This window comes from Manis javanica, chromosome 16 (genome assembly GCF_040802235.1).
Source record: "Manis javanica isolate MJ-LG chromosome 16, MJ_LKY, whole genome shotgun sequence".
Taxonomy (NCBI): domain Eukaryota; kingdom Metazoa; phylum Chordata; class Mammalia; order Pholidota; family Manidae; genus Manis; species Manis javanica.
In genome coordinates, this window is record NC_133171.1 from 2,660,806 (window position 1) to 2,799,234 (window position 138,429).

General features: G+C 42.8%; 1 protein-coding gene and 1 pseudogene across 1 annotated transcript; both read left to right on the forward strand.

The window, feature by feature from the left end:
* Positions 1–6,563: 6,563 nt before the first annotated feature.
* Positions 6,564–92,403, forward strand: ADTRP (androgen dependent TFPI regulating protein). The gene is given in 7 exon segments (XM_073224301.1): positions 6,564–6,963; positions 6,966–6,994; positions 16,173–16,307; positions 17,837–17,938; positions 71,129–71,244; positions 82,551–82,702; positions 90,604–92,403. Coding segments are annotated over 7 exon segments (690 nt in total). The 5' UTR covers positions 6,564–6,842; the 3' UTR covers positions 90,639–92,403.
* A 12,770-nt stretch (positions 92,404–105,173) lies between these two features.
* LOC140846867 (transmembrane protein 87B pseudogene) lies at positions 105,174–107,960 on the forward strand (annotated as a pseudogene).
* Positions 107,961–138,429: the final 30,469 nt, after the last annotated feature.

Here is a 138,429-nt window from a genome sequence, read left to right on the forward strand (position 1 = left end):
TTGTTGTTGTTTGTCTTTTGGATGGCAGCCATCCTTACTGGTGTGAGGTGACACCTCATTGTAGTTTTAATTTGCATTTCTCTGATAATTAGCGATGTGGAGCATCTTTCCATGTGTCTGTTGGCCATCTGTATTTCTTTTTTGGAGAACTGTCTGTTCAGTTCTTCTGCCCATTTTTTAATTGGGTTATTTGATTTTTGTTTGTTGAGGCATGTGAGCTCTTTATATATTTTGGACATCAAGCCTTTATCAGATCTGTCATTTACAAATATATTCTCCCATACTGTAGGGTTCCTTTTTGTTCTATTGATGGTGTCTTTTGCTTTACAGAAGCTTTTCAGCTTAATATAGTCCCACTTGTTCATTTTTGCTGTTGTTTTCCTTGCCTGGGGAGATTTGTTCAAGAAGAGGTCACTCATGTTTATGTCTAAGAGGTTTTTGTCTGTGTTTTTTTCAATGAGTTAAATGGTTTCATGACTTTCATTCAGGTCTTTGATCCATTTTGAATTTACTTTTGTATATGGAGTTAGACAATGGTCCAGTTTCATTCTCCTACATGTAGCTGTCCAGTTTTGCCAGCACCATCTGTTGAAGAGATTGTCATTTCCCCATTGTATGTCCATGGCTCCTTTATCAAATATTAATTGACCATATATGTTTGGGTTAATGTCTGGACTCTCTATTCTGTTCCGCTGGTCTGTAGCTCTGTTCTTGTGCCAGTACCAAATTGTCTTCATTACTATGGCTTTATAGTAGAGCTTGAAATTGGGGAGTGAGATCCCCCCTACTTTATTCTTTTTTCTCAGGATTGCTTTACGTATTCGGGGTCTTTGGTGTTTCCATATGAATTTTTGAATTATTTGTTCCACTTCATTGAAGAATGTTGCTGGTAATTTGAGAGGGATTGCATCAAATCGGTATATTGCTTTTGTCAGGATGGTTATTTTGACAATATTAATTCTTCCTAGCCATGAGCATGGGATGAGTTTCCATTTAATAGTGTCCCCTTTAATTTCTCTTAAGAGTGACTTGTAGTTTTCAGAGTATAGGACATTCACTTCTTTGGTTAGATTTATTCCTAGGTATTTTATTCTTTTTGATGCAATTGTGAATGGAATTGTTTTCCTGATTTCTCTTTCTATTGGTTCATTGTTAGTATATAGTAAAGCTACAGATTTCTGTGTGTTAATTGTGTATCCTGCAACTTTGCTGTATTCCAATATCAATTCTAGTAGTTTTGGGGTAGAGTCTTTAGGGTTTTTTATGTACAATATCATGTCATCTGCAGAAAGTGACAGTTTAACTTCTTCTTTACCAATCTGGATTCCTTGTATTTCTTTGTTTTGTCTAATTGCCATGGCTAGGACCTCCAGTCCTATGTTAAATAGCAGCAGGGAGACAGGGCATCCCTGTCTTGTTCCTGATCTCAGAGGAAAAGCTTTCAGCTTCTTGCTGTTCAGTATATTGTTAGCTGTGGGTTTATCATATATTGCCTTTATTATGTTGAGGTACTTGCCCTCTATTCCCATTTTGCTGAGAGTTTTTATCATGAATGGATGTTGAATGTTGTCAAATGCTTTTTCAGCATCTATGGAGATGATCATGTGGTTTTTGTCTTTCTTTTTGTTGATGTGGTGGATGATGTTGATGGATTTTCAAATGTTGTACCATCCTTGCATCCCTGGGATGAATCCCACTTGGTCATGGTGTATGATCCTTTTGATATACTTTTGAATTCGGTTTGCTAATATTTTACTGAGTATTTTTGCATCTACATTCATCAGGGATATTGGTCTGTAATTTTCTTTTCTGGTGGGGTCTTTGCCTGGTTTTGGTATTAGGGTCATGTTGGCTTCATAGAATGAGTTTGGGAGTATTCCCTCCTCTTCTATTTTTTGGAAAACTTTAAGGAGAATGGGCATTATGTCTTCTCTGTTTGTCCGATAAAATTCTGAGGTAAATCCTTCCAGCCCGGGTGTTTTGTTCTTGGGTAGTTTTTTGATTACCATTTCAATTTCTTTGCTCATAATTGGTTTGTTTAACTTTTGTGTTTCTTCCTTGATCAGTCTTGGAAGGTTGTATTTTTCTAGGAAGTTGTCCATTTCTTCTAGGTTTTCCAGCTTGTTGGCATATAGGTTTTCATAGTAGTCTTTAATAATTCTTTGTATTTCTGTGGAGTCTGTCGTGATGTTTCCGTTCTCATTTCTGATTCTGTTGATTTGTGTTGATTCTCTTTTTCTCTTAATAAGTTTGGCTAGAGGCTTATCTATTTTGTTTATTTTCTCAAAGAACCAGCTCTTGGTTTCATTGATTTTTTCTATTGTTTTATTCTTCTCAATTTTGTTTATTTCTTCTCTGATCTTTATTATGTCCCTCGTTCTGCTGACTTTAGGCCTCATTTGTTCTTCTTTTTCCAATTTTGATAATTGTGATGTTAGACTATTCATTTGGGATTGTTCTTGCTTCTTCAAGTGTGCCCGGATCGCTATATACTTTTCTCTTAAGACTGCTTTTGCTGCATCCCACAGAAGTTGGGGCTTTGTGTTGTTGTTGTCATTTGTTTCTATATATTCCTTGATCTCTATTTTGATTTGTTCATTGATCCATTGATTATTTAGAAGCATTTTGTTAAGCCTCCATGTGTTTGTGAGTCTTTTTGTTTTCTTTGTAGAATTTATTTCTAGTTTTATACCTTTGTGGTCTGAAAAATTGGTTGGTAGAATTTCAATATTTTGGAGTTTGCTGACGCTCTTTTTGTGGGCAAGTATGTGGTCTATTCTGGAGAATGTTCCATGTGCACTTGAGAAGAATGTATATCCTGTTGCTTTTGGATGTAGAGTTCTATAGATGTCTATTAGGTCCATCTGCTCTACAGTGTTGTTCAGTGCTTCCGTGTCCTTACTTATTTTCTGTCGGGTGGATCTATCCTTTGGGGTGACTGGTGTGTTGAAGTCTCCTAAAATGAACGCATTGCAGTCTATTTCCCCCTTTAGTTCTGTTAATATTTGTTTCACATATGCTGGTGCTCCTGTGTTGGGTACATATATATTTAGAATTGTTATATCCTCTTGTTGGACTGAGCCCTTTATCATTATGTAGTGTCCTTCTTTATCTCTTGTTACTTTCTTTGTTTTGAAGCCTATTTAGTCTGATATTAGTACTGCAACCCCTGCTTTCTTCTTGCTGTTGTTTGCCTGAAATATGTTTTTCCATCCCTTGAGTTTTAGTCTGTCCATGTCTTTGGGTTTGAGGTGAGTTTCTTGTAAGCAGCATATAGATGGGTCTTGCTTTTTTTTTTATCCATTCTATTACTCTGTGTCTTTTGATTGGTGCATTCAGTCCATTTACATTTAGGGTGACTATTGAAAGATACGTACTTACTGCTATTGCAGGCTTTAAATTTGTGGTTACCAAAGGTTCAAGGTTAGCCTCTTTAGTATCTTACTGCCTAACTTAGCTCGCTTTTTGAGCTGTTATATACACTGTCTGGAGATTATTTTCTTCTCTCCCTTCTTATTCCTCCTCCTCCATTCTTCATATGTTGGGTGTTTTGTTTTGTGCTCTTTCTAGAAGTGCTCCCATCTAGTGCATTCCCTGTAAGCTGCCCTGTAGAGGTGGTTTATGGGAAGCAAATTCCCTCAGCTTTTGCTTGTCTGGGAATTGTTTAATCCCACCATCATATTTAAATGATAGTCGTGCTGGATACAGTATCCTTGGATCAAGGCCCTTCTGTTTCATTGCATTAAATATATCATGCCATTCTCTTCTGGCCTGTAGGGTTTCTGTCGAGAAGTCTGATGTTAGCCTGATGGGTTTTCCTTTATAGGTGACCTTTTTCTCTCTAGCTGCCTTTAAAACTCTTACCTTGTCCTTGATCTTTGCCATTTTAATTATTATGTGTCTTGGTGTTGTCCTCCTTGGATCCTTTCTGTTGTGGGTTCTGTGTATTTCCGTGGTCTGTTCGATTATTTCCTCCCCCAGTTTGGGGAAGTTTTCAGCAATTATTTCTTCTAAGATATTTTCCATCCCTTTCCTCACTCTTCTTCTTCTGGTACCCCTATAATACGGATGTTGTTCTTTTTGGATTGGTCACACAGTTCTCTTAAGATTGTTTCATTCCTGGAGATCCTTTTATCTCTCTCTATGTCAGCTTCTATGCTTTCCTGTTCTCTGGTTTTTATTCCATCAATGGCCTCTTGCATCTTATCCATTCTGCTTATAAATCCTTCCAGAGTTTGTTTCATTTCTGTAATCTCCTTTCTGGCATCTGTGATCGCCCTCCGGACTTCATCCCATTTCTCTTGCATATTTTTCTGCATCTCTGTCAGCATGTTTATGATTTTTATTTTGAATTCTTTGTCAGGAAGACTGGTTAGGTCTGTCTCCTTCCCTGATGTCTCTGTGATCTTTGTTTGCCTATAATTTTGTCTTTTCATGGTGGTAGGAATAGTTTGCAGAGCTGGGACGAGTGACGGCTGGAAGAACTTCCCTTCTTGTTGGTTTGTGGCCTTCCTCTCCTGGGAGAACAGCGACCTCTAGTGGCTTGTGCTGGGTAGCTGTGTGCAGACAGGGCTTCTGCTTCCTGCCCAGCTGCTATGGAGATTATCTCTGCTGTAGCTGTGGTCTTGGCCTTGCTCAGGCTGCTGCTCCAAAGTGGTGGAGTCGCATTGGAGGGGGGGTGGCTGGGAGGTTATTTATCTTTGTAAGGGGCCTTCCTGCTCCCTGCATCCCAGGGGATTAGTGTGCCCAGAGATTCCCCGATTCCCTACCTCTGGACTAAGTGTCCCACCCTGCCCCTTTAAGACTTCCAAAAAGCACCCACGAAAACAAAACAATGACCACAAAAAACAAAAAAACAAAAAACAAAACAAAAAAAATAGCCGCTCATTTTTCTTTATTCTCCAGCGCTAGCCTCAGGCACCTGCTCACTGGTCTTGCTGCCTTGTTTCCCTAGTATTGGGGTCCCTATCCCTTTAAGACTTCCAAAAAGTGCTCTCCAAAACAAAACAACAACAACAAAAAAAAATGGCTGCTCACTGTACTGGGGTCCCTGTCCCTTTAATACTTCCAAAAAGCACTCAATACAACAAAACAAAACAAAACAAAACAAAAAAATGTCCGCTCGCTTTTCTTTTGTCCTCCGGCACCCGCTCACCGTTCTTGCTGTCCTGTTTCCCTAGTATCCAGGGCCCCGCGCATGCACTGTGTCTGCACTCTGGTCCTGATGACTGGGGCTGGGTGTTCAGCAGTCCTGGGCTCCCTCTCCCTCTGGCTCTGACTCCTCTCCTCCCTCCGGCTCTGACTCCTCTCCTCCCTCCCTGACTCATCTCCTCCCTCCGGGAGCTGGGGGGAGGGGCAATCGGGTCCCACCGGACTGGGCTTGTATCTTACCCCCTTTGCAAGGCGCTGGGTTCTCGCAGGTGTGGATGTGGTCTGGATGTTGTCCTGTGTCCTCTGGTCTTTACTCTAGGAAGATTTGTCTTTGTTATATTTTCATAGATGTATGTGGTTTTGGGAGGAGATTCCTGCTGCTCTTTTCATGCCGCCACCTTGACTCCGACCCCCATAGTGGTGTTGTTAGAGTGTAGAATGAGCTAATACGTGTAAAGCATTTGGAACACCACCTGTCACATATTGAAGACTCTAATAGCCTTAGCTGCTATTGTTATTTGAAATTTTAACCTAGGCCATGGAGTTGGTACAGTGTTGGGCCACCATTTCCCAGGTCATTCACTCCCCTGGGAATGGTTACAGTGCAGACCCTCTACTGCTAGCTCAGGTTTGCACTCTCTCACTTTCAATCCTGAAGCTTGGGTGGATGACTCTCAGGAGGTGGGTTGGTTTAGTTTTGTTCTCCATGTGCAGCCTGCAGTTACTTCTTCCAGTACTTGTCTGCCCAGGCTAAATCTTCCAGTAGCACCACTTACAGACTTATGTAGCTGTAAGTCGGGAGCACTTCCCTTGGGACTTGCTCAGAACCCTCTGGGGGTGCCTAGGGAAACAAGCTGGTGAAGTCACAGGGTATCACACTTCCAGCTTTCTCTCAGGTCCCTTCTGTTAAGTGTGAGGTGGGCCCGAGTTGGGTAAACTGCGCAGCTTAAGCACATTCTTGTCCTCTCCAAGGCAATGCAGAGACCCTCACTCTGTCCCAGCAATGTCTACACGTAGGTATGTTGGGGTCATGGCCGCATCTGTCTTCCTGTGCTTCCCTGACCGCAGACCTTTTGCTGTGCTTCTTCCCTCCAGGGCACAGAAACTTATGAAAACGGAGTGTCTGAGACAGCTCTGGATAGAGAAAGATTACAACACCCTTTCTCTTTCTACTTACCTCCCTTTGTGCCCTAAACATGCTCACAATCCCTTCTTCCTGATTTTTCAACCTGCTCTTCATTCTTTCAAGAGATATTATTGCAACTTCCTTGCTCTGCCCCAGTGAGAAGGAAAGAAAGGAGAACACGGCCATGAAGGTATTTCACTGGAGTTATTGATATTCCATTAGAGTTTATTGGTATAATAAGTCACTTAACCATGCCACCACCCCAGCCACACAGTGCAAAGTGCAGCATTCACATGGCTCTCTGCCCTCTTCACAGCCTAAATGTTAACACTTATGCAAATCTGTGGGTTACCTGCTCTTATCTGAAGGCATCTGAAAACTTGTAATAATCCTGTTTCCCAAGTTTATCAGGAAGAGAGCCTATGAGAGAGGCAACATTCAGCCCTATTGGAACTCTCAGTCCCAGAGGGGTGTTTGGCAGCTTTCCTGTCTGCCATAGGACTTCAGCTGTGACACCAGAGGAAAGTTCCTTGCGACGTTCACAGTTCCCTGGCCAGCGTGAGCCATGATAGGGAGTTCTACATGCATATACCACTTCCTTGTTTTGAGCTGGTATATTTTCCTCAATTATAACATCTCCCTACAAGGAGTGGATCAGCGGAAATCCGATGTCTTTCTTAATGGTGGCCCATGAAGTACTTGACATTGATTAATCTGGTAAGTTCACCTGGCCATACCAGGAATTGATCTATTTGTCTATAATATTGGTGCTTTTATACATATCACCTTTGAATTTCATTAAATATAAAGTTTCCATTATTTGCCTCCCTTCTTCCTTCTTTGTGAGTTTTCGCTTTCTGTTTGGTTGGACAGTTTGCTCCGAGAAGCCCAAATTGGAAGTTATCTGTAGCTATATTTTGTGTCGGCTAATTGTTAAAAGCTCTTTTGAAAATAGCCTTCTCTTGGAACTCTTCTCAGATGAGCTCAACTGGGGACTGAATCATTGGTTTCATATGGGACTGAGTGTAAATGCAGGAGGGATTTTGAACTATTGCTGGGGAAGTCTGGAAGGAGAGGTAGAATAGTGTGTGTTGCGTGGGAAGTACGATTCCCAGTGAGGAGTAACGTGATTTTATAGCACACACGGGCTGACAGATCCATACAAGAGAGGCGAGCACATTTGCCGTGTTCAGATCCCACCTCAATTCTTAATAGGCTCAGGCTCCATCTTAAAGGACAAATCACCCAACCAAATGGCAAATACACATTTTCAACTATTTACAAACCAATCACATGACTTGATCCCTTCTTTGTAGCAGGACTAAACACATTCTAATAAATGAATGAGAGAAAAATAGACTTTTTAAAATGTTTTGGAAGTAGGTAAAAATATTTTTAGAGTTAAAAGTTAAAAATGATGCACTTTGGGAGGATGCTGGTAATGTTTGAGATTTTTAACTAAAATGTATGATGCCATATAAACATCTGATTTCAGAAATCAGACAAAATATTCCAACCTTTTAGAATCATAATCTTAAGCAGAGGTTATGAACGTTCAGAGACAGTGACACCTCTGGAATGTGGAGGAGAAGTCTGGAGAGTTCAAGTCAGAGAGGCCTGGGGGTTCTGTTTCCCCCTCCCTGGTCACTTGCTGGCCTTTGGTTTTGGTCTAAAAAGACATGAGCCCTGAGCCCAGCTGTAGTGTGCTTGAAGATATCAAGGTGACTACTTGTTTCAATCATAAAATTTTTTGAACAAACAGAAATCAATAACAACAAATGCTTTTGTGTAACCTGAATAATACATCAGAACCTCAGCTTTGTCTACCTATTGGCTTTATGTTAAAAAGGGTCAATTGACAGGGAGGGGTGTCCAAGTCAGAACTGATGGTCAAATTGAATCCGAACTCCAGTATGGATGTCCCACCTCACACAAGGCTTGGCTAAGAACAGATCTACCACCTATTCCCACAAACCGGCTCCCTAGCTTAATTCTAGCTCAGTTACAAACCACAGGTCCCTGATACTTGCAGGTATAGAAAAAACCCCACTTACCTTGTCAAAGATATTATTATCTCCTGATGTGAATCCCCTGTTGCTTCCCTGTCTAATCAGCCCCCAAATCCTATGTTTTCCTTTTAGTGGGTTCATCCCTCCTTCCCTTCTCAGGTTTTGCTTTGGTTTGGTTTTAAACATCATTCGCCTGCTTGAGAAGTATGATCTGCTACTCAAGACGCTACGGTGGCTCCCGCCTAGCCTGTGGGCCCAATTCCAAGCTCCTGACTTAGTGCACACCTGCTTACCAGGCTTCAGGTCTCCTGCCCCACCACCAGCACTACCCAAAAGGCTGGTCTCTCTCAAGGAAGGCCTGTGCTTTTTCTAGGATTGGTCCCCAGGCTTCTTGCTGTCACTGCTCTTGCCGTATTCACACTATTCTTGAATAAAAGTCCTCCTGCCTCTCCACCACTTTGCTCCCTTACAAGACCACCCCCAATCTCTCATTGTTCTTAAAACCTCTGCTGAGCAATTCCAGCCAAGATATGTTTCTCCTTTCCCTGAGTGTTTACAGCTTATCTTGGTCTCTGCTTAGTTATGTACAGTATTGTTTTCTAATTTCCAGCCACATGTAAGTCTTAACATTCTAGTCAATTGGAAATGGCTCCAAAACAGGAGTTTTGTGTCCTAGGACCTTGCCAGCCCTAATGTTCTCAGATCCTATATTGTACTTGCTACCGTGTCTGGCACAGAGCACCTCCATAATGAAAACAGGGTGACTTGGTGTGTTGACTGGACTTGTCCCCAGCTTTTTCTGTATTCCTGAGCAGCATAGTCTTTTCTGTTCCTTGAAATAAGCAGAGAGGGACTTACCTGTGGCTGTTGCCTTTCTGCAGACTATTAGGTATCATCTTGAAAGTGTAACTTAATGCTGTTTTCCCGTTGATGAAGATGGATTGAATGTGTTTCAGAGGCTCAATTAAAGGACAGATTTCCAGTATGTTAGTTCAGGTGAAATATTGGGCCTTACAATTTCTATCTCTTGAGGTCTTGTGGCCTGACTAATGGTTGTTTCCAAAAGATTAATTAGCGTTAACAATTAGTGGTTGTGTTTATAAAGTCATAGAGGCCCCATAACTTGCTATAACATTCCTAAATTTATTTTATGTTAGCTTGTTGAAGTCAGTACCCCATTCTGCTTTCGAAGAAATTGACACCCCTGCCCTTTAAACAGTTTTAATGTCTAGGTGGCTGAATATCAGTTATGGCCCCTTTTGAAAGCCAAAGTCCACCTGCTTGCAAGTCAGCATTCTCAGTGTGTCCTATTTCCTCCTGAAGCTGTCCCAGGGGATTCCAAGGGGAGACAGAGGGTTGGTGGCAGGGGGGTGAGTTGGGGTGGGGTGTACCACTGAGAATTGGTCACAGAGACCAATGCCAGCCTAGTGCCCAAGGAGAGTAAAGGAAGGAGAGGGAGAAGTGACTCTGCACAATGAGGGCCTGAACTCACTCCAGAGGAGAGGCAGCCAATTCCCTGCTGGCAGGGGGAGGCCGTGTTGCCTAGTGGTTACATGCAGATGCTCTAGAGTCATGTGCCCTCTGGATGGTACCTTAGCTCACCACCTACTGGCTCTGTGACCCTGGGCTAGGTATTTCTTTGTGTCTTCCATTTCCAAATCTGTGATATAGAAATAAAAACAGTACATCACCCCAGAATGCCCAGGCGGGATAAATGGCCTGATATGTGGGAAGCCTCAGAAAATGTGTCAGCAGTGGAGAATGGAAAGAGAAGATGGGAGGGCAGGGCGAGCTCCTAGTCACCTCATCTGTATTTAAAGGTAGTGCAGAGAGGAGGATGGTTAGTGGGACATTAGCCCCCTCACTGAGCACCATGGGTGGTGGATCATGAGCCAGACAAGGGTCACCCACCCGTCTCATGGCGCAAGCGTCTCCCTCTACAGGCTGCAGGCACCAGCCTCCAGCTGGAGGAGGACCCCAGCTTGCCTGCTGCAGCTGCCCAGGGGCTGCCCTCTGCCTGGGCGCAGTCCGGAGGGAGAGTTGCAAGCTCAAGCGGAGGGTGGCGAGTGCTGGGCCTGAGACAGGGCAGCGCTGTGGGCGTCCTTGGGGTGCTCACGACAGCTCAGGCTTCCAGAGCCTGGGTCTTCCACTAATGTTGTGTCCCCGCTTCTCCATCCACCCCACTCTCATCCAGGGACTGTCCCCAACGCCAAGGAATGCAAGATGGGGGCTGGGGGATGGAGGGGACTCTCAGCTCAGTTTGGCTGCAGAGTTCATAAAGTTTGCTGGGCTTTCCTCTTAAACATAGACTTGCTTCTGAAACACTGTTAGAGGTGCCACATAAGTGGGATCTCTTTTGGGGGGGTGGTCTGGGGACCTCCTCCCCATTCCCCCACCTCCCCTAACCAGCAGAGGCACAGCCTTTCCATCCTCTCTGCATAAATCTGTCCCAGCCTCAGGCAGCCCTGGTCTCATTAGCCTCACGCTGCCACAATGACAACAGCAGCCTCCGCCTGCAGGTCCTCGGGGTCGGCAGAGCAGGGCCCGGGAGCAGAGACCCTTGAGGACCCACTATTGGTACAACTCCAGCCCGTGAATAATGAGGAGCTGGGCCTCATTCGTTATAGCACCCACCTCAACACCTGGGGCCAGCCTTGGAGTCCTGCCATCGGGTTAATATGTAAATCTGTGGGGCTCTAGCGTTCAACAGGGTCAGACGTACACTCACCTGCCTACTCCACACAAATGCTTGAGGCCATGCTGTTAGCTCTCAGATAAAAGGCTGAGGGCTGATAGAGAGGAACAGTCATCAGCAGTGCCCCAAACGAAGTAGCTGTCATTTATCTGAGCAACCATGACAGCACTTTGCTAGACTCTTTTCACATAGCATAGATATTAGTGATTGAAGGGCAGCTTCTGGAGCCAGACTGCCTGGACATGAGTGCTGACTCTGCCATTTGCCTGCTATGTGATCTCCGGTGAGGTGCCTGACTTCTCTGTGCCTATTTCGTCCCATGTTGCGGGTACTGTGGTGTGGCCGGCAGAGGCCCCATCTCTCCTCCAGCATCGAGGAAGAGTGCTCACAGTGGATGACTCACAGCTGAACTGCCCCAGACTCACCCTCAGCAGAAGGGAGCTGCCGAGACATGGCGTGGGGTCCTCCCTGGGGTAACTGTATCCCCTGTCTGGCCCCAGAACAGCTCCAAGGGCCGGCCCAGCTCCAGAGCTCCTGCGGGCCTCTGCTCCGTGCAGCTGCACTGCCTCTTTCGCTGATGCTCAGTCCCACTGCCTCCCTCGCCTCTCCCTCCTACAGATGTTCTGAGAGCTCCTCAATGAATGCTCTGCGAGTGGAGCTCAGAAACACAGCTTCTCTTTCCCAAGGAACCTGACCTACATAATGTAAAATAGTAAACGAACAGAAGCGATTTCTCCCCCTCCTTCTCTCTCTTTTTCTCCCCAAGGCATATTAACATAGAGCCCTCCCTGGCCTGTATTATGTCTAATACCATTTTGGCACCTAACAGGCACTCTGTGAAACTGGGTTGCATGAATGAATGACCAAAAAATGGTTCTAACGGTAAGAGGCACTTCCTAGGGACCCCATCCACCTGGGATAGTCTACCACACAACCATCTACTGCCACACTGAAGCCAGTTGTCATCAGCTTTGTAACAGTGGCCAAGCATTCTCACAATGCTTCCCAGCTTGTCCTTCACGGTTCTTGCTTCCTTCCCTTCTTTCCTATCACCATTCCAGCTTGTGTTCTTCCTATCATTCCTTCTCTCATGTCCTTTACCTCATTCTCTTATCCCAGTTTCTCACTTAAGCTACAAGCACATGAATGATGATTGAATATTACATGCAATGCAGGAGTCTTTGGCAAAAGCTTCCTCTTCTGGCTGCAAAAGCCGCTACTCTCACCACCACAGTCACATAAAATACTCATCACAATTACTCTCCATTTGCTGTTCTATTCTGGAATAGTCTGTAGCTGCACGTATTGCATCATCATGAAGGCGAGACCTAAGGAAGTCCCAGCCTGTCCGACTCAGGCAATTGTGCTGAGCTGGGCATTCAATTACTTGACTCATCCATGAAGAGGGGTTATGTCTTACTGAGAAAACTTGTGGAATCTCCCTCCTGGGAATTCTTTTTAAAGGAAGAAATTCTCATTTATTGGGATAGTTTAGGAGGGTTCTGACCTAAAGGCAAAGAAATCAACTTGATGAGTTTAGAAAGGTTAGGTTTCTGTGATTCAGTGTTTTTGTAAATTTTGGGAAGGCGTGTGAATGTAGAAATTAAGTCGGTTTCTGAAATTGCACTAGTTAGAAGGAACATAATTCAGCTCTTCCAGGTGGTAAATTTGTCAGCTGACAACAAAAAAGGAAGACAGTTAACAAGCTTAGAACAGCGGCTTTTCAGAAAAAGACATAAAAGAACAAATGGAATTCGGTAAGAATGGGTAGAAAAGATAAATCAGAGCAGCAGCAGCAGCTCTGAAGGAAACCTTGATCAGGAAGATACCATTAGCTCTGTTTCTTGGGCAGCCAAAATAGCTGAGAAATGTAAACAACAGTGATTTTGTTGTAATATTCTTAAAAGGAGCCCATTTGTCGCTGTCTCTGTGTCTGCCTGTTCTGACTGCCAGAACAAAGCACCACAGACGGGGCGACTTATGCTACAGCAAGTGGCATCTCACAGCTCTGGGGGCTCCAAGTCCAGGTCAAGGTGTTGGCCGGGCTGGTCACTTCTGCGGCTCCTTGGCGTGCAGATGTCAAGCTTCACATGGCTGTCCCTTCATGAGTGTCTGTGTCCTAATCTCTCCTTTTAAGACACAAGTTGGATTGAATTAGGGCACACCCCATTATTTCATTTTAATGTAATCACCTTTTTGAAGTCTAAATACAGCCACCTTCTGAGGTCCTGAGGGCTGTAACTTCAACATGTGAATTTGGAGGGGGTGACATTTTCAGTCCATAACAGCTACCATTTTCTCTATTTGTTCTTGCTGTCTGTGTTTTATAAGCATCGCATTGTCATTAGAAAATGAGCAGACTGTTGTCCCACCTGGGGGCCGATCCAAAGCTTCCCAGGAAGACCCCCTGTGGGTGGAGCTCACAGCACCTCCCTCTCCTTGCCCCCGCTCGGCCGTGGAGCGCCTCTGTGCGCTGGTGCCTATTTATTTCTCTTGGCAACACCCCGGTGCCTCCCTCCTGAGCGCCTACATGGGGCTCCTTAAATATTCTTGTTGATACAGATGATGGCATGTCAGCACAGATTAAGATCAGTGGGGACAAAGCTGCTTCACACACACAGCTGGCATCTTTACAATGTGGCATATGCCTGTGAAATGACGTGTGAGCTGGGGGCGGGGGGAAGTGATCGGCAAGCAAATTTTTATTGCTGGAGAAGCCACGGAGACTCTGAGTAAAGTGTTCTTTCCCTCAATCCAATTTCCACACTGTGTGACCGGGAAAGCAGGAGAAAGTCAAGAGCTTGACTCGTGATGACTCTGGGAAGCACTCGCTCCGGAAAGCGGTCACGTGGGCTACACATGCCTGGTGGAGGCGGCCTCTCCCTGAAGAGGGAGAGCCTGGCAGCCGCTCAGTGCTCAGCCCGCGATGAATTGCTGTGTTGATAGGACAGTGCAGGCCTCCTCACCAGGCCCTGGGCCCCGTGCCTGCCCTTCCTAACTGACACAGCTGCCTGCTGTGGCCTGAACAGCTGGAGGTGAAACCAGGGGCCAGGGGGAGCTGCTGGAGGGGGCGTGGGGAGGCCGGCAGCTGCTGACAACCATGGGCAAAAGGCTGTGCTCCAAAGCCTATGGCCCAAGGGGCTGAATGTCAAAAGCAGATGACAAGTATGGGTGGTAACCTCTCCATGGCATTTAAACTGTTGTCCCCCTCCCTGGAAAACCCCCTCTGGCTCAGAACTTCCTCCCCCTTTCAGGGACCACGGGGTTCTGGGACATCACTGGTTTTCTAGCATCTGACCAGTCTTTGCTGTTTTACTGCCCCTTTATCTCCCCCTGTCCCTTAGATGAGGGCATTTCCCCAGCATGCACTTCCTACTTCTGTCCTCTTCACACAGAAATCTCATCCCACCTGGAGGGCTCACTTCCCCCTCTCAGAAGCCCCACTTCTCTCCAGAAATCCAGGTCTGAATTTCCAAATGGAAACCCCTCTAGACAAGTGGTCCTCAACCTTAGCTGTCCTGATTTGAGTCAACTGGGAGTGTTCTATTTTAACATATTTTTAAATGTTTTTAAAATTGGAGACTTATTTTAAAGACCTGAAGCCTAGGCCATACCCCCAGACCCATTAAATTAGAATATCAGGGGGGTGGGGGGTGGGGATAAGGGGGTAGAAATTAGGCCTCTGTATATTTTGAAGTCATTTTAATTCTTCCACCTGGATATAATTATCTCTCTTCTGGCCTCCCATGGTGCTTTATTTGAACTATTCTTAGAAACCCTTTTTTTTTTTAAGTCTGACTCCAGACTCTGGGTTTCAAATCTGGGCCTTGACATTTACCAACCATAAGACTTTAGGTAAGTTTGTTTAGCTCTCTGTGCCTCAGTTTCCTCACCTGTAAATTGAATTGGGAGAGGTCATAATAATAGGACTTACCTCATAAGATTGTTATGAGAAATTAAAAGCCTAGATCAGTGCCTGACACATAACAAGAGATCAATGAGAGTCAGCTATTATAGCTCTGAGTAGTTGGTAGGATTTTTAAAGTGATAAATGTGTGTCTAATTCAGCGGTTCTAGAACTTTTTAGCACAGGTAAGGATCACCTGGAGAGTTTGCTACAAAACAAGTTCCTGAGACCCATTGCCAGAGATGCTGATCACATAGTCTGTGTGGGGAGGGGGATGCCGAGGTCCTGCATTTCTAGCAGGCTTCTGGGTGTGTCTGTGCTGTGGTCCAAGGGCCCCACTGGGCTCCACTTCTGCATCCTCTCTCTCCCACCCTGCAGTCCAAGCGGTGCCAGGAAGGCGATTCTGCTAGAGCTTTCCTAGCATTCTGACCTCAGAGCTTGTTCCCCAATGGCCGGCATGACTGACCATTAGCCCATCTCCCCAGGTTCCAGAACATTCCTGCCTCCTACTCTCAGAGCAGAGCCCAAATGGCTCATTTTGTACCAAACCAGCGCTTTCGGTTCTGATGCAAGCATAACTTAAAGCCATCCCCAACTCTTCACTGTTGTGACCCAACAGGCCTTAGATTAGAAGCCACAGGTTCATGCAAAACAGTAAGGATGGGGGAGTTTGCGTCTGTCTTCCTCCCTCAGCCAGATTTTCTTTGTATGTACTTCAGGCACCCCCTTTCAATGAGGAAAGAACACTGGCTATTCCCTCAGATAAGCCTGATGCCATTTTGTATATCTTCCTGAGGAAACACAGAACTCCTCCATGATGCTGCCGTCGCTGATTCTGGCTTCCCAGCAAGATTGCAGCACTAGGTCTTTAAAAATGTTTTCTTACAAGGAAGAGGGCAGCATATGCCCACTGTTGTGTCTGGCTCTGTGACCTTGTGTTGTTCATTTCTTTTTCTGCCCACCTCTGTATGCCAAGATATCTCTCTCATTACATCTCCTTTTAAGCTGACTCTTAATTTTGTTTCCATGTCAGCTCAAGTCAATTACACTAAATACTGTACACATTATTATCCCCCAAACGACTTTACTCCATCAGTTCTAGTGAGCAAGGCCAGGAACCAGTGAGCGGCAAGACCAGCCCTTGAATTGGCTCTCAAGCAAAACAGTCAACAGCCTCCTCCTCCCCCAATCAACTCTGCTCCCAGAGGGATGGAGCTTTATGTCAGTGAAGAATGTATTAATTAAAGCAAATAAAAATGCCCTCATTTATTGTGATGAATTTAGCTCTTGCAGGCCATTTTCTATGGGGTCGCCTGCCTGGAAGATGTGCTGAAGAGAATTGAAAGAAAAAAAAGTATTGCATTTGTAACTGCCTTCAGAGACCTCCTTTTTACCACGCTGGCCTTTCCAGTATCCACAGTAAGTTACAAAGATGTGTATGTCATGTAATACACAGGGACATACGGACAAACACTCCTCCTGTGGAGCACGGCTGGCCATGAGCCTATATTGCAAACCAGAACGAGTGCACTTGCAAGATGTCTTGCCTGAGGACTGCCCTGCCTTGCCCAGTGTCTTCTGGAAATAGGACGCATCACTGACCAGATTTATCATTAGCCTTCACCACATTGTGACTGTGTGGTACAAGATCCTTACTGCTGTCTAGTGGGGAAGTTGAAGGAAATTTCTTGATCAAAAATACAACTGAGATAACTTTGGTGCCATCGAGGTAATGGGAATAGAGGGTGCTGGGGAGAGAGATGACTAATTTTCCTTTTTATACATCTTGTTTCTATTGCTACAATAAGCAAATGTTACTTCTGCAAGTAGAAACCATGAAAAAAAAAAGTATGAGAGCTTTCAAAGTTGGCCCATGGAAGAAATCAATGAAAGCAAAAATACTTGGTTGAGGGCACCCAGTGGATGTCTCATTCATTTTGTTGAATGAATGGACACCGAGAAGAAGCAAGATATGTACAAGGAGTCATTAAGTTTGTGATGCTTGCTGATACTGTCCACACTCCTATGACATTGCTTAGGTTATCGTTCATTAGTTAGAATGGAAATAAACTGAGATCAAGCCTGCCGGCTGCCCAGTAGCCCTATAATTAGAAATGACTGCCTCCTTCATTGTCCTGCTTCCTATAGTATTGAGACTTCAACTTTAAATGACAAATGAATCCCTCCAAACACCAATGAGTGTCAGTAATGGAGCAGGTCCTGGAGTTTCAGTTTCACCTTTGCAGGACATCTCCCCCTCCACCCTCATAAATCTAAAGGCCAAGTTTTTAATAACAATGGAGTTTAGTCATTTTCTGAAGGCTTAGATATTGGGCCTTTGGAATTTAAGAAGGTATGAAGCTCAGGATATTAATAGTATTTTTTCCCCATCTTTATGCTGATTTTGTAACATAGAGGATGGGCACTTGGAAAAGATAGCCAAGAGGTACCTGAGGATCAATCCAAAGCTCTGAGCAATGGAGAGACTCCACTCTTGGGGAACTGGCCGGGGAATCGTCCCTGGAGCTTGTCACCTTTCCTCTCTCCTAGCCTTCCTGCTTCTCCTTGTCATGCCTGTTCCGAGGGTGGCCAAGGAAAGTATAAGACTCAGGCCACTCCGCGTGGCGGCTATTAGCAGTCCTGGTGAGAGCTTGAAGAAGAGAGAAGCCATTGGTTACAACGAAGTGACTTAATGGTCTGCAAATCCCGTTTATCTATATCCTCTGCCTGCCCCGATGACAAAGAATTGGTCCCTAACTCTCCAGCATTCCCGCACAGGGTGTAGCAATTCCACAATAAGGCATTTTTTCCCTTCATTTCACATTTCTGTAATGTATTCCAAAGATATCTCTAAAGCTAGTATCTATTTTTATTCTGTGTTTTCTTGGTTATCTTAGAAAGCTGATTGGAACCAAACTTAACGGTGCTGTTTGTGTTTCATTTCCCAGTTTGTATTTGTGACCTTCTGGATCCTCTTTCTGTATGACTGAGAACTTGTTTTCCCTAAGGCCCTAGACGATGTCTTTCCAAAGTGGTACCATCATGCATCGGTGAGTGATGGGGAAATACAGTGAATATACAAAAGCAATACTCTCTGTTCTGAGAACTCCAAAGTGCCGTATTTATGTTGCACAAGTTCTCCTCAACCCCCAACATCCTGTTCACGCCTCCCTTTCCATCCTGTCACTATTTAAGGAGCACACTGAGGATACAAAATGAACAAAACTGGCACTGTGATCGCAGTCACTGAGAGCAGAGCGGATGTCCAGGCAAGACTCTGACAAGTTGTTTATGAAGTCATTGAAAAGACATGCAAGCATAAGGGTAGGCAACTTCTTGGCAGCTGCCATCCTGGGAGAAGTGACTTCAGCAAGAAATAACATGTAGTTAAATTCTGACCTACGAATGGAATCAAGCAAGCTTAAAAGGAATCCACCCCAGCACCCCAAGACTATCTCACAGCTCAGCAGCAATTTCTTAGCTAACACCTGATTGGGACTATTCCTCACAAATGGAATTATTCTCACATTTCTATGAATACATTTCCATTTGATTTTTTTATTTACCCATTTATTTTTGAGGGGCTGAATAGTAAAAAGAATCTTTTCTGAGATATTCAGGTCACTGGTGTCTGAATACTGGTATTGGTAGCCTGAAGGGCAGAGCCGGAGCGAGGCAGCCCAGGTTTTGGGTGAAGGAGGGGGTCTGAGTCAGCAGCAGTGTAAGATAAATTCTAGCCAGAATAAGCAGGCAAAGAGAGGCAACACAGGGCCAGGTAATTTATTTAAATATCCCCGGGTGAGGTTCTGTGGCCTTTTTGCCAGAGGCCAGAGAAGGCATGCCCAGTTAGGGAGGTGGGGCGCTTATAAGGGATTAGGAGGGGGAGGAGGGGGCAAACTATCTTAGGGGGGTGTTGAGAGGTATGATTGGCTAAAGGTGACATAATAGTCAACTAGAAACTTTTTTCCTTCCAAGAGGAAGGAGGCTGACATCTGGGTCTTAGTTGGCACATCAGGATGGAATTCAGGGAGAGCTGTCCCCTTTCCATATACGGCACAGACTGTGGGGTCTGGTCTGTTCTCCCCCCATGGCATCTCTCTGTTCTGTTTGCATGTCCTTGTTTTCCCTTTCTCCAGCCTAACAAGCAGTACATGCACAGAACAATCGTTCAAAGGCCTAACTCAGTTCTCAATACATACAGATGGATTTCCACATTAGGAGTTCAGAAGGAGGTCTGCTTCTGCAAAGCAAATTACATTACAAAAATGGGGAAACTACAGGGGTGAAGCATACCGAGTCCCCTCAAGTTCACAGGCTTTCTTATAACACTTCCATTGTCTTAAACCTACATGATTACCAAATGGGAAAAGAAAGTCATTCAATGACAGCCCCTCCACATACCCTGCCCCCCATAAAAATGTACTTTCACTTGAAACATGTATTCAGTGAGATACTGATTATTAATTGACTTAAGGGACAAGTTCTGATCTAAGTAGAGTCCAGGACCAAAAACTGCATATGAAATAAGTCCCACCTCTCAGGGACCTCTCCTATCACCTTCTTTTTGTCAGGCCACTACTTCACCTTCCAATTTCTCTTCACATTTGTCTGAGACACCCATGTAGGGAATATTCCTGCTTTTTTATGGCACTGTATACTGTACTAAGTCTGTTCCTTAACTCAAGTATGAACTCACTGAATTCTCACAATCTTCTTTAGATAGCAACTATAATCCCGAGTTTTACAAATTAAAAAAAAAAAAAAGGGAAAAGAAAGCCCAGAGAGGTTAACTGATTTGCCTGGGGCCACCAAGTTCCTAAGTGGGACAGCTGTATTTAAATCCAAGGCTAATTCACTTTTCATTGCCTTTTACTACAGTAAATGCAAAACTTGTGGTTCGATCTGGGTTTCATAATTCCCGGGGCAGTCAATGGATGTCAGTTTGCTTGACTGCCATAGCAAAGTGAGAATTCTCACTTAAAAAAAAAATCCAGAGTCCTCATCTGCATGCTACTAAGTCAAAACTCAGCTTTAGAAAATGAAGTGATTTAGGACAACTGACTGAGCTTCGTGGTACCAAAATAAAAAGCCACAGTCTTGAAAGTGGCTAATATTGGAATCCATCATATACACCAAACACCTTTTCAAGGCTTTCTGAGCTTATGTAGTGGTTTCCTTATTAGAAACTGCCTACTTCTTTAGGGTTCCATTTTCCACATGGAAATGAGGTTGGATTTCTTCCAAATAGTTATGATGGTGATGCCCAGCATTTGTGACCTTGCTAAACAACCATATGGATTTTGGTAATTTTGGAAGCAGACAGCTGAATAATGGACATCATATCCATAAGCTAATTGGCATGGCAGACACAGTACCACAGAGACCCTACATTCCTTTGTGCCTTCCTGACCTGGGGCTTTCTGTTCCTTGCCCTTCGATCAATCAAGTAACCTGAAGCCCTTGGAGAGAAAGGGCTGAGGTCAAAGGAGGAGGGACAATGGTGACAAAGGAAGAAGAGGAGGAGGCCGCCTCCCTGGGGTCAGACAGACTCCTCCGTGTTTCTGTTAATTGGAGAAACTCCCAACAGAGCCATTTCTAGGGAAAATGTTGGCATCTGCAAAATCAGTGTTGAGGGACCCCGATGTGGTCACCCCCAAACTTCCATGATGCCTTTTGATGTCTGCTCCAAATCCAGCACCCAGACTGCATCTCATCCCTGTCTCCCAGCTTCAGTCCCTTACTCAGGACAATTTCTTTTAACTTCTCCTGTTCTGTTGCCCAAGGAATGTGCTCTGTGAACTTCTTAAATGCTAGTATGAACAAATATGGAAAATGCTGTTACCAGGTATGGGGAAGTTGGGGTTCTATGGCCAGGATCCTCTCTGAACTTAAACCACCTGATGATGTAACTGGCCTGTTGCTAGGCTGCCGCTTCCACACCTTTAGGCAATAAGCTATTATTGCGCTGTATAGAGAGCTCGGCCCAGTGCTCTGGGTGGAGGCAGAGACGCTAGTGCTTGACCTACCACTGGAGAACAAGCCGGGTAATAAACCCTTTCACCCCAAGAACGTTTTGCTATCGATTTCTTTGATCACAGTGAATCCATAGCAAACTTGCACAGGGCTGAAACCCATTGGCAAGACAATTAGCAAAAGTCAGCAGGGTTCATTGTTGACCAAGGAAAAAGACAGGCTTTCCTGATGGGAGGGGTGCTTCAGCGGGCTGCCCCTGTGAATGGGGAGACAGTGGATCATCTCCCAATGGGTATATGGTCTGAAGTGGCTTACCTCCTAGAGGACTGGGCCCCACCCCACGACTGGAGGCAAGTGGAGATGGCACCTGAGGCTGTAGGGGTGGCCCTTGGTATAGTAAGCAGTTCCTTTGAGAAGCAGAGTGCCTGTGAGGCAGCGGGGACTTTGGGCTGGCTGCTTCTCACAGTGTTAAAAAGGTCTACAGAGGAGACCCAAGAAATGGTGTCACAAAAACATGAGCTGCAAACTTCTGTGGATTCCCTGAGGAGGGAAGTGGCATTATTGCAAAAAGTGGCACAAGAATGCTAGCTGCAAATCTCTGTGGATTCCCTGAGGCAGGAGATGGCCCGGATGTGGGAGTAGGTAGCACGGGAGCACTGGCAGCAAGGGTGCCATTGGAGACGAGATGGCGTTGCTGCCAGGTGTTCTGAGGTAGGAAGAGGTCAAGGAAAGAGATGAACTCCTGAGAGAAGCACAGGCGGAGGTGGCACGAGAACATCAGCTGCGCAGCATTGAGCTGAAGGTAAGAGACCTTCTGAAGACAAAGGTAGCATTGCTGTGAGGCACAGTAGCAGAGGAGGCACTTGGGGGAGTGGAGAGAAAGGTACCATCAGCCCCAGAAATGGAGGAGCTGGGGAAGGATGAAGCGGTGGTGCTGGAGGCACTGATGCCTCCTGTATTGAAAGTACGCCCAGTAGTTGTAAAGAAAATAAAGACCCAGCTGCTGAAAGTTCCCCAAGGAGAGGAGCAGCCCCCTCCCCAGGTCGTGGAGCACTCTATGGTGCCCCCCTATACTCAGGTGGAGCTGGTGGCTGTGGGACTTAGGGGTGGATGGAATTGTTCTGTCAGGATCAGAGATGGGAAAGCTGTCTTCCCTGACAGTGCAGCCCGCCTTGAGGCAGCAATTACAAAATGCGAGGTGACATGTACAGTAGCTGAAGTAACAAAAACCCGGAAAGAAATAAGAGCCATTACAGGAGGAATAGGAGGTGCCCCATAAGGGTTACCAGGACCCACATGTGGGTTGATTTGATACGGGCAGGAGTAGATGGAAGAAAATTAGATGGGAAGCCAAATAGGATCTTACTGGAGCTATGGCAACAGCTGAAACCAGAGCAGCAGTTCCAGCCATTGAGACCAAAGAGGCAGAGGTCAGAGACAGAGCCACGAGTCTGGCCTGTGTGTCTGCAAGACTTTTTGCTGGAGAGGCTGGAGAATAATGTTCCAGCTTCCTTATACAGGGACCATTGCAGAGGAGTAAGGGCACATAGATTGAGAGGAGAGAATCCTGGAGGGGTGGAGTGTGGATAAAATGAGAGTTTCTGTGGCCAGGATTCTCACCTGGCCCTGCTTGACTAGCTCACTGCACACCTGTGGGCAATGCATGGCTGTTGACTCTATGTAAAGAGCTCTGCCCAGTGCTCTGGGCACAACACGGTGGCAGGGATGCAAGGCTGCAGGAGAGCAGAGCAGAGGACAGTGGCCCAGAGGATGGCTGTGTGGGACAGCTGTGCAGAGAGGCCCAGAGGAGACCTGTGTGGACAGAGAGGCCCAGAGGCAGAGACCGGCTTGCTGCATACAGACTCGCTCTTAGTGAATGGGATTCAAGTGACTGACCTGCCACCTGGAAATAAAATTGGGTATAACGCTCACCCCAAAGAGCGTTCTGTTGTCCATTTTCTTTGGTCACATTGAATCCATAGCAAACTTGCCTGGGGCTGAAACCCATTGGCAAGACACACCCTTAAATCTGATTGAGCCTAAGATACACACCCAAAGTTGAAATAATAAAGTAACGGTTAATACCAACAAAAGTCGTGATTAGGTGGGGTCATTCTGCACCATGTGATTACTGCCAGATGGGCCACACAGACAGGGGGGCTTCTATGCCTTGTGTGTCCTGTCCTGACTGTAACTGACATGTGTGTCATGACTGAACAATCTTGAAGGCCTCTGAGTCCTCTCTGGGGGTGTGCCGGGGAGTCAAAACGTCAAGGGAGTGAAATTCCAAACCTCCCAGTTTCTTCCTCACTCAGAGCATGTGAGATGCTGTCTGTCACTGGACTCAGATGCAAGGTCATACGTTCTTCTTGCATCCATACGCTTGGTGGGAAACTATGAGGCAGCTAAGTAAGGGAGGTGAGTCCTGAATTGTAAAGGTCAATGGTGGGTACGTCGGCACCAAATGGCCCCCCTCTGTCCTCAAATATTACAAACCCCTCTGCCACGTCTTCCTGGTTCCTCACCCAGCCCTTCCTCTAGGCAGAGGAGACCCATAATCTAGGTACCTCCTGGTAGCTTAGAGGTTTTTTTATCCAAGGAAAACAGAAATACCCATAACATTTTGTGTACAGTTTTAGAAGGTTTAGAACTCAAAATACCATTTATGAGCCTCAGGTTAAGATCTCTGGCCAGCTGAACATGTACTTGAAAAGAGGGCCACCAGATAGTTTTTAATGCTAAGTTCAAATTAAAAAGATGGAATCAAGAATCATTCATCTTTAAAAGTCATTATTGTATGCTTAGTGCTATTTTCATCTCCATGGAGTGACAAAAGAAATATGAGATATGGTTTCTAACCTCCAGAAGCCTAGAGTAGATATATTTCTAATTATATATGTATATTCCTACCCATCCTTGTAACCTGCTTAAAGCAGAGGTGGTGCTCTGTAGCATCTTCAGGAGAATATTTGCAATAGTTAAAAAAATAAAATAAAACCAACAAACAAGAACCCTTATTATTCCCCAGAAAGTCCATCTCATCTGAAAAGAAAGAGGGACCTGGTCAGGATTCCAATGGGGGACTTGGTCTCCCATTCACATTGTTTCCATATGGTCTAAGACATCATCAGCTGGAGATGTTCTGCTAATACAGCACTCCAGCCCTTGTCACTCAGAGGTTGGTAAGAGAGATTCTATGGAGGGTACTTGAAGCATGGTCCAAAGTTAATGCAGACCATGTGGCTTTTGTACAGTGAGATGGCTGGAAAGTAACCCTCCTCAATAATATCTTTGCAAGTCACAACTTGATTGACACCACTTATATAAAATATAATATTTTATAAAAATAATAATAATCATCTCACTATAGGGATTCTGCCTTATATTGGATATTTACTTTTCTCTAGCTAATGTATATAACAGTAAGACATTTGACTTTAACATAAGGAAGTAATAACAAACATTTATAGAGTGCTTACTATGTGCCAGGCACTCTTCTAGGAGCTGAGGATGAAAAAATAAACAAGACCACCAAAAATACCTGTCCTTACAGAGATTACATAATCCTGGTGTGGAGGACAAGCAGTACATGTATAAAGAGTAAATGTATGACGATACCAGAGAGTGAACATGCTATAACTAAAAATAAGGCAGGGTAAGGGGAAAGAGTTGGTGTGTGTGTGTGTGTGTATAGTTGCTGGTAAGTTTAATAAGGTATACGGCAATCAGGATGGCAAGGGAGTGCCTCTAAGATGAGCTAATATTTTTTTTTCTGGGCCTAGAGTTTTGCTTTTTATTTGGTCTCATTAATCTAGAATTACATGAAGAATATTATGTTTACTGGGTGCTCCCCTTCACCAAGTCCCCCCAAGAAACCCCATTACAGTCACTATCCATCAGCATAGTAAGACACTGTAGAATCACTACTTGTTTTCTCTGTGTTTCACAGCCCTCCCCATACCCCCCCACACACATTACACATGCTGATTGTGATGCCCGCTTTCTTTTTCCCCACCCTTCCCACCCATCCTCCCCAGTCCCTTTCCCTTTGGTAACTGTTAGTCCATTCTTGGGTTCTGTGATTCTGCTGCTGTTTTGTTCCTTCAGTTTTTCCTTTGTTCTTATACTCCACAGATGAGTGAAATCATTTGGTACTTGTCTTTCTCCACCTGGCTTATTTCACTGAGCATAATACCCTCCAGCTCCAACCATGTTGTTGCAAATGGTAGGATTTGTTTTCTTATTATGGATGAATAATATTCCATTGTGTATATGTACCACCTCTTCTTTTTCCATTCATCTACTGATGGACACTTAGGTTGCTTCCATTTCTTGGCTATTATAAATAGTACTGCGATAAACATAGGGGTGCATCTGTCTTTTTCAAACTGGGCTGCTGTATTCTTTTTTTTCTTTTTTTGCCTTTTGATCCTGGCTTCATCTCATCTGTTTATTTATTTATTTAGTTAGTTTTATTTTTATTTTGGTATCATTAATCTACAATTACAGAAAGAACATTATGTTTATTAGGTTCCCCCCTTCAACAAGTTCCCCCCACATACTCCTTCACAGTCACTGTCCATCTGCGTAGTAAGATGCTGTAAAATTACTACTTGTCTTCTCTGTGTTGCACAGCCCTCCCCGTGTCCCCCACGCACTATACATGCTAATCGTAATGCCCCCTTTCTTTTTCCCCGCCCTTATCCCTCCCTTCCCACCCATCATCCCCAGTCCCTTTCCCTTTGGTAACTATTAGTCCATTCTTGGGTTCTGTGATTCTGCTGCTGTTTTGTTGCTTTAGTTTTCCTTTGTTCTTATACTCCACATAATGAGTGAAATCATTTGGTACTTGTCCTTCTCTGCTTGGCTTATTTCACTGAGCATAATACCCTCTAGCTCCATCCATGTTGTTGCGAATGGTAGGATTTGTTTTTTTCTTATGGCTACGTAATATTCCACTGTGTATATGTACCACATCTTCTTTATCCATTCATCTACTGATGGACATTTAGGTTGCTTCCCTATCTTGGCTATTGTAAACAGTGTAGCGATAAACATAGGGGTGCATCTGTCTTTTTCAAACTGGAGTGCTGCATTCTTAGGGTAAATTCCTAGAAGTGGAATTCCTGGGTCAAATGGTATTTCTATTTTGAGCTCTTTGAGGAACTTCCATATTGCTTTCCACAATGATTGAACTAATTTACATTCCCACCAGCAGTGTAGGAGGGTTCCCCTTTCTCCACAACCTCACCAACATTTGTTGTTGTCTGTCTTTTGGATGGTGACAATCCTTACTGGTGTGAGATGATATCTCATTGTGGTTTCAATTTGCATTTCTCTGATGACTAGCAATGTGGAGGATCTTTTCATGTGTCTGTTGGCCATCTAAATTTCTTCTTTGGAGAACTGTCTGTCCAGCTCCTCTAACCATTTTTTAATTGGCTTGTTTGCTTTTTGTTTGTTGAGGTGTGTGAGCTCTTTATATATTTTTAATGTCAACCCTTTATCAGATCTGGCATTTATGAATATATTCTCCCATACCGTAGGATGCTTTTTTGTTCTATTGATGGTGTCCTTTGCTGTACAGAAGCTTTTTAGCTTGATATAGTCCCACTTGTTCATTTTTGCTTTTGTTTCCCTTGCCCAGGGACATATGTTCATGAAGAAGTTGCTCATGTTTATGTCCAAGAGATTTTTGCCTAGGTTTTTTTCTAAGAGTTTTGTGGTTTCATGACTTACATTCAGGTCTTTGATCCATTTTGAATTTACTTTTGTGTATGGGGTTAGACAGTGATCCAGTTTCATTCTCTTACATGTAGCTGCCCAGTTTTGCCAGCACCAACTGTTGAAGAGACTGTCATTTCCCCATTGTATGTCCATGGCTCCTTTATCATATATTAATTGACCATATATGTTTGGGTTAATGTCTGGAGTCCCTATTCTGTTGCACTGGTCTGTGGCTCTGCTCTTGTGCCAGTACCAAATTGTCTTGATTACTGTGGCTTTGTAGGAGAGCTTGAAGTTGGGGAGTGAGATCCCCCCCCCCAACTTTATTCTTCCTTCTCAGGGTTGCTTTGGCTATTCGGGGTTTTTGGTGTTGCCATATGAATTTTTGAACTATTTGTTCCAGTTCATTGAAGAATGCTGTTGGTAATTTGATAGGGATTGCATCAAATCTGTATATTGCTTTGGGCAGAATGGCCATTTTGATGATATTAATTCTTCCTAGCCAAGAGCATGGGATGAGTTTCCATTTGTTAGTGTCCTCTTTAATTTCTCTTAAGAGTGTCTTATAGTTTTCAGGATATAGGTCTTTCACTTCCTTGGTTAGGTTTATTCCTAGGTATTTTATTCTTTTTGATGCAATTGTGAATGGGATTGCTTTCTTGATTTCTCTTTCTGTTAGTTCATTTTTAGTGTATAGGAAAGCCACAGATTTCTGTGTATTAATTTTGTATCCTGCAACATTGCTGAATTCCAATATTAGTTCTAGTAGTTTTGGAGTGGAGTCTTTAGGGTTTTTTATGTACTATAGATGAGCTAATATTTTAATAGAAATTTGGATAAAGTGAGGGAGGCAGCCACAGGAAGCCCTTGTAGAAGCAGACTCGGGCAGATAAAAGAGCAAAGACCCAGAGAGGAAATACTGGCATCTTTAGGAAACAGCAAGAAGGCTAGTGGGTAACACCTGGGGACTAAGTGTGGTTCGACAAGATGGCCCCGGCCTAAACCTTGGAACATTCCAACTTTCAGCACGTGGAAGGAAAAGCAGGAGAATTCAAAGAAGGAGACTGAAAAAAAGTGGATGACGAATTAGGAGGAATTCCAGTGTAAGTTCGGTCTCTTGGAAGTCAAGTACAACAATGTTACAAGAAAGAGAAAGTATTTTATGTCAAAATCTGCTGAGAAGTCAAGTAAGATGACCTTGAAAGATGACTGGAGTCAGAATTTTCCATGGAGTTTTGCAATTTTGAACTCTAGACTTAACACCTTTAAACATGAATAAACTTACATTTGAGGACATCAGAAGTTTAAAATACGTCTTAGATGTTAACGGAGGTATCTGCATAGCTGTATTTTTCTGGGGATTCTAGAGGAGAATCTGTTTCCTTGCCTTTTCCACCTACAGTTTGCCTACATCCCTCAGTTCCTGGCATCCTCCCCCTTTAAATCTTGTGGGCCATTAAATTCTAAAATCTTCTCTGGCAATTTTCTGCTCTAGATCGGGTCCACCTTAGAAAGCAAAAACATGACTGTCAACAGTGACCAGAAAATGGCCCTGGGAAATGACTTGTCATGTGACCCTAGGAAAAGTAGGTCATAGCAGTCAAGCCAGTGAGCAGAGGCATCAACGGTGTTCTTCTCCAGGGCATTGTTCTAAAGCTCCAGAGAAAGAATGAAAATGGAATCTTTTGCCACACCTTGACATTTACTTGACTGTTTTACAGTTTCATCACTACAGGGTTATTTATGAGCTGTCCTCTTGCTTTAAGACACTTTGCAGCCGTCTCTCTCCTCACTGCATTCCCTTCCTGATGTCAGCTAGGTTAGACTCTCCAGTGGCTTCACCTGGGAAATTCTGAGAAGATAAACGAATGCTAAAAGCTCAACAGTGAAATCAGAACTAAACTGGGATTAGGAAGCACAGTTAGCTGCATAAGAACAACACAGCCCTCAGGAAGCCTTAACGTAAACAGAGGAGATTCTGATAATGAACTGCCAAAGGATTACAGTCCACTTATAACCAGAACCAAGCAATCACGGTGCCTCCTTTCTTCATCTCTTGAGAGCAGGAACCAGAATGGTGAAAGTACATCTTTTTCTTTTTTTAAATCCCAATTCAGAGAACTTCCATTGTGGACAGAAGAATGCCTGCCTTTACAATTCTATTATCCAGTGGTTCTCTATCAACAGGCTGCTTTCTAAATAGAAGAATACCAGTACAAAATACATCCTGATTTCAAAATCTAAGCCAAAGGTTTTTAATGATCAAAAAAATATACATGTCTTAAGAAGTTACTAGGGATTGGGATAAATGACATCATTCAGTGCCCTTGAGGATTTGCTAGTGGGCCTCCCTCCTGTGTGATGTGATTACTCCTCACTTCCATGGCAACCATGTGTAATGCTACCAACAGGAAGAATGACTTTATGATGGAGAATAACGAGGATGAAGAAACTCATAACAGGAGCTCCTAAAACCCTCTGAAATACCAAGAGAAAGAAACAAAATCTAAGTGGGTAGAAAAGAGTTGAACTCCCACAATCTTAGAACAGAAGTGAAAATGTCCAAGAGCAGCCGTGGGTGGGTGAGAGTCTTCGCTGTCAGATTTGAATGGACATCCCCTTCCTGATGAGAAACTAGCCCAGAAAAGCCCCCCGGGTGTTTCTAGTTGTTTCATAACCCCATGGGCAGACACCGTGACAGTGGCCGAGTCCCATCCTTGCTTTGAACAGGCTCCCAACCAGCCACATCGCTTTCTCTAATCTCTTTATTTTCTCTGCCTACGAAGTACTCGCTTGTGCCTAGTGCTTGCTTGTGCCTAACTGGGAATTCAAGTTGGTTCAAACTATCTGCCTCTTACCTCCACGTCCCTCAGTTACCTGCCGGTAGAATGTGTTTGTGGGTCATTATCTAGTCTTCTTGATGGTGATTCTACTTGTGCACATATGGCACACCCACCACACAGATACCTAGTTCTCAGGTTTTATAAGTCCTGAATTTTAAATTCTCAGCCCTGTCCTTTCTCCTTCTCTCCCAACTCAGTAGGACATTTATTTATATATACAGCTCGACCGCTAACAACACAGGCTCTAAACTGCATGGGGTCCACCTATATGAAGACTGCTTTCAATGAATATATTGGAAATTTTTAGGAGATCTGCAATAATTTCCAAAACCATTTTCCTTTCTCTGGCTGAATTTATTGTAAGAATACAGTATAAGATACATGTAACATACAACATATGTGTTAATCAACTCTTTATTTTATCAGTAAGGCTCCTGGTCAGCAGGAGGCTATAAATAAGTATTGGAGGAGTCAAAACTAACAGCTGGATATTCAACTGCTGGGAGGGTCAGTGTCCCAAACCCCCTCCACATTGTTCAAGGGTCAGTGTAAGGATTTGCTTTGCTACATCCTTCCTAAATCTCACCAGCTCTTCCAACCTGCCACTAGTCATTCATACCAGCTTCATCCTCTATCACCTTCACATATTCACTAGATTCATTCATTTTCTCTAAAACTTTGCACTAGAGCAAAGCTAAAGAGGAATGCGAACCTGGGGACAAGGCAGAGATCTTTCTTTGGGAAGCTCATGCTTGATGAGCCATGACAGACAGGGGTGATTGCCAGTCTGGTAAGGGTGGCGAAGAGGTTTGCTCAAAGTGGGATCCTGTTTTTATGTTCAGCGATTCTACGCTGAGTGCCGTGTGTATACTTACAGGGTTTTAACAGTGGACTGACAACTGGCAGTGCCTTGGATGCCATTAAAGGGCACCTCCACTAACAAAAACCTACCAGCATGTTGGCACACCCTGCATCCATCCATTCAAAGAATCAGCTATCTAATTATGAATGTTTAGAAACAGAATGAAAACATTATGTTCAATAATAGGCCTGCCAATCAGGGGCAAGAGGGTGGGCCATTGCTTGAAAATGCTGTTTTTGCTATTGTCTTAGGACATATGACTGTAACCCAAAATAATATGGTGACATTTCTCATTTTTACCCATTTGATGCCTGACAGTATTCTTTTGTAGCAAAGATTGGCAGACAACTAAAATACTTAACCTATCAAATAGTATTTAATAAAAGTCTTTTGTCTCCAATCAGCCCAGACAGGTTAGTTTCAAACTTGTATGTGGGAACATTTTAATTAATATGCATATTTTACTGACATATTTTTAAAACTTTACTAACCTTATAATGTCAGACTTAGTAGGATTAAAATATCATGATAATCATATAATTGTAAGCCTGACAAAAAAAGGTGCTTAATAATATTTGCTGACTGATTTTTGACAACTGGAATATTGAGATTAATGTCCAGTGGGAATGATACTTAATCTTAGTGCATTTTTTTGACATAATGACATTAAGAGCATGGAACACTAGAGTATTATCTAATCCAAGAAACCACCAGGCACAAGTTATCAGGGAATGGACCAACTAGTGAATCATATTCTATCTTCACAAATGTCCTTTCACATCTGTGAAATTTATTTTTGGGCCAAAAAGATTGGAAGGGATAAATTATTAGGAAGAAAGGTGCTAGAGCTTGAGCTGTAAAAGATTGGGATGAGGGGAAGCAAAATTTCCTAGCTCAGTCTAAATGGCAGAAAGGATTGATCTCAAATGTTTTCTGCAGATTGATTTTTTGTGTCATGAAAAGAATGACTTAAGTACTAGAAAAACCTCAATTTTGGCCCCATTTCTGCCATTGTAATGCTGTTTGGTTCTGGAAAAGTTAACAGACCTTTCTGAGTATTGGGTTCCTTAAAACAGGTGCATTTGCTGTTCTTAATTCTCAGTGATGTTATTAGGAACATATAAAATAATACATGTGCACATAAACTGCTACCAGGGATACATAATGACTTATGCCAAATCGTTGTGAACTTGGAATCACCATCAGCCCTTCTCCATTCTCCTCTCCATGGCAAGTATAAGCCTGGAACCACACACAGTTCATAGAGGCCCTCTCAATATGGTTCTAAGAGAGAGCTGACCAATGAGAGGCATTCTCATGAGATGTGGAGAAGAAAAAGCCATTTGTCTCTACTGGCAGCTGAGAACAGCATTGTGGGACAATTGCAGGCATGCGGCTAAGCACAGTTGCTGAACAAACACCTAGCAATCATACATTTTTTTTTTTTTTTTTTTTTTTTTTTTTGAGAGGGCATCTCTCATATTTATTGATCAAATGGTTGTTAACAACAATAAAATTCAGTATAGGGGGGTCAATGCTCAATGTACAATCATTAATCCATCTCAAGCCTAATTCTCGTCAGTCTCCAATCTTCTGAAGCATAACGAACAAGTTCTTACATGGTGAACGAATTCTTACAGAGTGAATAAATTCTTACATGGTGAACAGTACAAGGGCATTCATCACAGAAACTTTCGGTTTTGATCATGCAATATGACCTATAAACCATCAGGTCAAATATGAATATTCATTTGATTTTTGTACTTGATTTATATGTTGATCCCACATTTCTCCTATTATTATTATTATTTTTATTTTTAATAAAATGCTGAAGTGGTAGGTAGATGCAAGATAAAGGTAGAAAACATAGTTTAGTGCTGTAAGAAGGCAAATGTAGATGATCAGATGATCAGGTGTGTGCCTATGGACTAAGTATTAATCCAGGCTAGACAAGGGCAGCAAGACATCCACGGATGCAGAAGATTTCTCTCAAAGCAGGGGGGGTGAGGTTCTGAGCCTCACCTCTGTTGATCCCCAAATTCTCACCTGATGGCCCCCCTGCGACTGTGCCTGTCTTAGGTTGTTCCTCCCTTGAGGAATCTTACCCGTCTCTGGCTAACCAGTCATCTTCCGGGGCCATACAGGGAAATGTAAAGTTGGTAAGTGAGAGAGAAGCCATATTGTTTGCAAAGGTTAGCTTTTTACTTCTTTGCAGATTTATGCCCTGTGGCTTCTATGCCCAGCACTTGTCTCGAGGTATCTTTACCACCTGGAGGAATTATGATACTCGGTAAATTCGATATGAGGCACGAATTCTATTTAAGGTTTGTAATTAGGAAGGAAGAAGAAAAGCTATAGATGTAGCATATGAAGGAAACTTGGGAGGATTGATTATTTCTTTGACATATCTTCTTGTATAGTACCTTAAGTATGTATAGGTTTTAAACTACTAACTAATTTGCACACACATATTAACATAATAGGAATACGGTGACATAAACAAAGCAAATCTATAATTACCAGCCATCTCCAGTGAAGCCAAGAAAACCATTTAGGCACCCTAGGCATTTGTGAAAATTTATCTATGATATGATGGATATTTTCCAACTGTACTTGAATCATCAGACAATTTAAAGCAGCCCATTTCTGGGATCTGTTCACATCCCATATGTTCTTTTAACCATAGATAGTCTATAGTCATGAGATTTTGGGGTGCTACAACTTGCACCCCTCCCAACTCCTGGTTGAGTTCCAACAGACAGATCCGGTCAAATTCGTTGTCTCACTGTATGCACATGCCAGCCTAGACATCTCCCTCCTCCTTCTCATGGCAAGTCCAGGAGATGGTGGGCTGGATGCAGCCACAACCGCAGCATCGTCCGGATCCCTGTGGAGGCTTTTTGATGATCATCCCCCGGCACGAGTCCTCCAGAGAGTGCTGATGCCGGAAGCTCCTCCTCATATCGTATCTTAGTTCATTTTCTGGGTATCCAAGCTAGGCCTTGATCTTCTGCGTAGAAACAAACAGACCCCTTGCCCACACCTTGACACGCCCTCCATACCACTGTGCAGAACTCACTGGAGGTCAGCACACAGCAACTGCTTTTTTTTTTTTTTTTTTAATTAAGAGAAAGGAATATTATCAGAAAAGAGTACCTCCATAGCTGATCATCTGACACCCTTTAAGTGATCAACATTAAGGATATTTAAAGCATGCGTTGATCTTTGATTTACCAATAGTTTTATCCTGTTAAGGAGTAATCCCCCTTTTCTTTCTTTCTTTCTTTTTTTTTTTTTTAAAATTTTTAATCTACACTTACCTGAAGAATACTATGTTTACTATGCTCTCCCCTATATCAGGTCCCCCCTAACAACCACATTACGGTTACTGTCCATCAGCTTAGCAAAATGTTGTAGAGTCACTACTTGTCCTCTCTGTGTTGTGCAGCCCACCCTCCCCTTTCTCCCTCCCCCCCATGCATGCTAATCTTAATACCCCCCTTCTTCTTCCCCCCCCTTATCCCTCCCTGCCCACCCATCCTCCCCAGTTCCTTTCCCTTTGGTACCTGTTAGTCCATTTTTGGGTTCTGTAATTCTGCTGCTGTTTTGTTCCTTCAGTTTTTCCTTTGTTCCTATACTCCTCAGATGAGTGAAATCATTTGGTATTTCTCTTTCTCCGCTTGGCTTATTTCACTGAGCATAATACTCTCCAGCTCCATCCATGTTGCTGCAAATGGTTGGATTTTTCCACTTCTTATGGCTGAGTAGTATTCCATTGTGTATATGTACCACATCTTCTTTATCCATTCATCTACAGATGGACATTTAGGTTGCTTCCAATTCTTGGCTATTGTAAATAGTGCTGCGATAAACATAGGAGTGCATCTGTCTTTCTCAAACTTGATTGCTGCGTTCTTAGGGTAAATTCCTAGGAGTGGAATTCCTGGGTCAAATGGTAGGTCTGTTTTGAGCATTTTGATGCACCTCCATACTGCTTTCCACAATGGTTGAACTAATTTACATTCCCACCAGCAGTGTAGGAGGGTTCCCCTTTCTCCACAGCCTCGCCAACATTTGTTGTTGTTTGTCTTTTGGATGGCAGCTATCCTTACTGGTGTGAGGTGATACCTCATTGTAGTTTTAATTTGCATTTCTCTGATAATTAGCGATGTGGAGCATCTTTTCATGTGTCTCTTGGCCATCTGTATTTCTTTTTTGGAGAACTGTCTGTTCAGTTCCTCTGCCCATTTTTTAATTGGGTTATTTGTTTTTTGTTTGTTGAGGCGTGTGAGCTCTTTATATATTCTGGACGTCAAGCCTTTATCAGATCTGTCATTTTCAAATATATTCTCCCATACTGTAGGGTTCCTTTTTGTTCTATTGATGGTGTCTTTCGCTGTACAGAAGCTTTTCAGCTTAATGTAGTCCCACTTGCTCATTTTTGCTGTTGTTTTCCTTGCCCGGGGAGATATGTTCAAGAAGAGATCACTCATGTTTATGTCTAAGAGGTTTTTGCCTATGTTTTTTTCCAAGAGTTTAATGGTTTCGTGACTTACATTCAGGTCTTTGATCCATTTTGAGTTTACCTTTGTATATGGGGTTAGACAATGGTCCAGTTTCATTCTCCTACATGTAGCTGTCCAGTTTTGCCAGCACCATCTGTTGAAGAGACTGTCATTTTGCCATTGTATGTCCATGGCTCCTTTATCAAATATTAATTGACCATATATGTTTGGGTTAATTTCTGGGGTCTCTAATCTGTTCCACTGGTCTGTGGCTCTGTTCTTGTGCCAGTACCAAATTGTCTTGATTACTATGGCTTTGTAGTAGAGCTTGAAGTTGGGGAGTGAGATCCCCCCTTCTTTATTCTTCTTTTTCAGGATTGCTTTGGCTATTCGGGGTCTTTGGTGTTTCCATATGAATTTTTGAATTATTTGTTCCAATTCATTGAAGAATGTTGCTGGTAATTTGAGAGGGATTGCATCAAATTTGTATATTGCTTTTGGCAGGATGGCCATTTTGACGATATTAATTCTTCCTAGCCATGAGCATGGGATGAGTTTCCATTTATTAGTGTCCCCTTTAATTTCTCTTAAGAGTGACTTGTAGTTTTCAGAGTATAAGTCTTTCACTTCCTTGGTTAGGTTTATTCCTAGGTATTTTATTCTTTTTGATGCAATGGTGAATGGAATTGTTTTCCTGATTTCTCTTTCTATTGATTCGTTGTTAGTGTATAGGAAAGCTACAGATTTCTGTGTGTTGATTTTGTATCCTGCAACTTTGCTGTATTCCGATATCAGTTCTAGTAGTTTTGGAGTGGAGTCTTTAGGGTTTTTTATGTACAGTATCATATCATCTGCAAATAGTGACAGTTTAACTTCTTCTTTACCAATCTGGATTCCTTGTATTTCTTTGTTTTGTCTGATTGCCGTGGCTAGGACCTCCAGTACTATGTTAAATAACAGTGGGGAGAGTGGGCATCCCTGTCTGGTTCCCGATCTCAGTGGAAATGCTTTCAGCTTCTCGCTGTTCAGTATAATGCTGGCTGTGGGTTTATCATATATGGCCTTTATTATGTTGAGGTACTTGCCCTCTATTCCCATTTTGCTGAGAGTTTTTATCATGAATGGATGTTGAATTTTGTCAAATGCTTTTTCAGCATCTATGGAGATGATCATGTGGTTTTTGTCTTTCTTTTTGTTGATGTGGTGGATGATGTTGATGGATTTTCGAATGTTGTACCATCCTTGCATCCCTGGGATGAACCCCACTTGGTCATGGTGTATGATCCTTTTGATATACTGTTGAATTCTGTTTGCTAATATTTTATTGAGTATTTTTGCATCTACGTTCATCAGGGATATTGGTCTGTAATTTTCTTTTTTGGTGGGGTCTTTGCCTGGTTTTGGTATTAGGGTGATGTTGGCTTCATAGAATGAGTTTGGGAGTATTCCCTCTTCTTCTATTTTGTGGAACACTTTAAGGAGAATGGGTATTATGTCTTCTCTGTGTGTCTGATAAAATTCCGAGGTAAATCCGTCCGGCCCCGGGGTTTTGTTCTTGGGTAGTTTTTTGATTACTGTTTCAATTTCTTTGCTTGTAATTGGTTTGTTTAACTTTTGTGTTTCTTCCTTGGTCAGTCTTGGGAGGTTGTATTTTTCTAGGAAGTTGTCCATTTCTTCTAGGTTTTCCAGCTTGTTGGCATATAGGTTTTCATAGTAGTCTTTAATAATTCTTTGTATTTCTGTGGAGTCTGTCGTGATTTTTCCATTCTCATTTCTGATTATGTTGATTTGTGTTGACTCTCTTTTTCTCTTAATAAGTTGGGCTAGAGGCTTATCTATTTTGTTTATTTTCTCAAAGAACCAGCTCTTGGTTTCGTTGATTTTTGCTATTGTTTTATTCTTCTCAATTTTGTTTATTTCTTCTCTGATCTTTATTATGTCCCTCCTTCTGCTGACTTTAGGCCTCATTTGTTCTTCTTTTTCCAGTTTTAATAATTGTGATGTTAGACTATTCATTTGGGATTGTTCTTCCTTCTTCAAGTGTGCCTGGATTGCTATATACTTTCCTCTTAAGACTGCTTTCGCTGCATCCCACAGAAGTTGGGGCTTAGTGTTGTTGTTGTCATTTGTTTCTATATATTCCTTGATCTCTATTTTGATTTGTTCATTGATCCATTGATTATTTAGTAGCATGTTGTTAAGCCTCCATGTGTTTGTGAGCCTTTTTGTTTTCTTTGTAGAATTTATTTCTACTTTCATACCTTTGTGGTCTGAAAAATTGGTTGGTAGAATTTCAATATTGTGGAATTTACTGAGGCTCTTTTTGTGAGCTAGTATGTGGTCTATTCTAGAGAATGTTCCATGTGCACTTGAGAAGAATGTATATCCTGTTGCTTTTGGATGTAAAGTTCTATAGATGTCTATTAGGTCCATCTGTTCTAGTGTGTTGTTCAGTGCCTGTGTGTCTTTACTTATTTTCTGCCCGGTGGATCTATCCTTTGGGGTGAGTGGTGTGTTGAAGTCTCCTACAATGAATGCATTGCAGTCTATTTCCCTCTTTAGTTCTGTTAGTATTTGCTTCACATATGCTGGTGCTCCTGTATTGGGTGCATATATATTTAGAATGGTTATATCCTCTTGTTGGACTAAGCCCTTTATCATTATGTAGTGGCCTTCTTTATCTCTTGTTACTTTCTTTGTTTTGAAGTCTATTTTGTCTGATATTAGTACTGCAACCCCTGCTTTCTTCTCACTGTTGTTTGCCTGAAATATGTTTTTCCATCCCTTGACTTTTAGTCTATGCTTATCTTTGGGTTTAAGGTGAGTTTCTTGTAAGCAGCATATAGATGGGTCTTGCTTTTTTATCCATTCTATTACTCTATGTCTTTTGATTGGTGCATTAAGTCCATTTACATTTAGGGTGACTATTGAAAGATATGTACTTATTGCCATTGCAGGCTTTAGATTCGTGGTTACCAAAGGTTCAAGGTTAGCTTCTTTAGTATCTTACTGCCTAACTTAGCTCGCTTATTAAGCTGTTATATACACTGTCTGGAGAGTCTTTTCTTCTCTCCCTTCTTATTCCTCCTCCTCCCTTCTTCATATGTTGTGTGTTTTGTTCTGTGCTCTTTTTAGGGGTGCTCCCATCTAGAGCAGTCCCTGTAGGATGCCCTGTAGAGGTGGTTTGTGGGAAGCAAATTCCCTCAGCTTTTGCTTGTCTGGGAATTGTTTGATCCCACCATCATATTTAAATGATAGTCGTGCTGGATACAGTATCCTTGGTTCAAGGCCCTTCTGTTTCATTGCATTAAGTATATCATGCCATTCTCTTCTGGCCTGTAGGGTTTCTGTTGAGAAGTCTGATGTTAGCCTGATTGGTTTTCCTTTATAGGTGACCTTTTTCTCTCTAGCTGCCTTTAAAACTCTTTCCTTGTCCTTGATCCTTGCCATTTTAATTATTATGTGTCTTGGTGTTGTCCTCCTTGGATCCTTTCTGTTGGGGGTTCTGTATAATTCCATGGTCTGTTCGATTATTTCCTCCCCCAGTTTGGGGAAGTTTTCAGCAATTATTTCTTCAAAGACCCTTTCTATCCCTTTTCCTCTTTCTTCCTCTTCTGGTATCCCTATAATACGAATGTTTTTCCTTTTGTATTGGTCACATATTTCTCTTAGTGTTGTTTCATTCCTGGAGATCCTTTTATCTCTCTCTATGTCAGCTTCTATACGTTCCTGTTCTCTGGCTTCTATTCCTTCAATGGCCTCTTGCATCTTATCCATTCTGCTTATAAATCCTTCCAGGGATTGTTTCACTTCTGTGATCTCTTTCCTGACATCTGTGATCTCCTTCCGGACTTCATCCCACTGCTCTTGCATTTTTCTCTGCATCTCATCCCACTGCTCTTGCATTTTTCTCTGCATCTCATCCCATTGCTCTTGCATTTTTTTCTGCATCTCTGTCAGCATGTTCATGATTTTTATTTTGAATTCTTTTTCAGGAGGACTAGTTAGGTCTGTCTCCTTCTCAGGTGTTGTCTCTGTGATCTTTGTCTGCCTGTAGTTTTGCCTTTTCATGGTGATAGAGATAGTCTGCAGAGCTGGTACAAGTGACCGCTGGAAGAGCTTCCCTTCTTGTTGGTTTGTAGCCTTTTCCTGGGAGAATAGCGACCTCTAGTGGCTTGTGCTGGGCAGCTGTGCGCAGACAGGGCTTCTGCTTCCTGCCCAGTTGCTTTGGGGTTTATCTCCACTGTTGCTGTGGGCTTGGCCTGGCTGGGGCTGTTCCTCCAAAATGGTGGAGCCCCGTTAGAGGGGGAGCAGCCAGGAGACTATTTATCTCCGTAAGGGGCCTCTGTGCTCCCTGCTGCCCAGGGGGTTAGAGTGCCCAGAGATCCCCAGATTCCCTGCTTCTGGTCTAAGTGACCTGTCCTGCCCCTTTAAGATTTCCAAAAAGCACTCTCCAAACCAAAACAACAACAGCAACAATGAGAGAGGGAACAGAAAGGAAAAAAAAAAGAAAAAACACGCGATTTTTTTTTTTTTTCCTCAGGTGCCGGTCCCAGGCACCCGCGCACTGGTCCTGCTGCCCTGTCTCCCTAGCACCAGGGTCCCTGTCCTTTCAAGGCTTCCAAAAAGCACCCACCCACCGGTCCCGCAGGGAAGGAACGCTCAATATTCTTTGTCCTCAGGCACTGGTCCCACGCACCCGCTCACCAGTCCTGCCGCCCTGCCTCCCTAGCACCGGGGTCCCTGTCCCTTCAAGGCTTCCAAAAAGCACTTGGCAAAAAGAGAGAAAAAAAAGGGGAAAAACGCGCGATTTCTTCCGTCCTCAGGTGCTGGTCTCAGGCACCCACCCACCGGTCCCACAGGGAAAAATGCGGGATATTCTTTGTCCTCAGGTGCCGGTCCCAGGCACCCGCTCACCAGTCCCGCCGCCCTGCCTCCCTAGCACCGGGGTCCCTGTCCCTTTTAGGCTTCCAAAAAGCACTCGCAGAAAAGAGAAAAAAAAAAGGGGAAAAACGCACGATTTCCTCTGTCCTCAAGTGCCGGTCTCAGGCACCCGCCCACCGGTCCCGCAGGGAAAAACGGGGGATATTCTTTGTCCTCAGGCGCCGGTCCCAGCCACCCGCTCACCAGTCCCGCCACCGTGCCTCCCTAGCACTGGGGTCCCCGTCCCTTCAAGGCTTCCAAAAAGCGCTTGCCATAAAGAGAAAAAAAAAAAAGGGGAAAAACGCGCGACCTCCTCCGTCCTCAGGCACCGGTCTCAGGCACCCGCCCCCAGGTCTCGCAGGGAGAAACGCGGGATATTCTTTGTCCTCCGGCGCTGTTCCCAGGCACCTCCTCACCGGTCCCGCCACCCTGCCTCCCCAGCAACGGGGGCCCGTCCCTCTAAGGCTTCCAAAAAGCGCTCGCCAAAAAAAAAAACTGCTCCGGTTTCTCTCCACCCGCCGGGAGCCGGGGGGAGGGGCGCTCGGGTCCCGCCGGGCTGGGGCTTGTATCTTACCCCCTTCACAAGGCGCTGGGTTCTTGCAGGTGTGGATGTGGTCTGGATGTTGTCCTGTGTCCTGTGGTCTCTATTTTAGGAAGATTTTTCTTTGTTATATTTTCATAGCTCTATGTGTTTTTGGGAGGAGATTTCCACTGCTCTACTCACGCCGCCATCTTGGCTCCCGCTGCCCAATCATACATTTTATACCACAAGCAGCTGAGACCAATGGTGGTAGCTCCCAGAGATTTGAGATTTGCCACTGCTTCTTGGCCAGCCCCTTCAATCACCCCCTTCTAGCAGACATTTCCCTTACTTTTACTCTACTACCCTTTCCAACAGCTGCCTGAGCCTCTAAACCCTTTCTCTGTGGAATCCCTCCATGGGCTTCTGTGTTCCTGATGAGATTCAGACTGATACAGGACCATAATCCAGCCCAGAATCCTTAACATGAAGAGAAAGTTATCCATCTAAGGGAAAGAAAGTCCTGGGTGTAGAGTAGAACAGGATCCTCAAACAGACATTACAAGATGCCAAAAATATTGAACAAAATATGTTTTAAAATATTTTTAAATGCTTGTCTTATGGACCAAAAAGTCATGGAAATTCCCAAAAGCTAGAATAAAACAGAAGAGGCACTAACAAAGAGAATGAGGTGCAGGCAATATTTGAAGAGAGATTCATTGGATATTTCCTGGAATTTATGAAAAATTAATCCTTACACTCAAGAAGCACCAAAAAAATGTCACGGCACAAAGGACAGACATCTAGTCACTTGCACAATGCTGCAGACACCCCAGACCAAAAGAAGATCCTAGAAGCAGCCAGATCAATAAGATGGATTTCCCAAAAACAGTATGTTAGACTGTCTGACAACAGATTTCTCAAGTGCAGCCAAGAAGCCAGTAAACCATGGAATAAGTGCTGATAAGTGCTGAAGAAGAACCTGTCAACCTCGTTACTCACTGAAAGTACCTCCCAAACAGAGGCAAACTAAAGATATTTTCAGATACACCAAATCAGATTGTATCACCCAGGCCCTCAGTAAGGAGAAATGCTAAGTATGTACTTCAGGAAGCAGGAAAGTGATCTCAGAAGGGAGGTCCAAGATGCCAAACCCAAGGGCAAGCAATTTTGGTCAGCTTATGGTGATTTTAAGAAAGAATGACTTAAATACTGGATGAAAACAGAATGTAAGTTTGGAGAGAGATGATTGGGCTGAAAGCATTCTAACGCCTCCTTGAATGGCTGGTGGAAAGGGGCTAGAAAGAATGACTTATATTAGCCATAACTATGTTAAATACGCATGCTAAAATGCCTAAAATAACCACATAGAGGTGGAGTGTCTGACTTCTGTGTCAGTAGAACGGGAAAAACTGAATAGGAAAGACATACACTGATGAGAATTTGAATCCACAGTCAGAGGCTGTTCTGAGGTGTAGAGAAAAGAGAGGGAACAGGACTTGGTGTGCGGCAGCCCCAAACCATGAACACTGCAATACGGGAAGTGGCTTGTGGGGGCAAGGCCTTTAGTGCAGATTAAGTTACCTCCCCCCAAAGCATTTCCACTGTTCTTCACGGCACAAATCTCTGATTTATGCAACTAGCCCCTAACTGAGCCATTCCAGTTAATCATATGGTCTGACATGGGGAGTCGGGTGGCAAAATGGGGAGGTCCAAATATATTTGAGAGGAAAATGCAGTTTCCAAAGTCCTCCTTTTAATGGGGTAGCATAAAAAAGAAAGAGAGCTAATGATTAAGTAATCCATTTGTTCATCCCTTTATCAGAGTTGAGAGCTCAGCTCCCCAAGGCTTATTCCACAGGCTGCTATTTAATAATACTAAATTCTGATTATAGATGCATGTGCTGGAGTCTTCTTTCTAATCTTGGCAGCTCTCCCTGCAGGGAAGGCCCTTGGGGTTTTCTGGCAATTAAGAAAAAGCTCTTGATCATGAAGTGATCTCTGGAGGTGATCAGATTGCCCGCCTTCCATGCTCGGCAGTGTGACAATGACGCACAGGTTTGTCTTTATGTTCTGGTCGATGCTGTTTGTTTAGTTTGCGTATAATTAAAGTTGCAGGGTTGGGTTTTAATGTCCTCCGGATGGCTTGGCTTCTTTTCTCGTCAACATCAGTATGGAAGTTCTGCCCTTAGGCCTACCCACCAGGAAAGGGGTGAAATGCAGGAACTTTCTGTAAGCCGGGTTCCCCCACTGAGCGACTGAACCTCACTCCCAGCACTCACACCCCCTCTGCTGCCTAGTGCCTCCTCATGAAGACTACCAACACCACACTGGCCTCTTCTCCAATTTCTCAATATTCCCTTCTATTCTTGCAAGATCGGGCCATCTAGTCCTTTTAGCTTTAGGCTTCACTGAAAGAGGGGTGGTGGCCTGCTGCTCTGCCATTTTTCTGACACCTTTCCCTGTGTCCTCTTTCAAACTGTCCCCTCTATGAGAAGGTAAAAGGACAGACCTGGAGAAGAACATCCCCTCTTCCTTCCACCTGAAGCATAACAAACCTCAAGTTAGAGCATCATTTTCCTGGGCCCCACCATGATTTTCACCAGGATCTGTGCTGTGGTGGGGTCGGCAAACCAGGTGCTTCTTTCAGGACAGACATCGCCATTAGAGCCACATAGCAGAGAAGCTGGTATGTCTCTCCAAATGGAACAGAGCCAAGAAGACTTGCCCAGACCCCTAAGAGGCACCATCCATACTTGTTCTCACTCTTCTCGTTCCGTCTCCAACCCTCTCCACGCCGCCAGATCCAGGCACTGCGTTTGTCCCCAGCTTACTTCTCAACAGCGGTTGGCTGTTCTCCCTCCTGGAAACTCTGCTTTTTTCTGGCTCTGTTGATACCACATGGAATATTTTCCTCCTGCCTCCTAAGTCTCTGCTGCTGTCCCCCCCACCACTGGCCTCTAAATGACGGTGATCTTCCTGCTTGACCTGGGCCCTGCTCTCTGCTGGAACCCTTTCCCTAGTAACCACATCCATCCCCACAGCTTTAATTCTTCCCACGGGGTGAGTCTCCAGCTCAGACTTTCCTTGGGTTCCAAATTGCATTTCTAGCAGCCTGACCTTGCAGCTACAGATGCATCTACAGGTTTGGTACAGATGTCTGAGTCAGCCAATGTGTCCTGAAGAGGACATGTTATACATGTTATATTGCCTGACCTGTCCTGGGCTCCTCCAACTCAGGAAACAGAGCCGCATCCTCCGAATTGCTGAAGATGGAAACCAGCACTGACCTTGCCACCTCCGTCCATCCTGCCACCCTCATGTCCAATCCGTTAGCTGATCTGATCCAGCTACCTGCAAAATATATAGCAAATCCATTCACTCTCTAGCTCCACTGCCAATACCTTGCGGTGTGGTGTCCACCTTCACTTTCATCTGAACCACATAGTACACCCAAAGTACTCTTTCTGCTTCCATTCCCAACCTTCTCCACACAGCAGCAACATAGGTTGGAAAATAACATCCCTCCCCTGATACTCTTCAGTGACTTTCCACTGAACTCTTGCCCTGCAACCCTTGGAGGTCTCCTACACTAGGACCTTTCATATGCTATCCCCCTTTCCTGAAATGTTCTCCATCTGCTTTTTCCTTTTACAATTTAAGCCCCGGTTTTAAAATGACCTTCTCAGGATGGCCTTCCCTGACTATCTTATTCACAGTATGTCTATTCACCTTTCTTCCTGCCATTAGAAGCAATTCTCTGCCTTTTTCCCTTGATCACCTTTTTCATCTGATTACCTCTGCGGTCATTTCTTTCTTCTGATGCATACACTCCTTTTTGTCTCCTTCACAGCACAAATTGTGATTGGTATCTATATGTTCTTTTACTTGTGTATGCAAAATATTGCTCATTAGACTGTAAGGTCTCCAAAGGCAGGGACCACATTCATTTACCATTTGATCGCCAGCACCTCACAAAGTGCACACATGGAGTGGGCCCTTAATGAAGGTTGTTGCATGAAAGAATGCATGAAGTCTTCACCTCTTCCTCTGGTAGCCTCTCTGGGCCCTTGACAAGCCCCAGAATTCTCCCTTAGGGACAGAGCGGGATGTGCTGGAAATCAGGGGCATTTGAGAAAGAAAGGAAGCCTTTAGCAGCCTTGCCTTTAGAGTCTGTGGCTGACAGTATATACTTTGAAACTTGGAGGTACTTTTTGTTTGTTTTTACAGAAAGTTGTTACTAAAATTCTAGAGAGATTACTGGTACCTTGAAATAACTATGGGTTTTGGTTGTTGTTTTTGAGATATATGGTATATTAATGACTGATCTATGTTCAGGGATGCACAGAGTCATAGTCCTGCATGTATTTTATTGAATGAGAGCTGAGATGACGCCTGCTCTGATTAGGACTGTGGCTCACAGATGGGTTCTCCCGGAGAGCCATCTTCAGGCTTACACTCCCCTCTGCTACCACCATTCGCTGATGTGAACTAGGTAACTGCGCCATTATGTCACCAGAGTTGGAAGGAGCCATTGAATCAGGAAGGAAAAGAGGCAGAGGCTGCAATTACGAGGAGAAATGAAGACATGACTACGGAGGTGACCAGGTGAAAAAAGGTGGTCAGAGGAGAAAGGAAGAGAGTGGGTTGAAAAACAGCCTCCTTCTGTCCCTGTGAAAATGGGCCAATATCCCCATTCTCTGTACTGTAGGGCTGGCACTGGCCCTGGCAGACATTCTTGACAGAAACCAACCAAGGTTTTCTTCTGATGGGCAAAGAGACTGGTAGTGGAGTGCTGGCAGTGTGTGGTGCTACACCAACAGGCATAGGACAAAGTCTTTGGTGGCTGCTTGGAACCTAAGCTTCTAACATCTCAATAGAAAGTAAGAGTCTTTTAGGTTTGAAGGGAAATTTTAAAAAAATAAGCCTATAGGGAGGGGAAAGTTCACATGTCACTTCCCTTCATAGGAACAGAGTTTACCAGTGAAAATGCATATTTGAAAGATAAACAAAAGAAAACAAAGCAAAAACCCTCATGCTTTTTTTCTCTGAGTTTGGAAACCAAAAAGTACATGATCATTTCAGGGAGATACTCTTCTGGCACAAACTGGTTAGGAATACAAGCTTGTGTAGTTTGGGAATCTCTCTCTGAATATATCTAGGAATTCATAAGAACCAGATTTTACTATTCTGTGGTGAGAAGGAATTTTATGACTTTTTGAGAATTGTTTTGTTTTTTCCTAAGAAGACCATGATAAGGAAGTGAGCCAAATTTCTTGGCAGTGGGAAAATTGCCTCAATGCCCCAGGCTTGTGTTCCCAGGGGCCAGAGGGTTCTGAACAGGCCAACTTAATCGTCAATTTGTCTTGCATGTAGGTTCTCAAATTTTACATTTACAAACTTGTCCAGATTTCCGTCCACCTTTGGGGTTTGTAGAGCAGATGGCAATGACCGCAGCAGATATGTCTCCATGCTAACCTTTCCTTCAGGGGCTCCAAGGTCCATAGCCAAGAATGTATGAGCAGGGGCTGAACCCAAAGGCACAGGGACTGGGTAAGGGACCTGGAGGAAGCCTGGGAGGGAGCCCGGGAGGGAGCAGGAGCAAGGTGGGGGCGCGAAGAGCACATTCTCCCACGCTCACTGCAGCCTCCGTGCCTCTGAGCCACGGGGAGTGGGGCTCGTGTCCTCATAGCTTCCGCGTTTGACACATTTGACCACACCTTTCCCTCAATATTGTCTCTCCTTCCTTACCTTACTTCCAGACCTTCTGACAACTTGTTGTCAACTGCCTTTGCCAGATGCTCCTCCTTTGCCCACCGCTTACATCAGAGATTCTCACCCTGGGATTGATTGTGCTCTCCAGGGGACACTTGACAATGTCTGGAGACAGCTTCGTCACACCTGGGGATGGCTGAGTGCTCCTGGCACCTCAGGAGTAGAAGCCAAGGATGCTTCTCAACACCCCACAACTCGCAGGCAACCCTCTGCAACAATTATCTATTCTACAATCTCACCCATGCAGTGGTTGAGAAACTCTGGCTTAACTGCTGCTGTCTCATGGTGTTTACTTCTAGATCCTTTATTCCTCTCACTCATATACTCTCTTTGGGTCATCTCTTTGGTCTTTGGGTCATCTCATCTGCTGCCACGGAAGATAAGTATATCTTCATTCTGATGGTTCTCGAATCTTTGTCTCCAGCTAGATTTCTCTTTTGAGCACCAAACTCATATATCACCACCTGACTGGACATTTTCAGTCTGATAACCTACAGACAGCCCTTTGGTTTCTGTTTTGGTTTGCCTTTTTTCAATCTCAGGAAGAAAAAAATGTTCTTAACTGAAAATTAGTCTGTGATACACAGTTATTTGTTTTTAATAAAAGGGAATTACAATGAACTGTTATTTTGAAAGAATAAAATAGAAGGTAGTGGCCCTCTGTGAGATAGTAAGATGCAGTTTGGATGTTACAAATGGTGTTGAAGGGAAACCCTTTAGCCTTTTAGGAAGAGAGAGATTTTTACCTGGTGAGTTTTGCAAAAGAGAATGAAGTCTTTGCTTTTAACTTGGACTCATTCTCTTTCATTGAGGACTCTTAAGGGCTCAACCCAGTGCTACCTACCGTCTAACACGTTCACAAACTCCACTGCATAATACTTTAGAACTAGCCTAGTCCTAGTATGATGCTGCAGGGTTACAGTAAATATAACTTGAAATGCGCTATGATTTCTTTGATTTCACAGATATCTTACATACCTTTCAATTGCCTAGTGCTGAATCACAACTGCTCCCCAAGAAATATTTGATGGATACTGAATGCGGGCATTTCCCAAGTAAACTTCCCCTTTTATTTTGCCTCTATGCCCACTCTCAGCTACATCCTCCTCTTCTGTTAAGACCCCCTGCCTCCCTCAGGGAGCTTACGTGTCCCTCCTCACCACAAACAGATGAACCCTGAATGAACTGCTTGCTTGTGTTTGGGAGAGTCAACAGTGAAATAACTCCTGTTCTTGCAGAACAGCTGGGGAGTCCCGTTAGGAAGACCCTGATGTGCCAGGGAGGGGAAGCTGGAGGCAGGAAGGGGAAACGGGGGAAGTGGGTCCATCATGGGATCATTCACGCGCAGACTTAGGACGTTTGCCCCTGCGCTTGTGCGTACAGGGTACTTTCCGGAATCACTGTCATCTCCCAGGGAAACCAGCTGCCTACACATTCTGAGTCCTTTATTGGCACCATGATGAGATAGCTGAGAGGCAGGGATGGTGCCCTGAGAGACAGAGACCTTACAGCAAGACAGGATCTGCATGCTTCTGAAACGTTCTCTTTCTGGAAAAGAACAGTCTCCTTCCTCCAACTTGAAGCAGATTTCTAGAGAGCTGCCCATCTGTCTATGTCTTAAAAGCAAGTCTCCATGTATGCTCTGCGAGCCGGGCACAGAGGCATGGGAGGAAGGGCGGACTGAAGACTGATGCAGAGGAGGGCGCTATACAGAAGATGTTTTACAAAACCTGGTGCTCTCGCCTGGCCCAGCCTCAGACCCACGCAGCCAGTGAAAGGTGGGGTGCTCACCTCCAGAGGTGGGATCGTGTCCTTGGTGAGGCTCTTTATTTGTAATAAATGGGTGTCCATTGCCATTGACTCTGAATTCCTCCACACACTTAGAGTTCTGTGTCATCAACAGTGTGTAATACCTACTCTCCAGGCTCTAAACAGAATAAAATACTGGCTGTTGTCTGACTCATAATTGGAACAAAAATAAATAAAAACACCCATAAGGGAAATGGGATTTCTGGACTCCATCTACCTCTCTGACCATCAGAAGGCTACCTAATTATACTACATTGTCTCCTTACTGGCAGAATCCCTTCTATAGATTATGTTTTATTATTTTGCCTTCAGACTTCATAGGTTATGGAACCCAGATCTTTGAGCTGTTTGCTTTGGGGACACTGTCTTGAGCACTGCCTACCATTGCTCAGTGCCCCTAAATTAAATGCAAAAGTAGACATTTCTTTGGAGCTCTATGCAAGTGGGAAAGTGTAATTTCCTCTTAAAAAAAAAAAAAAGATGGAACTGTATACATCCCATCTCTCTCATTTTACTCCGGAATCCAATTGCTAAATTTGAATCTCCATCATCACATCCCAGCAAGCCTCTGGTAGGTGTATTCCTGTGTCAGTGTTCTCCTGGGTCCTGATTTCCTCTTGTCATGTCAATATGTGTGCTTTTGGTTGTAATGCATCTCAAAGACGTGTGGGGTGGGTTAGGAGACAAGAACTAAAGAGAAGAGTTCAGTAAATAAAGCAGGAGGGACCTCATGGAAGGAAACTGAATCAAACATAAGGATAATGAGGAGACAGGTTTGAGTGGAGGAAGGGAGCCTGTTGAAATACTGTAGAAAATGAGGGATGAGATCAGGGAAGGAGTGGACAGGGGCCCAGGCACCAGTGAGCCACGGGGGGTTTTTGAGCAGGAAGTTGCTGCAGGAAGGTTGGCCTGACTGCAATTCTGAGTATGTGCCAAGCAGGGGGAAGCTAGGGATTTGACACTGGGGATGATAAAAAGTCAAGTTGGCAGCTATGGGAAGTATTGAGGGGGAAAATGAATCAAGTTTGGCTGTGAGAGGTAAAGAAGGAACCAGTGATTACAAACAGGCATCTGGGGTATTATTATTTGCCAGAGTTACATTAGAGGAAGGGATTGGGTGCTTTGGAGAGGAAAGGAGAGAGAGGAGAAGAACAGAAGGAGGCAGATATATTCCTGATTGTAGGGCCCTAGAATCCCAGGTCTTTCTCTGTCTTCCCCTTAACTGGGGAGAACCTACATGGACACTTCTTTAGCATGCTGGACACCGTCAAAGCCCACTGGCTTCCTAGAAGAAATGTCTACTTTGAGATGTTGGCCAAACTGTCTGTTAACCCAAAGGACAACAATGCAGTAAGTAAAAAAAATCAGAAACCCTCCTTAGAGGATTCAGGAAGTTATCCCTGAACCACCTGTTCAGTTCACATGGGAGTTCTGAAACAATGACAGGCTTCTCCCCCTTGGCCCCATGGAGCATCCGTTTCTTTTCCCAAATCAGTGAGGACCATTTGCATTTCTCCCGACATCTTATTATGAGAATTTTCAAACGCAAAGCAGAGTTGAAAGAGTTTTACAGGGAACACCTGTATTACCTGCCACTTAGATTCTACTATTAATAGTTTTCTGTATTTGCTTTATCTCAAATCTGTGCATCTATCCACCTGTCAACTCTTTTTTTGCTGCATTTCAGAGTGAATTGCAAACATTACTAGTCTTCCACAGTAAATAGGAATTCATTTTCAACTTCTGTTTTCTGATTTTTCACCAGGCAAGCCTGGGTCAGCCCACCTAGGTAGCCTGTGGAGACCAAAGGGAAGCCTGTGGCTCTTTCTGTGGGTGGTGTATCTGCCGGGTCCCTCCTCCCAAGGCATTGAACACCCACTCTTTAATTACAGTGGTGCCTTGCCTGTGTACTTGAGTTCCTAGAAAGTAGAAAAGGGAATATTTACAAATCCAACTATCTTCTAAACTCTACTATTGAGACTGAAAAAGACTCCTGCAGGTGATGTAGGTGGAGAAGTTAAAAAAAGAGAAAAGAAACAAGTTGTTTCTTAGGGATGTAAACAATAAGGCCTATGTCAGTGTTTTCAGATTTCTGTATATCACATCAACTTAAAGCAAAATTACACCATTAGAAACATAGGGGCCATAGAGTATACATACTGTCATTGCTTTTCGATATAAAATATTCCCAGAAAGACCACTGCCTTTGTTCCAATCTCCAGAAGTTAAAGGAGAAACTGCAGTAGGAAAATCGGTAAGGAATGAGGTAAAATCTTTTAATTTAATTAATTAATTTATTTATTAAAAATTGTTTTTTTAATTTTGGTATCATTAATCTACAATTACTGAAGGACATTATGTTTACTAGTCTCCCCCCTTCACCAAGTCTCCCCCACATCCCTGTTCACAGTCACTGTCCATCAACATAGTAAGATGCTATATAATCACTACTCGTCACAAAGTTCACAGTCATTGTCCTTCAACATAGTAAGATGCTGTAGAAAAACTACTTGTCTTCTCTGTGTTGCACAGCCCTCCCCATGCCCCCCCAACACTATACATGCTAATCATAATGCCCCCTTTCTTTTCTTCCCACCCTTATCCTTCCCTTCCCACCCGTCCTCCCCAGACCATTTCCCTTTGGTAACTATTAGTCCATTCTTGGGTTCTGTGATTCTGCTGCTGTTTTGTTCCTTCAGTTTTCTTTTGTTCTTATACTCCACATATGAGTGAGATCATTTGGTACTTGTCTTTCTCCGCCTGGCTTATTTCACTGAGCATAATACCCTCTAGCTACATCCATGCTGTTGTGAATGGTAGGATTTGTTTTTTTCTTATGGCTGAGTAATATTCCATTGTATATATGTAGCACATCTTCATTATCCATTCATCGGCTGATGGACATTTAGGTTGTTTCCATATCTTGGCTATTGTAAATAGTGCTGTGATAAACATAGGGGTGCATCTGTCTTTTTCAAACTCGAGTGCTGCATTCTTAGGGTAAATTCCTAGAAGTGGAATTCCTGGGTCAAATGGTACTTCTATTTTGAGCATTTTGAGGAACCTCCATAGTGCTTTCCACAATGGTTGAACTAATTTACATTCCCACCAGCAGTGTAGGAGGGTTCCCCTTTCTCCACAACCTTGCCAACATTTGTCGTTGTTTGTCTTTTGGATGGTGGCCATCCTTACTGGTGTGAGATGATATCTCATTGTGGTTTTAATTTGCATTTCTCTGATAACTAGCGATGTGGAGCATCTTTTCATGTGTCTGTTGGCCATCTGAATTTCTTCTTTGGAGAACTGTCTGTTCAGCTCCTCTGCCCATATTTTAATTGGATTATTTGCTTTTTGTTTGTTGAGGTGTGTGAGCTGTTTATGTATTTTGGACGTCAAGCCTTTATTGGATCTGTCATTTACAAATATATTCTCCCATACTGTAGGGTACCTTTTTGTTCTGTTGATGGTGTCCTTTGCTGTACAGAAGCTTTTCAGCTTGATACAGTCCCACTTGTTCATTTTTGCATTTGTTTCCCTTGCCTGGGTAGATATGTTCAAGAAGACATCACTCATGTTTATGTCTAAGAGATTTTTGCCTGTTTTTTTCTAAGAGTTTTGTGGTCTCATGACTTACATTCAAGTCTTTGATCCATTTCGAATTTACTTTTGTGTATGGGATTAGACAGTGATCCAGTTTCATTCTCTTATATGTAGCTGTCCAGTTTTGCCAGCACCATCTGTTGAAGAGACTGTCATTTCCCCATTGTATGTCCACGGCCCCTTTATCGAATATTAGTTGACCATATATGTTTGGGTTAATGTTTGGAGTCTCTATTCTGTTCCATTGGTCTGTGGCTCTGTTCTTGTGCCAGTACCAAATTATCTTGATTACTGAGGCTTTGTAGTAGAGCTTGAAGTTGGGGAGTGAGATCCCCCCCACTTTATTCTTCCTTCTCAGGATTGCTTTACCTATTCAGGGTCTTAGGTATTTCCATATGAATTTTTGAACTATTTGTTCCAGTTCACTGAAGAAAGCTGTTGGTAATTTGATAGGGATTGTATCGAATCTGTATATTGCTTTGGGCAGGATGGCCATTTTGATGATATTAATTCTTCCTAGCCGGGAGCATGGGATGAGTTTCCATTTGTTAGTGTCCTCTTTAATTTCTCTTAAGAGTGTCTTATTGTTTTCAGGGTATAGGTCTTTCACATCCTTGGTTAGGTTTATTCCTAGGTATTTTATTGTTTTTGATGCTATTGTGAATGGAATTGTCTTCCTGATTTCTCTTTCTATTAGTTCATTGTTAGTGTATAGGAAAGCCACAGATTTCTGTGTGTTAATTTTGTATCCTGCAACTTTGCTGAATTCCAATACTAGCTCTAGTAGTTTTGGAGTGGAGTCTTTAGGGTTTTTTATGTACAATATCATGTCATCTGCAAATAGTGACAGTCTAACTTCTTCTTTCCCAATCTGGATTCCTTGTATTTCTTTGTTTTGTCTAATTGCCGTGGCTAGGACAATGTTGAATAACAGTGGGGATAGTTGGCATCCCTGTCTTGTTCCCGATCGCAGAGGAAAAGCTTTCAGCTTCTCGCTGTTCAGTATTATGTTGGCTGTGGGTTTATCATAGATGGCCTTTATTATGTTGAGGTACTTGCCCTCTATACCCATTTTGTTGAGAGTTTTTATCATGAATGGATGTTGAATTTTGTCAAATGCTTTTTCAGCATCTATGGAGATGATCATGTGGTTTTTGTCCTTCTTTTTGTTTATGTGGTGGATGATGTTGATGGATTTTCGAATGTTGTACCATCCTTGTATCCCTGGGATGAATCCCACTTGGTCATGGTGTACAATCCTTTTGATGTATTTTTGAATTTGGTTTGCTAATATTTTGTTGAGTATTTTTGTATCTACGTTCATCAGGGATATTGGTCTGTAGTTTTCTTTTTTGGTGGGGTCCTTGCCTGGTTTTGGTATTAGGGTGATGTTCGCTTCCTGGAATGAGTTTGGGAGTATTCCCTCCTCTTCTATTTTTTGGAAAACGTTAAGGAGAATGGGTATTAGTCTTCTCTGTATGTCTGATAAATTTCCGAGGTAAATCCATCTGGCCCAGGGGTTTTGTTCTTTGGTAGTTTTTTGATTACCACTTCAATTTCATTGCTGGTAATTGGTCTGTTTAGATTTTCTGTTTCTTTCTGGGTCAGTCTTGGAAGGTTGTATTTTTCTAGGAAGTTGTCCATTTCTCCTAGGTTTCCCAGGTTGTTAGCATATAGGTTTCCATAGTACTCTCTAATAATTCTTTGTATTTCTGTGGGTTCTGTCATGATTTTTCCTTTCTCTGATTCTGTTGATTTCTGTTGACTCTCTTTTCCTCTTAATAAGTCTGGCTAGAGGCTTATCTATTTTGTTTATTTTCTCAAAGAACTAGCTCTTGGTTTCATTGATTTTTGCTATTGTTTTTTTCTTCTCGATTTTATTTATTTCTTCTCTGATCTCTATTAAGTCCCTCCTTCTGCTGACCTTAGGCCTCATTTGTTCTTCTTTTTCCAATTTCGATAATTGTGACATTAGACCATTCCTTTGGGATTGTTCTTCCTTCTTTAAATATGCCTGGATTACTATATACTTTCCTCTTACGTATGCTTTTGCTGTATCCCACAGTAGTTGGGGCTTTGTGTTGTTGTTGTCATTTGTTTCCATATATTGCTGGATCTCTATTTTGATTTGGTCATTATTCCATTGATTATTTAGGAGTATGTTGTTAAGCCTCCATGTGTTTGTGAGCCTTTTTGATTTCTTTGTACAATTTATATCTAGTTTTATGCCTTTGTGGTCTGAAAAGATGGTTGGTAGGATTTCAATCTTTGAGAATTTACTGAGGCTCTTTTTGTGGCCTAGTATGTGGTCTATTCTGGAGAATGTTCCATGTGCACTTGAGAAGAATGTGTATCCTGTTGCTTTTGGATGTAGACTTCTGTAGATGTCTATTAGGTCCATATGTTCTAGTGTGTTGTTCAGTGCCTCTGTGTCCTTACTTATTTTCTGTCTGGTGGATCTGTCCTTTGGAGTGAGTGGTGTGTTGAAGTCTCCCAGAATGAATGCATTGCATTCCATTTCCTCCTTTAATTCTGTTAGTATTTGTTTCACATATGTTGGTGTGCCTTTATTGGGTGCATATATATTTATAATGGTTATGTCCTCTTGTTGGACTGAGCCCTTTATCATTATGTAATGTCCTTCTTTATCATTTGTTACTTTCTTTATTTTGACGTCTTTTTTGTCTGATACTAGTATTGCAACACTTGCTTTTTTCTCTCTGTTGTTTTCATGAAATATCTTTTTCCATTCCTTGACTTTATGTTTGTGCATGTCTTTGGGTTTGAGGTGAGTCTCTTGTAAGCAGTATATGGATGGGTCTTGCTTTTTTATCCATTCTGTTACTCTGTGTCTTTTGATTGGTGCATTCAGTCCATTTTCATTTAGGGTGATTATTGAAAGGTATGTACTTATTGCCATTGCAGGCTTTAAGTTTGTGGTTACCAAAGGTTTAAGTTTAGCTTCTTTACTATCTTACTGTCTAACTTAACTTGCTTATTGAGCTATTATGAACAGGGTCTGATGATTCTTTATTTCTATCCCTTCTTATTCCTCCTCCTCCCTTCTTTGTATGTTGGGTGTTTTGTTCTGTGCTCTTTTTAGGAGTGCTCCCATGTAGAGCAGTCCCTGTAAGATGCCCTGTAGAGGTGGTTTGTGTGAGGCAAATTCTCTAAACTTTTTCTTGACTGTGAATTGTTTAATCCCTCCATCATATTTAAATGATAATCATGCTGGATACAGTAATCTTGGTTCGGGGCCCTTCTGTTTCATTGCATTCTCTTCTGGCCTGTAGGGTTTCTGTTGAGAAGTCTGATGATAGCCCCATGGGTTTTCCTTTGTAGGTGACCTTTTTTTTCTCTCTGACTGCCTTTAATACTTTGTCCTTGTCTTTGATCTTTGCCATTTTAATTATTATGTGTCTTGGTGTTGCCCTCCTTGGATCCCTTGTCATGGGAGTTCTGTGTACCTCTGTGATCTGAGAGGCCATTTCCTCCCCTAGTTTGGGAAAGTTTTCAGCAATTATTTCTTCAAAGACACATTATATCCCTTTTTCTCTCTCTTCTTCTTCTGGTATCCCTATAATGCAGATATTGTTCCATTTTGATTGGTCACTCAGCTCTCTTAGAATTCTTTCATTCCTGGAGATCCTTTTATCTCTCTCTGCATCAGCTTCTCTGCATTCCTGTTCTCTGTTTTCTAGTTCATTAATGGTCTCTTGCATCTCATCCATTCTGTTTTGAAGTCCTTCCAGAGCTTGTTTTATTTCTGTATTCTCCATCCTTAGTTCTTACATATTTCTCTGCAAGTCCATCAGCATGGTTTTGACTTTTGTTTTGAATTCTTTTTCAGGAAGACTGGTTAAATCTATCTCCCCTGGTTCCTTCTCAGGGGAAGATGTAGCAGATGTCAAAGCTGTCTGGGTTAGTCTTGTCTGGATCAAATTTTTTTGCCTTTTCATGTTGATAGGTGCAATGGTGAGCTATTGACTTTCTGTCAGTTGGGAGAGCCAAGGCTTTTCACTTGTTCCTGGCCTTTCTTTACTGGTACAACTGCGACCCCTAGTGGCCTTTGTTAGGCAATTGCGTGTAGACTGGGTCTCTGTATCTTGCCCGGCCAGTATGGAGGAAGCTCCCTTGCTGTGGGCTTGGCCAGCCTCAGCCAGCTGCTCAGCTATGGCAGGGCCCCAGAGGGGTAATGGACGGGGGGCTGTTTGGCTGTTTACCTCTGTGAGGGGTCTCAGAGCTGTTGCCCAGGGGGTTAGTGCACCTGGAGTTCCCTGGAATTTCCAGCTGCTGGACTGTGACCCGGGATGCTTCCATCCAGCTGTGGCGTCCTTGTCCCTTTAAGACTTTCAAAAAGCACTCACTTTTCTTTGTCACAGGGACGCCAGCTTCAGGACCCACTCAAAGGTCTTGCTGTCCTGTTTCCCTAGTTTCCAGCACTCCACGCATGCACTGTGTCTGCGCTCTGATGCGGATGGCTAGGGATGGGTGTTTAGCAGTCCTGGGCTCCCTCTCCCTTCCTGCTCCGACTCCTCTCCTCCCGCCGGGAACTAGGGGGAGGGGCGCTCATGTCCCGCCAGGCCGGGGCTTGTATCTTACCCCTTTCACCAGGCGCTGGGTTCTTGCAGGTGTGGATGTAGTCTGGCTGTTGTCCTGTGTCTTCTGGTCTCTCTTTTAGGATTAGTTCTATTTGTTGTATTTTCAAAAATATATGTTTTTGGGAGGAGATTCCCACTGTCCTACTCATGCCGCCATCTTGGCTCCGCCCCATAAAAGCTTTTAAATGGCAAATGGATGGTATCATCAGAATTGGAGATTGCCTTACCAGGATTTACAAAACAATTAATAGTGTGTGTTTTTACTGCATGTAGTTTTCAAGCTTAAATAACATGATCCAGCAGTATAATAACAAGCATGGGTATGCTGGCATTCTATTATGGTTCTGTTTTGCCTCTATTTCTATGTTCATTGTATTTAGACTTAAGGTTTAACTGATGTTTTGGCCACATGTTTGCCCATGAGGAGAGTTTTTTGAAGGTTTTCATTTAAAAAATTTATTTAATATACAGTAAGCAAACATATCCTCTTAAATGCACCCTGAAATGAGATCTTGTCAGTTCAATAAAACTTCCCTGAAAAATATCTATCCATTAGCACCATAAAGCAACTGAAGACATGATCTTGGAGACTTGGGGGAAAGGACCTCCGCTGAGGAAGAGTTAATGTTAGCAATTAGTTCGTGGATCCAAGTGTTGCCTGAACAGAGGGAGGGAGGGAGGAGAGGATCAGGGCTCACGTGAAGCATCCAATATTACAGCAGCTCATCATTAAAAACCGCCTCTGAAAGAGAAATTCACTGAATGACCCCTCCGAGAAAGTAGAAACTGGCTTGTTTTCTCTGGTCAACTCAACTCAACACAAGAGCTACTCAAACAAGAAAATGAAATCAAGGAAAGAGGCAGAGATTGTATTTTTTTTTTTGGTATTATTAATCTACAATTACATGAAGAACATTATGTTTACTAGACTCCCCCTTCACCAAGTCCCCCCCAGTAACCCCATTACAGTCACCGCATCTACTGATGGACACTTAGATTGCTTCCATTTCTTGGCCATTGTAAATAGTGCTGCGATAAACATAGGGGTGCATCTGTCTTTTTCAAACTGGGCTGCTGCATTCTTAGGGTAAATTCCTAGGAGTGGAATTCCTGGGTCAAATGGTATTTCTATTTTGAGCTTTTTGAGGAACCTCCATATTGCTTTCCACAATGGTTGAACTAATTTACATTCCCACCAGCAGTGTAGGAGGGTTCCCTTTTCTCCACAACCCCACCAACATTTGTTGTTTCCTTTTTGATGGTGGTGATCCTTACTGGTATGAGGTGATATCTCATTGTGGTTTTAATTTGCATTTCTCTGATGACAAGCAATGTGGAGCATCTTTTCATGTGTCTGTTGGCCATCTGAATTTCCTCCTTGGATAACTGTCTGTTCAGCTCCTCTAACCATTTTATAATTGGATTGTTTGCTTTTTGTTTGTTGAGGTGTGTGAGCACTTTATGTATTTTGTATGTCAACCCTTTATCATATCTGGCATTTATGAATATATTCTCCCATACCGTAGGATGCTTTTCTGTTCTATTGATGGTGTCCTTTGCTGTACAGAAGCTTTTCAGCTTAATACAGTCCCACTTGTTCATTTTTGCTTTTGTTTCCCTTGCCCGGGGAGATATGTTCATGAAGAAGTCACTCATGTTTATGTCCAAGAGATTTTTGCCTATGTTTTTTTCTAAGAGTTTTGTGGTTTCATGACTTACATTCAGGTCTTTGATCCATTTTGAATTTACTTTTGTGTATGGGGTTAGACAGTGATCCAGTTTCATTCTCTTACATGTAGCTGCCCAGTTTTGCCAGCACCAACTGTTGAAGAGACTGTCATTTCCCCATTGTATGTCCATGGCTCCTTTATCATATATTAATTGACCATATATGTTTGGGTTAATGTCTGGAGTCTCTATTCTGTTCCACTGGTCTGTGGCTCTGTTATTGTTCCAGTACCAAATTGACTTGAATACTATGGCTTTGTAGTAGAGCTTGAAGTTGGGGAGGGAGATCCCCCCACTTTGTTCTTCTTTCTCAGGATTGCTTTGGCTATTCGGAGTCCTAGGTGGTTTCATATGAACTTTTGAACTATTTGCTCCAGTTCTTTGAAGAATGTTGTTGGTAACTTGATAGGGATTGCATTGAATCTGTATATTGCTTTGGCAGGATGGCCATTTTGACTATATTAATTCTTCCTAGCCAAGAGCATGGGATGAATTTCCATTTGTTAGTGTCCTCTTTAATATCTCTTAAGAGTGTCTTGTAATTTTCAGGGTATAGGTTTTTCACTTCCTTAGTTAGGTTTATTCCTAGGCATTTTATTCTTTTTGATGCAATTGTGAATGAATTGTTTCCTGATTTCTCTTTCTATTAGTTCATTTTTAGTGTAGAGGAAAGCCACAGATTTCTGTGTATCAATTTTGTATCCTGCAACTTTGCTGAATTCAGATATTAGTTCTAGTAGTTTTGGAGTGGAGTCTTTAGGGTTTTTTATGTACAAAATCATGTCATCTGCAAATTCTGACAGTTTAACTTCTTCTTTCCCAATCTGGATTCCTTATATTTCTTTGTTTTGTCTAATTGCCGTGGCTAAGACCTATGGCTTAGCTAAGTACTATGCCGTGGCTAAGTACTATGTTGATAGTGGGCATCCCCGTCTTGTTCCCGATCTTAGAGAAAAAACTTTCAGCTTCTCGCACTTCAGTATGATGTTGGCTGTGGGTTTATCATATATGGCCTTTATTATGTTGAGGTACTTGCCCTCTATATCCATTTTGTTGAGAGTTTTTATCATGAATGGATGTAGAATTTTGTTGAATGCTTTTTTCAGCTTCTGTGGAGATGATCATGTGATTTTTGTCCTTGTTGTTGATGTGGTAGATGATGTTGATGGATTTTCGAATGTTGTACCATTCTTGCATCCCTGAGATGAATCCCACTTGGTGATGGTGTATGATCCTCTTGATGTATTTTTGAATTCGGTTTGCTAATATTTTGTTGAGTATTTTTGCATATATGTGCATCAGGGATATTGGTCTGTAATTTTCTTTTTTGGTGGGGTCTTTGCCTGGTTTTGGTATTAGGGTGATGCTGGCTTCCTAGAATGAGTTTGGGAGTATTCCCTCCTCTTCTATTTTTTGGAAAACTTTAAGGAGAATGGGTGTTATGTCTTCTCTGTATGTCTGATAAAATTCCAAGGTAAATCCATCTGGCCAGGGGGTTTTGCTCTTGGATATTTTTTTGATTACCACTTCAATTTCGTTGCTGGTAATTGGTCTGTTCAGATTTTCTTTTTCTCCTTTGGTCAGTCTTGGAAGGTTGTACTTTTCTAGGAAGTTGTCCATTTCTCCTAGGTTTTCCAACTTGTTAGCATATAGGTTTTCATAGTATTCTGTAATAATTCTTTGTAATTCTGTGGGGTCTGTTGTGATTTTTCCTTTCTTGTTTCTGATTCTGTTGATGTGGTTGATTCTCTTTTTCTCTTAGTAAGTCTGGCTAGAGGCTTATCTATTTTGTTTATTTTATCAAAGAACCAGCTCTTGGTTTCACTGATTTTTTCTTTTGTTTTATTCTTCTCAATTTTATTTCTTCTCTGATTTTTATTATATCCTGCCTTCTGCTGACTTTAGGCCTCAGTTGTTCTTCTTTTTCCAATTTCGATAACTGTGACATTAGACTATTAATTTGGGATTATTCTTCCTTCCTTAAATATGCCTGGATTGCTATATACTTTCCTCTTAAAACTGCTTTTGTTGCATCCCACAGAAGTTGGGGCTTTGTGTTGATGTTATTTGTTTCAATATATTGGTTGATCTCTATTTTAATTTGGTTGTTGACCATTGATTATTTAGGAGCATGTTGTTAAGCCTCCATGTGGTTGTGAGCATTTTTGCTTCCTTTGTAGAATTTATTTCTAGTTTTATACCTTTGTGGTCTGAGAAGTTCGTTGGTAGAATTTCAATCTTATTGAATTTACTGAGCCTCTTTTTGTGGCCTAGTATGTGGTCCATTCTGGAGAATGTTCCATGTGCCCTTGAGAAGAATGTGTATCCTGTCGCTTTTGGATGTAGAGTTCTCTAGATGTCTATTAGGTCCATCTATTCTAGTGTGTTGTTCAGTGCCTCTGTGTCCTTACTTATTTTCTGTCTGGTGGATCTATCCTTTGGAGTGAGTGGTGTGTTTAAGTCTCCTAAAATGAATTCATTGTATTCTATTTCCTCCTTTATTTCTGTTAGTATTTGCTTCACATATGTTGGTGCTCCTGTGTTGGGTGCATATATATTTATAATGGTTATATCCTCTTGTTGGACTGACCCCTTTATCATTATGTAATGTTCTTCTTTATCTCATTACTTTCTTTGTTTTGAAGTCTATATTTTGTCTGATACGTACTGCAACACCTGCTTTTTTCTCCCTGTTGTTGACATGGAATATATTTTTCCATCCTTGACTTTTAGTCTGTGCATGTCTTTGGGTTTGAGGTGAGTCTCTTGTAAGCAGCATAAAGATCGGTCTTGCTTTTTTATCCATTCTATTACTCTGTGTCTTTTGATTGGTACATTCAGTCCATTTACATTTAGCATGATTATTGAAAGATATGTACTTATTGCCATTGCATGCTTTAGATTTGTGGTTACCAAAGGTTCAAGGTTAGCTTCTTTACTATCTTACTGTCTAACTTAATTTGCTTATATATTTTTTAAATTAATTTATTTATTTATATTTTTTTGAAGAACATTATGTTTACTAGGCTCTCCCCTACCCCAAGTCCCTCCCACAAACCCCATTACAGTCACTGTCCATCAGCATAGTAAGATGTTGTAGAATCACTACTTGTGTTCTCTGTGTTGCAAAGCCCTCCCCTTTCCCCCACTCCCCACATTATACATGCTAATCATAATACCTCCTTTCTTCTTCCCCGCCCTTATCCCTCCCTACGCTTCCATTCTCCCCAGTCTCTTTCCCTTTGGTAACTGTTAGTCCATTCTTGGGTTCTGTGATTCTGCTGTTTTATTCCTTCAGTTTTTCTTTTGTTCTTATACTCCACAGATGAGTGAAATCATTTGGTATTTCTCTTCCTCCGCTTCACTTATTTCACTGAACATAATACCCTCTAGCTCCATCCATGTTGTTGCAAATGGTAGGATTTGTTTTCTTCTTATGGCTGAGTAATATTCCATTGTGTATATGTACCACATCTTCTTTATCCATTCATCTACTGACAGACACTTAGGTTACTTCCATTTCTTGGTTATTGTAAATAGTGCTGTGGTAAACATAGGGGTGCATCTGTCTTTTTCAAACTGGAGTGCTGCATTCTTAGGGTAAATTCCTAGAAGTGGAATTCCTGGGTCCAATGGTAAGTCTATTTTAAGCATTTTGAGGAACCTCCATATTGTTTTCCACAATGGTTGAACTAATTTACATTCCCACCAGCAGTGTAGAAGGGTTCCCCTTTCTCCACAACCTCGCCAACATTTGTTGTTGTTTGTCTTTTGGATGGTGGCCATCCTTACTGGTGTGAGATGGTATCTCATTGTGGTTTTAATTTGCATTTCTCTGATAACTAGCGATGTGGAGCATCTTTTCATGTGTCTGTTGGCCATCTGAATTTCTTCTTTGGAGAACTGTCTGTTCAGCTCCTCTGCCCATTTTTTAATTGGATTATTTGCTTTTTGTTTGTTGAGGTGTGTGAGCTCTTTATGTATTTTGGACGTCAAGCCTTTATCAGATCTGTCATTTACAAATATATTCTCCCATACTGTAGGGTACCTTTTTGTTCTGTTGATGGTGTCCTTTGCTGTACAGAAGCTTTTCAGCTTGATATAGTCTCATTTGTTCATTTTTGCTTTTGTTTTCCTTGCCTGGGGAGATATATTCATGAAGAAGTCGCTAATGTTCACATCCAAGAGATTTTTGCCTTTGTTTTTTTCTAAGAGTATGATTTACTTTCAGGTCTTTGATCCATTTTGAATTTACTTTTGTGTATAGGGTTAGACAGTGATCCAGTTTCATTCTCTTACATGTAGCTGTCCAGTTCTGCCAGCACCATCTGTTAAAGAGACTGTCATTTCCCCATTGTATGTCCATGGCTCCTTTATCAAATATTAATTGACCATATATGTTTGGGTTAATGTCTGGAGGCTCTAATCTGTTCCACTGGTCTGTGGCTCTGTTCTTGTGCCAGTACCAAATTGTCTTGATTACTATGGCTTTGTAGTAGAGCTTGAAGTTGGGAGTGAGATCCCTGCCACTTTATTCTTCTTTCTCAGGATTGCTTTGGCTATTCAGGGTCTTTGGTGTTTCCATATGAATTTTTGAACTATTTGTTCAAATTCTTTGAAGAATGTTGTTGGTAATTTGATAGGGATTGCATCAAATCTGTATATTGCTTTGGGTATGATGGCCATTTTGATGGTATTAATTCTTCCTAGCCAAGAGCATGGGATGAATTTCCATTTCTTAGTGTCCTTTTTAACTTCTCTTAAGAGTGTCTTATAGTTTTCAGGGTATAGGTCTCTCACTTATTTTGTTAGGTTTATTCTTAGGTATTTTATTTTTTTGATGCAATTGTGAGTGGAATTGTTTTCCTGATTTCTCTTTCTATAGGCTCATTGTTAGTGTATATGAAAGCCACAGATTTCTGTGTGCTAATTTTGTATCCTGCAACTTTGCTGTATTCCGATATCAGTTTTGGAGTGAGCCTTTAGGGTTTTTTATGTATATCATGTCATCTGAAAATAGTGACAGTTTAACTTCTTCTTTACCAATCTGGATTCCTTATAGTTTTTGTTTTGTCTAATTGCCATGGCTAGGACCTCCAGTACTATGTTGAATAACAATGGAGATAGTGGGCATGCCTGTCTTGTTTCTGATCTCAGAGGAAAAGCTTTCAGCTTCTCGCTGTTCAGTATGATGTTGGCTGTAAGTTTATCATATATGGCCTTTATTATGTTGAGGTACTTGCCCTCTATGCCCATTTTGCCCATTTTGTTGAGAGTTTTTATCATGAATGGATGTTGAATTTTGTCGAATGCTTTTTTAGCATCTATGGAGATGATCATGTGGTTTTTGTCTTTCTTTTTGTTGATGTGGTGGATGATGTTCATGGATTTTCGAATGTTGTACCATCCTTGCATCCCTGGGATGATTCCCACTTGGTCGTAGTGTATGATCCCTTTGATATATTTTTGAACTCGGTTTGCTAATATTTTATTGAGTATTTTTGCATCTACATTCATCAGGGATATTGGTCTGTAATTTTCTTTTTTGGTGGAGTCTTTGCCTGGTTTTGGTATTAGGGTGATGTTGGCTTCCTGGAATGAGTTTGGGAGTATTCCCTCCTCTTCTATTTTTTGGAAAACGTTAAGGAGAATGGGTATCTTCTCTGTATGTCTGATAAAATTCTGAGGTGAATCCATCTTGCCCAGGGGTTTTTTTTCTTGGGTAGTTTTTTGATTACCACTTCAATTTCTTTGCTGGTAATTGGTTTGTTTTGATTTTGTGTTTCTTCCTTGGTCAGTCTTGGAAGGTTGTATTTTTATAAGAAGTTGTCCATTTCTTCTAGGTTTTCCAGCTTGTTAGCATATAGGTTTTCATAGTATTCTCTAATAATTCTTTGTATTTCTGTTGGGTCTGTCATGATGTTTCTTTTCTCATTTCTGATTCTGTTGATGTATGTTGATTCTCTTTTTCTCTTAATAAGTCTGGCTAGAGGCTTATCTATTTTGTTTATTTTCTCAAAGAACCAGCTCTTGGTTTCATTGATTTTTTCTATTATTTTATTCTTCTCAATTTTGTTTATTTCTTCTCTGATCTTTATTATGTCCCTCGTTCTGCTGACTTTAGGCCTCATTTGTTCTTCTTTTTCCAATTTCGATAATTGTGATGTTAGACTATTCATTTGGGATTGTTCTTGCTTCTTCAAGTGTGCCCAGATAGCTATATACTTTCCTCTTAAGACTGCTTTTGCTGCGTCCCACAGAAGTTGGCGCTTTGTGTTGTTGTTGTCATTTATTTCCATATATTGCTGCATCTCCATTTTAATTTGGTCATTGATCCATTGACTATTTAGAAGCGTGTTGTTAAGCCTCCATGTGTTTGTGATCCTTTTTGCTTTCCTGGTACAATTTATTTCTAGTCTTATACCTTTGTGGTCTGAAAAGTTGGTTGGTAGGATTTCAATCTTTTTGTATTTACTGAGGCTCTTTTTGTGGCCTAGTGTGTGGTCTATTCTGGAGAATATTCCATGTGCACTTGAGAAGAATGTATATCCTGTTGCTTTTGGGTGTAGAGTTCTATAGATGTCCATTAGGTCCATCTGTTCTAGTGTGTTGTTCAGTGCCTCTGTGTCCTTACTTATTTTCTGTCTGGTGGATCTGTCCTTTGGAGTGAATGGTGTGTTGAAGTGTCCTAAAATGAATTCATTGCATTCTATTTCCTCCTTTAGTTCTGTTAGTATTTGTTTCACATATGCTGGTGCTCCTGTGTTGGGTGCATATATATTTATAATAGTTATATCCTCTTGTTGGACTGAGCCCTTTATCATTATGTAATGTCCTACTTTATCTCTTGTTACTTTCTTTGTTTTGAAGTCTATTTTGTCTGATACTACCACTGCAACTCCTGTTTTTTTCTCCCTATTGTTTTTATGAAATATCTTTTTCAATCCCTTGACTTTTAGTCTGTGCATATCTTTGGGTTTGAGGTGAGTGTCTTGTAAGCAGCATATAGATGGGTCTTGTTTTTTTACCCATTCAGTGACTCTATGTCTTTTGATTGGTGCATCAAGTCCATTTACATTTACGGTGATTATCGACAGTTATGTACTTATTGCCATTTCAGGCTTTAGATGCATGGTTAACAAAGGTTCCAGGTTACTTTCCTTACTATCTAGGAGTCTCACTTAACTCACTTTGTATGCTGTTACAAACACAATCTAAAGGTTCTTTTCTATTTCTCCTCCTTTTTCTTCCTCCTTCATTCTTTATATATTAGGTATCAGATTCTATACTTTTTCTCTATCCCTTGGTTGGCTTTGGGGATAGTCAATTTAATGTTGCATTTGCCTTGCAATCAGCTGCACCACCCTCCCTACCATGATTTTACTACCTCTGGTAACAGATATTCAACCCTAGGAACACTTCCATCTATAGCAATCCCTCCAAAATAGACTGCAGAGATGGTTTGTGGGAGGTAAACTCTCTCAGCTTTTGCTTGTTTGGAAATTGTTTAATCCCTCCTTCAAATTTAAATGATAATCTCGCTGGATAAAGTAATTGGTTCCAGGCTTTTCTGCTTCATGGCATTAAATACATCATGCCACTCCCTTCTGGCCTATAAGGTTTCTGCTGAGAGGTCTGTGTTAGTCTGATGGACTTTCCTTTGTATGTGGTCTTATTTCTGCCTCTAGCTGCTTTTAACAGTCTGTCCTTATCCTTGATCTTTCCCATTTTAATTACTATGTGTCTTGCTGTTGTCTTCCTTGGGTCCCTTGTGTAGGGGGATCTGTGGATCTCCATGGCCTGAGAGACTATCTCCTTCCCCAGATTTGGGAAGTTTTCAGCAACTACCTCCTCAAAGACACTTTTGATCCCTTTTTCTCTCTCTTCTTCTTCTGGTATCCCTATAATGCAAATATTGTTATGCTTGGATTGGTCACACAGTTCTCTCATATTCTTTCATTTTTAGAGATCCTTTTTTATCTCTGTCCCTCAGCTTCTTTGTATTCCTCTTCTCTAGTTTCTATTTCATTTATTGTCTCCTCCACCGTATCCAACCTGCTTTTAATACCCTCCATTGTGTTCTTTAACGATTGGATCTCTGACCTGAATTCATTCCTGAGTTCTTGGATGTCTTTCCATACCTCTGTTAGAATGTTGATAATTTTTATTTTGAATTCCCTTTCAGGAAGAGTCATGAGGTCCATATCATTTAAATCTTTCTCAGGAGTTGTATTAACAATTTTACTCTGGACAAGGTTTCTTTAATGTTTCATGTTTCTATATGGCGCCCTCTAGTGTCCAGAAGCTCTATTCTGGAGGTGCTCAGCCCCTGAAGCAATGTCATGGGTTGCAGGGGAGTGACTAGGGGTAGGAAAGAGCTGTTCCCTGCCTTCTGGCTGCTGTGCTTGTCTCCACTGCCTGAGCAAGTGGGCCAGGCACACAGGTATAAGCTTTTGTCCCAGAGCAGCCAGATATGGATCCCTGCTTTCCACAAGCAGCTGGAATCCCAGTCTCCCAAGGAACTCTGCCTGTATTAACTTTCCAACCCTGTATTCATGCGAGTCTCATGAAAGCACCATGAAATGTAGGTTTGTGCTCCCAGCGCAGATCTCTGGAGCTAGGTATTCAGCAGTCCCACGCCTTCCACTCCCTCCCTGCTCTGTTTCTCTTCCTCCTGTCGGTGAGCTGGGGTGGGGGAGGGGCTTGAGTCCCGTGGAGCCACAGCTCTGGTATGTTACCCCATTCACTGAGGTCTGCTCTTTTCTCCAGGTGTATGCAGTCTGGCGGTCCTCTTTCCTGTTGCTCTCTCAGGATTAGTTGCACCAATTAAATTTTCTAATTGTATCCAGTTTTAGGAGGAAGCCTCAGTCTCTTCTCTCACGCAGCCATCTTTAATCCTTTTAATTCACTTATTGAGCTATTATAAACACAGGCTGATGATTCTTTATTTTTCTCCCTTCTTATTCCTCCTCATCCATTCTTTATATGTTAGGTGTTTGATTTTGTGCTCTTTTGTGTTTGCTTTGACTGCTTTTGTGGGTGGCTGATTTTATTTTTTGCCTTTAGTTAGTATTTGGTTGGTCTGCTTTTTTGGCTGTGATTTTATTTTCTCTGGTGACATCTATTTAGCATTAGGTGTGTTCCCATCTAGAGCAGTCCCTTTAGAATACCCTGTAGATGTGGTTTGTGGGAGGCAAATTCCCTCAACTTTTGCTTGTCTGTGAATTGTTTAATCCTTCCTTCATATTTAAATGATAATCGTGCTTAATACAGTATTCTTGGTTCAAGGCCCTTCTGTTTCATTGCAATAAATATATCATGCCATTCTCTTCTGGCCTGTAAGGTCTCTGTGGAGAAGTCTGATGATAGCCTGATGGGTTTTCCTTTGTAGATGACCTTTTTTCTCTCTCTCTGGCTGCCTTTAATACTTTGTCCTTGTTCTTGATCTTTGCCATTTTAATTATTATGTGTCTTGGTGTTGTCCTCCTTGGATCCCTTCGTAGGGAGTTCTGTGTGCTTACGTGGTCTGGGCGACTATTTCCTTCCCTGTTTGGGGAATTTTTCAGCAATTATTTCTTCAAATACACTTTCTATCCCTTTCTCTTCTTCTTCTGGTACCCCTATAATTTGGATATTGTTCTGTTTGGATTGGTCACACAGTTCCCTTAATATTCTGTCATTCTTGTAGATTCTTTTAAGAGATCATATTTTAAAATATTAGCTGATTTTCAAAATGTGTAGGATCCCTGAATTTCTGTCACTGGAGAACATTAAGTGCTCTTGGTCTCCCAAGAATCTTGGAGTTAAGTGTGTGACTGTCCCAGCCTTCGGGATGCATCTTTGGAGCCTGCAGGACAGTGATGAAGGACTGTGGGCTGCATGGGTTATCTCCGTGATGAAGGCTTGCCTTTTCTGCAAGTCAGGCAGATGAATCCTAGTGCACTTTTAGCCTCATATGCAAGGAAACTGTTTAATACAACTACTTATCTCCTGGCATGAAGTGAGTAAAAACAAGTGCTTATTTTCCAGTTGCCACTCATGTAAACTTGTAAAATTTCTCTGTGGTCTGGCAAATGTCCATGTTTATCTACAAGGCTATTTTGCAACCAGAGAATCTAAATGCGAATTATTATACTAAACTTAAATCGGTACTTCATGCTTACAGTTCTGTCTCCAAGTTATTCAGATGGAAGTAGGTGCTACACCAAGGAAGAGGAAAAGGCAGAATTTAGTAGACAAGGGTGGAGAAAGAGCAATACTGTCCTTTTAACCAATGCTTTTGGAGAGATATTTAAAGGAAAATCCACCAAAATGATGGCTTAATTGACAAGGAAAGTTAGCTTCACTCCATCCTCTCTGTTTACACATACTATTGTTTCAGTCTATGTTTTGTTTACTCTGGAAGGAAATATTTTACCCCCTCTGAGATAATTAATTTTCTGTCAGCTTTGCTGTTTATAAGGGAAACTGAGAAACTGTTAATTGAAATACAGAATGAGTCACTGTTTTCAGTAATTTTTGGCAGCATTCTAATTTGTATCAATCCCAGCCTAATTATTAGATTTTTTGGAAGTAGAGAGCATATTTGATTTTTCTCTTACTGAATTTTTTCTTCCTTTTTTAAATATATATGTGCTGCCTGACAAACATTATATAATTTATATCAACATGAGGTGAAATACCCATACTTTTGAAATACCAAGAGGTTTATTGTGTCACACTTGGCTCTTCACAGCAGCCCAATATTTAGAAAGCTCACAGAATGCAGCGTTCTTCCTTTCCTCATTCCCACCCCAAGCTTTGACTGAAAAATGTGATTCTTTGAAATACCTTTTAGCTGGTATTAAGCCACAGTATATGGCCTGTCACTAATGACATCACTGAAGTAAACTTCCCAGAAGGCATCAGGAAGAACTCATTTGGAAATCCAATTGACTGTCATTTGCAAAGGCAAGGCTCCTGCATTCCTGAGTAATTTGTTGTGCAAGCATTAATCACTGTGAACTCATTTGCTCCTAATGCAAACACACCACATTGTTCCACAGGAATTCTGTTCCAAATGATCCTTAATGTAGAGAATGGAAGCTGCTGACTGTGGGCAGGGTTAATAAAATCTGTCAGATCAATGGCCGGCATAATGGGACTGTTAATGATTCCTAATAAAAGTTGGATCTTCCTGGCTGTGGCAGAGGAAAGGTGGACAGATAGGCACATGGCTGTGCTGGGCAGACAGCCCCATCTCCTGCCTCCCGAGGCAGTATCTTGGTGAAAAGAGCATCCTGGTCGGAAACAGCATTGCCAGGGCTGCTGCATGGCCACGGCTGGGAGCATCGGCACCAGCTATGGGCTGCAGAGGGAGCACGGGGTGGCCACAGGGAGGCTCTGCTACCAGCGCCAGTTGCTTGCATGCCACAAGCCACGGTGCATCCAAGTGCTGGTGGGGTAGATAGCCTAGAACTTGCCACCCCACTCCACACTGGTCCACCACTGAGAGAGAGGATGACAATCACAATGAGAATAGTGATGGTCACCGTTCATGCTCACTGGACGCTCTCATGGGCCGTGGACTAAGCCTTTGCTTGACATGCACTTTTCCCAGTCCTCACAGCAGTACCTCTACCTATAATGCACACATATTTGTTGCGCATTTTATAACTGAGGAAGTTAAAGTTTGGTCAGATTCAGTAACCAGCCCAAGGTCAGATTTGAAGGCGTGTGCCTGTAAACACCATGCTCCCCTATCAGAGGAGAGACACAGAAGCAATAGCCTAAAATCAGCCGATGAAAGACACAGGGCCTGGCGGTGGGCCTAGAAGGTTTTCCATCAGTCCAGCCACCCAGTCAGTGTGTTCAGAACGAGCCCTGGAAAAGCCTGTAAAAGCTGTGCTTTGGCTCCAGTGCTGTTCCTCTAGGCTTTGCTACTCAGGTGTGAGAACCCAGGGCCTTTGCTCTGTGCCACCCAAATGTGATCTTGCTGGGCCCCGATCAGGGGACACCCTCCACTGAGGACTTGTTCCTTCTCATCCCACTGCTGCCCCTTCAAAACTTGTCACATATCTTGTCACCAGAGGGTTTGGCCTCCTGATTGCGCCCTAGCCAGCTCAGGTACAGCAAGAAGAAGCTACTGCCTCCTGGGGATGCCTCCGCGCACAAGAGAACAGCGCCCAGGGCTTCAGCAGGTTGGCTGGGCATGGGAGCACGGAGACATGGGCAACGTGACATGCCCAAGCTCCAGGGACTATTGCAACAGAGGGGCTGCTGCTGTTGCCTCAGGGCTCAGGAACAGGAATGGAGTGGAGCTTGCAGACAGAGGGCGCGGATGCCAGAGGCTGGCAGGAGCTCAGGCAGTCGGGGAGCAGGGAAGCGAGAGCTGTAAAGATAAAAAGCTTAAAATCCGAGCACTATTGGGAGCTTCCAAATGGTGGGATGGAAGCACGGAGCACGGCTGAGGGATACATATGAAAGGAAACTGCACACAGACCCAGTCACCCTTTCCACATCGGTCCCTGTCACTAAGAGAGGAGGACTCAGGAGTTTTCACACCTAGAAACACCACTATTCCTAAAGGTTGTTTACTTGATTTTGTCCCTAAAAATATCTAGAGTTAAGGTTTGAAAGATGTGAAGAAACATAGTTATGAAGAAGAGGGTGAAGCAGCGAGGAGGAAGAGAGCATAGAGTTTCGGGGGGGTGCCCACCACCACCCATCAGCAGGACAGTGGTGCAATGGGGAATGTAGAGATAGGCTAGACATGTTGTCTGGCACGGCAGAGCTTATGAATGCACATCGTAAGTGCTAGACTACATGGCACGGGATATGGATGCAGCAGGCATGAGTGAGAGAAATTAGCAAGAGGAAAATTCAGAGACAGCATCATGCGAGTTTGCGTCGACTGCAAAAAACGGAGATGTTATGGACACGGAAAGAAGATGCACTTCACACAGAGAGCTCCGGCATGAACCAGGCGTGAGGGTGAGAGCAAGCAGGCTGAGGGCAAAGGAGAAGGAAGGAAACTGCTTTGTTTTAGTGGAGGCCTGTGTGCGTGTGTGTGAGATTGTTCATGGTGTGCATGTGTATGTGTGTGAGTTTGTGTGTGTTTGGAAAGGGGAATAGCAGGTCATAAGCAGAACCAGAGAGGATGACAGAACATTACCAAAAGCCTTGATAGCCAGATAAGTGTTTGGGCCAGTATGGTAGGTAATAGGGAGCCTCTGTAGGTGTTTGGCAGCTAAGGAGCATAATCTAAGCCATGTTTTGGAAAGTTTCATCTGCTAGTTACATAAGAAGATAGATAGCAGGGGGACGAAAGAATTAGGGGCACGGTAGGCAGCCAGTGCACTGTGGCATTATGATCTGTTGTCTTCTCTTCTACAGCACACAATTGTATTTCCCCTCTCACTAATTGAGGTCATCCTCGGGCCGCACAGCTATCCACTGAAGAAGATAGGACTCAGCATACTGACTGCTTTTGGCATTGCTTATCTCAGCCGGTAAGAACTGCAGAAAGAAAATCACTTAGCTTTGTCATTCAAGACTCTGAGGGACATTCCAACAGAAGCATATTGTTCTGTAGCAATGCCTTTATCTTGGGTTAGCAGGGACTTAACCATCTTTAGACTTTCAGGTAAGAAAGATTCTTCTTGTTCAGTTTTAATAGTCCTGGTACCACATAGATACACAGGTGTGGGTGAACACAGGCAGCAAGTCATGAATTTCTCTCTGTTACAAAGAATTCATCATGTCGAAGCTATGCATTACGTTCCCCAAGAAAATGTTGATTTTTGGTTCCACTGGCATTTAAAATGTCTGAATGACTGAATGATTCAAGGCATCTAGCTATATTCCATCTAAACAGGCATTTAATGGATTGAGCATGCTAGGTTCAGTCCATTCCTGCTTCCTGCATGATGATGGGCTTATTTGCTTCAACATCTGGCACAAGGGCTCCTAGAGGGCATTGGGGCGATTGCCCCAGGGTTGCAGAAGCACGTAGCTGGAGGCAATGGAGATAAATAGTTGGCCTAGATCTCATCGTTCAACCACTTGGCAACACTCAGTCTCAGAAGTGCTGCCCAGTGATCTGTAATCAAGGGAAAGTGCTTGGCCTTCCACGCAGTGACTAGAACACCTCCTTCCTGTTCTGGAGGCTTCTCACCCATTACCATGCTCCTGCCCTACTGAAAGGGGCTTGCCAAGCATATTACCCGCAGATTGGAAGCTCACTACAATGTTCTTCCTCTGGCATAGGCTCACATGAGCTCCTCCTGTCTGGCAATCTGACTAATGTCCCCCATCCCTATGTGGGTGACTTTAATTCAGTGCAGCTATCTGCCAGACAGAGGCCAGAAAGAGAGCCCACTGCCAAGGACTGGGGCTCTAGAAGTGCCTGTTTCCTGGGCTTCTCCCGCCTTTGTCTTACAGCCAGGAACCTCAGTGCTCAGAAGTCAGGCGATCTTCCCTCCCAGCTTTCCCTCCCTTTTATCAAAGTATGGTCCTCTTAACCTCTCTGCCTCTTCCCTGAATGCTCAAAGTCTTTCTTGCTTCTCATGGCTTCAAAAAGCACTATGTCCATAAATCTACCCCGAGACTCTGCTGAGTTCTGTGCTGTTCTCCAGCCTGGGGCCTTTGCATTTAAAAAGGATACTTTTAGAGAATAGGGCTTAACTTGGGGCCTACTGGTGGGTGAGGTCTCGGGCATTGTGTTGAGATGGATTCTGAGACCCAAGAAAAATGAGTTTTGGTATCATTTAGAAATATTACCAATAGCGTGGACCAGCGAGTAGTAGGGTGTGTGCTGTGTATTTGCCATCTCTGGCTTAACCCAAAGGGATAAATCCCTAAAGATGGAATATCTGGCACCTGAGGTGGGGTAAGACAATATACACATAAAGGCATTTTTCTCTGCTGTATCGCGTGGAGAAGCAGGGTAAGCTGTGCGATTCTGCATATGAATTTCCATCCCCTTTTGCTGTTGTTAGACTTAAATCTGGTTAAGTCTTTCTTGCCAAGTACCACTTTTGGAGTTCATATATAAGGTAGCACTTCTGAACTATTAACTTTTCCTACCCAGCAACATAGAGGTTGATGAGTCCTCACGTCTAGCCCTTGCTCTTTTATCTTCAGAGACCAAGAAGATAAAAGGGCACCTAAGGCCACTGGTTGATGGACTGATAAGAAGCAGTGGTGAGAAGGGCTTGGCTTGTTGGGGCACAGCCATATGTTCAGACCATGCAGGCGATTGGGGGTTGGGGAACGAGGTGCAATAGAATGGGGGCCAGGTGTGAGCACCTATCTGTCCATTCAATTATTCACCAGTGCCAGTCACTGCGCTCCGACGTGAGGATACACCGATACACAAGATGCCACGCTGCCCATAGGGGCTGTGTCGGGGAGAGGATAGTGCAAGAGAGCGGAAGACAGGGTGATGAGACTTTAACCGGGTACACACAGGCTCTGTGGGCACCGGGCATGGATGCAGAGGGCTGGCTTCTTAAGGGAATTGATGTCTAAGCTGAGACCCAAAGAATGAGCAGGACCAAGTCCAAAGAAACATGGAAAAGACTTTTGGGCAGAGGGAAGAGCATCTGTGAAGGGCTGGAGGAGCTGAGGTATGGCTGGATGGGGAAACAACTAGATCCTGAGTCACATTGATCAGCCTGGACTTCTCAGCAGAGGGATTTCCCACAGGAAAGTTTTAAGCAGAGGAGTGCAGTGGTACAGCTCATGTAAGAAAGGTGACTGTGCTTTCTGTGTTGAAATTAAAGAGGAACAAGAAGGGGAGACCAGTTGCTGCCATTTGTGGTAACTCAGGAGAATTGATGTTATCCAGCTAATGACAGTATCAGTCAATCTTCAAATAGTATCAGAGAGAGTGGGTGGTGGAAGGTGACTTGGAGACCAGCCAGCAGTGGGGACCTGAAGCCTCGGTGGGTCAAATGACATGCTCAGAATCACACGGCTGGGACCTTAACCGAAGTCTCCGATTTCCAAATCCAGTCCTTTCTCTGCTGTATTCGCATGGCCAGGTGTTTGGTCAGCTCCCTGTTTGTGCAGAACACTCTGCTAAATGCTGGAGGGGTGGGCAGGCAGAAAAGCCTCCCCTTGTTTCGGCAGTGGAGCAGCTGCTGTGCTGTCCTTGTTCCTGGCATTGGACGTTGGGGTGATGCAGTGGAGCAAGTGGAGGAAGGCCTGGGGCCATCACCAGCAGGACTGTGACTGGGTGGCCCAGTGGGGAGCTGACGTGTTCAGGATTCGGACTTCCTTCTCATTAATGAAGTACTAAGTCAGCATTTGGTCCATTAGGACCCATTGCTGCCAGAATGAAGCAAATCCACCTGCATGCAGGCCTTTCATGCGGGTCCTCTGACTGAGCTTCCCCACCTCTACCTCTACCCCCACAGGGGAGCGCAGACTCTGCTGCTTATGGACTCAACCCTTGCTCAATGCTCTAGAGTCCATGGCTCTCATGGCCACGGATGGCCGCCAGCAAGGTCCACAGCTGTGGCTATCCATGGAGATGTTTCCGGGAAGTGGCTGTGGGCCAGCTGTTAGGTGTGATAGTTTGGATGGTCAAATAGGGAAATGGCAGAGCAAGAATGAGCCAAAGGATGTGGGCTCAGGCCAGAGAGAGCGTGAGAAACACACATGAGTCAGAAAAACAGCAATAACACTGAGCTGGAGAGGCATTTCACTGCTGAAGTCATGTTACAATGACCTAAAAATAGCCTCTCAGACTGTGGGGACTGCCTCCTATGTGGCACTTGCTTTTCATTATTTTTCAGATTGCAAAATTGGAGGACTGGCCTGTAAGTGGGAAAATAAAGCTTTGCCAAGTAGTAACAACTGTAAATCTTCCATTTCCTTTGGATTGCATTAGTCACCTGCAAATACGGTAGTTCACAAAATCCTGCCTTCTCTCCCTCTCAGAAACAGTTCACTTGGCTGGCTCGCTCACTCTGCGAGGCAGGGGCAAGGAGCAGAAAAACGGAGACCTCCCTGCCGCTGGCTCCTATTCATTCCTTTGTGGAACAAATATTTCCCTCAACACCAGGTTGATCCTGCTGGGAAAGGCACAGTTAGACAAGGCCGAGCCCCAGCCTTCAGGGGCTTTGCACTTAACTAGTGGAGATGAGCTGTGATCACAAATCATAAGAACACAAGATGGGAAGTGATAAAGGGCCAGGGCAAGTCCAAGGAGCCTGGGAACACAGGGGAAGCAGGTATGTCTGGCTGGGCAGTGCAGGAAGGGCTGCATGAACAATGGGCTGGGGCTGGGCTCTGAAGAATGGCTGGATTGGAATCCCCAAAAATGGGAGAAACTGAACAAATGGCAGGATGCAAAGGCCAAAAGGGGTCAGATCAAGTGGGAGCAATGGCAAGCAGCTCGCTGCAGCTGGATTTACTAGTGAAAGAGACTAATAGGAACGCTTTCTGGAGATGCCCGCTCATCAAGGCTTGCAGATGGCAGATGAGTGAAAGTCGGACACAATATACAGAGTGTGAAATTTGTGTGCTGCTGCTGTTTGCTTCCATGACATGAAGGTGGGAAGAATTAGTAACACAGCCAGAGAGAGAACTGCATTTTAAAACGGCTTTCTTGCCAATCATGCTTAAAATGGATAAGAGCGGCATGGCCTAGAAAGCAAAACAAAATAAAAACAAATGGAAATAAAAGTATTTCCAGAATATCTTATCATCTGATTTCATCACAATGTCTTCTTCACCATGGCTATGCCATGGTTCCAGCGCTCAGAGCACTCTCCTACCAGCTGCAGGCAATGCAGTTCTCCAAGACCTCCATCTCTGAAGCGTCCTAATAATCCAGTGAGTGCACACACATTCCCCTGCTCTACACTTACCCCCCACATGCATCTCCCCAGAGATCGTAAAGGTGCAATGCCTAGCCTCTTGGCCCTGACATCTCTACCCAGCTCAGCTTTAAAGTTATCATGCCGATCCCACCGCTGGCAGTGCCAACCTGCTGTTGCCCATCATCCCCTGTGCTTCCTAGCCATGGTGACAGGCCTGGCTGGCCTGGAGCACACCACCTCCTTGCTCTTGGTAGACCAGAAATCTGCGGATTCCATAGGTGTGTCTGCAAGTGTGTTAACTATTGCATACTCAGTGCAGGCATTGTACACACATTCAGCTATAACCCACCCTTGGGGAGATATTTGTAAAGTCATTTCTCAATAGCAGCTCCTATGAGGCAAGAGAGAGGACTCCTTTTTTCTGTGCTAGACTCACTCAGGTGAGGTCCCACAGCAAAACTGCCTGATCCTGCTGGGAAATTCTAAATTTCCTCCTCTTAATTCTTGTACCCATTTACACACTCTCACGCATATAGACATCTTACCCCTGGAACACAATAAAAACCAGCAGAGCGCTGCCCTACGCTGAGCTCCGAGCTCAGTCACCTTGCTATTCCCGCATCAAAAGTGTGCCCTTACTGCCACGAGTCCATTATGGTGAATTCCCTCCCAGGGGCACCATTACCCTTTCCTGAAATATGACCTCTTTCTGGGAACTTCTAGATGCACCATAGTTTTATAACCTTGAATCTTAGGACCAGAATCTCAGCCCTATTTTCTACAGAAGGACTCCTTAGCCCTCATGTAAATTAACATCTGAAAAGAAATATTCAGATGCCACACAACTCCCCTTATTGTCAACATGTGGAGTCCAGGCCTGCCAGGATGCAAACTGAGAAGGGCTGGAGGTGGGGAACTAGGAGAGGAAATGGTAATCTATACTTCCCATCCTTCCTGCCCAACCCCAGCTCCTGCTCAGCCAAAATACCTGTTCACAGAAATTAGAAATAATAACAGCCAGAAGCTGTGCAGTCAGGGACATACCTGAGCCACATCATTAAAGTAACAGAATGGGCACTGTGGATTAATTGGCATGTAGCAGGCAAATGAGAAGGAAAACCCAAGGGTAATTCTAAGAATTTAAGGCCATTGACGAGGAAAACAGGGATTCCAGTACAGATGAAGAGAAGTGAGGAAAGAAATTATTTTAGGTATAAGTAAAAAATTCAGTTTAAAATCTCATATCTGCATCTCATTCCAAAAACTTCTGGTGTAATTGGTTTAGGATATGTCCTGAGCACCAGAATTTTTAAAGCCCTCAAGGCAATTCTAATGTTCAGCCAAGGTTGAGAATCACTCACCTTGAAGAGCTTCCATTTGGAAATTCAGACCTGGCCTTTTCAAGAGAGGTGGGACCTTGGACACCCAGGAAGTGAGCCATCCAGGTGGGATGGGACGGCTATAGAGAGAAAGAGGAGAGAAGTGGCAAGTGTGTGCTGGGGAAATGCCCTCATCTGAGGGACAGGAAGGAAAAGGGGTCAGCAAAACTGCAAAGACTGGTCAGATAGTAGAAAACCAGGCATGTCCCAGAACCTCATGGTCCCTGAAGCGGGGAGGAAGTTCTGAGCCAGAGGGGGTTTTCCAGGGAGGGGTGGGCAGCAGTTTAAATGCCATGAAGAGGTTGCCATCCCAACAGCTCTGGTTATTGCTGATTTTTCCAACATCTTGGCAAACTATTTACCTAATACTTCACCTTCACAATTTCTCTTCAGTCTATTTATTTATTTATTTACTTTCTTATTCATTGCTTTACCTAAAATTGATTTGTAAGGAAATCATAATAGGAATTTTTTAAAGGATAGCAGAGATTCACAACTTAATATTAAAAACCAGATTTAATTTCTGTAGGTGTTAAAGCCAGAGGATGTTTTTAATAAGTCATCATTCATACTTGATTAGTAGGAAGCCTGAGAAGGCAGGTGAACTGGGTGTGACTAGGGGGTGGGTTTCAAAGGCAGCAAAAGCTCACGTCCCACCTAAGGAATCACCAGGTCCCATACTCTCTCAGGGACATTTTCTTTGTAGGAAGTCTCCTGCTAACTTGGTGGATACATTTGTAAAATATAAACACAGGTTGTGCTTGCCTCCTGGTATCAGAAGCTACCATTACTCTCTCACATGTCTGTGTATGAAGGTGGTATGAAAATACGGGGCTAGAAGATCCTTTTATTCTGTTTATTCTGCTGGTGTAGAAAGATATGTCATGAGAGTCAACACTTTAAGAAATATATGCCTAATGCCCACAAAAGCCCTGGTTATCTTCTAATCTCTAACTCATAGACTTCCACTATTTATTTCCCTACTGATAACATGAAAAAATACAAATTTCATGATAATCATTGAATACCACAAGATTTAGGATGAAGAGATGATAAGAAATGAATTCCTGTTTACCAGTTTGTGCCTGGCAAGCTAGACTCATGTAGATTCACAAAGTAGGCAGTTCCAGAGAACACAGAGTTTTGTGCTGTGAACTGACGGTCAGAATTACTGGCCTCTTCAAAGTGTTAATAAAGTGGGCATCAGATTAACTACAGTTTGGAGGGCCACTGGGTACATTTTCCAGTTTTCAGAGGCTGCCGAGTTCTTGGTGGGTCAGGAAGCAGATTGCTGCCTACAGCGGCTGCAGAGAATAGCAGTGAAAGACAACTACAGGGGCTGCGTTCACTCACGAAAATAAAGAACTTGCCATGTTCCCAGCATGTGGAAAATGGAAGTGCGTGATAGATTCCTTCCCTCTCCCATTTCAGGATAGTGAGAAAGATTGTCAGATGAGCAACAAGAGTAAGTGAAAGGTAAGGGCAGCATATGGCCTAAGAACCTAACCAAACGGTTACAGGACATCAAGGAGATCTCTTCTAGAGAAATTGACTCTTAAGCTGAGACTTGAAGATGAGTACAATTCAGCCAGGAACAGAGCAGGGATCAGTGTGGCCCAGGAAGCAAACAGGTCACGGGTGTTCCTAGCAGAGACACAGCATGGGTGAAGCAGCACAGGGTCCACATGGATGGACTGCAGACCTGAGGGGCCCTGGCTGTGGGGGACAGTGCAAGGCGGGGTGAAGGAGCTGGGGTATTTCCTAAAGCCTTAGGGATCACTGGAGGCAGGGAGGGAGCCCATGGACAGATTTCAGTTTTCGAAAGATGGACAGTGTCCTCTGGTGTGGAAAGCAGATTGCAGGGAGCAAAAGCACAGACAAGGCGAAGGAGCCTGGACTGAGCTCAGGAAATGAGTGCAAGGCCCTGGGAAACATTAACTAGGACTTCCCGGCGCTGGGCTCTGACGTGGGGGTCAGGGAAGCGCTGTCGCTGACTGGGGTAGAGGACACCGACAGATTCAGTCATGGGCCTGCTGTGTCTTTCCTTCCTTTTCTCTCTCTCTTTCCTTTTAACATACATCTAGGCAAGCCGTAAGGAAGTGATGCCACCTGAGTTTGACCATCTCCTCGCTCAGGCCTGTTGACTGCCCTCCATACCATACACGCAACCTTGCCTGAGATTCTATTTGTATTTTCATTTCTTTTCTCACTGGCAGCACACCTCTAACTTTCTTTGTACTTTCTCTGGGAAAGTACAGATTCATTCGCTTACTCAGGAACTTCCCTTTATGAAGCCTTGCACTGAAACAAAAGTGAAGCCAATAAATGGAAATTTTCCAAGCCTCTGGGGGAATGTCCTTATTTGTGGACTATCTTATATAATGTGCATGGGAACTGGGAAGCCCTGATTTCCAGGATGTAAGTAAACAAAGTGAACTAAATGCAGCAGCTCGTCTGGCATGTGTTCGCAGAGCTCTTTGTTGACTCCAGACTCCTAGGCTGAGCTGCCTGGGGACATCTACTCTCTGTGCCTTACACTTTCTCTGGCCTGTCATCAGGAGCAGCCAGGCAGGAAAGCAGTGCCAAGGGGATCCTGCTAATGACCCATCCAGCATCTCAAAGAACCCAGTATTGGTAACAGTGATAATGTAGGGCAGTAAAATTTGCCACCCCAAATGTGTCCCTTTGGCATGTGGGTTATTTTAAGCTGATTGTTTTCAAGACACAGAAGGCTCAGACCTTAATAACAGGTGACCTTCCCCGTAAGTTCCTAAAAAGAACCTAAATACAGGCCCTGCTCCAGGAAGGGAGCTATCTCCATAGATAACTATATTATAATATGAACTAGGGGTGGTAGATGGGAAGGAACCTAGCAGTCTGTGGGTGGAAATTCCTCTCACTGATCTGTGGTGTCTCTGTGGCCTAGCAAGCATTTGTTTACTAAGCATTTATTCCTTTTCCTCTTCCTGTGAATAGTCTTCCTTCCCTTTCAAGGCCTAGACCCCTACCCACTTCTCCTTAGCTCTTGAGAGCATCTAAGTCTCAACTGCCTGACTGCCCATGGGTCTCAGATTCTTCGGGATCCCCTTTACGTGTGTAACTAAATGTGATTTTCTCCTGTCTGCCTCATGTCAATTTAAATCTTAGACCTGCCTAAAGAACCTTGAAGGGTAGAGGAAAATTCCTCCTCAAGAATAATTTTTATTATTTTTTTCAGTCTAGTAAAGTTTTGGTTAACATGAGAAGAGCATCTAGACAAGTCTGAGACAGCAGAGAGACACTAGTAGGGCCAGTAGGGCGACCAATGGTCAATCCTAGATTTGTCTGAGTCTTAGAGTGAGGCCGCTTTAAAATATTTCTTAATTTTGGCAAAATACACATAACAAAATTTACCATTTCAGCCATTTATAATTGTACAATTCTATGGCATCAAGTACATTCACATTGCTGAAACTCTGTCCCCATCAAGCATGAAGTCCCTATTCCCCTCGTCCCAGGGCTCTGACAGCCACAATTCTACTTTGTGTCTTTACGAATCTATGGCTCTATGTACCTCATCTAAACAGAATCATATAATATCTGTCCTTTTGTGACTGGCTAATTAAATTAACATAATATCCCCAATGTTTATTCATGTTGTAGCCATGTGTCAGAATGTTCTTTTTGAAGCTGAATAATATTCCATTGTGTGTGTCTGCCACATTTTACTCATCTGTTCATCCATAGACAGACACTGGAGTTGCTTCCATGTTTGAGGTATTGTGAATAATGCTGCTATGAATATAGGTATGACTTTTTAACTCCTTACTTTTGATGCTTTTGTGTATAAGCCTAGAAGTGGAATTGCTGGATCGTATCATAATTCTATGTTTAATTTTTTGAGGTACTGACACACTGTTTTTCATAGAAATTGTATTATTTTACATAACCATCAATAGTGCCCAAGAGTTCCAATTGCTCCCCGTCTTCTCCAACACTTGATATTCTCTGTTTTTCATGTTATTAGGAGCCATTCTAATAGGTGTGAGGTGATACCTTATTGTAGTTCTGATTTGCATTTCCCTAATAATTAGTGCTGCTTAATATCTCTTCAAGTTTTTGTTGTCCGTTTATATGTCTTCTTTGGAGAAATATGAGTTCAAGTTCTTTGTCCATTTTTAATTGGGTTGCTTGCTTTTTTGACTTGTAGTTTTTATGTATTCTAGGTATAAATCCCTTATCAGATATATGATTTGCTAATATTCTTCCCATACCCCCAGGTTGCCACTCACTCCACTGATTGTGTCCTTTGATGTACAAGGATGGCCCCTTAAATTTCACACCACAGACGCCTCCCTTGCCTCACCACTAGGCCTGGCCCTGAGTTTGCACAAGCATTTGCTTAAACTTAATGTCTTTGAAGCAACCAAGATCACACTTGGGTTTCTGAAAGCTTTTAATTAAGCACAGAATTTCATTCTTCCATCTGTATTCCCTTTATAACCTGGGGTATCGAATTTGAATGCTGCTTCTGAAGCATAACCTAGTCTATCCTAATTGTTACAAGAGATGAGGAGCCTCTGAGAAAGGTGGCTGAGAAATCTCCCACTGCGCCATCCCTCTGAAGAGACATGCTTCTTAACTCTTACTTGTAAATAAGCATAAACTAACTTAAGTGATTACAATATTCCAGGCACTGTTCTATTTTACATCACCCTTAATACTGACAACAGCTTTGGAAGATGCATGCTATTTGCACCCCCACGTTACACATGAGGGCAGGAGGACAGAAATGTTGAATAAATTTCTGAAGGTAACATGGTGAACAGGTGACAGAACTAGGATTTGAATGACAAAAGCCTGGTTCCAGGTTTTGTCCTGTCCACCAATTATAAACTGTAGCTGATACGTCATCTTCCCCTTATTTAATGTTTAAAGTTATTTAAGATTTTGGCATCTTTCAGAGTAGTTGGTTTCCAACAAACTGCATTTTTAGGTTCCACTTAGACATCACAGCTCTCTCCTGGCGCGCCTTCTCCTCCTCCCAGCTTACAGGAGGGGCTTGTACTTCATCCTCCCATTTGCTAGATCTGAGCTTCCTACCAACCGATCCATTCCTCCTTCCCACCCTAGCCATGCGGTATCTGTGAGCTGAAATCAGGCCGACAGGTAAACCCCAGGGGTACTGTTTTGGAGCATTAATGCTTGATCTCTGCCCTCTTACCACAAGAGACTGGGAGAGCTGATGAAAAGCCAACCTGACTCTTAGGTACAGAAAAGCAAACCCCGCCTCTCCGGGGGTAGGAGTAATTCATGTTTGCCCACACCCTCTTTGGCTGAAGTTGTGTTGAATTTCTCCCATATTCTTTCACCAACATTGAATTTTAATGGATTAGGTAAAACAGGGAAGCCACGCCCATGGAATAGGATGTCTCATTGAATCAAGTCTATTTATCCAGGCAAGACTCCCTCCTGTGTCTTTGTAGAATACCTCAGCTGTCCACAGGCATCCCCCATTGCTCCTTTTCATCTGCCTGGGCTCCAGGACCCCACTGATCTTAAGGATAACACGGCCTCCCCCCACCATCCCCAGCTGTCCTAATCACTGTGGCTTGTCATTTTCCACAGGGTCCTATGGATCTACTCTGAGACGGGCACGTGGGCATATCCTGTATTTGGCAAACTCAGCCCGGCGGGTCTCGCAGTTTTCTTCTCCCTCATCTACCTCCTTGCTGCTGGCAGCTACCTACTTGGAGAGAAGCTCAACCACTGGAAATGGGGTCAGTTCATTTCCCTTTTACCTACAGAGCCATGTCTTCCTTTCCTTCTCTCCACTCCTCCAGGTAACGGGAGGAACGGCTCCCAAGCAGGTCAGTGATGCTTAATGTCTCTGTCCAAGGGACTCGAGCAGTTGCTGCCAAAGTAGGCAGAGGGAACGTCTGGGGGAAGCTTGCACTTCGTCAAAGGACCGCATCAAACTATCTGCCCTCCTCCCCCAAACAGCACCTCTTTTAACTTTAAGGCTGAAAATAATCTCTTTAGAGAGCTCAGTACACAGAAAGCAAAGTGTTGCCCTCCCCAGCATGAAAAACATGGACTCAGGGACCCCCTCTTTTCACTGAGACATTGAAGGATACAAGTCGTAACCGCCGAGGTTTCTTTTTGAAGGAAGTGGGTCCAGAAGACCTCTTAGTTCCCTCCCTGGCAGTGCCCTCCCCCGCAGTGCCTTACCCAGCTGTGCCCTCCCCGGCAGTGACTTCCCAGCAGTGCCTTCCTTCCCCAGCAGTGCCCTCCCTGGCAGTGCCCTCCCCAGCAGTGCCCTCCCCGGCTGTGCCCTCCCTGGCAGTGCCCTCCCCGGCAGTGCCCTCCCCGGCTGTGCCCTCCCTGGCAGTGCCCTCCCCAGCTGTGCCCTCCCCAGCAGTGCCCTCCCCGGCTGTGCCCTCTCCAGCAGTGCCCTCCCCGACAAGTTCCCACCTTCTCGTCTTAGGTTCCTTCCCAACCTTTAGCAAAACATTTACTGGAGAAAATCACATCCTGTACTTGAGATTAGAGCTCCCATTTGCACAGGGTGTTGGAAAATGCAAATATGTCAGTAAAGTAAGCTTTCTAATTATAGGTGGGTGGAAGCATGTTGAGTCTTTATAAGAAAAAATAATCTTAACTTTGATTATTTTAAAATGGAGGATTGTATTCTCCTCCTTGCTGCTCTCACCCTCCCCAGCCTCAAAATATTACTGTGTTGGAAAAGGAACCACCAAAAAATCAGGTTCACCCCCAAAATGAAAACACCCATGATTTTGTCCTACCTCAGAAGTATAGGAGCTCTACCCTGATTTTGTATATAAGAAAAAGCAAGAGCCACCTTCAGTCCCCACATCACACGCCCACATGCCATTCTGTTCTATCAAAATAGAAATGGCAGAAGTGGCATCTTCAGCCCAATCTATGAACTGGTGTGAAAACATAAGCCTGTGTATGAAAAAAAAAAAGGTTTCAGAAGGTTCAGTACAAGAGTGTATATTTCTGAGAAGAGATTAAGATCCTGCAGAAATAAGCGTGCCACTTGGCTTTTTTGCATGTTTTCTGCTTTTGGACAAGTTAACTGGGTGAAAAAGTCTCAAAGGCAATATCCTCCTTGATCGCAAACCCTTAAAAAATGGAACACTAAAAATTACTCCCCAAATCAGGATTCCAAACCACAGGAAATTATCCAGGAAAAATAATGTATTGACATTTCAGATGTGTTGATATTTAATTCAAACTAGTTTTGGCTCCTTGAAGTTCCCTTGAAGATTTTTGATGCCTTCCCCAAATCTATATGTAAAAAAAAAAAAGAAAAAACACAAGAAAGGAAGAAAAGGAGCAAACTAATCCATTTGAAATTTGGCAGATGTGGCACATGCAGAGAAAAGCTTAAATACTCAGAGATTAGAGAACAATAATGTTTTAAATCAACTGTATCAAGTTCAAAAATGAATAATGTTTACATTCTGCGGTGACTTTTCAACATCCATTGAATTATAAACAAAATTTTACCTACATTTAATATTATTGAGATTACTATTTTCAACACAAAGCTGCTTACCCAGCTTCATTAGTTAAGCACTGTATGCAGTTCTTCACTATGATTAGGTCCCAATGAGCAAATAGGCTGGCGTCCACATGTGGGGCCTCATTTCCATTGTACATACGTAAACGTTCATGTGAGTTCTGAGAGAGGCCACTCTAAGTGGCTACATGTCTCTCTCCTCTGTCTAGAGTTTTAACTCCCTAAGAAGACAATGGGAGAAAAAGACCCATACAGCATCAGAATAGGATCATGAATGTGTCAATTCTGTACAGGTCTTAATCATAAATGGTCTAATAACATTAAAAAAGAAGTTAGATCACTTAAAATTCCAATGGCTGTTTACACTTTCAAACTGCCTAAAACTAAGCTGAGCTAGTGAACACGTTCTCCCGTGTCCTACTTCGCTTTAAACACTTTAAGCCCACCTTGATTTACAGATGAAAACGCAATCCCTGGAATGACACACGGGACTCGGTGCCCCAGGCCTGCCCTTGCGTTTGCTGTCCTTGTGAATGTGCGCCCCGCGGCAGACTGCTCGTTTTCCCTACACGTTGGTGTTGCTCTGTCATGGCCTCTGGCTCTCGCACCCTGTCCTTGGCTGTCTCACACCCACTCATTCATTTCAACACACTTCTCCCAGGAAGCCTTCCCGGGTCTGCCCAGAGATTTGGTTTTCCATTAGACGCTGAGTTTGGTGAGGGTTATGAGTGTGTCTTATGCACCTTTGAAATCCCCATTTCCATGAGCTTACCCAAGGATCAATCAAGGCAGAGAGGATATCCAAGGGCTCCTCACTCTAGGCATTAAATGCAACTTGGTATAAAATGGTTCTGGAGATAATCAGCTAAGGTTGGAGATTGAAGTATTAGACGGGGAGTTTAAGGTGCACTGGAGGACGATGCTATGGTACAATAGTTGGAGAGTTTTTGAAAAAGAGACACATTTTAGGGCAGGCCAAATGGAACAGGGAGATGGACACTGGAATAGGAATCAAGGAAACTAAGGGATGTTCCTCACCTGGCCACAAAACAACCATGTAATTTGTGTCAATACACTTCAAAGCTTTAGAGATTCGATAACCTCTAAACAGGGTGGCCACATATATCCATTTGCCTAGGACAGTCCTGGTTAGTGCCTGCTATGCCAGTGTGCAGATAGTTCAGCCTCTTTAAGACTTGAACAATTGAGTGGTCCCTCTATCTGTGAGCACCTCTCCAAACCTTCTGTTCTGGAACTGGGGAAGCATGCAAGTAGCCGTCCATCTGTCCAAATCCAGGGCTTCCGTACCCTCCCACCTCCTTCTGCAGCCTGAGCTTCCTTGGATGAGAGCAGAAATGCAAAGGAGGGCTTAGGTGATGCAGAGGAAGGCAGTGCTCAGGAGGAAAGGTCTGTGCCGCACTGCCGGGCTTCCTACCTCAGTTCTACCACTTGCAGACCTGTGACACTGGGCAGGACACTCAGTGTCTTTATGGTCCAGTTTCTCTTACACAACATGGAAACAATACTATCCTCCTCCCAGGATCCTAAATCACTTGCGAAGTATTCAGTGCCTAGAATGGGACCTGGCACATGGGTTAGTTATTCTTGCTGTTAATTTCATACTCCCCAGGCAAAACCCAGTCACCTCCTTTTCCTTGTGGGCTTTCCAATCCCCCTGTTTGATTTGATGCCTATGTTTCTACTTTCCCCAGCTGAAGGCAATTGAAAGTAGCAACCACGTAATCACATGTAAATGGACAGAGATGGTGTGGTCCCTGAACAACGTATAGAGGGAAATAGGACGTCAGGCTAATGGAGGCTAGAATTAATTGGAATCTCTGCTTCTGAAATCCTGAGACATGGTGTGGCCTGTTGGGGAGTCACCAGCCAAGTACCGAATGGTTGACAAATATCAGCCAAGACCCACCCGTTAAGCAGGTATTTCTCTAGCAAGTAGTTCTCAACCTTGAATGGAGAGTTTAAAAAATCATAATTCCCTCGCTCACCCAGACCAATTAAATACATACCTCAGGGTATAGGTACATACCATGGGAATTTTTTAAAGCTCCCCAGGTATTTCAGTTTACAGTCAGGGTCAAGAGCCACTGTTACAGAGTAGCACTTCTCAAACTGACATGTGCCTCCGAATCTTGTTAAAGTGAGGATCTTGTGAAATTGTAGATTGTCACTCAGTAGATTAGGGGTACAGCTTGGGATTCTGCCCTTCTAGTGTGTGTCCCGGGAACAGTGAGGCTGCTGGTGTGAGCACAAGGCCTTCTATGCTGCAGGACCCTGGACTCCGGCAGGTTTGACAGTTACACCTGCAAGCATCCTTGTCCAGCACGGCGCTCTCCCTAGGTGGCTGCTGGCTGAGAAGGGTGTCAGTAGTGACGGCCACAGCTGCTGAATGTCTTCTGCTTTCTACCTCCTTGTGTGCCCTGTCAACGGGAGAACACGAAGAAGAGAGAGGAGGTCAGGAATAGGAAGTGATACCAGTAATCAAATGTGAACGGAGAGTGTGTGACGTCCTCCAGTAGTATGGAGATGCAGCGAGCTGGCCTATGTACCAGGAAGACAAATGCTGGCAGCCACAGGAAGGCCCTGCTGGTTTAAGAAGATGCTGTGGTTCACAAAGCTCTCATGATGTTCCAGAGCACCACCCTGTCTGACTTCCTGTCACTGTCTTACCCCGTGCCCTCTGTGGGCTTTTAAGTGTCACGGGACAGAGGGCTGATGAACACGGAGTCAGCCATTGGAACCAGATACCCACTGGGAGATTCCATTTCTACTTGTTCGGCAGACTTAGGTGGGACAGTGACTTCAAAAAAGTGGTCGAAGCAGGCCAGGGGAAGCAGTCTGTGGCAGATCACGGTATGCTTGGCCACCGTGTCTGAATCTGCAGGGATGCCCCACACAGAAGGCTCCCACCCTGAGTGGGAGAGGGAGCCATCAGAGGCCTAGGATAGGGTCCCTTATCTGTCATTTAAATCCTCAGTTTTCTTTTCTTTTTTTTTCGTTTTCTTGATAACACACAAGGATTCGCACATCAGGATACAATGGACACAAGTCCAGCAGGAAGAGAAAACCAACCCATGAGATACATCAGGCAAAGTAAGGGCTAAGCGCCTCCAAGCCAGAATGGCAGGACCTCCTATATGTAGGTGTGGCTGGAGAGGCAGTCAGCTTACCCATGTCCCACGACCCCTCTCCTCATGTTCCCGAGGGGCACATGCTGGGAGTCAGGCTATCCTTTGTCAGATTCCAAGACCATAAGTCCTTTTCTTCTAAGGAGAGTTCATAAGCTAAAAGTTCCAGTCTCACCAAGAGACCTGGTGTCTGTGCCTTGGACAGAATGACACTGAAACCTTCCTTTAATACTATTTTCGGTAGACCAGATTTTTTTAATAGGTGATTTTATTGTTGAAAGCTGTGTATCAGTCATCTAACCTCTCTCTTGGGTTTTGTCCATGAACACATTTATTATGTTCCTTCTGTCTTGCTTATTGACCCCGATCATTCCAGAAGGAAAGAATGTTGAGACGACTCCCCATGTATGTCTGAAGCATGGTCCACTGGGCAGCACTTAGTAAACAATGAACCACGTCTCCTTGCTTGGCCTAACCGCCTCTCCTTCAGCCCGCATGGTGCACGCTCTGCATGACTGCCTCTCCCTCTTTCTTGGTCTCTCTGCCCTCAGGGTTTCTCCAGCCAGAACCTTAGCTCCATCTCCTTCCTGCGGCTTCTACACTGAGACTCACACTTATCAATGCTTAAGCCTCATTCTTCTCACACCTGCTACCCCCCCAGGCATCTGCCTTCTCACCTATTTCCAAGCCAATCTGCTGTAACCAGGCAAATGTTCTTCATATTTGCATTTCGGAGTCTAGCAGGAGCTTCTGTCATCATAGATACATAGGTGTAAATCTTTCTGAATAGTGTGTATTTACTCATGCTGTGCTCTGACTATTGGAATAGTAAGGTATATAATTACCTATGGTATCCATACTGATGTTGAGTCAAAGAATGGTTCCTTTACCATGCCTGCAGAAAACATTTGGATCTTGCATAAGATGAACATTTGATGTTCAGCCTAAAATATCTCCTTGGTACAATCTAGCAGACAAAGAAAGGACTGAAATGAGTCGCGGTGGACCTAACTTCCTAAGTGCCAACTAGAAGACATTCCACTGGGCAAAACTCCCTTGAATGGAGAAAAGAGTGATAACAAATAACCCCATTTCCCAATCAGAGTTTGAAATCCTTTTTGTGAATTTTGTTTGGGTAAGATCATTTGATCTATTAGTGAGTCAACAGCCCCCTTATCTCTAGCCATGCTCTATGGGAGCATGGTCAGAGATAAATTCTGAAGACTCAGAGAAACCTAGAGACTGTTGAGCTCTGTGAGAGCTCAGGACATAGGCCCGACCAGCACCTGCTAGAAACAAAAAGACAAATATGATTTCTGTGGTGCTCACACTAGGTAAGTACCTACAGAATGAAATGACCGTTGATGCTCCGCACAGACAAACCTGCGGACAGCGCCTTCTCTAATACAGTGCTAGGCAGGTGGGAATTTCTTAGTGCTCCATCCAGCTGCTTGATTTTGGATGTGGGGAGGTGGATCTGGCAGAAGAAGCCACCTGCTGTCCTCCCCCAAATGGTCTTCCTGCCACTCCTCTGCTCCTAGGCTGCTTCTCTCTCAGCCTTTGTGTTCTGCTGTACCCCTTAAATGGAGGGGTCTCTAGTCCTCAGCACCTGGGGTTGAAGGAGGGAGGTTATGACTGCAATCAGACTCGAGGGGCTGGGGGCTGGTAAACAGCAATGATAAAGAAAGTATTAGGACCCTTCACAGTGATTGCAGGGAAACAAATCTGAGAAGTTTATATTGAACATGCTCTTGGACATGAGGGATTAATGTGTTATTTAGCTGAAAAATGTTTCATTAAAGGCCCAAACTGCATGTGTCAGAAAAGAGAAGGTATTGTGTTTGTACCTATAGACCTAATATAGAGAAGGCCAAGTGGGGAGGAGAAAATTCACATCAAAAATGAAAAATAAGTGGAAGCATAAATGAAAAACAATCTGGAGTCTATCAGGCTGGAGAAATTAGGAAGGCTTTGCTGGAGTGACTGGGGGCAGTCTGGATCGATGAGGAGAAGAAGAAAAAGGGAGAAGACTGTCCTTTAAGTGCTGAGAGACATGAATACAAAGATGGCCACAAAGGCTGTGTGGTGAGGAGCTGGCTATCCCAGAAAATCAGTGTGATAAGGGAGACTTCAAGCCATCATCAGTCACTAAGGCCTCTGAGGAGGGGACTTCTAGCAAAATATAGGGAGTAGAAGATATTTAGTGTTTACTGCTAAGGACGTAACAGATGGAGGAGGCAGGGTTTGAAGGGTGACACATGGAAGTGCAGTGACAATACTGCTACAGAGCTAACAAGGCTCTCACTTCCAGAATGGACCAGAAAAGAAAAGTTTTCAAAGTAGGATTGATAACATTTAGCAACAGGCAGGAAGGATGATGCATTAATGAAGGTTTAGTAATTATAAAACTTATGCAAAAATTTATGATCAGACTGTATGGAGTTACCAACCCATTGGCTGATCCAAGTCAGAATCTAATACTGTAATTTCAATAGAATAAAGCCCATCTATGAGTTTACTAAAACTGAATCAATATGCTAATACTTTTCCATCCAGGCTGTAAGCTGATTCTGTGAGATTCGTGGAATGACCCCTATTAGGTGAACATCCAGTCTTCTGTTTCCTCTGCTTGCGGTGGTCTCTTCACCTCCATCTGCAAAGTCTTAAAGTTTGTTGATGGATTGTGTACAGCCTGCAAACATGTGGCCAGAAGCAATAGTAATCCTGTTAGGTGTGCAGAGCCACGTGAAGGCGAGTGTGAGCTGGCTACTGTGAGCAGGTACCCATTGGAGACAACAGAGTTGCCTCTCGCCCTGCAGTAGTGGTTGTAAGCTTTCAGAGCCCCTTCAGGTGTGTGTTCTTGCCTTGGGAAAAGTGTCCTTGACTTTCCACTGACTCAAGTCAGGGTGAATGTCTAGCACCACAAAAATATCTGTTAGGGAAACCCAGAAGTCTGATACGTCTCTCTCTCTTCTTGTTTGTACAGGTGACAAGAAGCAGCTGAGGGAGAAGAGGAACTAATTATATGCTATTTTCCAAAGGCTAAAGATGAAGAAAATAAGAGAATTTCTTCCTTCCTTCCTTCCTTCCTTTCTGGTGCAGATTCGTGGTGGTGCAACATAGGAAGGTAGAAAGGACTCGGAGTGGTATTTAAATTTAATAATATGGTGATGAAGGTAGCTTAATTTGAGGACTCGTGGTTTTTTGAGGGGTTAACTGGACATGCGTTTAACACCTCCTGCTGTCTCAGAATTTTTCACCTTTGGTCAAAATCTGGCCAAAGGCCAAAGAAACTCACATAAACTAGTTGTTAGAGAATGTCTGAGAGCAAAGAGAACTCATGGTCATCTCAGCACTTCATGTGACCGATGAAGATGCTGAAGGCCCAGGTGAGAAGTCACGTGCAGACGGCCAGAGAGTTAGTGTGTAACCAGGACAACAGCTTTTGTCTCCCAGATCTTCTAACTCCCAGTCCTGTGCTATTCTTGAATAATCCCAAATTTCTTCCAAACAAGCATTTTCATAAACTAGTTATTTTAATGACTCGCTCATCCATTTTTTCCCTCATGACCTAGATAGCTTCAGATGAAGTTGTCTACCTGGTATGAGAGAAAATTAATTGGGACAATGAGAAAGTAAGTTGTAAAAATTATTGTGAGCAAGCATTTGAGGCAGGTATAAACACTGAACGTAGTGATATTGTCAAAATCTCTTCTGTTCAAATATTGATTAACTCATCAAATAAATACACATTTTTCTCAGGGAATACTCTGCATAGAAAGTGATACGATCATGAGGCTGCTGAGATTGCTTTGGCACAAAGAACTTTGTCAAGTTAATTTATGGTTTAACAAAGCTGATTGTCAGGTGATTAACAAGGAACCCTGCTTTGATTTTCGTGGTAGATTTTCCTGGGTCTTTAATTACAGGCACATTTTGTGAAGAACACAGATGACAGGTGTCTAGTGGTGGGCAAACATATTGGTGTCTGTTGGTGTGTCACTGGGTCCCTGGGGGTCAGTGTGTGGGTGTGGTGGGCACTGGACTAATTGTACTTGGACTTCCCAACTTAACATTGTACAGGAGCAATTTGGTGAAAATGGGTAAAATTTGGTAAAAACTGTCCCTGAGACCAAATTAAACCTTGGTTGCTGCATGACGGGCCGCTGTGAAATAACTACCCCACATCAGAAAAACCAAGAGCCACCTTGAAGTGTTAAGGAAAAAGGCAGAATAGCCCGGTAGGGCAAGCAGTCCAAGAGAAGAGAGGGACAGACACCAAGAAACCTCACCCGTCTCTCCTCCGGTCTACTGGTATCTAGACATGAGCCTCCAGTCCCTTTGGACCGAGCTGGGAACACCACCTCTTTCCCTATACCTGCCGCTTCTGGACTGCTCTGCACGCCTGGTCTCAGCAGGAGCCCAGAGCTGTTGTCACAATGGAAAATCCCTGAATGTAAAGCCTGCGGGGGATCGCCTCAAGTTTCCACACCCCAGAGATGACTCGCGCTGCATACTTCTCAGAGTCATAGTTAGCTCTTGGCTGGGATGAGCCTGCAGATTTCTATTTGTGGCTTCACTGTCCCTGGGACCAAATTAAACCTTGATTGCCGCATAACTGGTCACCAGGCGGGATCTCTTCAAAGCCCAGACACACCTCAGCACCATTTCCCTCTGAGGACACACCGAAGCACATAGCACTTCCTTGGTGCCGGTGTCTCTTAAGAAAGCTGCAGAGGCTTATAGAACACCTGTGATCAACACTGATTAAACATTTATTAAACGATATGTGGTATTTGCTGCCTACGCAGACTGTGTTAAGTCTTTAATGGTTAGAAAACAACAATACAAGCCAAATGATGAGATAACCAGCAATAACATTTGTATAGTGTCATGTAATTTACAACCACGTTCACCTCCATGATCTCATTTTATTCCTACAAAACTCTTATGAGTAGAAAATGTATTATGTCCTCATTTTAGAAATGAGCAATACGAGTTTCTGATATTAGTGTGCTGATAAATGTCTAAAAACTAACTTTCTGGAGAAGAAGATAATTGAGGGCCCTCATTTATAGTGGTGCCCATTTCTATGGTGTTAACACCCCACTGTGACCTTTTTCAAGCTACCAACAAGCCCCTGAATGCAGAGTTGGGAAGAGATACGCACAACCACTTGACCCTCGGGAACCTGTACAGTCTGGACCCAGCACACCATTGGGTTCACAGGAGGGAAGCGACTCGTCCACGGTGACACAGATGGTTGATTCCTGAGCCCTCCTTCCTCCCTCTGTATTACAGAGCAAAGCAGTAATTAGCCATCCAAAGAGTAGTCATCCATTTTAAAAAGCAAAATATGGCTGTACATATGGACAAAAGAAGGTGGTCAGGGGACCCCCACCTGGTGAAGTCTCATCCTTATAAGCAGAGGGAAGAGTCACACCACAGCTCATGGCCTGGCCCACAGCTGAGCTAATGCTCTGGAGTTGCTGTCTCACATGTGACACCGGTTGTGAATTTTGGGAGAAGACTTACATTGTTTGTCTAAACAATCCATAGCCCCATCTTCCCCCAAAAAGGGTCATACCTTCCTCAGGCTACTTTCAGCTCCTCTGCACCTGCTCACAATAACCACCTTAACTGGAAGTCATTTCCATGCACCGTGTCCCCAAACACACTGCGCCTGCATGCGGGGAGCGGGAGGGGCTGAAGGTGGAGCGGGGAGGCCGGGCCTCCATGGCACAGCGCTGAACCCATCCCACGTCTGGCGTCCCCCACTCCCAGACCCAAGTGTCAGAGGCCAGAATCCACAGCAGACTTGTTTTGTTTCCTCAAGCAGTGGGTGGCTCTTTTTCTTTTTTCTTTTTTTAATAAAGCATTTGAGTAGGCAGCAAAGCCAGTCAGAACTGTTTATTTATAGCTGTGGATTTTCAATGCAGTATAAATTCGAAATCGTTACTGAATGAGGCCCGCGCCCACTCACACACGCAGGGCTGCTATCCGTGAGTCCTTTCACACGGTTTGACTGTACACAGTCTAAAACGGGAGAAAATGACATGCTCCGAGTCAGATGATGAAGTCACAGCTAAACTGCAAAGCAGAAAACCAGCAATTATTTTTCCTCAGCACAATATGCGGAGTGCGACAGGTGCAATTATCCAATATCATTTAACAGCACCAGTTTGTGGTATAGGGAGAAAATAAAGGTTTCCATGTCTCAGAGAGAAAAAAAAGAGAAAGAACCTGCCTCCTGCCTCCAGTTTCTGTAAATTAAGCTGCGGTAGGTGCAATGAAACTGGCCAAGATTCCAGAACCACCTGACTTCCCCATCTTTCCTCCCCGGAAGCCTGCAAACTGCGTCATCAGGGACTTCTGAAAAAAGCCCCTTGCCTTGGGGTTAGGTCCCTTGGAGGGAGACCTCCTGTGTTGGCTGTCCTCCCTCAGCTGAATCAAGGTCAAGGAGAGGGCCGCCTGTCAGGTGTTACTGTATCCCCTCACCCAAGTGCCCCCCTCTCGGCTTCTGCCACATTGTTGTTCCTACACCCAAGCCTTTCCTTAAGCTGGTCATGCTACCTGGGAAGACCCTTCCTTCTTCCTCCAGCCACAGTCTCTCATGGCTCCAGGCCTGCCTGCAGGGCCCCTCACCCACCCTCCTAAAAAGCTTTCCTTTAGTTCTGTGGGGGCACTGGGCTCATTGCCTTCCCTCAAGCCCTGTAGCAGCCACCTCAGCCCCACGCACATCCCTTCCTCTCTCCTTCCTCTGACCTGCTGTGTTCTGCTCCCATGACAGCAAGTGATGCTGGATAAGCTTTAGAGCCAGAGCACGTCTGAATTCTGATCCTGACTCACTGTTTGTATAGAACCTGTGGGAAATAACTTCCTTCCCTCACCTTGGTTCCTTACAGTTGTATGATAATACTTAGCATGATTCAATATGATTATTCGTGGTGGAGGGTGAAGTGTCAGCCATCCAGGACTGCTCTTCCCACTCTGCTTGGCTGCAGACTCCCTGAGGCCAGGGGCCAGGTCTCAGTGTCCAGATCCACAAGGAGACCGAACTGCACCACGAGAAAGCACTGAAAATACAGACTGACTTGAGGATTCATTACTGTTTCTTAATCCTGTAGGCTTCACTACCAAATATCTTCCTCCTCGCCCAGAAGCTGAGATTCCTAACATCAGGCTCCCTGTTTCATTTAAAATACACTCTCCATTTTAATCCTGAATCCTATTAACTATGGTGACCAGGTTATAGTTTCATGTGACCTGGTGGTGGAAAGCACACTGACAGAATGAGACGAGGGACAAATAAACTTGTCAAGAGGAAAAGGAGATGGGGAGTGGCCGGGAGAATAAAGACTGCGTGCAGGCGAGCTCCGGATAGGATGGTTGGATCGCCCTGGCTACCCCCGGACAGCCTAGGAATACTGGGCTCCAAGTCAGGGCCACTGACCTTTATAAGAGAAGTGGGGGCAGGGGGGCTCCAAAGACAAATTTATTCTCCTTCTGGCGTGTGCTCACCCCTTCCTTACAGATGGTGTCTGCTTGCCCCAAAGGCCTGGCTCAGTCTGACTCTTCCTGCTTCAGCCACTCCTGTGGTGAGATGCTCCAGGCACTTCAAGAAGGCTCTGCTCTTACGGCACCCCAAGGATCTTCCTAATGGACAGAAAACAATTTTTCACCACAGAAAAAGCATTTCATTTGAGACAAATTTAATATGGAAGTGAGAGAGCTGACCCATTGACTTACATTTATTCATGTTCACTTATTAATGAAAGGTGTTTGATGATTGAAAGTCAGCTTTAATGGGAGGGGGCACACCTGACAGAGGGAAAAGGGGGATGTTGTGACAAAAGAAACAGGTACAGAAAGGGCCAGCTGCTTACTCTGGGGACAGACCAGGCCTACTTCCCAATGTTCTACCATGCAAATTGCCAAGAGGTGACTGGGTGTGTGCCTTGGCTTGCCACCCCACCTCCAGAGAGCTCCGCCATGTTTAGCGTGCCCCCACATAGAGCTGGAAGTGATGACAGCCATTGAATGGCCAACGCAGTTCGGCACGCCTTTGGAGGATTGGAAAGAGGAGGCATAGGTGGGACGTGTCACTCTTTCTGTCTCTGTCCTGAAGGTCTGGCTCACTTTACGGCTGGGGAGAAAAGTTGTGGTTGGGTTAGGACCATCTTGAGAAGAGACAGAGCAAAGAAAAACATCTGGAGTCCATTGGCTCTTGAAGAACTTCAGCCAGGGTTGAACTTGCCCAAGATTCCTTCTTATCCAAACAGCAATCAGTCCCAGAGTCCCTGAAGTGCTGACAAGAGGTGACATTCATTAAGGGCACACTGTGTGCTTCTCTGAGGGCAAGGAGCAGGACTTATACACCACTGCATCCCCCACAGGGCAGAGTGCACAATACACAGCAGACTGTCAATACACATGTGACCTCAGATTTACACAGCATGCTCACATGCTCAGCATCTCATGGTGGCATTAAGACCAGATGTTGCCATCCTTTCCACTCCACCAAGGCTTTTAATCTTTCCGGATTGATACCTTCAGGAATATATTTTATGTCATGATGCAGTAGAAACACAGAACACACACACCTACATTTTTAATATGTGCAATAGGCTGCTTTATTTTCTGATCATTTTCTATTATGTGAACTATATTATGACCAGTTAATTGACTTCTTAATTCAACAATGGGCTTGCAACCAGTAAGCTGAATGACATTACACCCCACTGTACTATAGGATTTGTTCATTCACTGAACAAGGAATTATAAACTTCCTACTATGTGCATGGTGCCGGTCACATGCATGTCGTGGCCTGAGGTCATGACGATCATCAGGTGTGATGGGGCATGATGGTCATGGCTTGGGCCATTTGCACGGGCGTTAGGGATTTGCACCCTTTGATCCTGCAGCACCTTCGGGAAATGCAGAACGAAGCCTTGTTCCTCCAGCTCAGTGTGTGAGCAGCTGCTCTGCTAGACTCGGCTCCTCTGAGGTTCTGACAGGAAGAAGGGGAAAGGTGCTGGTGCCTCGAGCACCTACAAAATCTTACAGAATCTTCCGCTGAGGCTGAAGTCTGGCCTGAGCACATACATTTGATTATACTTTAAGGATATGTTTTCACTCCACACTTAATTTTATTAAGATGTAAATTATAAAGTTAGATGACGTAGAGTTGGGAAACAAATACTGTATGACTTTGACCTTGCCAGGAATCCGGCACATGATTCTGAGGACTCTCAACTTAGGTGTGTTCAGTCCCATTTGAACAATTTTCTAATTACCTTCTGAAATGTAACCAGGTTGTCATATTCTGTACATGCATTCTCTCGACTTGGCCAAGTTTTAAAGTCATGTGGTTCAATAAAATTACTTTTATTTTAAGTTAGATCACACTGGCCTTGCCTGTATTCTCCTCTGCTAGACTTCCTGCCATCAAGACCTTTGAGTGTCCTCATATGTCACCAAACTAAGAGAAGAGTCCAGGAGATCTGCCTGCAAGTGATTCCGTCACAGGCTCCCTGCTCAGTGGTGTGTACTTGTGGGAAACCTGACATCAAGGAAGAGAAAGAACCTCTTGCAAAAAATCTTCTCAACTCACAGCCTCCCCTGGGGGTCATATTAGATCTTGGGCATGGAACACAGGAATTACTGACTATGAACAGTGATAAGGAGACTTTGCTGTGCCTTCTAGTGGGTTTAATGAAAATGCCATGGGCACATGCATCTTGGTTCTGTGGTTGCCTGTTGGGAAGGCGACTGAAAGCACAGCTCCAGGGAGGGTCTTCCAGGATGAGGGCCAGAAGAGCACTAAGCTATCTGAGCATGAATGTGTCTGTGTGTATATGAGACAAGGTGCGGTGCTTGTGCACCTGAGGTGGAAGGACATAATCCCTTTTCCTGCCTGGCAGGTAGATGGGCCACCAGTCCTCCCCCCACAATGAGGGAAGCAGGGGAAAGGATGGCTTTCTGCAACAGGTTCCTCAGTTGGAGGAATCAAAATTAGGTTTGTTCCCAGGACACCCTGGCAGCCGGGAAACCAGCCCCCAGCCAGGCAGGAACTCAGGGCCACATAAGCCCACCTGTTTCCTGGCCTCCATAATGTCTTTGAGTCCCTTTTCGTTGTATACCCCTTGGTTTACAAGACTAGAGGAGATGATCATTTCTCATTTATCTTACTTTGAAGATGACTAATTAGCTAAACACATCTGTAAAGACCCTATTTCCAAATAAGGTCATATTCTCATGTTCCAGATGGATGTAAATATTGGAGGATGCTGTTTCATCTAACACATTAAAATGAGGAGACTTCAGAGTAAGAGGTCATTGGATATCAAATTCCAGTTTTTAATTCTTCTCATTTGTCTGTGCTAACTCAAGCAATAGTTTATACCATTCATTGCGTGCCTAGTAGAGACACTTATTTGCTATTCATAATCTCTACCCCACGCTATATCCCTGAAAGGTGACATTATTATCCCCATGTTAAGGATATAGAAACTCAGTGAGTTGGATGGATTTCCCCAAGTAAGAATGATCTGAGAATGGAGTCTGAGCCCAGTCCGGTCAGCTCAGATTTATGCTGTGTGATTTCTACCGATTCCTGCTTCTGTTTTCTTCATGATGTCTACAAGATCAAGACTTCCTTCTGTTTCCTCAAGGTCAAAGCTTAAGCATTTTCATTTTAAGCCTTCTTCAGCAATGTAGGAAGGATACAGGTCTTAGAACACCAAATTATTGTGGAAACTCTCTTTCCTGAGCCCTAGCAGTTTGAATGGCCATAGAAACGGGCTAAGTGAACACTGAGGGGGCCTTGTGAGCTGGAGAGCAAGGAAACCTGAAGGGCCGCTGCCAGGGCCTGGGGCAGTTAGGCCGCCTTCCTGCACATTTGGAGCCCCGGGCTTATCATGGTACTTATGCCCAGATTCCCTCCTCCGTAGACTTTGAGTTGGGCTGGGATACGGGTGAGGCTTTGGGAGTGTCAAAAGCACCTCTAGGTCATGCCAACGGGCAGCTGAAGTTGGAAACACTGATACATGGGAATTCTCCTTGAAATTTCCTTGGATATCGCAGCAGCTAAAGTGTGATGAAATGTAATGCATATCAGGTCGTTATAAACATCACCTGGGAGAGCTGTCGCCTTCCTTTCTGACAGCCCCTGGAGTCCAGCATCCCAGTGCTCAGCAAATTCGGTGGCATGACTGACCCCTGCTCCCCTTGGACACAGCACCCGAGGTGACTTTGAGGCAGAGTGCAGGGCCTGGGCTCCAGGAACGGTTCAGAGGCTCTGCAGAGCTTTCTGGTTGGGTGTTGTCACATCTACCTACACACCTCAGTGCACCGATAGCGGTGAAAGGTCCAGACTGTTTAAAATCTCTCTACCTATGTGCACACACACACACACAAACACACATAGACACACACATTTGCACACACACACACACACACACACACACACACACACACGCACACACTATCGGCTCTATTTCTCTGGAAAACCCTAATACACTCCTCTCTTTTCCTCTTCCGGGCCTCCCTTCCCTTCTCCGGGGCTGCCTCCCGGCGCTGTCGGCGCTGTTGCATGCCTGCCTTCACTCACTCGCCCCCTCCAGATCCTTTGCCTGCAGCCCCGGTGACTCACAGGCCTATAATAAGCCCTCTGCTTCCGTTTGCCAAACTCTCTCGCTTCCCTTCATTCATTCAAGAGTCTCCCAAAATCCCACATCGTCCAATCAAGGAAACAACAGTCTGTCCTCTTACGGATGAGCCCATTCAGCGGAACAGATTTCAGAAAAAACTGAACATATGAGAGTTGCTTTGAATATTAACTTGTGAGATGGTTCCACACATGACTGGAAGGGGACGTGGTGTCTCGAAATGCTCTGCCTTGGAGGCCCAGGCTCTGGGGAGGGCTGGGTGTGCACAGCGCAGATTGGTGGGCGGCACACCTTCACAGGCGTCAGTGATGCTCCCCAGGCTACGGGCATGGCTTCCAAGTCAGGGTGCTGAAGGCCACTGCCCCCATGGTTAGAGATTTTATGACCAACCTCATGTCACTATCCTGATGCTTTATCACTGCTCACCAGGAGAACTGGGTGAGGTGTGCAGGAGTCAGGGCAAATCCGTGAGTTTATGCCCTCCTGACCTCTTGCTCCTTCTGGGAGCAAGACCCATTACTGTACAAGCTCAACGCACATGATCAACACATAACGCTCATGGCAAGGAGCACAGTCACGGATCTGGAGGCTCATTAACCTCACCTGCATTGACCTGCAGGCTGCTCCAGGGTCAGAGACCATTAGTAGCTGAAATGGGAAGAGCAGCCATGGCCAAAGAATGGCAGTTACTGCAAAAGGCTTGCCAGGGTCTCATTACTGCCCCCTCGCTGTGGTTGATGGAGGGTCAGGGGTTCCCTACCCGTCCCTTCCTATCGCACCTTGGGAGGGGCTTCGTGATGTGGCTGTAACCATTGTTAAACCACACGCCACACTTGCAGTAGACATTGCAGGGGCAATAGAACTGCCTTAAAGCTACACCAATGAGCTACAGTTCCTGAAATGGCTGGTAGCCAGAGAGTAAAGGAGGCCCATAGGATATGGCAGGCAGGCAAAGTTCAGTTAGTGCTATTTCCACAGCATTTACCATCTTGGGTGACTCAGCCTTTCAGAGCCAGGTTTCCCCCTTACACACATTCGGGGTCCAATACATACCTTGTGTTACGGTTACTGCAGTGTTTGGGTGGGATATAAGGGACCTAGAACACAGCCCAGGGTCTGGCACTTGATGAACTTCTATTTGCTCCTCTGTTCTCATAACTCAGACGCTCTAGTAGTCCAATGAGGGGTACTTACAAGTTATCCTTTGTGATCTTGGTAGATTTAGTGCTAAATCACAGAGGATGGAACCACTGATTGGGGCACAAGGGGTCAGAACATTTTAAGGGGAGGGACACTAACAGTCTGCATGACTTCACAAAATCAGCTAGAGGGTTCCAATTATTCCCTGGCTTGAAGTACAAACAGGAGAGCATTGCATATGACCCAACAGAATGAAAATGGGAGAAGGCAAGGAAAAATGGCAAATGCCATGGACTCTGCTAATTCTAGTTTTTAGAACCCTCCAAGTCTTCATAAAATGCTAACATTTCCAAAACCATCACCACTTTAGGTAGGCTTACATTAAGGGAAGCAGCACATGCCATCTTCTTCCCCTTGGCCACCCAACTGTGGAGATACCCCCTGAGCAGTCCTTGCATTACAGGGCAGGAGAGAGAAATTCGTGTTTCAATTCACAAAAGACGAGGAGGCCATCCTTGACATTCTGGGGGAGCAGCATTTAAAGAACATCTGCTGAGTTTTAGTTCTCGCGCCTTGTGATAAGATGACTTGGCAGGGTGTCCTCACCATGGTGGTATAAATGTAATGCGGTGGGGGAGAAACACTCTCTCCTGGTCTTCAGCTGCATTTTCCTTCCTGTCCATGAGTAATTCTAGGCCTGCCATGAAATGGGATGATGCTCGCCCTCTGGTGGCTAAATGGACTCTTCCCTATTCTTAGAGACACTGTTTTGGGAAGTCCTGTGCCTTGTTCCAGTGAGCAAGTCGCTGTGTGAGCTTCATCTCTTCTTCGCCTGTGTCCCTTCACCCTCACCAAAAGAGTTAATAAGATATTTTATTTTCAATTTCTTTGATCCGCACACTCTGCAAATATCTGGGCAAATATTTAACCCACGTTCTGAAAGGATAAAACACATTTTTCAAAAATTTAATTTTCACAAATATAACATACATTCCCTAATTGTAAAAAGCAATAATCTTGAATTTCTAAAAATGTAGTTTTCTATAAATCTTAATAATTTTATCAAATACATAAGTTTTCTTGTGAGAGATAGGCTCTTAGGTTCTCGATCTTCCATGCACTCAGGTGCCTGCAGTGGGAATCTGAGCCGCATTCTGGACTGTTCCTTCTCCCACCCATCCATCCAGTTAGTCACTGCATCCTGCCAATTCTACTTCTGCTGCTTTCTATTGACCAGCTTAGCTTAAAGCACCATCATTTCAGGTTATCACAATACGCTTTTTAAAAAATATGTTTTAATTTATTTTTGAGTGGTTAATACCTGCATGTGCTATAAAATTCAAAATGTACAATAGTGAATGCATTCCCTAGCCTCTCAGTTCCCCTCTACAAAAGCAACTACAGTTCCAGTCTCTTGCACATGCTTCTAGAAGTACTGTACAAGCATATATATATATATATATATATATATATATATATATATATATATCGTGTATTTATAATATACATTTCTTTCACAAATGATGACACGCTGTTCTGTACCTTGGTTTCCCATCTTTTAGTACACATTGGAGAGAAATCCTAAATCACATAAAGTGGGCTGCCTTATTCTCTTTCGAGAGATTCATAGAATTCTATTATATGTACATTACCATAATTCATGTAATGAGTTCTGTATTGATGGAGATTCAGATGGTTTCCAATCTTTTCTATTATAAGTCAATGCTGCAATAAAGATCTTCATACAGACATCATTTTGCACATGTGCCAGGATATACTTGGGATAAATTCCTAGAAGTGGAATTGTTGGATCAAAGGAAATGCATATTTTTACTTTTGATAGTTATTGCCAAATTACTCTTCACAGAGGTTTTTCCAGTGTCTACGCTCACTAACAAAATGTGAAACCCTATTTTCCCAAATACTCAACAACACAGTAGGCTATAGATTTTATATATAGAAATGTTATCTCCATATAGGTTTTTTTTTGAGAGGGCATCTCTCATATTTATTGATCAAATGGATGTTAACAACAGTAAAATTCTGTATAGAGGACTCAATGCACAATCATTAATCAACCCCAAGTCTAATTCTCAACAGTTTCCAATCTTCTGAAGCATAACGAACAAGTTTTTACATGGTGAACAAGTTCTTACATAGTGAATAAATTCTTACATGGTGATCAGTACAAGGGCAGTCATCACAGAAACTTTTGGTTTTGATCACGCATCATGAACTATAAACAATCAGGTCAAATATGATTTTTCATTTGATTTTTATATTTGATTTATATGTGAATCCCACATTTCTCCATTATTATTATTATTATTATTATTAATAAAATGCTGAAGTGGTAGGTAGATGCAAGATAAAGGTAGAAAACATAGTTTAGTGCTGTAAGAAGGCTAATGTAGATGATCAGGTCTGTGCCTATAGACTGAGTATTAATCCAGGCTAGACAAGGGCAGCAAAACATCCACAGATGCTGAAGATTTCTCTCAAAGCAGGGGGGGGTGAGGTTCTGAGCCTCACCTCTGTTGATCCCCAATTTCTCACCTGATGGCCCCCCTGTGACTGTGCCTGTCTGAGGTTGTTCCTCCCTTGAGGAATCTTACCCGTCTCTGGCTAACCAGTCATCTTCCGGGGCCATACAGGGAAATGTAAAGTTGGTAAGTGAGAGAGAAGCAATAGTCTTTGAAAAGGTTAACTTTTTACTTCTTTGCAGATTTATGCCCTGTGGCTTCTATGCCCAGCATTTGTCTTGAGGTATCTTTACCACTTGGAAGAATTATGATACTTGGTAATTTTCAATATGAGGCACGAATTCTACCAAAGGGTTGTAATTAGGAAGGAAGAAGAAAAGCTATAGAAGTAGCAGACGGAAGAAAACATGGAAAGATTGATTATTTCTTTGACATATCTTCTTGTAGAGTAACATAAATATGTATAGGTTTTAAACTACTGATTAAATTGTGTGCACACATTAACATAATAGGAATACAGCTACATAACAAAAGCAGACCTACAATTACCAGCCATATCCAGTGAAACCAAGAAAACTGGTTAGGCACCCTAGGCATTTGTGAAAACTTATCAATGATATAATGGATATTGTCTAACTGAATTTGAATAGTTTGAGAAAAATCAGACAAATTAAAACAACACATTCCTGGGAACTGTTCACATCCCATATGTTCTTTTAACAGTAGATAGTCTATAGTCGCACGGTTTTGGAGCACTGCAACTTGCACATCTCCTAATTCTTGGTTGAGTTCCAACAGTATAGATCCAGTCAAATTTGTTGTTTTACTGTATGCACAGGCCAGCTTAGATATCTCCTTCTTCATTCCAATGGCAAGTCCAGAAACCGGTGGGATGAATGCAGCTACAACTGCAACAGCGCCAGGATCTTTGTTGAAGTTTTTTGATGATCATCTTCTGTAATGACTCTTCCAGAGGATGTTGATGTTGGAAGTTCTTCTTCATATCGTATCGTAATTCATTTTCTGGGTAGCCAAATTAGGCTTTGATCCTCTGTCATATAGTTCTAATTTACATCATTCTTATTATGAATGAGGTTGAACATCTTTGTGTGTTTAAATGTGTCTTCCAAGTCTTATTCCTATGTATTTTCTGTGAATAGGCTTTTATATCTTTTATCCATTTTTGGAGTATTTTTTTTTCTTATTGAACTGTAGGAGCTTATAGCAGGCAACCTTCAAGATATGCCAGATGACCCTCAGCTCCTGGTACTCACATCCATTTGTGATCCCCTCCCACGTTGTACTATGGGTCTGAGTGACCAATAGTATATGGCGGAAGCACGTCATTTTCAAGATTTGCTTGTAAAAGTCACTTGACTTCCCTCTTGGTAGCTTTCTCTCTTGAGTCACTTGGTTTGGAGGAAACCAGTTGCCATGTCAGCCAGATGCTGATGGAGGTGGCTAGGTGTCAAGGAATTGAGGCCTCTAGCAAGTGACCAGAGGAACTGTCAAGCCTTCAAATTTCAACAGTTTGGCTTCTACCTCACAAGAGACTCTGAGCGGGAACCACCTGGCTAAGCTGTTCCCAGATTCCTGACCCTCCAAAACTGAGATAATAAATGCTTGTTTTTCTGAGCTGCTAAATTTTGGGGTAATTTATTATGCATCAATCAATAATAGTATGGAGCTCTAAATATATTAAGAAAATAAGCCCTTTCTCTTGAGATTCAGCTTCTTTATATGAATTCCAAATACTTTCCTATTTGTTGGGTCTTCTTCATGATTACGTTGTTTTTTATTTCCCTTCCTTACTTTCTTGCTACACAGATTTTTAAAATTTTTAGTTTAATTTATTAATTTAGGGGATTACCTTTATACTTAGAAATGATAGAAAGGACATTGTTAAAAAATATTCCTAATTTCATTTTCCTCTATTTCAAGGAGCTTGACCATTTGATCCAATTCCTCTTGAAATTGACTGAAAGCAGTGAATTAACATAATTTCCTTAAAATCATCAAAGAAATGACAAGATAATAAGGAATTACCAGACCAAGTTCTAAGAGATTGCAGCAGCCCATAAGGGCAAGAAAAGCAACCAAAGCCTTTTGCCCTGAGCACATATTGGAAGGACTTGTGTCACTGTTTTGAAGACCTCACAGAGTAGGACGCTCCACAGTCAAAGCTTAGAGTCCCCCAGGTTGACCTGCTAATATTAGACATCCATCTGTGTTAACACAGAATCTCAAAGGAAGAAGCTTGAGGATGCAGGTAAACCAGAAGGAAAACCACCTGCCATTGTCCCCTCAACTAACAGTTCCAAAACAGAGATGCCCTAATGCTGAGCAGAACAAAAGAAGGGAAACACACACACATAGGCGCTTACATGCAAGCTGTCCCCGAGCAGTTCTACCTAGAGACCAGCCTCCTGAAAAATTATAGCTTAAATTTAAAACTTAGGAGTGGCTTAGAAAACTTGAAGCCATGACTTTAATTTGAATTGGTTACAGAGAGGAGGTCCTCCAAATGCCTGGCAGAGGCAAATGGCAATCAACTTCATGGTTGCCTGTGATTAATGCAAACTAATGCCTTCCCATCTAAAGATGAGAAAGGACAATGGTCTTCCCTTAATATTGAGTATTGCATATTATCTACCACTGAAGAATTACCTAATTTTAAAGTGGGAGAGTTTGGGAAGTCAAATTTTCTAACTTCTTAATTTCACAGATTTGAAAATCAAGAGCTAGATAGGCTACATTATATCTCCAAAGTCACATCGCTGGATGGTAGCAGGGCCAGAAATGGCACAAGGGGTTTCCAGTAACTTTATTGTTACTTACTAGGAATGATATGCATGTGAATAGAAGTGAAATACATTATTATGTGTTCAGACACATCTGAATGTATTTTGTGAAATTCTGCTCTCTCTACTGCACACTTAGGTTTATCATGTACAGGCATAGGTTCAAAGACTTAGTAAGCCTTACTTTATGTTCTAGACAAGGAAATTTTGTTATTTGTAGAATATCATACTTTATCATTGAGAACCTACCCTTTTTATCTTTCTATATCCTGCTTTTCACAAGCTTCTCTGGGGAATTTTCAGGATGATGATGAAGGAAATAATATGATTGGCTTGGCATAAGCTCAAGTCTTCTCTAACAGCCCTGCCAAAGGACAGATTCCTTGGGAGACAGGGTGATCTCTGAGCCATGAAGGGGTGAACAGGAGGCACAGAAACTCACAGGCGTAGAGCTGGAGGAAACTGTAGGGCCTCAGTGGCAATCCCTCTGACCCCTTCATGGCCCCTTCTGGAGACTTTTGCTAATTTGCAGATTCACCTTTGAGACTTGCTCTGAATTGCTTCTTTTAAAAATAGCAGTTATGTCAGCAGCCAGATGTGGATCCCTGGCCCCCACAAATGACTGGAATCTCAGTCTCTCAAGTATTCTTCCTGTCTTAGCTTTCCAATCCCACTCATCTCCAGAGCACCATGCAATGTAGGTTTAACAGATCTCCAGGGCTGGGCATTCAGCAGTCCCAGGCTTCCACCCCCTCCCCGCTCCGTTTCTCTTCTTCCCGCCAGTGGGCTAAGTGGTGTGGGGATGGGGGTTTGGGTCCTGCCAGATCACGGCTTTGAGATCAGGACCTTTGATATTTAGGAAAACTATGTTTAATTCTACTGAGATCAAGATTTCTGTTAAGTCATTCAGTTGTTCTGGGCCTGTGAAGTTTACCATAGAGTGGTATATAAAACATCATACCTGTCATAATGAATATTCTAGGCTGGAAAAGGAGCTGTCCCAAAACCATGAACTTAGTGCTCCTGAAGACCTTTTTGACCACTATTTCAAGAACACCAAGTGTTGGACAACAAAAAATGAAAACTTAGTTTGCAGCACTGATTTACAGCTGTTTCCCCCATTGAATAGTAAGGTACTAATTACTGATACCAGAAATATTTCAAACCAGGAAGGATCAATGGATGTTGTAGCCAGAACACAGATACATGGGTTTCATATCTTTACTGTTTCGATTAGAACAGAAAAAACAAATGCAAGATGTAATTTGAATGTTTTCTCTTTCTATGATGGGGCCTCTTGAATATATTTCTGCATCAGATTGGCCTCTAATGATTTTTTATATGGTGGCATGTATCATCTATATTTTATATGCCATACTCTGGCTGACATGGTCTGCCTGTTATTGGAAAGATATACAAAGAATCCAGTTCTGGATTGCAGCTGTTATTTTCCTGGGAATTCTTGAAAAAGCAGTTTTTTATAGTGGATATCAAAAATGAATAGCACTGGGCTATCAACCTGAGGTTTATTGATATTCACGGAGTTGATATCTGCGATTAAGAGGACCTTGGCCCACCTGCTTGTGATCATTGTGAGCTTGGGTTACGGCATCGTGAAGCCTCATTGAGGAACAGTCATGCACCGTGTGATAGGACTGGCTGTGCTTTACTTCCTCTTTGCAGCTGTTGAAGGTGTGATGAGAGTCACTGGAGCAAATGACTCTGATCTTGTGCTTCTGGCCAGCCTCCCTCTCTCTCTCTCCTTGACTCTGGCTTGTGCTGGTGGAGTTTTATAAGTTTGGCACAAAATATGAAGTCTCTAAGGCAAAGAAAGAACACAGTGAAATTTTTGTTATACAGGCACTTTACAAATACTCTGATGTTTGCTGTAGCGGATTCTGTAGTGTTTATGGTATGCACAACTAAGACATTGGAGACCATCAGCAAATAATCAGAGGTATGCCTTTATGCCCTTAATAGATGGTTCTGATGATAAAATTGAGGAATTCATGGTAACGTCTGAAAATTTAACTGAAGGAATAAAATTAAGAGCTTTCAAAACAGTTTCCAATGGAAGAGCTAAACCTGGTACTTCTGATAATTTTGATGAATATTTGAAGTGGGCAGAAGAGAGTATTCCCTCTTCATTCACAGATGTACCTTTTCCAGTATTAGTGCATTCAGATGAGGAAATCATGTCCAGATCTGAAATGGCAGAAAAAATGTTCTCTTCAGAAAACATAATATGATTTGAACCCAGGAGAGCAGGATTCCCTCCTGAGAGCCTTGTTAGAACCAGTTTTCAAAGCACATATACTGTGTCACTGCAGTGACAGTGGCACTGTCTCTTTTTTCTTTTTTAAAATTTTTTATTAAGGTATGATTGATATACACTCTTATGAAGGTTTCACATGGAAAAACCGTGCAGTTACTACATTTATGCATATTATCAAGTCCCACCCATACCCCAATGCAGTCACTGTCCATTAGTACAGCAAGTTGCCAGAGATCCATTATGACCCTTCTCTGTGATACACTGTTCTCCCCGTGATCCCCAACACCATGTGTACTAAACATAATACCCCTCAATCCCCTTCTCCCTCCCTCCCTCCCCACCCGCCCTCTCACACCCCTCCCCTTTGGTAACCACTAGTTTAGTTCATTCTTGGATTCTCTGAGTCTGCTGCCATTTTGTTCCTTCAGTTTTGCTTCATTGTTATTCTCCACAAATGAGAGAAATCATTTAGCATTTGTCTTTCTCCACCTGGATTATTTCACTGAGCATAATGTCATCCAGCTCCATTCAATGTTGTTGCAAATGGGAGGATTTGTTTTCTTCTTATGGCTGAATAATATTCCATTGTGTATATGTATCACATCTTCTTTATCCATTCATCTGCTGATGGACCCTTAGGTTGCTTCCATATCTTGGCAATTGTAAAATGTGCTGCAATGAACATAGGGGTGCACATGTCTTTTTGAATCTGAGAAGTTGTATTCTCTGGGTATATTCCAAGAAGTGGGATTCCGGGGTCAAATGGTATTTCTATTTTTAGTTTTTTGAGGAACTTCTATATTGCTTTCCACAATGGTTGAACTAGCTTACATTCCCACCAGCAGTGTAGAAGGGTTCCCCTTTCTCCGCATTCTCACCAACATTTGTTGTTCTTAGTCTTTTCAATGCTGGCCATCCTTACTGGTGTGAGGTGATATCTCATTGTGGTTTTAATTTGCATTTCTCTGACGATTAGTGATGTGGAGCATCTTTTCATGTGTCTGTTGGCCATCTGAATTTCTTCTTTGGAGAACTGTCTCTTCATATCCTCTGCCCATTTGTTAATCGGGTTATTTACTTTTTGGGTGTTGAGGTGTGTAAGTTCTTTATATATTTTGGATGTTAACCCCTTGTCAGATATGTCATTTACAAATATATTCTCCCATACTGTAGGATGCCTTTTTGTTTTGTTGATGATGTCCTTTGCCATATAAAAACTTTTTCGTTTGATGTAGTCCCATGAGGCCATTTTTGCTTTCATTTCCCTTTCTCGAGGAGATGGGTTCAGGAAGAAGTTGCTCATGCTTATATTCAGGAGATGTTTGCCTATGTTGTCTTCTAAGAGTTTTATGGTTTCATGACTTACAGTCATGTCTTTAATCCATTTTGAATTTACTTTTGTATATGGGGTTAAACAATAGTCCACTTTCATTCTCTTGCATGTAGCTGTCCAGTTTCGCCAACACCAGCTGTTGAAGCAGCTGTCATTTCCCCATTGTATATCCATGGCTCCTTTATCATATATTAATTGACCAATATGGGTGGGTTTATATCAGGGCTCCTCTCTAGTCTGTTCCATTGGTCTATGGGTCTGTTCTTGTGCCAGCACCACATTGTCTTGATTACTGTGGCTTTGTAGTAGACCTATAAGATGGGGAGTGTAATTCCCCTGCTTTATTCTTTCTTCTCAGGATTGCTTTGGCTATTTGAGGACTTTTGTGGTTCCATATGAATTTTAGGATGATTTTCTCTAGTTCATTGAAGAATGCTGTTGGTATTTTGATAGGAATTGCATTGAATCTATAGATTGCTTTAGGCAGGATGGCCATTTTGACAATATTAATTCTTCCTATCCATGAGCATGGGATGTGTTTCCATTTATTGGTATATTCTTTAATTTCTCTCAGGAGTGTCTTGTAGTTTCAGAGTATAGGTCTTTCACTTCCTTGGTTAGGTTTATTCCTAGGTGTTTTATTCTTTTTGATGCAATTGTGAATGGATCATTGGTAGTTCATTGTTTTTCTGCTAGTTCATTGTTAGTGTATGTATAAGAATGCCACAGATTTTTGTGTATTAATTTTGTATCCTGCAACTTTGCTGAATTCAGATATTAGATCTAGTAGTTTTGGAGTGGATTCTTTAGGGTTTTTTATGTACAATTATCATGTCATCTGCAAACAGGGACAGTTTAACTTCTTCCTTGCCTGTCTGGATGCCTTTTATTTCTTTGTGTTGTCTGATTGCCATGGCTAGGACCAGAACTATGTTGAATAGAAGTGGGGAGAGTGGGCATTCTTGTCTTGTTCCCAATCTTAAAGGAAAAGCTTTCAGCTTCTTGATGTTAAGTATAATGTTGGCTGTGGGTTTGTCATATATGGCCTTTATTATGTTGAGATACTTGCCCTCTATACCCATTTTGTTGAGAGTTTTTATCATGAATGGATGTTGAATTTTGTCAAATGCTTTTTCAGCATCTATGGGGATGATTATGTGGTTTCTGTCCTTCTTTTTGTTGATGTAGTGGATGATGTTGATGGATTTTCAAATGTTGTACCATCCTTGCATCCCTGGAAAAATCCTTGTTGATCATGATGGATAATCTTTTTGATGTATTTTTGAATTTGGTTTGCTAATATTTTGTTGAATATTTTTGCATCTATGTTCATCAAGGATATTGGTCTTTAATTTTCTTTTTTTGTGGTGTCTTTGCCTGGTTTTGGTATTAGAGTGATGCTATTAGCATCATAGAATGAGTTTGGAAGTACTCCCTCCTCTTCTATTTTTTGGAAAACTTTAAGGAGAATGGGTATTAGGTCTTCACTAAACTTTTGATAAAATTCAGCAGTGAAACCATCTGGTCCAGGAGTTTTGTTCTTAGGTAGGTTTTTTATTACCAGTTCAATTTCTTTGCTAGTAATTGGTCTGTTCAGATTTTCTGTTTCTTCCTTAGTCACCTTGAAAGGTTGTATTTTTCTAGAAAATTGTCCATTTCTTCTAGGTTATCCAGTTTATTAGCATATAATTTTTCATAGTATTCTCTAATAATTCTTTGTATTTCTGTGGTGTCTGTAGTGATTTTTCCTTTCCCTGTTCTGATTTTGTTTATGTGTGTAAACTTTCTTTTTTTCTTGATAAGTCTGGCTAAGGGTTTATCTATTTTGTTTATTTTCTTGATGAACCAGCTCTTGCTTTCTTTGATTCTGTGTATTGTTTTTTTTATTCTTCTCAATTTTATTTGTTTCTGCTCTAATCTTTATTATGTCCCTCCTTCTACTGACTTTGGGCCTCATTTGTTGTTCTTTTTCTAGTTTCACTAATTGTGAGTTCAGACTGCTTATATGGGATTGTTCTTCTTTCTTGAAGTAGGCCTGTATTGCAATATAATTTCCTCTTAGCACTGCCTTGTCTGCATCCCACAGATTTTGTGGTGTTGAATTATTATTTTCATTTGTCTCCATATATTGCTTTATCTCTGTTTTTATTTGGTCATTGATCCATTGGTTATTTAGGAGCATGTTTGTGAAGCCTCCATGTGTTTGTGGGATTTTTCATTTTCTTTGCATAATTTATTTATAGTTTCATACCTTTGTGATCTGAGAAACTGGTTGGTACAATTTCAATCTTTTTGAATTTACTGAGGCTCTTTTTGTGGCCTAGTATATTATCTATTCTTGAAAATGTTCCATGTGCACTTGAGAAGAATGTGTATTCTCTTGCTTTTGGGTGTAGAGCTCTGTAGATGTCTGTTAGGTCCATCTGTTCTAATGTGTTGTTCAGTGCCTCTGTCTCCTTACTTATCTTCTGTCTGGTTGACCTGTCCTTCAGAGTGAGTGGAGTGTGGAAGTCCTAGAATGAATGTATTGCATTCTATTTCCCCTTTTAATTCTGTTAGTATTTGTTTCACATATGTGGGTGCTCCTGTGTTGACAGCATAGATATTTAAAATGGTTATATCCTCTTGTTGGACTGACCCCTTTATCATTATGTAATGACCTTCTTTATCTCTTGTGACTTTCTTTGTTTTGAAGTCTATTTTGTCTGATACAAGTACTGCAACTCTTGCTTTTTTTCTCTCTGTTAGTTGCATGAAATATCTTTTTCCATCCCTTCACTTTTAGTCTGTGTATGTCTTTGGGTTTAAAGTGAGTCTCTTGTAGGCAGCATATAGATGCGTCTTGTGTTTTTATCCACTCAGTCACTCTGTTTTTGGTGCATTCAGTCCATTTACATTTAGGGTGATTATCTATAAGTATGTACTTACTGCCATTTCAGGCTTTAGATTCGTGGTTACCAAAGGTTCAAGGTTAATTTCCTTACTATCTAAGAGTCTAACTTAACTCACTTAATATGCTGTTGCAAACACAATCTAAAGGTTCTTTTTTTTCCTCCTTCTTTTTCTTCCTCCTCCATTCTTTATATATTAGGTATCATATTCTGTATTCTTTGTCTATCCCTTGATTGACTTTGGGGTTAGTTAATTTAATTTTACATTTGCTTAGTAATTAGCTGTTCTACTTTCTTTACTGTGGTTTTATTACTTCTGGTGACAACTATTAAACCTTAGGAACACTTCCATCTATAGCAGTCCCTCCAAAATAGACTGTAGAGATGGTTTGTGGGAGGTAAATTCTCTCAGCTTTTGTTTATCTGGAAATTGTTTAATCCCTTCTTCAAATTTAAATGATAATCTTGCCAGATAAAGTAATCTTGGTTCCAGGCCCTTCTGCTTCATTGCATTAAATACATCATACCACTCCCTTCTGGCCTGTAAGTTTTCTGCTGAGAAGTCTGATGTTAGCCTGATGGGCTTTCCTTCATATGTGATCTTATTTCTCTCTCTGGCTGCTTTTAATAGTTTGTCCTTATCCTTGATCTTTGCCAGTTTTATTACTATATGTCTTGGTGTTGTCTTCCTTGGGTCCCTTGTGTTGGGAAATCTGTGGATCTCCATGGCCTGAGAGACTATCTCCTTCCCTGGACTGGGGAAGTTTTCAGCAATTACCTCCTCAAAGACACTTTCCATCCCTTTCTCTCTCTCTTCTTCTTCTTCTGGTATCCCTATAATGCAAATATTGTTCCGTTTGGATTGGTCACACAGTTCTCTCAATATTCTTTCATTCTTAGAGATCCTTTTTTTCTCTTTGTGCCTCAGCTTCTTTGTATTCTTCTTCTCTAGTTTCTATTTCATTTAACGTCTCTTTCACCTTATCCAATCTGCTTTTAATATCTTCCATTTAATATCCTGGATCTCCGACCAGAATTCATTCCAGAGTTCTTGGATATCTTTCTGTACCTCCATTAGCATGTTGATGATTTTAATTTTGAACTCCCTTTCAGGAAGAGTCATAAGGTCCATGTCATTTAAATCTTTCTCCGGAGTTATATTAATTTTACTCTGGACCAGGTTCCTTTGGCACTTCATACTTGTATATGGCGCCCTCTAGTTTCCAGAAGCTCTACTGTGGAGCTGTTCAGCCCCTGAAGCAATGACAGGGGTCACAGGGGAGCGGTATTGGTACCTGGTGGGAGGAAAGAGCTGTTCCCTGCCTCCCAGCTGCTGTGCCTGTCTCCACTGCCTGAACCAGTGGGCCGAACCCACAGGTATAAGCTTTTGTCCCAGAGCATCCAGATATGGATCCTTGCTTTCCACAAACAGCTGGAATCCCAGTCTCCCCTGGAACTCTGCCTGTATTAACTTTCCAACCCCATAATCATGCGAGTATCATGAAAGCACCATGAAATGTAGGTTTGTGCTCCCAGAGCAGGTCTCTGGAGCTAGGTATTCAGCAGTCCCAGGCCTTCCACTCCCTCCCTGCTCCATTTCTCTTCCTCCTGCTGGTGAGCTGGGGTGGGGAAAGGGCTCAGGTCCTGCCAGGCCACAGCTTTGGTACATTACCGCATTCGGTGAGGTCTGCTCTTTTCTCCAGGTGTGTGCAGTCTGAAGCCATCCTCTTTCCTGTTGCTCTCTCAGGATTAGTTGCACCAATTAAATTTTCTAATTGTATCCAGTTTTAGGAGGAAGCCTCTGTTTCTACTCTCATGCTGCCATCTTTAATCTGCATCTGTGGCACTGTCTCTTGATGTCTCATGACCTGAGTTGAGTATTCCTGTGGGGAGGGGGGCACCTTAGCTCCTTCATCTGAGCAGAAGAAGGCACCCTGGGGCAGAAGCTGTAGCTCATAGGAAGGGTGGAGAAAAATTAATCCAGGACCACTGTGCAGTTTAGCGGTGCTTCTGCACAGTCCCAGGAACCATTCATCAGAGCTTCTGAGGCTGTCAGATCATTGATGCCAAGGATACCATGACAATGGGTCTCCATATGAATGAAGAAATCTGAGGGTAGGAGTCCAGTTTTGTGTGTTTCTAGGCAAAGTGCTCAAGTGTTCTTATTTATGCAGTTCATGAATTATATGATGAATGAAGCTTGCTTAATGGAACTTTTATGATTTTGGCTAGATTAGTATTTAAATACCTCATTTAAAAGATAGTTTATTTCATAAATAGGGGGAAATAGATGAATATGTGAATTTTTTAAGCCCTAGAGATGATGTTCCCATACTTTCCCTGGAAAGAAAACAATGTTAATATCTTACATATCCTATAGAGAATACCAACTATTCCTCTGTAATACCATACACTGTTTGCACTACTATAATGTCAAGATTGAAAGTACAAAAAGTGTACATAAATGTACATACATGGGTGATCTGTATACCCTTTTTAAAAAGGGGTTTGAATCTGTTGCGTTAGGCTATCCTGACTAGTTTAAAATTGATAAATGTTATGCTAGATTTATAAATCACTAGTTTTGGTACTTGTGTCTTTATAAGATCTACAGCATGCATTAAGCAATATGAACACCAAACACCAGGCCTTATGCTTACAAAGGAAGTTTAACATTGGTTAATGTTCTAAACATAATAAATGTGTGTAAGTGAGAAAACTAAATTTTTAAGGAAATGTTCATTATAATACAGGAGTTCAGTCCTGCTTTGAGAAGCCTCTTTAGAACCAGGAAAACCTTCATTTGTTCAGGGAAAGAGTTTAGAGGCTTAGAAGTTTTATTTTTCTATTTAAAAGAGTAAATTATTATGTAATTTGCAAGAAGTTGCTTTAAATATAGGACAATACTATGTCAAAGATTTTTGTTTGAAAAAAATTGATATATTGTTGTGCCTTAATATATATTTGTTCTGACTTTAAATAACATGCTTTCTGAAAAAAAATAGCAGTCATGTCATAGATTCATGTCATTCTCTCCAACATCGAGCAGACAGCCTGGGTGCTCTGGGGGCATTGTCTCCTTAGCTCGGGAAGAGCCTCCCACAAAAGGCCATGGGCTCACTGGCAATAATTTTCCATCTTCACTCTTCCTTTCTTATTTCCATCAGAACCTATAGCAGCAATTGTCAAATCATATATTTTCATGAATGTTTGTATTTTTTACTATTATTTCCATTTACCTTTGGAAAGAGTACTGTTAAGAATTCTGATGTCAAGTTCTAGCACAGCCACTTCTTAACTCTGGCTGCAACCAAATTGCCTGACTTCTCAGGAGTTGTGTTTTTTTCACTCTGTAAAGCTGGAAAATTCCTACCTGATTTGCTACTCCAGTTAGGTAAAGTGTGTAGTTTTTCTCATTCTCTGGTAAGTGTGATAGGCAGAATTCAAAGATGGGCCTCAAGATTCCCACCCCCTGGTCTATATACCTTGTGTAATTCCCTCCCCTTGAATGTGGGTGAGACCTGTGAATATGATGGGATTTCACTCCTATGAATGGGTTATTAATCAGTTGACTAGTAGTTAGTCAAAAGGGAGATTATCTTGGGTAGGCCTGAACTAGTCAAGTGAACTCTTAAAAGAGGAACTGGAGCCCACCTGCAGAGGACTATGAACACAGAGATTCTTCTGCTGGCTGTGAAGAAGCCAACAGCTTTTCTGTGAGCTGCCTGAGCAGGGATGAGCTTATGTACCTGGCAAGAACTTAAGTGTGGTCTCCAGGAGCTGAGAACAGTCCTTAGCTGACAGCTACCAAGAAAGTAGGGACCTCAGACACACAGCTGCAAATGAAAAACTCTCCCATCACCTGAGGGAGCTTATAAACAGATCCTTTTCCCATTTGAGCCTTCAGATGAGAATGCAGTCCAACCAACATCTAATTACAGCCTGTGAGACACTGGCAAAAGCCAAGCTGAGGCTGTGCCAGATTTCTGGCCTATAGAAACTGTGAGACAATAAGTTGCTATCATTTTAAACTGCTAAAACTGTGATAATTAATTATGTGCAATAAAAACTAATACATTTACTCAGTCTTGAACACCAAGAGGTGAGGGAGGAGGAAAGAGGATGTTCTCTCTTCTTACCCACCAGCTACCACAGCTAAAGCATAGGTATAGCCAATCAGATATGTCCACCTAGAACTCTGAGTCCAGGGATGGACACAAAGATTCAGGAACTACTAGAGGTCAGCCCCAGAGAACAATGCCAGTGTTGGCAGAGCCTGGAACAGCTTTCAGACAGATGTAACTGTGGCATGACTTGTGCCATATGGAACCAGCTCCCCTTGGTTCTTGTATGCTGTAATTAGCCAGAAATAGCTTCTGTTATTTGCCACCAAGAACTAGGATTATTATAGATCATACATGGAAAAGTGCCCTGTAAATGGTGACATATACGATAAATGTAATGCACTAGTTTAATTGTTTCCCTGCTTTCACTTTTCCTAAGGTTCATATATGTGACCTTAGGTCCTCTCTGAGCTATTATAATTCTTGGTGTCATTCTGCATGCAGATATACTGATTAGTAAATGTGTCTTTATTCTAACAAATAAATGGAAACAATACATAAGCCTGTGGTGAATAAAGAGACCATTATCAAAAAACTGAGTGAGAATATTTAGAGATGCAGAGAAGGACCATCTACTAGGATTTTGGGGAGTTTGATTAGCTTAAAGGATTTGCGTTCAGTCAAACTGGAAGGTCAAATGTGGCAATCTCTACTTGTCTTAAACCATCTAGTAAACAAGTGTCTCTCACTATAAAGGTCTTTAGGGAAGATGTCTGTTTTCTTCATAATGGGCTTGCATCTTGATAACATATGCTCCAGTTGGTTCAAAATCACCTGTAGGGTTCACATCTCACCTGCAATGAACAAAGTTTGTACATATCTTCACAGACCCCTTGCATTCCTGCCACCGACAGAATGGGAAACGAATGAAAGCATCATCTTTGAAAATAAGTGATTGCAGAGGGTAGTTTTCTAAAAAATACCCACAAACCCCACTGCATTCATGGAGCCATTTCAGGGGCCTTGGGGTTCCACTGGGAAAGAGGGGTGGAGTTTGGACCGCTAACCATGCCCAGTCCTTGCAACTATGCTCTTAGATTTACTTGTTGGGGTTTTGAGATTGTAACAAGTTTATGAGCACCTGATAGCAGATCTGTGTGTTTTGACTATCTGAACCCAAGGCCATTGGGTCAATTTACCCATGTATGGTCAGTGGAGCTCTGGGCGTCCTGCATTCAGACACACCTCCGCATTTCAAGGAAAAAGACTATAACCAGGACTTTCTCCACTCACCACATTTGCATCTAGCCTCTAGTGAGGGAAACTGAGGTTGCCTGGCAAGAGAGCTCTGGTGAAGCAGAAGGCCTGGATGGGGCTGGAAGTCTGCCGAGGGCACACCATCTCCTTAGAACCCAGATGACATGGTGGGAGGAAGAGGACTGGGCTGCTGCATGGTGCTTTGCTGAACAGCTTCCCCAGGATAATGACCTGAGGACTTCATTCAAGTTCCCAAATAAAGAAAAAGCTGCCAATGTGACCACAATAGAGAACGCTGTTAAAGTGAATAAATAGAAGAACCTTGGAAAAGAAATGGTGAATGCACCAGGAAGCCAGTGACCAAGTGACAATGGTGTTTTGTAAAAGCAGGTGCTGCAGGGGAGGCACAGGGACAAGAGGCAGGCTCTCCAGCCTTTCTGGCATCAGGCCCAGAGTAGGCGGGGGTGACACCCAGAGAGGATGGGGCTGCCCCAGCCTGGCTACACTCAGGGTCATATCTGTGCTGAAGGATCCCATTGCCCTGAGAAGTAATGGTCCACCCTTCCCTCGGCATAGGAGCAGGTGGAGCATGGCCAGGAGACTACGTCTAGAGGGCCACTTTCCTTTGAGGCATAGGCTTGGCTGGGAACAAGGGCTGTGTGTCTATGGCACAGCAGAATCTGCCTGGCAGCCAGTCCCTTTCAGCTGATATGAGCTCAGAAGTGCTGTGTGTGTTTAGGACCACAGCCTGTGATTTAGAGAGGCCTTGTAGCTTCCAAATCTCCTGTGAAAATGATGCTGTCAGGATAATATAATTTCAGTGTTTCAAGGCTCAAAAGATAACCAAAAATAGCTAAACAAAGTTAAAGTTACATCCCTTGGTTTATATAAAAATGAATATGGCTCTCAGTGAGGCACTGTGTGTTTAGAAAAATTGATCACCTTAAATACATGGTTCACTTTATTCACATTAGTGAAGTCAGAGCTGCGATGCTTCAAGATTTCAAAGATTCCTTGAGAGAGCAAGCTGAGGTTGTAAATATGTTGACTCATTGCTGGAACCTGAAGTCATTGATACTAGGCCCTTCTCTCAAGGACATTGCAACTGGGGGCTTTGGCCAAAGCTTTGGTATGGCTGAGAGAGGGAGAATCCTAAGACCTGGTTAGGAGCCTTCTTGCCTACCAGGGAGTAGCAAGTTGTCCAGGAATGAAAAGAACAATGGTGTGAACAAGCCAAGGGCAGTAGCATTAACAGTAGCTCTGTACTGAGTGGTTATCCAGTGCCAGATACTCTCCTGGGCTTAATATACATCATATCAACAAGATGGGAGATATTATCACCCCCTTTTTACAAACAGCAACATATCAAAGGACATAATCAAAGTCAGCAGGTGGTCAAAAAATGGTGATGGTGATGATGACAGTGAGGGTGAGATCTTACCCACTTATCATGCTTTTCTGTTAACAGAATGAATTATTATAACATAAATGGTCTCATTTGATCCCTATAGTACATAGCTGATTTGGTATTATCATTTTCATTTTTGTGTAGGAAAACTTGGACTGAAACTGATTTTTTAAAAAACAAGTGTTCCAAGTAATACTTATTAAAATCTTAAGTCAAAATAAGTTATCTTTCATATTCATTGCATTTCCAGCAATTTTTAGCTGTGTCACATAAAGTAAATTACTTAACATCTGTAAGACTTACTTTGTTGCACTGACTTTTAGGGGCACGAGAAATAAATATGATCATTGTAAATTGTTTTAGTGTTGTTAGGTCTCAATAAATACCAGCCATTTAAAAATAGTTATCATTAGAGATTCAAAATTCCTTGGGCCTTTTTCATGGGATTTATTTTATAAAATCATCAAAAAGAAAGGTGGAGCCAAGATGGCGGCGTGAGTAGAGCATTGGAAATCTCCTCCCAAAACCACATATATTTTTGAAAATACAACAAAGACAACTCTTCCTAAAAGAGAGACCAGAAGACACAGGACAACATCCAGACCACATCCACACCTGTGAGAACCCAGCGCCTTGTGAAGGGGGTAAGATACAAGCCCCGGCCTGGCAGGACCCGAGCACCCCACACCCCAGCTCCAGGCAGGAGGAGAGGAGTCAGAGTAGGGAGGGAGAGGGAGCCCAGGACTGCTAAATAGCCAGCCCTAGCCATCTGCACCAGAGCACAGACACAGTGCATGCGTGGGGTCCTGGATAATAGGGAAACAGGACAGTAAGACCTGTGAGTGGGTCTCCAAGGCTGGCATCCTGGGGACAAAGAAAAGCGGTCGCTTTTTGGAAGTCTTAAAGGGACAGGGACCCCACAGCTGGACGGAAGCATCCTGGGACACTTAGTCTAGCAGCAGGGAATCTGGGGAACTCTGGGCACTCTAACCCCCTGGGCAGCAGGGAGCACGGAGGCCCCTCACAGAGATAAATAGCCTCCTGGCCATTCCCCTCCAACGCAGCTCCACCATATCAGAGAAGCAGCCCGAGGCAGGCCACACCCACAGCAACAGTGGAGACAAACTCCATAGCAGCTGGGCAAGAATCAGAAGCCCCATCACAGCTGCAGAGCACAAGCCACTAGAGGTCACTGTTCTCCCAGGAGAGGAAGGCCACAAACCAACAAGAAGGGAAGTTCTTCCAGCCGTCACTCATGCCAGCTCTGCAAACTATCTCTATCACCATGAAAAAGCAAAATTTCAGGCAGACAAAGATAACAGACACAACACCAGAGAAGGAGACAGGCCTAACCAGTGTTCCTGAAAAAGAATTCAAAATAAAAATCATAAACATGCAGATGGAGATGCAGAGAAATTACAAGAGCTAAGGGATGAAGTCCAGAGGGAGATTACAGATGTCCGGAGGGAGATTGCAGAAGCCTGGAAGGAGATTACAGAAGTGAAACAAACTCTGGAAGGATTTATAAGTAGAATGGATAAGATGCAAGAGGCCATTGATGGAATAGAAACCAGAGAACAGGAATGCATAGAAGCTGACACAGAGAGAGATAAAAGGATCTCCAGGAATGAAACACTATTAAGAGAACTGTGTGACCAATCCAAAAGGAACAATATCCATATTATAGGGATACCAGAAGAAGTAGAGAGAGGAAAAAGGGATAGAAAGTGTCTTTGAAGAAATAATTGCTGAAAACTTCCCCAAACTGGGGGAGGAAATAATTGAACAGACCATGGAAATACACAGAACTCCCAACAGAAATGACCCAAGGAGGACAATGCCAAGACACATAATAATTAAAATGGCAAAGATCAAGGACCAGGAAAGAATTTTAAAGGCAGCTAGAGAGAAAAAGGTTACCTATAAAGGAAAACCCATCAGGCTATCATCAGACTTCTCCACAGAGACCTTACAGGCCAGAAGAGAATGGCATGATATATTTAATGCAATGAAACAGAAGGGCCTTGAACCAAGGATACTGTGTCCAGCACGATTATCATTTAAATTTGAAGTAGGGATTAAACAATTCTCAGACAAGCAAAAGTTGAAGGAATTTGCCTCCCACAAACCACCTCTACAGGGTATTCTAGAGGGACTGTTCTAGACGGGAGCACTCCCAAAACTAAACAGGTGTAACCAGAGAAAATAAAACCAAAGCAAAAAAAGCAGACCAACCAAATACTAACTAAAGGCAAAAAATAAAATCAACTACCCACTAAAAGCAGTTAAAGGAAACACGAAAGAGCACAGAATAAAACAACCAACATATAAAGAATGAAGGAGGAGGAATAATAAGGGATAGAAGAAAAGAATCTCCAGACAGTGTATATAACAGCTCAATAAATGAGCTAAGTTAGGCAGTAAATACTAAAGAAGCTAACCTTTAACATTTGGTAACCACAAATCTAAAGCCTGCAATGGCAATAAGTACATATCTTTCAATAGTCACCCTAAATGTAAATGGACAGAATGCACCAATCAAAAGACACAGAGTAATAGAATGGATAAAAAAGCAAGACCCATCTATATGCTCCTTACAAGAAAGTCACCTCAAACCCAAAGACATGCACAGACTAAAAGTCAAGGGATGGAAAAACATATTTCATGAAAACAGTAGGGAGAAAAAAGTAGGAGTTGCAGTACTAGTATCAGACAAAATAGACTTCAAAACAAAGAAAGTAACAAGAGATAAAGAAGGACATTACATAATGATAAAGGGCTCAGTCCAACAAGAGGATATAACCATTATAAATATATATGCACCCAACACAGGAGCACCAGCATATGTGAAACAAATACTAACAGAACTAAAGGAGGAAATAGAATGCAATGCATTCATTTTAGGAGACTTCAACATGCCACTCACCCCAAAGGATAGATTCACTGGGCAGAAAATAAGTAAGGACACAGAGGCACTAAACAACACACTAGAACAGATGGACCTAATAGACATCTATAGAACTCTACATCCAAAAACAACAGGATATACATTCTTCTCAAGTGCACATGGAACATTCTCCAGAATAAATCACACACTAGGCCACAAAAAGAGCCTCAGTAAATTCCAAAATATTGAAATCCTACCAACCAACTTTTCAGACCACAAAGGCATAAAACTAGAAATAAATTGTACAAAGAAAGCAAAAAGCCTCACAAACACATGGAGGCTTAACAACATGCTCCTAAATTATCAATGGATCAATGACCAAATTAAAATGGAGATCCAGCAATATATGGAAACAAATGGCAACAATAACACAAAGCCCCAACTTCTGTGGGACACAGCAAAAGCAGTCTTAAGAGAAAAGTATATAGTAATCCAGGCATATTTAAAGAAGGAAGAACAATCCCAAATGAATAGTATAGTGTCACAATTACCGAAATTGGAAAAAGAATAACAAATGAGGCCTAAGGTCAGCAGACGGAGGGACATAGTAAAGATCAGAGAAGAAATAAACAAAATTGAGAAGAATAAAACAATAGCAAAAATCAATGAAACCAAGAGCTGGTACTTCTACAAAATAAACAAAATAGAGAAGCCTCTAGCTGGACTTATTAAGAGAAAAAGAGAGTCAACACACATCAACAGAATTAGAAACCAGAAAGAAAAAATCATGAAGGACCCCACAGAAATACAAAGAATTATTAGAGAATACTATGAAAACATATACGCTAACAAGATGGAAAACCTAGGAGAAATGGACAACTTCCTAGAAAAATACAACCTTCCAAGAGTGACCCAGAAAGAAACAGAAAATCTAAACAGACCAATTACCAGCAACAAAATTGAATCGGTAATCAAAAAACTACCCAAGAACAAAACCCCCAGGCCAGATAGATTTACCTCAGAATTTTATCAGAAATACAGAGAAGACATAACACCCATTCTCCTTAAAGTTTTCCAAAAAATAGAAGAGGAGGGAATACTCCCAAACTCATTCTATGAAGCCAACATCACCCTAATACCAAAACCAGGCAAAGATCCCACCAAAAGAGAAAATTACAGACCAATATCCCAGATGAACGTAGATACAAAAATACTCAACAAAATATTACCAAACCGAATTCAAAAATACATCAAAAGGATCATACACCATAACCAAGTGGGATTCATCTCAGGGATGCAAGGATGGTACAACATTAGAAAATCCATCAACATCATCCACCACATAAACAAAAAGAAGTACAAAAACCACATGATCATCTCCATAGATGCTGAAAAAGCATTTGACGAAATTCAACATCCATTCATGATAAAAAACTCTCAACAAAATGGGCAAAATGGGCATAGAGGGCAAGTACCTCAACATAATAAAGGCCATAAATGATAAACCCACAGCTAACATCATATTGAACAGCAAGAGGCTGAAAGCTTTTCCTCTGAGATCGGAAACAAGACAGGGATGCCCACTCTCCCCACTTCTATTCCACATGGTACGGTAGGTCCTAGCCATGGCAATCAGACAAAACAAAGAAATACAAGGAATCCAGATCAGTAAAGAAGAAGTCAAACTGTCACTATTTGCAGATGACATGATATTGTACATAAAAAACCCTAAAGACTCCACTGCAAAACTACTAGAACTAATATCAGAATTCAGCAAACTTGCAAGATACAAAATTAACACACAGAAATCTGTAGCTTTCTGATGCACTAACAATGAACTAATAGAAAGAGAAATCAGGAAAACAATTCCATTCACAATAGCACCATAAAGAATAAAATACCTAGGAATAAACCTAACCAAGGAAGTGAATGACCTATACCCTGAAAACTATTAGACACTCTTAAGAGAAATTAAAGAGGACACTAACAAATGGAAAGTCATCCCATGCTCATGGCTAGAAAGAATTAATATCGTCAAAATGGCCATCCTGCCCAAAGCAATATACAGATTTGATGCAATCCCTATCAAATTACCAACAGCATTCTTCAATGAACTGGTACAAATAGTTCAAAAATTCATATGGAACAGTCAAAGACCCTGAATAGCCAACACAATCCTGAGAAGGAATAATAAAGCGGGGGGGGGGGTTCTCACTCCCCAACTTCAAGCTCTACAACAAAGCCACAGTAATCAAGACAATTTGGTACTGGCACAAGAACAGAGCCACAGACCAGTGGAACAGAATAGTGATTCCAGACATTAACCCAAACATATATGGCCAATTAATATTTGATAAAGGAGCCATGGACATACAATGGGAAAACAACAGTCTCTTCAACAGATGGTGCTGGCAATACTGGACAGCTACATGTAAGAGAATGAAACTGGATCACTGTCTAACCCCATACACAAAAGTAAACTCCAAATGGATCAAAGACCTGAGTGTAAGTCATGAAACCATAAAACTCTTAGAATAAAACATAGGCAAAAATCTCTTGGAAATAAACATGAGCAACTTCTTCATGAAAATATCTCCCCAGGCAAGGAAAACAAAAGCAAAAATGAACAAGTGGGACTATATTAAGCTGAAAAGCTTCTGTACAGCAAAGGACACCATCAATAGAACAGAAAGGCATCCTACAGTATGGGAGAATATATTTGTAAATGACAGATCTGATAAAGGCTTGACATCCAAAATATATAAAGAGCTCACCCACCTCAATAAACAAAAAACAAATAATCCAATTAAAAAATGGGCAGAGTAACTGAACAGACAGTTCTTCATAAAAGAAATTCAGATGGCCAACAGACACATGAAAAGATGCTCCACATCGCTAATTACCAGAGAAATGCAAATTAAAACCACAATGAGATATCACCTCATACCAGTAAGGATGGCTACCATCCAAAAGACAAACAACAACAAATGTTAGCAAGGTTGTGGAGAAAGGGGAACCCTCCTACACTGCTGGTGGGAATGTAAGTTAGTTCAACCATTGTGGAAAGCAGTATGGAGGTTCCTGAAAATGCTCAAAATAGACTTACCATTTGACCAAGGAATTCCACTCCTAGGAATTTACCCTAAGAATGCAGCACTCCAGTTTGAAAAAGACAAATGCACCCCTATGTTTATCAAAGCACTATTTACAATAGCCAAGAATATGAAGCAACCTAAGTGCCCATCAGTAGATGAATGGATAAAGAAGATGTGGTACATATACACAATGGAATATTATTCAGCCATAAGAAGAAAACAAATCCTACCATTTGCAACAACATGGATGGAGCTAGAGGGTATTATGTTCAGTGAAATAAGCCAAGCGGAGAAAGAGAAATACCAAATGATTTCACTCAACTGTGGAGTATAAGAACAAAGGAAAAACTGAAGGAACAAAACAGCAGCAGAATCACAGAACCCAAGAATGGACTAACAGTTACCAAAGGGAAAGGTACTGGGGAGGGTGGGAGGGAAGGAAGGGATAAGGGGGGGCGAATAAGAAAGGGGGTATTATGATTAGCATGCATAATGTGTGGGTGGGAGAAAGGGGAGGGCTGTGCAACACAGAGAAGACAAGTAGTGACTCTACAACATTTTGCTATGCTGACGGACAGTGACTGTAAAGGGGTTTGTTGGGGGGACCTGGTATAGGGGAGAGCCTAGTAAACATAATATTCTTCATGTAATTATAGATTAATGATAACAAAAAAAAAGAGAAAGAAAAGGGGGATTAGTCCCTGATAGGATAAAACTAACTGCAAATCAATGATTAATGGATGCTTTACATATCTTTAATTTTGATCTTTTAAAGGGTGTCAGATGATCAGCTATGGAAGTACAATTTTCTGATAATATTCCTTTATCTTAAAAAATAAAAAAAGCAATTCCTGTGTGGTGATCTTCAATAGGTTCTTCACAATGGTATAAAGCTCATATCAAAGTGTGGGCAAAGGGTTTGTTTGTGTTTATATGGAGGATCAAAGCCTAATTTGGCTACCCAGAAAATGAATTACGATACGATATGAAGAACAACTTCCAACATCAACATCCTCTGGAAGAGTCATTACAGAAGATGATCATCAAAAAACTTCAACAGAGATCCTGGCGCTGTTGCAGTTGTAGCTGCATTCATCCCACCGGTTCCTGGACTTGCCATTGGAATGAAGAAGGAGATATCTAAGCTGGCCTGTGCATACAGTAAAATAACAAATTTGACTGGATCTATACTGTCGGAACTCAACCAAGAATTAGGAGATGTGCAAGTTGCAGTGCTCCAAAATCTCGACTATAGACTATCTACTGTTAGAAGAACATATGGGATGTGAACAGTTCCCAGGATTGTGTTGTTTTAATTTGTCTGATATTTCTCAAACTATTCAAATTCAGTTAGACAATATCCATTATATCATTGATAAGTTTTCACAAATGCCTAGGGTGCCTAACTGGTTTTCTTGGTTTCACTGAATATGGCTGGTAATTGTAGGTCTGCTTTTGTTATGTAGCTGTATTCCTATTATGTTAATGTGTGTACACAATTTAATTAGTAGTTTAAAACCTATACATGCTTATGTTACTCTACAAGAAGATATGTCAAAGAAATAATCAATCTTTCCATGTTTTCTTCCGTCTGCTACTTCTATAGCTTTTCTTCTTCCTTCCTAATTACAACCCTTTAGTAGAATTCGTGCCTCATATTGAAAATTACCGAGTATCATAATTCTTCCAAGTGGTAAAGACACCTCAAGACAAATGCTGGGCATAGAAGCCACAGGGCATAAATCTGCAAAGAAGTAAAAAGCTAACCTTTTCAAACAATATGGCTTCTCTCTCACTTACCAACTTTACATTTCCCTGTATGGCCGTGGAACATGACTGGTTGGCCAGAGACGGGTAAGATTCCTCAAGGGAGGAACAACCTAAGACAGGCACAGTCGCAGGGGGGCCATCAGGTGAGAAATTGGGGATCAACAGAGGTGAGGCTTAGAACCTCACCCCCCCTGTTTTGAGAGAAATCTTCTGCATCCGTGGATGTTTTGTTGCCCTTGTCTAGATTGGATTAATACTTAGTCTATAGGCACACATCTGATCATCTACATTAGCTCTTTCACAGCACTAAACTATGTTTTCTACCTTTATCTTGCATCTACCTATCACTTCAGCATTTTATTAAAAATAATAATAATAATAATAATAATAAGGGAGAAATATGGGATTCACATATAAATCAAGTATAAAAATCAAACGAATAATCATATCTGACTTGATTGTTTATAGTTCATGATGCGTGATCAAAAATGGAAGTTTCTGTGATATGACTGCCCTTGCACTGTTCACCATGTAAGAACTTATTCACTATGTAAGAATTTGTTCACCATGTAAGAACTTGTTCATCATGCTTCAGAAGATTGGAGACTGTTGAGAATTAGACTTGGGGTTGATTAATGATTGTGCATTGAGTCCCCTATACAGAATTTTATTGTTGTTAACAACCATTTGATCAATAAATATGAGAGACGCCCTCTCAAAAAAAATAAACATAAAACTAAGTAAAAAAAAAAGAAGCTATGCCAAAGAAAAAAAAAATCTCAAAAAGACATTTTAATAAGGTGTTTATGTCCTTGAAACAGTGCGATGGTATAACCAAGACAAGCTGGACTGAAGATAGAGTTCTGTTTAGATATTTTGTGATTTTTATATTTTCTCCTCAGCAAACTCATGGTTCATACTTTTTGTGGGCCCTTTACTCTATAAACTGCCAATGAGCCAAACGTGCTCCTGCTTTCAAAGAGCTTACAATCCAATGGGGCAGCATTTATGGGGACAATTCCAGTACAGTGTGCTTGGTGCATCTTGACCCTGTAGTTCCACTTCCAAGTATTTCCCCATGAGAAAAGAGGAAATGGGTCTACATATGTCCACAAAAGTGCTTGTACAAGACTATTCATAGCAACTTCATTTAAAACGGCTTAAATGGAAAGTAACCCAAATATCTAACAGTAGGAAAATGGATAAACAAATTGTGATGGGACAAAATTTTCCACGTTTTTCTTCCAAAAACACAGAAGCAAAGACGTGGAGAACCTGTAAAACATCATGCTTTTGCTGCGGGTGAGAAACCAGACCCAAAAGAGTATATCCTGTATGATACAACTGAGATAAAATTTATAATAGGCAACACTAATCTATACTGTAAAAAATCAGAAAAATGGTTTCCTGGAAAGGGGCACAAGTGAGGGAGGTTTCTGGAATGATGAAAATATTTTGCATCTTGATGGCAGGTAGGGGTGGGGGCAAGGAGGTGGGGCATAGTGCACACAGGTGTGTGTATTTGTCAGAACTCATCAAACAGAACATGTAACGTGTGCATTTCATTGTATATAAATTCTACCTTAATTTAAAAACCTAAAGTATTTGATACTATTGTAAAAGGTAGTTTTGAAAATCTTTTTTTCTAAATGTCTTATACTGATAAATAGAAAGACAACTGATTTGGGGGAGGGGTATGTTTGACCTTGTATCTTCTAACATTGATACATTCACTAATTCTGCTAGTTGGTTTTTTACATAATGTTCTTAAGATTCCACTTATGTTAGACTTCTTTTGGTCTCCAATTTCTCTCAACTACCCCCTTACGTTTCCCATTTTTGTCTCTCTATGCTCCACTTGGGATAATTTCTTTTTACCAAATGTCTAGTTCTCTTTAGATTTGTCAGTTCTGTTCTCAAGCCCACCCATTGAGTTTTTAGTTTATGTTTTTGCATTTTTCACTTCCAGATGTTCCATTTTGGTTCTTCTGCAGATCTGCTAGGTCATTTTTCCCCCTGAGTTCCTGTTCACTATAGATATTTTTAATACTGATTTCTTAAAACATAGTATTTTTTGATTTGCCGCTGATTATTTTAGGGCCTGAAATCTTTCAGGCTCTGTTTTAATCACTTTTTTTTTCTTTTTTGCTGCTGTTCCTTTCTCATTATAATTTATTTTCTTGTGCTTGGTCACCATTGAGTTTACACTGCTTACTGTCCATGAGACATGGTGTTGGCAATACCTGTAATTCGGGTGAAGAAACCCTTCTCCAGACAGTTTTGCCATTAGCTTCTGCCAGGCATTTGGAGGCCCTACCTCTCTGTAACCAATTCAAATTAAAGTCGTGGCTTCAAGTTTTCTAAGCCACTCTTAAGTTTTAAATTTAAGCTATACTTTTCCAGGAGGCTGGTCTCCAGGTAGAACTGCTCGGGGACAGCTTGCATGTAAGCGCCTATGTGTGTGTGTTTCCCTTCTTTTGTTCTGCTCAGCATTAGGGCATCTCTGTTTTGAAACTGTTAGTTGAGGGGACAATGGCAGGTGGTTTTCCTTCTGGTTTACCTGCATCCTAAAGCTTCTTCCTTTGAGATTCTGTGTTAACACAGATGGATGTCTAATATTACCAGGTCAACCTGGGGGACTCTAAGCTTGCACTGTGGAGCGTCCTACTCTGTGAGGTCTTCAAAACAGTAACACAAGTCCTTCCAATATGTGCTTAGGGCAAAAGGCTTTGGTTGCTTTTCTTGCCCTTATGGGCTGCTGCAATCTCTTAGAACTTGGTTTGGTGATTCCTTATTATCTTGTCATTTTTTTGATGATTTTAAGGAAATTATGTTAATTCATTACTTTCAGTCAATTTCAAGAGGATTGGATCAAATGGCCAAGCTCCTTGAAATAGAGGAAAATGAAATTAGGAATATTTTTTAACAATGTCCTTTCTGTCATTTCTAAGTATAAAGGTAATCTCCTAAATTAATAAGTTATAAGTTAAACTGTATAAAAATTTTAAAAATCTGTGTAGCAAGAAAGTAAGGAAGGGAAATAAAAAAGAAAGCAATCATGAAGACCCAACAAATAGGAAAGTATTTGGAATTCACATAAAGAAGCTGAATCTCAAGAGAAAGGGCTTATTTTCTTAATATATTTAGAGCTCCATACTATTATTGATAGATGCATAACAAATTACCCCAAAATTTAGCAGCTCAGAAAAACAAGCATTTATTATCTCAGGTTTGGAGGGACAGGAATCTGGGAACAGCTTAGCCAGGTGGTTCCCGCTCAGAGTCTCTTGTGAGGTAAGAAGCCAAACTGTTGAAATTTGAAGGCTTGACAGTTCCTCTGGTCACTTGCTAGAGGCCTCAATTCCTTGCCACCTAGCCGCCTCCATCAGCATCTGGCTGACATGGCAACCGGTTTCCTCCAAACCAAGTGACTCAAGAGAGAAAGCTACCAAGAAGGAAGCCAAGTGACTTTTACAAGCAAATCTTGAAAATAACGTGCTTCCGCCATATACTATTGGTCACTCAGACCCATAGTACAACGTGGGAGGGGATCACAAATGGATGTGAGTACCAGGAGCTGAGGGTCATCTGGCATATCTTGAAGGTTGCCTGCTATAAGCTCATACAGTTCAATAAGAAATTTAAAAAAAACTCCAAACAGAAAAATGGATAAAAGATATAAAAGCCTATTCACAGAAAATACATAGGAATAAGACATAGGAAGATACATTTAAACACACAAAGATGTTCAACCTCATTCATAATAAGAATAATGTAAATTAAAACTATATGGAGATAACATTTCTATACATAAAATCTATAGCCCACTGTATTATTGAGTATTTGGGAAAATAGGGTTTCACATTTTGTTAGTGAGCGTAGAAACTGGAACAACCTCTGGGAAGAGTAATTTGGCAATAACTATGAAAAGTAAAAATATGCATTTCCTTTGATCCAACAATTCCACTTCTAGGAATTTATCCCAAGTATATCCTGGCACATGTGCAAAATGATGTCTGTATGAAGATCTTTATTGCAGCATTGACTTATTATAGAAAAAGATTGGAAACCATTTGAATCTCCATCAATATAGAACTGATTACATGAATTATGGTAATGTACGTATAATAGAATTCTATGAATCTCTCGAAAGAGAATAAGGCAGCCCACTTAATGTGATTTAGGATTTCTCTCCAATGTGTACTAAAAGATGGGAAACCAAGGTACAGAACAGCGTGTCATCATTTGTGAAAGAAATATATATTATAAATACACGATATATATATATATGCTTGTACAGTACTTCTAGAAGCATGTGCAAGAGACTGGAACTGTAGTTGCTTTTGTAGAGGGGAACTGAGAGGCTAGGGAATGCATTCACTATTGTACATTTTGAATTTTATAGCACATGCAGGTATTAACCACTCAAAAATAAATTAAAACATTTTTTAAAAAGCGTATTGTGATAACCTGAAATGATGGTGCTTTAAGCTAAACTGGACAATAGAAAGCAGCAGAAGTAGAATTGGCAGGATGCAGTGACTAACTGGATGGCTGGGTGGGAGAAGGAACAGTCCAGAATGCGGCTCAGATTCCCACTGCAGGCACCTGAGTGCATGGAAGATCGAGAACCTAAGAGCCTATCTCTCACAAGAAAACTTATGTATTTGATAAAATTATTAAGATTTATAGAAAACCACATTTTTAGATATTCAAGATTATTGCTTTTTACAATTAGGGAATGTATGTTATATTTCTGAAATTAAATTTTTGAAAAATGTGTTTTATCCTTTCAGAACATGGGTTAAATATTTGCCCAGATATTTGCAGAGTGTGCGGATCAAAGAAATTGAAAATAAAATATCTTATTAACTCTTTTGGTGAGGGTGAAGGGGCACAGGCAAAGAAGAGATGAAGCTCACACAGCGACTTGCTCACTGGAACAAGGCGCAGGACTTCCCAAAACAGAGTATCTCTAAAAATAGGGAAGAGTCTACTTAGCCACCAGAGGGCGAGCATCATTCCATTTCATGGCAGGCCTAGAATTACTCATGCCAGGAAGGAAAATGCAGCTGAAGACCAGGAGAGAGTGTGTTTCTCCCCCACCGCATTGCATTTATACCACCATGGTGAGGACACCCTGCCAAGTCATCTTATCACAAGGCGCGAGAACTGAAACTCAGCAGATGTGCTTTAAATGCTGCTCCCCCAGAATGTCAAGGATGGCCTCCTCGTCTTTTGTGAATTGAAACACGAATTTCTCTCTCCTGCCCTGTAATGCAAGGACTGCTCAGGGGGTATCTCCACAGTTGGGTGGCCAAGGGGAAGAAGATGGCATGTGCTGCTTCCCTTAATGTAAGCCTACCTAAAGTGGTGATGGTTTTGGAAATGTTAGCATTTTATGAAGACTTGGAGGGTTCTAAAAACTAGAATTAGCAGAGTCCATGGCATTTGCCATTTTTCCTTGCCTTCTCCCATTTTCATTCTGTTGGGTCATATGCAATGCTCTCCTGTTTGTACTTCAAGCCAGGGAATAATTGGAACCCTCTAGCTGATTTTGTGAAGTCATGCAGACTGTTAGTGTCCCTCCTCTTAAAATGTTCTGACCCCTTGTGCCCCAATCAGTGGTTCCATCCTCTGTGATTTAGCACTAAATCTACCAAGATCACAAAGGATAACTTGTAAGTACCCCTCATTGGACTACTAGAGTTCTGAGTTATGAGAAGAGAGGAGCAAATAGAAGTTCATCAAGTGCCAGACCCTGGGCTGTGTTCTAGGTCCCTTATATCCCACCCAAACACTGCAGTAACCCTAACACAAGGTAAGTATTGGACCCCGAATGTGTGTAAGGGGGAAACCTGGCTCTGAAAGGCTGAGTCACCCAAGATGGTAAATGCTGTGGAAATAGCACTAACTGAAGTTTGCCTGCCTGCCATATCCTATGGGCCTCCTTTACTCTCTGGCTACCAGCCATTTCAGGAACTGTAGCTCATTGGTGGAGCTTTAAGGCAGTTCTATTGCCCCTGCAATGTCTACTGCAAGTGTGGCGTGTGGTTTAACAATGGTTACAGCCACATCACGAAGCCCCTCCCAAGGTGCGATAGGAAGGGACGGGTAGGGAACCCCTGACCCTCCATCAACCACAGCGAGGGGGCAGTAATGAGACCCTGGCAAGCCTTTTGCAGTAACTGCCATTCTTTGGCCATGGCTGCTCTTCCCATTTCAGCTACTAATGGTCTCTGACCCTGGAGCAGCCTGCAGGTCAATGCAGGTGAGGTTAATGAGCCTCCAGATCCGTGACTGTGCTCCTTGCCATGAGCGTTATGTGTTGATCATGTGCGTTGAGCTTGTACAGTAATGGGTCTTGCTCCCAGAAGGAGCAAGAGGTCAGGAGGGCATAAGCTCACGGATTTGCCCTGACTCCTGCACACCTCACCCAGTTCCCCTGGTGAGCAGTGATAAAGCAGCAGGATAGTGACATGAGGTTGGTCATACAATCTCTAACCATGGGGGCAGTGGCCTTCAGCACCCTGGGGAGCATCACTGATGCCTGTGAAGGTGTGCCACCCACGAATCTGTGCTGTGCACACCCAGCCCTCCCCAGAGCCTGGGCCTCCAAGACAGAGCATTTCGAGACACCACGTCCCCTTCCAGTCATGTGTGGAACCATCTCACAAGTTAATATTCAAAGCAACACTCATATGTTCAGTTTCTTTCTGAAATCTGTTCCGCTGAATGGGCTCATCCGTAACAGGACAGACTGTTGTTTCCTTGATTGGACGATGTGGGATTTTGGGAGACTCTTGAATGAATGAAGGGAAGCGAGAGAGTTTGGCAAACGGAAGCAGAGGGCTTATTATAGGCCTGTGAGTCACCGGGGCTGCAGGCAAAGGATCTGGAGGGGGCGAGTGAGTGAAGGCAGGCATGCAACAGCGCCGACAGCGCCGGGAGGCAGCCCCGGAGAAGGGAAGGGAGGCCCGGAAGAGGAAAAGAGAGGAGTGTATTAGGGTTTTCCAGAGAAATAGAGCCGATAGTGTGTACGTGTGTGTGTGTGTGTGTGTGTGTGTGTGTGTGTGTGTGTGTGTGTGTGTGTGTGCAAATGTGTGTGTCTATGTGTGTTTGTGTGTGTGTGTGTGCACATAGGTAGAGAGATTTTAAACAGTCTGGACCTTTCACCGCTATCGGTGCACTGAGGTGTGTAGGTAGATGTGACAACACCCAACCAGAAAGCTCTGCAGAGCCTCTGAACCGTTCCTGGAGCCCAGGCCGTGCACTCTGCCTCAAAGTCACCTCGGGTGCTGTGTCCAAGGGGAGCAGGGGTCAGTCATGCCACCGAATTTGCTGAGCACTGGGATGCTGGACTCCAGGGGCTGTCAGAAAGGAAGGCGACAGCTCTCCCAGGTGATGTTTATAACGACCTGATATGCATTACATTTCATCACACTTTAGCTGCTGCGATATCCAAGGAAATTTCAAGGAGAATTCCCATGTATCAGTGTTTCCAACTTCAGCTGCCCGTTGGCATGACCTAGAGGTGCTTTTGACACTCCCAAAGCCTCACCCGTATCCCAGCCCAACTCAAAGTCTACGGAGGAGGGAATCTGGGCATAAGTACCATGATAAGCCCGGGGCTCCAAATGTGCAGGAAGGCGGCCTAACTGCCCCAGGCCCTGGCAGCGGCCCTTCAGGTTTCCTTGCTCTCCAGCTCACAAGGCCCCCTCAGTGTTCACTTAGCCCGTTTCTATGGCCATTCAAACTGCTAGGGCTCAGGAAAGAGAGTTTCCACAATAATTTGGTGTTCTAAGACCTGTATCCTTCCTACATTGCTGAAGAAGGCTTAAAATGAAAATGCTTAAGCTTTGACCCCGAGGAAACAGAAGGAAGTCTTGATCTTGTAGACATCATGAAGAAAACAGAAGCAGGAATCGGTAGAAATCACACAGCATAAATCTGAGCTGACCGGACTGGGCTCAGACTCCATTCTCAGATCATTCTTACTTGGGTAAATCCATCCAACTCACTGAATTTCTATATCCTTAACATGGGGATAATAATGTCACCTTTCAGGGACATAGCATGGGGTAGAGATTATGAAAAGCAAATAAGTGTCTCTAGTAGGCACGCAATGAATGGTATAAACTATTCATTGTCTGTGCTGAGTTAGCACAGACAAATGAGAAGAATTAAAAGCTGGAATTTGATATCCAATGACCTCTGACCCTGAAGTCTCCTCATTTGTAAAATAGAGATAATGTGTTAGATGAAACAGCATCCTCCAATATTTACATCCACCTGGAACATGAGAATGTGACCTTATTTGGAAATAGGGTCTTTGCAGATGTGTTTAGCTAATTAGTCATCTCAAAATAAGATAAATGAGAAATGATCATCTCCTCTAGTCTTGTAAACCAAGGGGTATACAACGAAAAGGGACTCAAAGACATTATGGAGGCCACGAAACAGGTGGGCTTATGTGGCCCTGAGTTCCTGCCTGGCTGGGGGCTGGTTTCCCGGCTGCCAGGGTGTCCTGGGAACAAACCTAATTTTGATTCCTCCAGCTGAGGAACCTGTTGCAGAAAGCCATCCTTTCTCCTGCTTCCCTCATTGTGGGGGGAAGGACTGGTGGCCCATCTACCTGCCAGGCAGGAAAAGGGATTATGTCCTTCGACCTCAGGTGCACAAGAACTGTACCTTGTCTCATATACACACAGACACATTCATGCTCAGATAGCTTAGTGCTCTTCTGGCCCTCATCCTGGAAGACCCTCCCTGGAGCTGTGCTTTCAGTCGCCTTCCCAACAGGCAACCACAGAACCAAGATGCATGTGCCCATGGCATTTTCATTAAACCCACTGGAAGGCACAGCAAAGTCTCCCTTATCACTGTTCATAGTCAGTAATTCCTGTGTTCCGTGCCCAAGATCTAATATGACCCCCAGGGGAGGCTGTGAGTTGAGAGGACATTTTGCAACAGGTTCTTTCTTTCCCTTGATGTCAGGTTACCCACAAGTACACACCACTGAGCAGGGAGCCTGAGACGGAATCACTTGCAGGCAGGTCTCCTGGCCTCTTCTCTTAGTTTGGTGATATGTGAAGGCACTCAAAGGTCTTGATGGCAGGGAGTCTAGCAGAGGAGAATACAGGCAAGGCCAGTGTGATCTAACTTAAAATAAAAGTAACTTTATTGAACCACATGACTTTAAAACTTGGCCAAGTAGAGAGAATGCATGTACAGAATATGACAACCTGGGTGCATTTCAGAAGGTAATTAGAAAATTGTTCAAATGGAATTGAACACACCTAAGTTAAGAGTCCTCAGAATCATGTGCTGGACTCCTGGCAAGGTCAAAGTCATACAGTATTTGTTTCCCAACTCTATGTCATCTAACTTTATAATTTACATCATAATAAAATTAAGTGTGGAGTGAAAACATATACCTAAAGTATAATCAAATGTATGTGCTCAGGCCAGACTTCAGCCTCAGCGGAAGATTCTGTAAGATTTTGTAGGTGCTTGAGGCACCAGCACCTTTCCTCTTCTTCCTGTCAGCACCTCAGAGGAGCCGAGTCTACAGAGCAGCTGCTCACACACTGAGCTGGAGAAACAAGGATTCGTTCTGCATTTCCTGAAGGTGCTGCAGGATCAAAGGGTGCAAATCCCTAACGCCCGTGCAAATGGCCCAAGCCATGACCATCATGCCCCATCACACCTGATGATCGTCATGACCTCAGGCCACAACATGCATGTGGCCGGCACCATGCACACAGTAGGAAGTTTATAATTCCTTGTTCAGTGAATGAACGAATCCTATAGTACAGTGGGGTGTAATGTCATTCAGCTTACTGGTTGCAAGCCCATTGTTGAATTAAGAAGTCAATTAACTGGTCATAATATAGTTCACATAATAGAAAATGATCAGAAAGTAAAGCAGCCTATTGCATATATTAAAAATGTAGGTGTGTGTGTTGTGTGTTTCTACTGCATCATGACATAAAATATATTCCTGAAGGTATCAATCAGGAAAGATTAAAAGCCTTGGTGGAGTGGAAATGATGGCAACATCTGGTCTTAATGCCACCATGAGATGCTGAGCATGCTGTGTAAATCTGAGGTCACATGTGTATTGACAGTCTGCTGTGTATTGTGCACTCTGCCCTGTGGGGGATGCAGTTGTGTATAAGTCCTGCTCCTTGCCCTCAGAGAAGCACACAGTGTGCCCTTAATGAATGTCACCTCTTGTCAGCACTTCAGGGCCTCTGGGACTGATTGCTGTTTGGATAAGAAGGAATCTTGGGCAAGTTCAACCCTGGCTGAAGTTCTTCAAGAGCCAATGGACTCCAGATGTTTTTCTTTGCTCTGTCGCTTCTCAAGATGGTCCTAACCCAACCACAACTTTTCTCCCCAGCCGTAAAGTGAGCCAGACCTTCAGGACAGAGACAGAAAGAGTGACACGTCCCACCTATGCCTCCTCTTTCCAATCCTCCAAAGGCGTGCCGAACTGCGTTGGCCATTCAATGGCTGTCATCACTTCCAGCTCTATGTGGGGGCACGCTAAACATGGCGGAGCTCTCTGGAGGTGGGGTGGCAAGCCAAGGCACACACCCAGTCACCTCTTGGCAATTTGCATGGTAGAACATTGGGAAGTAGGCCTGGTCTGTCCCCAGAGTAAGCAGCTGGCCCTTTCTGTACCTGTTTCTTTTGTCACAACTTTCCCTTTTCCCTCTGTCAGGTGTGCCCCCTCCCATCAAAGCTGACTTTCAATCATCAAATACCTTTCATTAATAAGTGAACATGAATAAATGTAAGTCAATGGGTCAGCTCTCTCACTTCCATATTAAATTTGTCTCAAATGAAATGCTTTTTCTCTGGTGAAAAATTGTTTTCTGTCCATTAGGAAGATCCTTGGGGTGCTGTAAGAGCAGAGCTTTCTTGAGGTGCCTGGAGCATCTCACCACAGGAGTGGCTGAAGCAGGAAGAGTCAGACTGAGCCAGGCCTTTGGGGCAAGCAGACACCATCTGTAAGGAAGGGGTGAGCACACGCCAGAAGGAGAATAAATTTGTCTTTGGAGCCCCCCTGCCCCTACTTCTCTTATAAAGGGCAGTGTCCCTGACTTGGAGCCCAGTACCTCTAGGCTGTCCGGGGGTAGCCAGGGCGATCCAACCATCCTATCCGGAGCTCGCCTGCACGCAGTCTTTATTCTCCAGGCCACTCCCCATCTCCTTTTCCTCTTGACAAGTTCATTTGTCCCTCATCCCATTCTGTCAGTGTGCTTTCCACCACCAGGTCACATGAAACTATAACCTGGTCACCATAGTTAATAGGATTCAGGATTAAAATGGAGAGTGTATTTTAAATGAAACAGGGAGCCTGATGTTAGAAATCTCAGCTTCTGGGCGAGGAGGAAGATATTTGGTAGTGAAGCCTACAGGATTAAGAAACAGTAATGAATCCTCAAGTCAGTCTGTATTTTCAGTGCTTTCTCGTGGTGCAGTTCGGTCTCCTTGTAGATCTGGACACTGAGACTGGCCCCTGGCCTCAGGGAGTCTGCAGCCAAGCAGAGAGGGAAGAGCAGTCCTGGATGGCTGACACTTCACCCTCCACATCCAATAATCATATTGAATCATACTAAGTATTCTCATATGACTGTAAGGAACCAAGGTGAGGGAAGGAAGTTATTTCCCACAGGTTCTATATAAACAGTGAGTCAGGATCAGAATTCAGACCTGTTCTGGTTCTG